Source organism: Cavia porcellus, unplaced genomic scaffold (assembly GCF_034190915.1).
Source record: "Cavia porcellus strain 051 isolate PalLab524CR breed Dunkin Hartley unplaced genomic scaffold, mCavPor4.1 scaffold_10, whole genome shotgun sequence".
Lineage (NCBI taxonomy): Eukaryota > Metazoa > Chordata > Mammalia > Rodentia > Caviidae > Cavia > Cavia porcellus.
Genome location: NW_026947493.1, coordinates 6,245,516 through 6,389,694, shown reverse-complemented (window position 1 = coordinate 6,389,694; position 144,179 = coordinate 6,245,516). Strand labels below are relative to the sequence as shown.

Sequence of the window (144,179 nt, the reverse complement as noted above, 5' to 3'; positions counted from 1 at the left end):
ATGACAAGTCCTCAAATGTTTCCTGTTGATCCATAAAGCAATCCTTCACTTGCTTCAGTTTTGTCTGGTGCTCTGTATCACCTATTCTTAAGTATTTTGAAGAGATATAGTATCTGTCCTCAAAATACTGTTTTTGAATTCTACAGAGCCTGTAAATCAGGTGAAACATAATTACAATCCAAATGTTTCTACTTTATTAAACATGCTACTTCATTTTCACTGTCACCAGATTATACTGACCTGGTGCTGATCAATGTAGCTATTGCTACATAGTGGTAAATGTAAATGTTACCTGGGAGGGTTTCTATTTATAATAAACAAGAACATAAAAATGATGACCACGAGTGAGGCTTGCACAATCTGGACTCCTAAATTATTAGTTATTACTTTTTTCAAAAAAAATTTGAATCTGTGGACCTCACACACACCACAGAACTTCAGCTGCCCCTCCGCTCCTCCACCTCCTGGACCTAATACTGATGTGGATCTTTGGCTGCCCCTCCTCCTCCCAGGACCTTTTACCACAGTGGATTAACCTTGCTGGGCTGAAGGGGGACTCAGTAACCCCTCATCCAAACTGAGAACCTCAGTGGGCTTGCATCAGTGTCGTGAGTTACCCCTAAAATAGAGGACTTCAATGAGTAAACAGGAGCAGTGGGGAAGTCTCCTCTAGCTATAGAACCTTGGTGATCTTGGCATAAGTGTGGGTGAGTGCATCTTCCATACAGAGAACATCAAGTGGGTTGAGGAGTGTGGCAATAAGGCCTCCCCCAGCCTGGAGGAAATCAAAAGGGCTTATGAGACCCCCAGTGACATATTAGGGTCCCAGCAGAGGCAAACACTATAGCCAGGTACATTTGGTGGCCTGGAATAACCTAAGACATAGTAACACCAGGAAGTAAGGGTTGACTTAAATCAATACTCCTAGGCTAGTAAGCCTAGGAAGAATATAGGGCTCAGCCAACACATCTTACAGGAGAAACTCAAGTGATTGGTCCTCTTCATTGTGGTACCAGCAACTGGACAAACATCAACCACACAGCAGGACCCTAAGATACACACTATCGACAGTTGAGACTAGTGAAATTGAAAGCCAAAATATTAGCCTGAAAGGTGAAAATGACAAAACAAAAAACCAAAATACAATCTCAAGCATCTAGTACATCAGGAGAAAGTACAGGAGACACTGAAATAGAAGACACTGGAAGTCATACACTTGAAATTTCTGAAAAAACAGCAAGTGAAATAAAGAAACAAACCCATGAGGCTAGGGAGGAAAAGAGATTAGAAATAATCTCCCACATAAAGACAGAAATGAAAACATTAATAAAGGAGTTGCTCAGATAGCTAGAGAAGACACAGATAAAAAAAAATGTCCAGGAGCATGGGAAAATGATGGAAACCTTGAATGAACAATATAGAAAAGAAACATATTACATGAAACAAATTCAAAGAGATATTCAAGAAATAAAAAATTCTACTGAAAGCTAGAAAAACCATTTAAATGAAGCTGAGGATAGAATTTTGGACCTTGGGTACAGGATCACAGCTAATGGTCATGAAAGGATAGAACTTTTAAAAATAATAATGCAGCATGAAATGACAATTCAACAGTTTCAAGATGATGTCAAGAGAAACAATATAAGACTAATAGGCATCAATGAAGATGCAGGAGTCAACACAAATGACATTGGTAAACTATTCACAGAAGCAATGGCATAAAATTTCTGGGGCTATGGTCTGAAGATGGCAGCTTGATAGATAGCAGGGTAGAGACCCTCTCTGAGAAAAACAACTCAGACACTAAAATTTAACACCATGGAGAAGACCAGACGAAAGGAGAGGGATTCTCATGACCCAGGAAGAAAATGAGGAAAAAGAGAAAAGAGAAAAAAGAGAAAGAAGGAAAAACATGGAAAAAGAAAAGAAAAAAAAGAGAAAGAAGGAAAAACATGGAAAAAAGGCTGGAACCAGATGCTGCATTAATCTGTGGTGAGTGCTAGGAATTGGGTCCCACAGAGGGGGTGACCAGCTGGACAACATATTAGATTTGGGTAGGACAGGCCTGAACCTGGAACCGCAGTGGCATCAGTCAGCTGCCCCTGGCCCAAAGAGGACTGGTGGGATCTGCTTGGGCTGGGTCACGCCCCTGGTTGGGACCAAATGCCCACGGATGAAACTCTTCTGAGCCTGTAACATCCACAGACACAGACTAATGTGCTGAAGACACCAGTTGACTCACTCAGAGGAGAGGGGCCAGCCCACAACACCCCTGTGTGTACCTCAGATAACAGTAACTGGAGAGGGCAGCAGTCCCTTAGCCAGTACACTTCAGAAAAACCATAAGCAATAGGGAAAGGGCCTGAGACTTTCACCATCCACCTGTCTGAAAGAAACCAGAAACATGACAAGAGAAAGAAACAAGAAAAAGCCTACAGCCACTAACCCAGGGAAAATAAGTTCAGGACAGGTAAATACAGAAGAGATCAAGGGCAGCAATCATGCAATATTGGACACAGCATCAGCAGAAATAAAGAAATACTTCTGAGACCTCATAGACGAACTTAAAACTAAAATTCTAATTCAAGTGAGGTAAGATATAAAAAGATTAATAAAAGAAATGCTAAGCATCTCTCAAGAAGACACAGATGAAAGAATGGAGGAACCCAGAAAAAGGAGAGAAACCTCTGATAAAGAATATAAACAAAATCTAGAGTACATGAAACAGATCCAACGAGATTACCAGGAAATTAAAAACTCCATTGAAAGCTGGCAAAATTCCTTGACAGAAACTAAAGTCAGACTTTCAAAACTTGAAGATAGATTTGCAAAGTGTGATAGTAAAAACAAAGATCTCTTAAAAATAACAAGGAACCAGGAAGTAACAATATAAAGGCTAAAAGACAACAAGAGAATCTATAACTTAAGAATAAAAAACATGAGCAAAGAAGCAGGTGTAAACACAAATGAATTACAAAGGCTATTCACAGAAATAATTCAAAAAATTCCCAAGCATAGGAAAAGGAAATGATATCCAGATAAATGAGGCCAGCCAGCTACAACCAAAACAGATCTACACCCAAACATATATTAATCAAGATCCCAGAAATTCATCACAAGAACAGAATATTAAAAGAGATCAGGGAAAAGAAACAGACCACCTATAAAGGAAAACCCATCAAAATCATGACAGACTTCTCAACACAAACTATCAAATCAAGAAGAGATTGAAGCAAAGTATTCCAAGCCCCGAAAAAAAATAACCTCCAACCCAGATTGATGTACCTCGAAAAACTGTCTCCCAAAATTAATGGAGAAACAAGATGTTTCCATGACAAAGAGGAAGTGGGGGAGTTCATGACCACCAATCCAACCCTACAGAGAATACTGAAGGACATTCTAGAGAGAGAAAAAAAATACCAAGATTCCAGCAACAGTGGCAGAGAGGCCTCAGTGAGTGGGGCAGACAGTGGAACGAAGGAGAAAAGTAGACAATCAACAGCAGAAAAACAGCATAACAGAGATGAGGCAGAGAAGGCTGGCTACAATCTCTTAACATAGATGGCTTTGATACACTAACAAAAAAGAAACACAGGCAGAGCAGATCAGGAGGTACGGTCCATTGAGATGCTCTGAATAGGAAATATACTCAACCTGAAGAGGGTTAATAAAGTCAAAGTCAAAAATGACAAAAGTGAAAGTCAAAGATGATAAAATGATGCTCTATGTGACAGAGAACCAGAGAGAAACAGGGACAGCTTGTCCAACAGCTGCAGATAGGTTGGAAAGTCACGTCACTTTTGTGCAGTGGAGAACTACTCAGCCATAAGGAAGGAAAACCTTGAGGCTTTAGTAGGTAAAAGAATACAGCTCAAGATCAAGCTCAGGGGTAAAATTCAGCACCACTTGGGGAGATGGCGGGTTGCCCCCACCTAATCTAAAAACTAAAGGAGTTAGTGGGACCCAAAACATACAAAGTACCTTGAGAAAGGGAAAGAGGAAGAACTGTCTAAAAAAAGAAGGCAGAGGACATTAATAGTGTATCAGGATTTAAAAGCCACATTAGTCTTATTGTTCTGCTTAGTTTGATTTTATTTCTGTTCCAGTCTGTCTACTTACACTACATTTGAGGGCACAGACAGCTATCCCAAAAATAGCAGGATATACTATGGTAACTATCCTTAATTTCTTATTAACTTAAACTGAAGCCCTGTATTACTTACACTGTCTATGACTTACCTTACTTGAATCTGGTTTGTCAGATTGCTGTTTTGTCTTAATTGATTTTATTCAAATTTGGTATGCTTGATAGTATCAAGTTTAAGAGCAGAGGCACTACTCTGAAGATGACAAGATGCAACAGGATACCCATCCCGGTTTGATTATTAACTGCTTTTGAAGTCCTATAATATCTCCAATGTTGTGTTATTAATATTGCTATGTAGTGCTATGTTCAATTATATTATGCCTGATGATATACACAATTCTATTGAAAATAACAAGGGACATCATAGTAACTACTGTAGATCAACTAGTATTGTGATTTTGTCTTTTTTGTTTCATGTTTTTCTAGGAATTTGTTTTGTTGTCTTGTTTTGATCTGTTTTTCCCTATAATACAGAAAGAATAGGTATACATGTAGAGATTCACGCATGTGTAAAACCTCTAAACAGTTTATGAGAATAGATTATATAATGCACGGTGTAATGAACAGATATTCTGAAGAAGAGACACTAAGATCTCCAGTGCTAGTTCTGTAGTGTTATGAAATAAAATCTAGCAATACTATTATTCTCTGTTCAGAGTGATATTAGTCTATTTTCTTTTGTCTAATTTCAACATAAAGATATGGACAGCTATTTCAAAGAGAACAAGAGACATGGCAACCTTTGTTGACTCCCCTGTTGTCTGGTCTTGAAGACCTAAAACGCCTTCATCATCCTGTTCTGATCAATTTAGTACTATATTGTTCAGTATGGATTCACTGTGTCTTCACAGTGAATGGACAACTATTTGGAAGAAAACAAGAGACAATATGATAGAGAATAAAGATTTCTGGTGATCTTGCTTTGAAATCTGTGTTTCTTAAATTGTTTTCTTATGATCTGTTTTGTTCTGTTTAATTTTAACCCCTTTAAAATAAAAAAAATTTTTTTAAAAGAAAATTTCCCCAACATGGGGAAAGAATCTGATATACAGATAAGTGAGGAATATAGAATGCCAGACAGTCACAACCAACATAAATTTACACCAAGACATATAATAATTAAGATCCCAGACATGCAGCATAAAAACAGAATACTAGAAGCTGTTAGGGAAAAGTCACCTTTCAAGAAAAATCCATTAGAATCACGGCAGACTTTTCAGCACAAATCCTCAAGTTAAGACAAGCTTGGGATGAAGTATTCAAATCTTGACAGAAAACAACTTTAAACCCAGATTGAGGTGCCCTGCAAAACTTTCTTTGAAATTTAATGGAGAAATAAGATACTTTGATGACAAAGAACAATTGAGGAAATTCATGCCTACCAAACCAACCCTAGAAAGAGTACTGAAGAACATACAAAATAGAGATAAAAATGACTTCAATTTCCAGAACAGCAACAGAAAGATACCATCAGGCAAGGTAAGCAATTAAACATGGGGAAAAGCAGGAAACCAACAGCAGGAAAATAACATGACAAAGTTGAGCCAGTACTTATCAATGATATCCATCAATGTAAATGCTCTCAATTTACCTATTAAAAGAAATAGGTTGACAGACTGGATAAAGCAACAGGATCCAACAATATGCTCTGTACAAGAAATACATCTGATTCAAAAGGAAACTCATAGACTAAAAGTCAAAGGATGGAAAACAGTATTTCATGTGACAGGAACCCAGAAAAAAGCAGGAGTAGCTATTTTATTTCCAGATAAAGTGAGCTTCAAACCAAAAATGATCAAAAGATAAAAAAAAGATCACCACATACTTGTCAGAGCAATAATTCAAGAAGAAGAGCTAATAATCATAAATACACATGCACCAAATACAGAAGCACCCAACTATAAAAGACAAATACTAATGGACATGAAAAACCAAACAAGCAACAACACAATGGTAATAGGGGACCTTAATACCCCATTGTCACAAAGAGATAGATCAACTAGACAAAAAGTCAACAGAAATAACAGAACTGAATCAAACCTGTGAGCAAATGGACTTGGTAGACATTTACAGAGTGTTCCACCCAACCACATCAGAATACACATTCTTTTCAGCTGCACATGGGACATTCTCCAAAATAGACCATATATTAGCCCATAAAACATTAAGTAAATATAAAGGACTGAAATTATCCCATGTATATTATCTGACCACAGTGCACTGAAATTTGAAATTAGTGGCAAAAGAAATTGCAAAACCTGCATAAATACATGGAAATTAAGTAACAACCTCTTGAACAATTAGTGGGTTATGGGTGAAATTAAAGAAGAAATTAAGCAATACCTACAACTCAATGAAAATGCAGACACAGCATACTGAAACCTGTGGAACACAATGAAAGTGATCCTAAGAGAGAAATATATAGCAATAAATTGTCACATCAAGAAGACAGTGCACAAATAAACAACCTAATGTTACATCTCAAGCTTCTAGAAAAAGAGCAAGTCAAACCCAAAGCTCATAGAAGAAAGGAAAGTATAAAGATCAGAATATAAATTAATGCAACTGACACTAAAAACAACACAAAGAATTAATGAATCAAAGAGCTGTGGTTTTTTGAGAGAATAAGTAGAATTGATAAACCTCTAGCCAACCTTGTCAAGAAAAAGAAAGAAAAAACTCGAATTCAGGCAATAAGGCCTAAAAAGAGAGAAATCATTACAGATCCCATAGAAATTCAAAAGATGATGAATACCTACTTCGAAAATGTCTACTCACATAGAGTGGAAAACACAGAGGAAATGGACAGATTTCTAGAAACGTATGAACTACCAAGGTTTAATCAAGAGGCTATGACACTTTTGAATAACCCAGTATCAGCTACTGAAATTGACATGATTAAAAATTTACCAACAAGAAAACCCCAGGTCTTGATGGATTCACAGCTGAATTCTATAAGAAATTTAGAGAAGATATAATGCCAATACCCCTGAAACTCATTAATGACATTAAAAGGGAATCAATCCTCCCTAACTCATTTCTGGAGGCAAGTATTACACTGATACCAAAACCAGAGACAGGATCCAACCAAAAAGGACAACTATAGGCTAATCTCACTAATCAACATTGATGCAAAGATTCTCAATAAAATTCTGCCAAATAGAATGCAGCAAATCATCAAGAAGATTATACATCATGACCAAGTAGGATTTATTCCAGGAATGCAGGGATGGTTTAACATATGCAAATCAATAAATGCAATACACCATATCAACAGAGCCAAAAGCAAAAATCATATGATCATCTCAGTAGATGCAGAAAAAGCTTTTGATAAAGCCCAACACTTGCTCATGATAAAAACCCTGCAGAAAATCAGAATATATGGTACCTATCTCAATCTGATAAAGGCCATCTATGACAAACCAACAGCCAATATTATATTAAATAGACAAAAATGGAAATCAGGGACAATACAATATCACCACTCCTATTCAATATAGATCTGGAAACATTACCCTGAGCAATCACACAAGAGACAGAAATAAAAGGAATAAGGATAGGAAAGGAAGACGTTAAATTATCACTATTTGCAGATGACAATACTCTATATAGAAAACCCCAAAAACACCATCAAAAGACTACTAGAGTTAATAAACAAATTAAGTAGTGTAGCTGGATATGAAGTCAGCACTCAAAAATCAATAGCATTTCTGGACACAAACAAACTCACTGAGAGAGAAATCATGGAGATAATGCCTTTCACAATAGCATCCAACAAAATGAAATACTTAGGAATCAAGCAAGAATGTAAAAGACTTATGCATTGCAAAGTATACTAGGCTAAAAAAGGAGACTGAAGAGGATTGAAGAGGATATTAGAAAATGGAAAGATATCCCTTGCTCTTGGTTAGGATGAACCAACATTGTAAAAATGGCTATACTCTCAAAACTGTTACATAGATTTAATGCAATCCCAATCAAAATATCACTATCATCCCCAGTACCGATTAAAAAAAATGAAAAAGACCAAAAAAATATATCACTATCATACCTTACAGATTTAGAGAAAACATCCCTAAAAATTTTGGGAAACAGAATAAACCTAGAATAGCAAAGGCAATTCTGGACAACAAAGGCAACATAGGAGGCATCTCAATTCCTAATTTGAAATTATACTACAAAGCTACAGTGATAAAATCAGCATGGTACTGGCAAGGAAATAGACCTGAGGATCAATGGAACAGATTAGAAGATGCAAACACAACTACAAAGACTCTCAGCCATCTTATATTTGACAAAGGGACAAACACATTTACTGGAAGGATAGCCTCTTTAATAAATGGTGTTAGAAAAATTGGTATTGGAAAAAATGCCAAAGACTGAAACTAGACTCATGTCTATCACCATGCACTAAACTAAAGTCAAAATGGATCAAAGATCTAAATATTAAAACAGAAACACTAAATCTACTGGAAGACAAGGTAGGTAGAAATCTTGGAAACATGGGGGTAGGAAGAGAGTTCATGAACAAAATGCAAACCACAAGGGAAATACCTCAAAGAATCAACAACTGGGGTCTCACCTTATTAAAAAGTTTATGCACTTCAAAAGAAATCACCAACAAAATGAAAAGAAAACCCACAGAATGGCAAAGAATTTTAGCCAGCAACCCCTCAAGACAAAGGACTTATATCCAGAACATACAAAGAACTGAAAAACATCAAGTCCCCCAAATTCAAAGACCCTCTCCAAAAATGAGCATCTGAGATAAATACACATTTCTCAGATGAAGATATATAAATGGCAAATAAATACAAGAATAAATTCTCACCATCACTGGTCATTCGAGAAATGCAAATCAAAACACCACTGAGATTTCATCTCACTCCAGAAAGAATGGCTACCATCAAGAAACCAACTGATAACAAATATTGGCAGGGTAGTGGGGGAAAAGGAATACTTCTCCACCGCTGGTGGAAGTGTAGACTGGTGCAGCCTCTGTGGAAATTCCTCAAAACAAAAACTAGGATTGGAAGTTCCATTCAATCCAGCTATTCCTCTCCTGGGTATTTTCTCAGAAAAACTGAAAAGGTCATGTCACAGTAATATATGGGCACCTATGTAGCAGCACAATTTGTAATAGCTAAATCTTGGAAACAACCAACATGCCCACCAACTGCAGAATGGATGAAAAAGATGGAACATTACTCAGCTATAAAAGGATTATCTTGAGGCTTTTATAAGTAAACGGAGTAAAATTGAAAGTATCCTCATAAGTGAAATAAATCAGACTCATATTTATAAGTATTGCATTGTTTCTCTAGCGTAAAAAAAATAAACTGAAAGTAATAAGATTCAAAATGTATAATAGATATTGTAATAATAAAAGGGCAAGTGCTCAAAAGGAAAGAACAACCTGTAGGTATACACATATAACTGTATGTATGTTTAAGTGTGTAACATAGATAACCATACTACTAAGTTTTTGATAGTTCGTCAAACAGAATAGTTTGTGCTGTCATTGTTTGATTGTTCATTTTTATGCTTTGATTTTGTAACTTGAATAACTACTTCTGAGATAGCAATATGTAACATATCAACTAGTCATCATTTCTTATTTTTTTCTTAATGTCTTTTTTTTTTAATTCTGTATCATTTCTACCCTTTTTTCTGTCTTCCTTTCTTAAAAAAAAAAAAAAAACTTGAAACCACCCTATACACTGAGCAGCCCTGAAGGGATTGGTTGGAATGCTGTAGATCAGTTATGCAAGAATGGCTCTGGTGTTTTCTTCTTAATTGAGCTGTTTTGTATTTTGATCAGCAAAAGCTCTCAAAGATGATTCACTGTGCGAACAACTTTCTATGAGTCACTGGAAAACCTGAACCATTTCAAATCGAATCTCAAAGTGAGTAAAAGACGAAGCACATGGCAGCTAATTTAGTGACAATAAATATTACTTACATAATCAATGTCTTTGAAGTCCAATTTGAGGACTCTTCCTGCTTCTACATTCAGAAAAAGGTACAAAAGGCATCAGAACTTTCAGTTCTTTATTCAGGCTGTAAAAACTTAATGTGCAAAATCATAATTCATGACTAAAAGTATCAACTATCCACCCTGTCTCATAAAGTGCAATCAATTCAGAAAAATAGAGTATTCACCTGCCATATCTATTCAAATAGATTCGTCCCTTATCTAAGAATACACACCATGGACCACTGAAACTTTTGAACATAGAGCTGAGTTCCATTAACCCTGAGATGAATGAAGCTGCCAACTGAAGTACAAGGCATTTTGAAAACAAGCATGTCAGAGTCCTATATTAATATCTAGAATACAGCATTTTCATCAAATTAGGACTATGCTTCAAAATAGCTGTTTTGAATTTTTGTGACTGTAAAAGTGCTGAATTTTTGATGTACTCTTAAATTCTATAATGAAAGTTCACTTTCTAGTTCTTAAATACAGTACAATCGGTGTTAAAGTGGATGCTACGATATGCAGTACAGAACCCCATACCTGTTTTCAGAAATGGTGTTATTTGCCCCCCCCCAGCTGTTGGAAATATTGCCTCCAGAGACCTCAAAGCTAAATCCCTCCCAAGGACTGAAAGGACACTGCTGTTTCTGGAAGTCCCTATGAAATCAGCTCTCAGGTTCTGCCCCTTGGCAGAACTCTCCCACAGGCGCTGTTTCCAGGAGCCTTCACTAGTAAATCTCCTGTTCATAAAGCTCCCTCTCCCTTAGGAAAACTACCCAAGACAAAAGGACACAGGAACGGACTTCAAAGAATTCCAACTGGCACAATTGGCACGCATTTGAGAAATAATACTAAAATCCACTGAATAAGTGACCTCAAACTGAAGAAAAATGTAGGGTTTTCTGTTCTCTAACAAAACAGAAAGGTAGAGAAAGAAGAAAACAGATGTTCCACATTAGTGATTAGTTTACCTGGAACTAATAAATGTAGAAGGAATGTTATAGACAACTGGTACGTAGCAACCATCTCAAACGACATTTGATTCCAGTGGAGTTAATAATCAATGTTACTTCTACCTGTGGGCAGAGGATTAGTTGAGGTTCAGAGTATTGACATAATCTTAGGCTACCTTCTAATAAAACACAAAAATCGTCCATTTCCCCTCTTAAACTAAAGTTTCTCACTTTAAATCCTTCATTTTCCCTCTTTAACTACTGTATTGCTAATTAAAGAGGGGAAATGGAGGATTTAAAGTGAGAAATTTGGCAAATACAAATATGAGCAGAAGATGGTCAATGTTACCAGTAGTAAGATTGGTCTACATCTATATGATATACTTTTGTCTCAGTTTTTGTTGTTGTTTTGTTTTGTTTTCCGAGATAGGAATTTCAGTGTGGTCCAAGTGGTTTAAAATCCACTATGTAGTCCAAGCTCGCCTCAAACTCATGGTGATCCTCCTGCCTCTGCCTTCTGCCTTCTGTCTTCTGAGTGGTGGGATTACCAGTGTGTACTACCACACCCAGCTACAGGAGTGCACACGGTGTCTTTACCAATGTTACCTGACTCCAAAACAATGATGCAGAAACACCAGATGAATTGAAGTTGAGTCATTTTATAGAATATAAGACATCTTAAGTCATCAAGGATATGGAAAATAGGTGAGACAGACAACTTTTCAAGATTGAAGGGATCTGAGATAAGACAAAAAAGTGCAGCACCTATTCCTGGAGTGCATTCTTGACAGAAGGGAGACACACTTGGTCATTAGATTGAGCAAACGAATCCAGCCTATTGCTTGGATCCCCGTGTTGCACTGATACTGATTCCATGATCTGAAAATCTTTGTGCTTATTATACAGAATATTATTTTGGGAAAATATCCAATGGAATATTTAGAAGTTATGGAACACTGACTTGCTCTTTAAAGTAAGTGTTGTGTATGATAGAACCAATCAGAGGAGAAGGAGATGGAGAGATGGGGCATGAGAGGAATAAGGAAATAAACAATTGTTCACATGATTAGTTGTCAGGAAAATGAAAATTGAAACTGACTTCAGCAAGAATTGCTATTATCAAAAAGACAAAAGGCAACAAATGCTGATGAGGATGTGAAGCAAAGCCTTGGATTCCGTTGGTGGGAAGGTAAATGAGTGCAGTCTTTATCGAAAGCATGGAAAACCTACTCAAAGAGCTAAAAATGAAGCTACCATAGATCTAGCAATTCAGCTCAAGTATATACTCAAAGAAAGTAAAGCCAGTGTGTCAAAGAGATACCTGCACTCCCATTTACAACAGTACTATTCACAATAACCCAGGTATGGAGACAACCTCAGTATCCATCAACTTCTGATCAGGTAAAGAACACACAATATACACACAAGGAGATACTAGTCAGTCATTAAGAAGAATGAGATCCTGTCTTCAGGACAACATAGATGCAGCTGAAGATGAAGTGAAATGATGCAGGCACAGATCTCACTCATGTGGTGTGAAGCTGAGAGAACCTTGTGGAGCACAGAGGAAAGAGGGATAAGGAAAGGTTCATCAATGGACCCTACATCCCAGTAAGAAGTTCTGGTGTGCTACTGCACAGAGAGCAGTTACACAAAACAAAAATGTGCTGTACATTGCAAAAAGCTAGAAGGACGAATTTTTTTCATCATAAAGAAATGATGTTTGATATATTTAACCTGATTTAAACACTGCATAATAGACAGCTACTGAAACATGAGACTCCATAAATGTTTTATGTATGTTTAAAAAATAAGTTTAACTTTAAAAAATAGAAGTAACTGGACAGCATGGGTAAGATACACCAGTTTTTATTATGACAACTTTTTAAGTAAGTTTAAAGAAAATTACTTACAATTCTTTTTTTCTACCATATATCTCTTTGAATGCTTGATTGCCATTGTTTCCAGGGATCCATTATTTTTCAATCTTGAAAATAAACTCAGGCCCAGCAAGCACGTTGCTGGAAAGGATCTATTCCCCTGAGGGAAGAAGTAGAGTACAGCAGCAAGCCAGGCTGCTGCCTTTGTAACTCAATAGCAGGTCCCACCCAGCACCCACTGTTCTCAATCTTTCCTATCAGGAGACAGAGCTCAGCAAGGGATACAGTTATAGGACAAGGCCTCCTGAGATGAGGGCACCAACACAGGTGTGGGTCAGAGGATCACTGAAGAGGGCAGTTCCTGGGAAAGATCAGTGGAGCCTACAGATAGAACAAGAGCACACTCCTCATCAGGGACCCAGGTGAGGCACCAAGTGATCTGTAAGACAGGGAGTGACAGGGACATGCAGGAGCCGACCAGTGTGATGCACAAGGAGAGCAATGCCAGAGGGGACACTTCCCCAGGTGCCTCCAGGCAGGATGGCATTCCACACTGTCTGCCCTTCACATACCAGCGATTCATCCTGTCACCTACCAAAACGGGCTGAACTGCATGCTCATGTGAGCTTCTCCCTACTATTGGCTCTCAAATGGTACTAAATTCCCAAAGAAGCACCTTCCTCCTCTGAACCCTAAGCACCACTGAATCCATGCGATGGATAGAGACTATTGAGGCAAATACACACACTTTGCTGCAGGCAGAAAGCTGGAGAGGTCAGAAAGTATTGCACAACATGCTTACCTGGAGAGAGAGAGGAGCAGACTTAAGAAGCTCCAGGAATTGTCACAGAGATGATGGGCAAAGCCACTCCAGAGATCAGAGGAAGGCCAGATGTTTGACCAGTCTTGCTGTGCTCCCTCCCATACAATCAAAGGTGTCTGACTAGAACATACAGCTGGTCTTAGCCACAGAAGCACAGCTGAATCCTCACAGAACTCTGCCTGCAGAGGGCAGCGGCAGGCTTAGAGGACTGCGCAGATTCTCAGCCCAGCTCACTGGTAGGAAAGAAAATAAATCATGGTGAGGGGGTGGGCAGCTCAAGCACCACCCTCCTAGCACAACAGAGGGCTGGAGCTTAGACCCTCATAACCGCTACAAGACAAGGTCTCTTTATTTTTGAATTAAGGGGGAAGAGCATACTGGTCAAATTCAGAGTGAAGTAGAAATAGAGTAAAAAGACATACGTCTTTGTGTATGTTTTATATTTTTCTTTTTTTCTCTTCTACAAATATATATATATATATATATATATATATATATATATATATATATGAATTAGCGGTTTAGATAATTTAATGACCATGTCAAACCCTCAGCAGGCTTCTATAAGCATATTAATTCATTCCAACATTAGTGTAGCTTTCCTCAATCTCATTATACCTTTCCTTGTTTTATCCTGCCTCTGAAAATAACTTCAAACCCCTTATCCCTCATCCTATGTTCCACACATAAAAATAACACCACTAAAATCCTATTTCCTTGCTTTCATTTGCTGTAAGTTCTTCTATCCCTTCTTTCTGAACTATTTTCTTCCTTCTTCCTTTCTCTTTCCCTCATCCTCCGCAACCAAGCCTACCTGTCACTATATTATTATACTGTCCTCATGGAGTACTGAAAAAAGTATGAAATGTTAAAACAAGTCTTAAATTGTCTGACTGAGATATGACTAGGTCTGGAGGTGCTGATATAACTGGTAGTTGTTCTCTCTTTGCAATGCAGTAACTGTGAATGATCGATTACTTTGAGCTAGCTGATTTAAGTATATGAACAAAACAATCAAGGTCAAAGTCATATCACAAGGAGACATTCACTAACTAAGAAATCTTCACAGCAGTGATAGTTTTCCTATCCTAACTGATCTTTAACTTTCAGCACAAAACCATAGAAACAGTACAAAACAAGACAAGACGCTTGAAAACTTCTTACGTCTCCAAAAGCTGATCTCTGATAGGCACTGAGGTGGAAAGTTGCAGGCAAAGAATTGAAAACATCAAACGGACAAATTTTTAAGTGATCATAGGGGAAACTAATAAGCATGTACATAAGCTGTTCAGAGAATTGAGATGCAAATAATCTAATTAATACATTTAAAAAGGTTAAGGAAGACACAAACAAAAATCAAAGATTATGCAAGATATGAACGACCATTTCTGTAAAGAATAAGAGATTATAAAAAGGAATTGGGAAATCCCAGATATGAAATTTAAATTCAAATTATGTGCAACAGGATCTATGAATCTGAGGGGGAGAGTGTGAGAACTCAAAGACATGGCTGATGTTGTTAAGTGCTCAGTGAAACCCTAAACACTGTATGACACCTCAGAAGCTGGATCCAGCAGCCTTTGGATTACTCAAAGAAGAGGCATTTAAGAATTAAAGGAGTCGACCAGTGAGTGGAGCAGCAGCGGTATGGGGGGGAACTCTCTTCCGGGCCTGGGGACCAGGCCATGGTTCCCTGCTGGGTTCAGTGAGTGGTGCCGCCGCAGAGAACCCCATCCCAGGCTGGCAGAACTCTCTCTCACACTTGGAACAACACTTGAAGCTCGAAAATACAGGAAAATGACAAAACGGAAGACCAAAGTGCAATCTCAAACATCCAGCCCATCCCAAGAAAGCCCAGGAGCCACATGCATAGAAGAAAACACATGCCACATAATTGAAATACCTGAAATAATAGTAACTGAAATAAAGAAGCAACTCTGGGAAGACTTAAAAGTTTTCAAACTAGAAATAATCTCTCAGGTAAAAGAAGAAATGATAAAAGAAATGAAGGAGAAGCTGAACGTAGCTAAAGAAGACAGAGTTTAAAAATTTGAGGAACTAAACAAAAGGATAGAATCCCTAAATGAGCAATAAAAGAAACAAACACAATACATAAAACAGACGCAAAGACATATATAGGAAATCAAAAACTCCATTGAAAGTTGTAAAAGCCGCCTCAATGAATGTGAAGATAGAATCTCAGACCTCGCAGACAAGATTGCAGCAAGTGAACAGGAAAGGAAATATCTTTTAAAAATAACAAGAAATCAGGAAATAACAATTCAACACATGCCAGATGACGCAAACAGGAACAACATAAGGTTGATAGGGATAAATGAAAAAGAAGGGGACAACATAAAGGATGTCAAGAGGATATTTAAAGAAGTAATAGCTGAAACTTTCCCAAACATGAGATTAGAAACTGATATCAAGATCAATGAAGCATATAGAACTCCAAATAGCCATAACCAAAATAAATCTACACCCAGACATATAATAATGACCATCCCAGAAATCAAACAAAAGAATAGAATATTAAAAGCCATCAGAGAGAAAAGACAAATCACCTATAAAGGAAAACGTATCAGAATCACAGCAGACTTCTCAGCACAAACAATAAAGTCAAGAACAACATGGAGTGAAGTATTTCAGAGGCTAAAGGAAAATGATTTCCAACCAAGGCTGATGTACCCGGCAAAACTGTCCTTCAAAATTGATGGAGAAATAGGATGCTTTCATGACAAAGATCAGAAAAACTTCATAATCACCAAACCAACACTGAAAAGAATACTGAAAGACAGCCTAGATACATTTAGGGGAAAAAAAAAAACCACTAAACAAAGCAGACAATTAAACAGAGCAAAAATATAAAGATGCAACAGCAGAAAAGTAACATGTCAACAATAAACCAATATATAACAGTTCTAGCCATTAATGTAAATGGTCTCAACACACCAATTAAAAGAAACAGACTGGCAGAATGGATCAAGAAACAAAATCCAACCATAGGCTGTCTACAAGAAACCCATCTAACCCAAAAGGATACTCACAGACTGAAAGTCAAAGGATGCAAAATAATACGTCATGAAACAGGAAGCCAAAAAAAAGCGGGGGTAGATATTCTTTTTGCAGACAAAGTGAACTTCAAGCCAATAATGATCAGAAGGGATAAAGAAGGTCAATACATACTGGTGAGGGGAAAACTCCAAGAGGAAGAGATAACTATCTTAAATATATATGCACCAAACTCCAGAGCACCCAGTTATTTTTTTTAATTTTATTGAAGGAGAAAAAAAAAGCAGAGAAAGGGTACAAGTTATACAGATTTACAGAAAAAAATAAACAGTAGGAAATCACTAGTTAATGGATTACATATTGTCATCTTAGAAATAATTGTTCAAGCCACAAAATTAAAGCTTGTAAAGTGGACATTCCAACAGTGAGACTGCAAACAGTTCTGTTCAATGATCCAACAAAACTCAGTGATATCATTATCTATCTTATACACTTAAATATACATGCAGTTATATCATTTAGAGCACTTTCTTTTCCTCTCTTTTGTACAATGACAATTACACATTTTGGGTTTTGCTGCTCCCACAGTTCTTATTACTTTTTTGGAAGGGAGTAGAACCAAATGTGACATAACAAAACAGAGTCAATCAAATCAAAAGGGTGGACATAACAGATAATGTAAAAGCATAATACAAGGTGATCAACAATGGTTACCATAATGTCTCCCGCTATCTCTAATAGAACTGCCTATATCATCAGTTATAATAAAATTGAACAAAACAGTAAAGAACAAAACCAACAAAACCAAAACATTGGAGACATTATAGGTCTTCAAAAGTAGATAATAGTCAACCAGAATGGGCGTCATAATGAATCTCACTATCTTTACAGCTGTTGCCTAAACTTTCAAACCTGGTACTATCAAGCAAAACAGAATAGGGGGACAGCAGTCAAAAACAAGATGGTGAGAGTAATACAGGGCTTTAAATCAAGATAATGGAAAGTCAAAGTGGGTTACTATAATATATCCTGCTATTTTTTATTTATTTTTCCCTTAATTAAAAGGATACAAATAAAAAAGTAAATAATGAAGTGGAGATTGAGATAAAAGAGGGCATAACAGCAAAACAGCGCAGATCAAAACATAACCATTTAAGCAGAATAGTGTTTCACCACCAGATAATCCTGACATAAAAGTAGTTACCATATTGTCTCTTTCCTTGAAATCTTTGAGTGTAACTTCGTATACTGCAGCATCAAATATATCAAAACAATGTAAAACCATTTAAGAGAATGACAGCATTACAGGGTATTTAGAATCAACTAACAGAAAATGAACAATGGTTTCTGTATAATCACCTTGTCTTTAAAATTTTGTGCTTATACTGTCATACATAATAAAATCCAATAAGATACAATCTGTTTAGACCAATGGAGACAGAAGAACAAAACCTTGATGAGACTTCAAAACACGATGATATTAAATCAGTATTACCTATTAAAACGTCATTTTCTCCAAAATAGCTGTCCTATCATCCAATCTTCTCTGTCTCATTTCTGTTGAGCTCTTTTTCTGTCAGTAGCTGTCAGTTTGTCTTCTTCATTTTGTTTTCTGCTCCATTCATTGTGGCCTCCCTGCCACTATTTCTGGATTCTTTGTATTTTTCTTTTTTAGAATATCCTGCAGTATTCTCTGTAGAGTTGAATTGGTGGTTGCATATTCCCCTAGTTCCTCTTTATCCTGGAAGCACCTTGTTTTTCCATCAATTTCCAGGGAGAGTTGTGCAGGATATATCAATCTTGGCTGGAGATTATTATCTTTCAAAGCTTGAATTATTTCCCCCCATGCTCTTTGTGATTTGATGGTTTGTGCAGAGAAATCTGCTGTAATTCTGATGGGTGTTCCTTTGTAAGTGGTCTGTTTCTTGTCTCTGACAGCTTTTAATATTCTGTTCTTGTATTGAATTTCTGGAATTTTGATTATTATATGCCTGGGTGTTGCTCTGTTTGGGTTGTAGGTGGCTGGGGTCCTGTATGCTTCATACAACTGAGTATCTTTACCTTTTGCTAAATTAGGAAAATTCTCCTGGATTATTTCTGTGAGTAGCTTTTGTAGTTCATTTGTTTATGTCCCTACTTCTTCTTTTACGTTCTTAATCCTTAAGTTATGGATCCTCTTATCATCTTCTAGTCTTTGTATTATTGCTGTTTGTTTCTTTGTTACTTTTAAGAAGTTTTTCATTTCATTCTCCCATATTACAAATCTGCCCTCCAGTTCAGATAGTCTGTCCTTAGTTTCTTTCAAGCTGTTATGCCACTTTTCAATAGAGTTTTTAGTTTCCTGGTAGTCTCTTTGAACCTGCTTCACATATTCTATGCTTTCTCTATTTTCTCCATCAAACAATTCTCCCCTTTTTCTGTTCTTCCATTCCACCATCTGTTTTTTCTTGGGTGGTGCTTAGCATTTCTCTAACTATTCTGCTTATTTCTAGCTTCAGGTCATTAATAACTTCATTCCTGAACTCATCTATGAGGCTCTCTAGATGGCGCTTTATGTCTATTGGTGCAGTGACTGCTATTGCCTGTTTCTCAGGATTGGGGGCCGAAGGGCCTTTCTTGCTCCCTCTTCCCGTATTCTTTGTTCCTTATATATGCAAGCATATATAGGAGGCCCAGCTTCCCTCCCTGTCAGCCACAGCCAGATTGAATTGCGCCAGCTAGGTGTTCCTGCCTACTGCAGCACACCAGGAAGTTGCAGACCAGACAGCCTACCCGGGGCCCGCCCCTCCAGGCCACCCTCAGGCTCTGGGATCTGGGTTGTGCTAGCTTACTGGGTCTTAGCCAGCAGCGTCACGTAGGCTAGGCACTTCTCACCAACCCCACTTGAGAGGGGGATACGTGGCTGAAGTCGCTGCAGCACCCTGCTCCCGCAAGTCTGCCCAGTCCCAGAATGTCCTCCGCTGGAGTCTCATAAACTGTGGAAGAGTGTCAGTTTCTCTCACTCACCTCATCGCAAGTCAATGCACAGCTCCTCGCCCGTCCTGTTTTCAACTCCATTCGCCGATTCCTGTTCTCAGAGCTTCCGCGCATCTCTCTCCCTGCCGAGCCGATGTAGATGCAGCCACTGCGCGGCGGGAAACCCAAATCGCAGCTTTCAATGGCACGGGCTCCAGCTTCCACACTGAGGCTTTTCTGTTCCTGTTATAGCACCAGGATTGCATTCCAAGTTGGTTTTTCTAGCCCACTTCATTCTTAGGTCAGCAGGGCATATCTCCACTTGCTTATGATTCCTTACTCCGCACCATTCCTGAATTCTAAGCTGAGTCTTTCAGAGAGCCCCCGTAGCAGCTGCTATCCATCCGCCATATTCTCACCTCTCCCGGCAGCTGCCCAAAGCACCCAGTTATATAAAACAAGTACTAACAGAAATGAAAAACCAAATTAGCAGTAACACAATTCTAACAGGAGATCTTAGAACACCATTCACACCAAGGGACAGATCAACCAGACAGAAAATCAGCAAAGAAATAAAAGAACTGAATCACACCTGTGAACAAATGGACTTAATAGACATATACAGAGTATTTCACCCAACAACAACAGAATACACATTCTTCTCAACAGTACCTGGGACATTCTCTAATATAGACCATATATTAACTCACAGAATATATTTAAATGAATGCAAAAGAGTTGAAATTATCCATGGCATGCTACCGGACCATAGTGAAATTAGAAATTAATGATAAAAGATACTGCAAAATTCCCACAAACACATGGAAACTGAATAACACACTCTTGAGTAATCAGTGGGTCACAGAGGAAATTAAAGAAGAAATTAAGCAATACCTACAAGAAAATGAAAACACAGATACCACTTACCAGAAGCTGTGGGATGCAATGAAAGCTATCCTCAGAGGAAAATATATTGCACTGAGTTCCCACATCAGGAAAGCAGAACGAATACAAATAAACAACCTGATGCTACACCTCAAGCAGCTAGAAAAAGAAGAACAAGTCAAGCCCAAAGCCAAAAGAAGAGGAAATTATAAAAATCAGAGCAGAAATCAACGCAATAGAGACTAAGAAAACAATCCAAAGAACGAACGAATCAAAGAGTTGGTTCTTTGAAAGAATAAATAAAATCAATAAGCTCCTAGCCAACGTTACTAAAAAAAGAGAAGAAAAGCTCAAATTCATGCAATAAGAAATGAAAAAGGTGAAATCACTACAGACTCCATAGAAATACAGAACATCATCAACACCTATTTTGAAAACCTGTGCTCTCAAAGGTTTGATAACACAGAAGAAACAGACAGATTCTTAGAAACATATGAAGTACCAAAGCTAGATCAAGGGATGTAAAACTGCTGAATAACCCAATCTCTATCAATGAAATTGAACATGTAATAAATTCCTTACCCACAAAGAAGAGCCCAGGTCCAGATGAATTCACTGCAGAATTCTACAAGAAATACAAAGAAGACCTAATGCCAACACTCCTCAAACTCGTCAATGAAATTGAAAGGGAAGCAATCCTTCCCAGTCATTCCTGGAAGCAAATATTACTCTAGTACCAAAACCTGAGAAAGACCCAACTTAAAAAGAAAACTACAGACCAATCTCCATGATGAACACAGATGCAAAAATCCTCAATAAAATATTGGTAAATAGAATACAGCAAATCATCAAGAAGATTATACACCATGACCAAGTGGGATTCATCCCAGGCATGCAAGGATGGTTCCACATATGTTAATAAATGTAATCCACCCTGTCAATAAAACCGAGTAAGAAATGATCACATCATTTCTATAGATGCAGAAAAAGCCTTTGATAAGGTCCAACATTCATTTATGATAAGAACCTTACAGAAAATTGGAATAGATGGTCTTTACTTCAATATAATAAAGGCCATCTATGACAAACCAAGAGCCAGCATCATACTAAATGGCCAAAGATTGAAAGCCTTTACTTTAAAATCAGGCACAAGACAAGGATGTCCTTTATCACCACTCCTATTTAATATAGTACTGGAAGTACTAGCCAGAGCAACTAGACAAGACAGAAACAAAAGGGGTAAAGATAGGAAAATAAGAAGTTAAATTGTCATTGTTTGCAGATGACATGATACTCTACATAGAAGATCCTATAAACTCCATTGAAAGACTCTTAGATATAATAAATAAATTCAGTAATGTAGCTGGATACAAAATCAATACTCAGAAATCAATAGCATTCCTATACACTAACAAGAAAATCACAGAGAGAGAAATAAGAAAAGCCACACTCTTCACACTAGCAAGGAAAAAAATGAAATATTTAGGAATTAATCTTATGAAAAAAGTGAAAGACCTATACAGGGAAAATTATAATACACTGAAAGAAGAAACTGAAGATGATCTCAGAAAATGGAAAGACATCCCATGCTCATGGATAGGAAGAACAAACATTGTGAAAATGGCCATTCTCCCAAAACTGTTATAGAGATTCAATGCAATCCCAATGAAAACACCATCAACATACCTTATAGATCTAGAGAAATCACTCCTAAAATCCATCTGGAACCAGAAGAGACCTAGAATAGCAAAAGCAATTCTAAGCAGCAAAGGCAAGGCAGGAGGCATCACAATCCCTGACTTGAAGTTATACTACAAAGCAACTGTAGTAAAATCAACATATTACTGGGATCAAAACAGAGCCAAAGAGCAATGGAATAGATTAGAAGATACAACCACAACTACAAACACACTCAACCACCTTATCTTTGATAAAGGAGCCAAGCAGTTTCACTGGAAGAATGACAGTCTCTTTAATAAATGGTTTGGAAAAACTAGCTCTCCAGTTGCCAAAAACTAAAACTAGACACAAGCCTATCACCATGTACTAAGTTAAAATCTAAATGGGTCAAAGATCTGAATATTAAAACAGAAACACTAAATCTATTCGAAGACAAATTAGGTAGAAACCTTGAAGACATAGGGGTAGGTAGAGAATTCATGAACAGGACTCAAACTGCCCAGGAAATACTTCCCAGAATCAATAACTGGGACCACCTCTTATTAAAAAGTTTCTGCAAGTAAAAAAAAAAAATCTCCAGCATAGTGAAAAGAAAACCCACAAACTGGGAAAAGATCTTAATGAACTCCCCCTCAGACAAGAGACTTTTGTCTAAAACATATAAAGAATTAAAAAAACACAGACCCCCAAAATTCAAAGACCCAATCCAAAAATGGGCATCTGAGATGAATAAGCACTTCTCAGATGAAGAAATACAAATGGCAAATAAATACATGAAAAAATGTTCGTCATTATTGGTCATTAGGGAAATGCAAATTAAAACCACACTGAGATTCCATCTCACTCCTGAAAGAATGTCCAGGATCAAGAAAACTATCAACAACAAATGCTGGACAGGCTGTGGGGAAAAAGGAACTCTCCTACACTCTTGGAGGTCAGTCTGGAGATTTCTCAAAAAGCTGGAATCAGAAGTCTCATTTGTTCCAGCTATTCCACTTCTAGGAATATTCCCAGAAGAACTGAAAGCATCATACCACAGTGATATATGCACACCTATGTTTATAGTAGCACAATTTGTAATCACCAGATCTTGGAAACAACCCAAGTGTCCATCAACCGAGGAATGCGTAAAAAAGTTATGGTATTTCTATACAATGGAGCACTACTCAGCTATAAGGAAGGATCACATTGAGATATTTATCAATAAATGGATGCAGCTTGAGACCATACTCATAAGTGAAATAAATCAAACTCGCATCTGTGAATACTGAATAGTTTCCCTAGTGTAGGAAATGATTCAAATATATAAGTATGTGGTAACCATGATTCCCCATTATGTGGCCTTGAAGTCATAAAGTTTTCACTCATTAATTAGAATGGCTTTATTCTGGGCTGTTTAATATTATTGCCTGTGATGCAATGAACAGCTATTTTGAAGAAAACAAGACCTCATAATAACTAGTGCTGATTTAATACCATCTTGTTTTAAAGCCCCACCAAACTATGGCTCTTCTGTTTCCATTGGTTTTATCATGTTGTATCTTGCTGGATTTTATTATATGTGATGGTATAAACAAAAATTGTTATAAGCAAAGAGATAATATAGAAACCATTGTTCATTTTTCTGTTAGCTGGTTCTAAATACAATGCTTTCATCCACTTGAATGGTTTTACACTGTCTTGATATGTTTGATGCTATAGTATACGAAGTTATATTCAAATATTTCAAGGAAGAAGACACTATGGTAACTACTATTAAGTCGGGTTATTTGGTGGTGAAGCACTAGATCACTGAAACTGTCATGCTTTAACCTGTAGTTATGTTGTTATGCCCTCTTTTATCTCAATCTCTCCCTTATTCATTAAAAAAATTATTTGGGGACTGGGGATTTAGCTCAGCAGCATAAGCATCTGCCTTGCAAGCAGGCAGTCGTGAGTTCAATCCCTGGTACCGATAAAAAGGAAAAAGAAGCTCGGAGTCTGAAAATGGCGGCGAGCTAGGGGATCGAGTGAAGAATCTCTCCAGAGAATTCAAACTCAAAGCTAAAAAAAAAAGACAGCATGGAGAGGACCAGACAAATCAATAGCGATTCTTATTAACCAAGACAGTACAGCTGGAGGATTTAAAGTCGTGCTGAGACCGGAGGCTGCAAATCCCGCGCCCTTAAATCAACGAACAGACTCGTGGACCCAGCACAAAAAGCTGAGTTGCTTTTGGGGACTGCGGAAACTGAGACCCAGATCGAGACTCCAGGTGGCAGCCAGTTCTGCACCCCTGCACCAGAGCAGATGTACAGAGCTCTGGCGTTTCGAATCTAAACGGTGCACAGAAATCTGACCGGTCAGCACTGAGCCGCGAGGTGGGGAAAAGTGGACGGCTTGGTGTGCGGCGGTCCCGGAGTGGGGACTTGCACCGGACTCTGGTGAGTACAGAAAACCCCGCGGCTGCTGGGTTTGACCAGAGAACAGCTGGCCCGCCACCACGGGGAAGTCAATAACACAGAATCTGGTGCAGACATATTAGCCTGGCGGCAGAAACCGCAGCTTGGTAACATCACCAGGTCCCCCTGTAGGGAGGGCTGGTGGAAGACATCTTGAGTCCTGGCAGAGTCTGATTGCTTGCTGGCTTCAGCTCCGCACGGAGAACTTAGTGGGAGCCATCTTGGTTTTGGGCAGATCTGCTTTTCTAGAGCTCCTATCACAGAGAGGTTTGGAAGAGAACGGCTGGGACCTGGGCAGAATCCTGTGCCATTACCCAGCTGCTTCTGATTCAGGGAGAACTGGCAGGAGCTACTGGGGCTAGACCAGGCCTCTGCTTGGGGCCCAATGGGCGGATGCAGAATGGTCACAACTCAGTGACAACCAGAAAGTACAGCCTAATTTATGAACTAACTGACACAGAGGCTAGAGACTAGACTGTACCGCCCCTGCATCCCAGCCTACCCCAGATAACAGCAAATTGGGGAGGAAAGCAAAAACTCAAGCCAGCACGCTTCTGAAAGGCCCTAAGCAATTCGGAGAGGGCCAGAGAACTCCAGGACAGTCTGAAAGAAACCAGAAACATGACAAGAGAAAAATAAAAAAAAATCTCCAGCTGTTCAACAGGAGAAATTAAACCCAAGAGAACTAAACACTGAAGAGAACAAACACAGTAACCATCCATTGCTCGACACAGCATCAGCCGAAATTAAAAAGTATTTACATGATCTCATAGAGGAATTTAAAGATGTACTCCTGATCCAAGTGAGGCAAGATATAAAGAGATTAATTAAAGAAATGACAAGCCCCGCCCAAGAGAAGAGAACACAGATGGAAGAACTGAGGAAATCAGAAAATAGAAGCATCTGAAGAAGAATTTAAGCATAACTTAGAATACATGAAACAGATCCAAAGAGAATATCAGGAAACTAAAAACTCCATTGAATATTGGCAAAATGCCTTGACAGAAACTAAAGACAACCTTCTGAAACTTGAAAAGAGATTTAGGGCTTATGAACGTGAAAGAAAAAGCCTCTTAAAAATAACAAGGAACCAGAAAGAAGCAATTCTAAAACTGGAAGATGATAAAAAGATGCATAACCTAAGAATAAAGAATGTGAGTGAGGAAGCAGGAACATCCAAAAATGAAATACAAAAAATATTCACAGAGATATTAAAGCAAAATTTCCCACGTATAGCAAAAAGAAATGATATCCAGATAAAAGAAGCATACAGAACGCCAGCTACCTACAACCAAAACAGATCTACGCCTAGGCATATAATAATCGAGATCCCAGAAATCCACCAAAAAAACAGAATATTAAAAGCAGCCAGAGAAAAGATGCAGGTTACCTATAACGGGAAATCTATCAAAATAACAGCAGACTTATCAACACAAACTCTTAAGTCAAGAAGGGAGTGGGGAGAAATATTCCAAGTCCTGAAGGAAAAAAATATGCAACCTAAGTTCATATATCCGTCAAAACTCTCTCTAAAAATTAATGAAGAAATAAGATACTTTCAAGACAAGGAGGAACTGTGGGAGTTCGTGGCCACCAATCCAATCCTACAGAGAGCGCTGAAGGACATTACAGAGAAAGAGAGGAAGAGATATCAGGATTACAGCTACAGTGGCAGAGAGGCCTCAGTGTATGGGGCAGACCATGGAATGAGGGAATAAGGTGGACAAATTATAGCAGAAAAGTGGAGTAGCAGACATGAGGCAGAGACGGTAAGCTAGTCTTTGGTAGAGACAGCTCTAAAACTATATTTAAAAAAAAAAAGCAGAGGTCATTGCTAATGGTGTATAACGATTTAAAAGACACAGTAGTCCTAGTGCCATATTTAGATTGAATTAAATTTGTTCTGGTCTGTCCACTCATATCAGATTTGAGGACACAGACCTCTAGAACCAAAAATAGCAGGTTATACCATGGTAACTATCCTTATTTTCCTATTGACTTAAGCTGAAATCCTGTATTACTTACATTGTCTTACTATGACTGATCTTAATTGTATCTGAATCATAAGACTATTGGTTGGCCTTGACTGATCCTATTTGAAATCGGTATGCGTGTTAGAATCAACCCTAAAAGTAGAGGAAACTACTCTGAGCATGACAGGATGTAAAGGATATCCATACTGGTATGAATCAGTAACAGCTCTCAAATACTACAATGCAGTCAAAGGTAAGTTTTTATAAAAATAGGTGATAGTATATTTAACTATAATAAGCCAGTGTTGTCGACAAATCTATTGAAAATAACAAGAGAAAACATAGTAGCTACGGAAGATCATTTATATTATAGTTTTATAAGGCTTATCCATTACATGTTTATCTAGGAAATTGTTTCGCTGTCTTGTTATGACTTGGTTTTCCCTATAATACAGAGAGGATAGGAACAAATACTCTGAGGAAGAGACCTGAAAAACCCGAGGCTTATTTTGTAGCATTATAATATAAATTCTAGCAATCTATTGCTTGCTGATTAAAATGACTCTGGACTGGTTTCTTCAGCTCAACTTCAGCATATGCAGAGATGGGGACGGCTATCACAAAGAGAATGAGAGATGCGATGATAGTTGGAAATGTCTTCCCTAATCTGGAACTTGAGGACCTAAAAAGACTCCATCATCCTGTAATGATTTGATTTGTTCTATAATATGCAATAAGTATAGAAAGTGGGTGAAGTTAGGGACAACTATTTGTAAGAAGCTAGAGACAGTTAGATAAGGTAGATCTCCAGTGGACTTGCTTTGAAATCTGTATTTCTTTAAATTGTTTTTTATTTTTTTTAAAATGTTCTGTTCTGTTTTGATATGGTTAACCTTATCCTCTTAGAGATGTAAAACAAATAGGTGGGACTGATAATCATATTACGGAGCTTTTGTTCGGCCATAAAGCAGAATGGTTTGTAGGGTCACTTTTTTGAATGTCATTCTAAATACTTTAATTCTATAACCTGAACAGCCATTTCGAAGAAGACAATTTGTAACTCATCAACTGGCAATTTCTTACCTTTTGTTTGTCTGTAATTTAGTATTATTTCTACCCTTTTTTTAATTTAATCTCCATGTAATTTTTTTTTCGTTTCCTTTTCTTTAAATAAAAAAAAAAAAGGAAAAAGAAAAAAAATTTTATTTTTTCATTACTTTTTGAAACTAGGGGAAAAAAATCAAAAAAACTAGCAGGATATATTACAGTAACTTTTTTGATTTCTTATTAACTTGATTTGAAGTCCTGTAATACTCCCACTATCTTGTTTTGACTGATTAGATTCTGTATGATAGTATCAATTATTAGAGTATAGGCAACTACTTTGAAGGCAGTAAGATTCACTATGATGCCCATTCTGCCCAATGTTTACAATGTTTAAGTTTTATTGGTCTTGTTCTCTACAGTTTTGTTCAAATGTATAATACCTAATGAGATAGACAATTCTTCTTAAGGAAGCAAGAGGCATTATGGTAACCATTGTTGATAACCTTGTACTGTTTTTACATTATGTGCTATGTCTATCCTTGGTTTTGACTGACAGCTTTATCATGTTTGATTTTATTCTCTTCCAAAAAAAAAAAAGTAATAAGATCTATGGCAGCAATAAAACCCAAAATGTGTAAATTTTGTTGTAATAGAGAAAAAAATGCCTTAAAGGATACAACAACAAGTGTGTTTAGGTGTGTTAAACAGATGACCATATTAATGTTTTTGATTGGATCATTGAACACAACTGTTGGCAGTCTGTTTGAATGTTCACTTTGTAAGCTTTGATCCTGTGATCTGAACCACAGTTTCTAAGATGATAGTGTGTAATCTATTAACTGGTGATATGGTTTTTTTTTGTTTGTTTGTTTTTTTGTAGTTCTGTATTACTTGTACCCTTACACTGTTTTGTTTTGTTCTTTTTTCTCTTTTTCCTTTTAAATAAAAAAAAAATTAAAGGAATCACAAGTTTAAGATCCTCGCTCAGGCCCAGCCAGGGAACTCTGCAGCTTCCTGCTGCACTGGACCAGCTCAGCAGGTGAGCCAGCCTGCACCAATTGCCCTGCTTCCTGCCATGCTTGGCGGACTCTGGGCTTTTGGGCCTGCTGGGGCTTTAAGTTCTGGAGGCTCGCTGGCCTGGGGTGAGCGTCCCTGTACCATCCTGAACCTGGGAGTTTGGGATCATTGCTCCGGTGAGCCAAGGAACTTAACAGCTTGCTGCACACTCAACCTGCCCTGCAGGGCTTGGGCCTGCCTGCCCCACCTCCAGTGACCTTCTCTCAATCCAGGGAATTGGGTGGCCAGAGTTCCAGGAGCTGAGGTCATAGATGAGGATTGCCAACAGGCCCTGGAGAAGCCTTGGAATAACACTTAAAACATGGAAATATAGGAAAATAACAAAATGAAAGACCAAAATACAATGTCAAACCTTGAGCCCATCCCAAGAAACCTTAGGAGCTATGTATACAGAATAAAATATATGTCATACACATGAAACACCTGACATAATAGTAACTGAAATAAAGATCAATTCAGGAAGCTTCAAAGGAATTCAAACTAGAAATAATGTCCTAGGTAAAAGAAGAAATGATAAAAGAAATGAAAGAGATGCTGACCATATCTAAAGAAGACACAGTTAAAAAACTGGAGGAACTAAAGAAAAAGGTAGAATCCCTGGCTGAACAATATAAGAAACAAACAGAACACATAAAGCAGAGGCAAAGAGATATACAGGAAATAAAAAATTCAATTGAAAGCTGTAAAAACTACCTCAATGAAAGTGAAGATAGAATTTTAGACCTCAAAGACAAGATTGCAGTTAGTGAAAAGATTTTTTTTTAAAATAACAAGGAATCAGGAAATAACAACTCAACAGCTGCAAGATGATGCAAACAAAAACAACGAAAGATTGATAGGGATAAATGAAAAAGAAGGGAACACCACAAATGACATCAAGAGTTTATTTACAGAATAGCTAAAAATTTCCCAAGCATGAGAATGGAAACTGACACCAGGATCAGTGAAGCATAAAGAAGTCCAAATAGCCATAACCAAACTAAAAATACACGCAGACATATAATAATCACCATCCCAGAAGTCCAGCATAAGAATAGAATATTAAAAGCTGTCAGAGAGGAAAGACAAATCACCTATAAAGGAAAACCTATCAGAATCACAGCAGACTTCTCAGCACAAACAATAAAGTCAAGAACAGCATGGAGTGAAGTATTTCAGATCCTAAAGGAAAATGATTTCCAACCTACAATGATGTACTCTGCAAAACTGTCCTTCAAAATCAATGGACAAATAAGATAACTTCCATGACAAAGAACATCTGAAGAACTTCATGATTACCAAGCCAACCTTACAAAGATTACTGAAAGACAGTTTAGATACTTAGGAAAAAATCACTAAGTAAAGCAGATAATTAAACAGAACAGAAAGATAAAGATGCAACAGCAGAAAGATAACATGTCAACAATAAATCAATATATGTTATAACCATTAATGTAAATGGTATCAATGCACCAATTAAAAGAAACAGACTGGCAGAATGGATCAAGAAACAACATCCAACCATATGCTGCCTACAAGAAATCCAACTAACCCAAAAGGATACTCAAGATTGAAGGTCCAGGATGGAAAACAATACGTCATGCAACAGGAACCCAAAAAAAAGCGGGGGTAGATATTCTGTTTGCAGACAATGTGAACTTCAAACAAATAATGATCGGAAGAGATAAAGAAGGTCATTACATACTGGTTAGGGGAAAACTTCAAGAGGAAGAGATAGCAATCTTAAATATATATGCACCAAATTCCAGAGCACCCAGTTATATAAAGCAAGTATTAACAGAAATGAAAAATCATATTAACAATAACACAATTATAAAAGGAGACCTTAACACACTACTGACACCAAGGGACAGGTCAACCAGACAGAAAATCAGCAAAGAAATAACACAACTGAATCACACTTGTGAACAAATGGACTTGATAGACATATACAGAGAGTTCCATTCAACAACATCAGAATACACATTCCTTTCAGCAGTACATGGGACATTCTCTAAAATAGACCATATATTAGCCCACAGAACATATTTAAATAAATGCAAAAGAGCTGAAATCATCCCATGCAAGTTGTCAGATCATAGCACCATAAAACTAGAAATTAATGTTAAAAGATACTGCAAAAAACCCACAGGCACATAGAAACTGAATAACACACTCTTGAGTAATCAGTGGGTCACAGAGGAAATTAAAGAAGAAATTAAACAATACCTACAAGCAAATGAAAATACAAATACCACTTACTGAAATCTGTGGGATGCAATGAAAGCTGTCCTCAGAGGAAAATTTATTCCACTGGGTTCCCACATCAGGAAAACAGAATGAATACAAATCAATAACCTGATACTATAACTCAAACATCTAGAAAAAGAATAAGTCAAGCCCAAAGCAAAAGAAGGGAGGAAATTATAAAAATCAGAGTAGAAATTAATGCAATAGAGACTAAGAAAACAATCCAAAGAATCAACGAATCAAAGAGTTGGTTCTTTGAAAGAATAAGTAAAATTGATAAGCCCTTAGCCAACCTTATTTTAAAAAGGGAAAAGCTCAAATTCATGCAATAAGGAATGAAAAAGGTAAAATCACTACAGACTCTGTAGAAATACAGAAGACCATCAACATCTATTTCGAGAACTTCTACTCTCATAGGTTTGATAACACAGAATAGAAAGATTCCCAGAAACATATGATGTACCAAAGCTAGGTCAAAAAGATGTAAAACTGCTGAATAACCCCATTTCTATTAATGAAATTGAAAACATAATTAAGTCTTTACCTACAGAGAAGAGCCTAGGCCCAGACAGATTCACTGCAGAATTCTACAAGTACAAAGAAGACTTAATGCTCTTCAAACTCTCCAATGAAATTGAAAGGGAAGCAATCGAAGGACTGTTCCTAAGTCATTCCTGGAAGCAAATATTACTCTGGTACCAAAACCTGAGAAAGACCCAACTGAAAAAGAGAACTACAGACCAATCTCCCTAATGAACACTGATGCAAAAATCCTCAATAAAATTTTGGCAAATAGAATATATAGCAAATCATCAAGAAGATTATACACCATGACCAAGTGGGATTCATCCCAGGCATGCAGAGATGGTTCAACATATGTAAATCAATAAATGTAATCTACCATATCAATAAAACCGAGTAAAAATCACATGATCATTTCTATAGATGCAGAAAAAGCTTTTGATAAGAACCTTACAGAAAATTGGAATAGATGGTCTTTACTTCAATATAATAAAGGCTATCTATGACAAACGAACAGCCAGTATCATACTAAATGGCCAAAAATTGAAGGCCTTTATGTTAAAATCATGCACAAGACAAGGATGTCCCTTATCATCACTCCTATTTAATATACTACTGGAAATGCTAGCCAGAGCAATTAGATGAGAGAGAAATAAAGAGGTAAAGACAGGACAAGGAGAAGTTAAATTATCAATATTTGCAGATGACATGATACTCTACATAGAAGACCCCCAAAACTCCATTGAAAGACTCCTAGATATAATAAATTTAGCAATGTAGCTGGATATAAAATCAATACTCAAAAATCAATAGCATTTCTATACACTAACAACAAAATCGCAGAGAAATAAGCCACACCCTTCACACGAACAACCAAAAAAATGAAATATTTAGGAATTATTCTCACGAAAGAAGTGAAAGATCTATATAGGGAAAATTATAATACATTGAAAAGGATCTCAGAAAATGGAAAGACATCCCTTGCTCATGGATAGGAAGAATAAATATTGTGAAAATGGCCATTCTCCCAAAACTGTTTTACAGATTCAATGCATTCCCAATAAAAATATCATCAACATACCTCATAGCTCTAGAGAAATCATTCATCTGGAACCAGAAGAGACCTAGAATAGCAAAGACAGTTCTAAGCAGCAAAGGCAAGGCAGGAGGCAGGAGGCATCACAATCCCTGACTTGAAGTTATACTACAAAGCAACCATAGTAAAATCAACATGGTACTGGAATCAAAACAGAGCCAAAGATCAATGGAATAGATTACAAGATACAAGCACAACTACAAACACACTCAACCACCTTATCTTTGATAAAGGGGCCAAACATGCTCAATGGAAGAATGACAGTCTCCTTAATAAATGGTGCTGGAAAAGCTGGCTCTCCATATACCAAAAACTAGAACTAGACCCATGCCTAGCACCATGTACTAAATTAAAATCTAAATGGGTCAAAGATCTGAATATTAAAATAGAAACGCTAAATCCATTGGAAGACAAATTGGGTAAAAACCTTGAAGACATAGGGGTAGGTAGAGAATTCATGAACAGGAATCAAACCACACGGGACATACTTCCCAGAATCAATAACTGGAATCACTTATTAAAGTTTCTGCGTGTCAAAGGCATCTCCAGCATAGTGAAAAGAAAACCCACAAACTGAAAAAAAATCTTAGTGAACTCTCCCTCAAACAAAGGACTTCTGTCTAAAACATATAATTTTTAAAAATCAGACCCCCAAAATTCAAAGATCCAATCCAAAAATAGGCATCTAAGATGAATACACAATTTTCAGATGAAGAAATACAAATGGCAAATAAATACATGAAAAAATGTTCGTCATCATTGGTCATTAGGAAAATGCAAATTAAAACCACACTGAGATTCCATTTCACTCCTGAAAGAATGGCCAGGATTAAGAAAGGCTGTGGAGAAAAACGAACTGTCCTACACTGTTGGTGGGAGTGAAAACTGGTACAACCATGGTGGAGGTCAGTCTGGAAATTTCTCAAAATCTGAGATTGGAAGTCCTTTTTGTTCCAGCTATTCTGCTTCTAAGCATATTTCCAGAGGAACTGAAAACATCACACCACAGTAATATATGTGCACCTATGTTTATAGCAGCACAATTTGTAATAGCCAGATCTTGGAAAAAACCTAAATGTCCATCAACTGAGGAATGGATAAAAAGTCGTGGTATTTCTATACAATGGAGTACTACTCAGCTATAAAGAATGATCACATTGAGATATTTATAAATAAATGGACGCAGCTTGAGACCATACTCATAAGCAAAATAAATCAAACTCACATGTATAAATACTTAATAGTTTCTCTAGTGTAAAAAATGGTAAGAATACATAAAAGTATGTGGTAATCATGATTCCCCATTATATTGCTTTGAAGCCTTATAATGTTTTCACTCATTAATTGGAATGGTTTTATCCCAGGTTGTTTGATTTTATTGTCTGTGATGGTATGAACAATTATTTCAAAGAAAACAAGACATTATAATAACCAGTGCTGATTTAATATCATCTTGTTTTGAAGTCCCATCAAGCTTTTGTTCTTCTGTCTCCATTGGCTTTATCATGTTGTATCTTACTAGATTTTATTATATGATAGTATAAACAAAAGTTTTATAGACAAGGAGATAATATAGAAACCATTGTTCGTTTTCTGTTAGTTGGTTCTAAAAACCCTGTAATACTTTCATTCTCTTGAATGGTTTTACACTGTTTTGTTATGTTTGAATCTATAGTATATAAAGGTATATTCAAATATTTCAAGGAAAGAAACACTATGGTAACTACTGTTATGTCAGGTTATCTTGTGGTGAAACACTATGTAGCTTAAATTGCTCTGTTCTAACCTGTGTTATGTCCTCTTTCATCTTAATTTTTTTAAGTAATAAAAAAAGAATTAAAGGAGTCAGAGAATGGTTAAACGATGACACCAACAATATCAAATATTTATTCACTGAACTCACAGAAGACAATTTCTCAAATACAGGGCAAGAATTCAGTATCTAATCAAATGAAGAATATAGAACCCTGAATAGAAAAAAAAACCTGCATGACACAGCATAGTCAAAATTCCAGCAACACAGCACAAAAGAGAATAATAAAAAGAGAGAAAAACATCAAATAACAAAATGAATAATTTCCTTGACAAAGGAAACCTAAATATATTCATGATCAGCAAACTAGCATTGCAGAAAGCACTGTCAGTAATTTTAAACAGAGAAAGAGGCCACTATCACCAAAAAATATAAAGGAAAGACTATTTCTAACTGAAATAGTTAAATAAAAGGAAAAAGAAAGGACTCTGCAATGGCAAAATAATGCAACCAAATTCTGTATGTATCTTCAATAGTAGCATTCAATATCAGTGGTCTCAACTACTCAGTGTAAAGATGCAGACTGGTAGACTGCATCAAAAGTCAATCCAAACATGGTGCTCACAAGAGAGACACTTCATGAAAAGAAACAGAGTGAAAGAAAACGGATTAAAAATGACATTCCACACAATTGACACCCCAAAGCAAAAAGGAACAGCTACCCTATTTTTAGAGAAAGTGGACATTAAGCCAAAACTGATTAGTAGAGACAAAGAAGGTCACTACATTGTGGAAAAGGAAACAATTTAGCAGGAAAACTAACCATTATAAATACAAATGTACCGAACACTGGTGCACTCAATTTCATGAAACCGAAAGTACAGACATAAAAGGACAGCCAGAGATACAGCTTAGCGGCACAAGCGTCTGCCTGGCAAGTGCAAGGTCATGAGTTCAATGCCCAGTACCAAAAGAAAATAAAACAAATATGGACAGACACCAATACAATCACTACGGGGAAATTGAGTACCTGAGTCTCAGAGGCAGGTAAACTAGATCTTGCCCTTGCAAAAACATAAAGAAATATTAAGAGTTGAATCACACCATCAAATAACTGAACTTGACAGATTAGTTTTATCCAACAGAAACTTTTTTCTTAGCAGCACACAGAACTTTCTCCAAAACAGACCATATCTTGGCACAATGGTAACCACTTTTGATCACCTGGCATTCTATTTTTGCATCACGTGCTATGCCCACCCTTCTGTTCTGACTGTTTTGCTTAGTCACATTTGGTTTTATTATCTTCAAAAAAGTACTAAGAACCGTGAGAGTAATAAAACCCTAAAAGTCTAATTGTTACTGTAAAAAAAAAAGGAAAGTAAGGTGGACTAAGGGATATAACTGCAGGTATGTTCGAGTGTGTAAGATGGAAAACTATATAACTGAGCTTTTTTTGGATCACTAAACGGAACTGTCTCCAATTTCACTGTGTGAATGTTCATTTTATATGCTTTAATTTAGTGATATGAACAACTGTTTCTGGGAAGATAATATGTAACCTATTAACTGGTGATTTTGTACTGTATATATTTTTTTCTAGAAATACTGTATTATTTGTACCCTTTTACTGCATTGTTTTATGTCCTTTTTTTCTTCTCTTTAAATAAAAAAAGACTGTATCTTGAACCAAAATAATGATTAAATATAAAAATTAAAATAATTCTCTGCAAATTATCAAACCATAACAGAACTAGAAGTAACAGGAAAACACTCTATAGATACTACACAAACACACAGATTAAATAATACAATCTTGAACAGAGGATCATAGAAGAAATCAGAAATTTATAAGCTTCTAGAATCAAATGACAATAGAAGCCCAATATACTAAAATCGATGAGATGCAATGAAAGCAGTTCTAAGAGGAAAGTTTGTATCTCTGAATGCCCATTTGAAAAAAAAGAGAGAAATTCCCCCCAAAATAACCTAAATGATACAACTCTAGACCTAGGGGGAAGGGAGACTAAAAACAAGAGCAATCCAAATCCAAAGGTAGTGCACGAAGAAATTACAAAGATCAGAGCAGACATTAATGAAATAGAAATTTAAAACTGAATTGAATTGGAGTTGGAATTGTTGGTTCTTTGAAAACATAGACAGGTCTTAGCCAAACTTACCAAAAGGAAGGAAGGAAAAGACTCATATCAATGCAATTAGAAATAAAAAGGTGAAATCACAATGGGCACTGCAAAAATCCAGATGGTTGTAAGAAACTATTCTGAAAACGTATCACAGCGAACTGGAGAATCTAGAAGACTTTGTGGAAATGAGGAAGATCTGGGGAAGGAGGAAAAGAGGAAAGCAGGACAGAAGAGAAAAATGATCAAGATGTGATATGTACCACTTCCCCAAAATAAATGTTATTGTTATATATCAGATATACCAACAATTAAAACATCTCAACATGTTACCAACACTGAGTCTTCCAAATAATGAATATTATGTGTCTCTTTAACCTCAATGTTTTGTAGTATTTTGGTGTTTACATTTGGCATACCATTTATTACATGTATTTACAAATAAAACATGTATGCAAAGAACTTTTGTCATTCAACAATAAGAAAATGAAAAAGTTAAAATAGTCCCGCAAAATCTGCAGACACCTATGTAGTACATATATAAATGCTCAGCATGTGTCAGTAGGGAATTGCAAATTAAAATAATGGCACTACTGTGAAACATTTTAGAATCTAGTAAGATAATGGCAATTCCAACAGCTGGCAAGAATGTGGACCAATAAGAACTCTCACTCATTACTGGTGGGAATACAAAATGGTACAGTGAGCTTAAAGTCCAGAGGGCAGGTTCTAACAAAGTAACATATTCTGATATTGTGTAGTACTTGGTGTTAACCCAAATCAGAAGAAAACTAGTGGTTAAACAAAAATTTAACATGGATGCTTACATAGGCTTTATTCATAGCTGCTAAAACTTGGAAGCAAGCAGAATGTCCTTCCACAAATGGGTAAAAACACAGTGGTTCATTTAGACATGTGGATATTACACAGCATGAAGAAGAAAGCTACTAAGCATGAAAAGACATGGAGGAAACTCAGGAGAATATGTAAAAAAAAATCTGAAAAGGCTACATGTGATATAATTCCAACTATAATATTCTAGAAAAGAATAAAAAAGATAGGGACTCCCAGAGGCTGGGGAGGAAGGGTCAATGAAGGGCGCACAGATTAAGACAACAAAACTATTGTGTATGACAGTGTGCCAACAAATACCTGCTGCTGTCAAGATCCACAGAATGGACAAGAGCGGGAAAGAGTCCTGTGTAACTGACGGACTCCAGGAGACAGTGATGCATCACTGGAAGTTCACTGCAGTAATCACTGTAACATCTGAGGAGGGTACTGATGGCAGGAGAAGGTGCATGTTTGTGGGGGCAGAAGCTCTACAGGAACTTTCTGAACTTTCCAAAACTACTCCAAAAAACCAGAATCTACTTAAAAATATTATGTAAGTATTTACAAGAACAGGCAAAATGTTAGCATGATGTTTCATGGAGACTACTGAATGAAAAAGAATTATTATGCATAGTTTATGTATAAGATGGTCTCATGATACTACATATACACAAACAGCATTTTTATGTCTATTAAATACATGTAAGTTAGTGACTTCTGGGGTTAAGGGAGAAGACAAAATACATTTTTATATCTTTTTTATATAAATATGTTCAAAAGTTTGAATGTTTTACAACAGGCATTACTTTAGTAATTGAAAAGTTTCAAAAGGACAGTCATCTTTAAAGTAGTCCTGTATTTTTAAAATAAAGTATAAAAAGTATGTTTTTCAAAATGTACTGTGAACCAGACATGGTGGCACACGCCTGTAATCCCAACACTTGCGAGGCTGAGGCAGGAGGATCATTGCAAGCTCCAGACCAGTGTGGGCTACAAAGTGAGCTCAAGGCCAGCCTAAACTGGGAAGGAAGGAAGGAAGGAAGGAAGGAAGGAAGGAAGGGATGGAGAGACAGACACAGACAGACAGGGAGAGTTAGAGGGGAAGGGAGGAGAAAAGAAAGAAAATGTATTGTGGCCCAAGAAATACCTACGCTAATACAACTGGAGGGTTCATTAACAATGTACTCCCTGGATCCTAACCAAGTTTGTGGTTAATCAACTCCTGCAGGAATGAAGTAGAGGGCTGTGCCTTCTCAGTACCACCACCAGCGACTCAACCCCTACATCACAATGTAATGCATCACAGTGAATGGTTACCTAAAATTCAGCAACAGCCAGCGACCTGCTGGATAAGAACCTACTAATTGCATATTGACCTAAAACAGAGACTGCAGTTACTACAGCCCAGCTGAAAGGGGGATGAGGATATATAACTAAGCTGATGACTCAAAACATGACATGAATCACAACCCCCCTGAAGTCGCACTGTTACAGTACTAAATGGAGAGACCAGAGTCTCTAGAGCTGCCAAATGTGCCTAAATTCCCTTTGCTCTAAAGAGCTCTAAAGCTGCCAAATGTGCCTAAATTCCCTTTGCTCTTAATTCCTATTTGCTCATACACAGAGGCAACAATATACAAATGACTGTAAATCTGGTTAATGATTCTACTTTAGTTTGAGATCAATTTCCTCGCACTTAATATTCATTTAAAAAATCAACAAGTTAGCACTTTCTGAACACAAGGGCCTAAATTATTGTCAAGTAAAATTCATTTATACTATAACTTAGAATGTATCTTGACAAGTCATGTATGTGCATTTTAAGTGGAGTATAGATGTTAAAAGATAACTTATATCAATTTGTCTTCCATCTTTCACTATCTGAATCTTCCTTTGGGAAGCATAATTAATGTTACACATCCCCTAGAACCCCAGTTATGCATCTGATCCCATGAAACCTATGACACACAGAACCAGGTGAAAGGAACATAGTTACTTAGAAGGCTTTTTAATAACTGCTTCTAAAAAAAAAAAAAAAACCTTGAATTTGTAACACTGGACTCAAAGTTACCAGAGTTCAATGTGCCTATGTGCAACACCTGGAAGGTCAAATTATTAAATCACAAAATAGCTTATTACATGTGTCCACTTTTTTAAATTCAGCAGATAAACCAGTGGCGGTGGTGCACAGCTGTAATCCCAGCACTTTGGAGACTGAGACAGAAGGATCAACAAGAGTTCTAGGCCAGCCTGGGATACAGTGAGTTCAAGACCAGCCTAAACTACACACTACACAGTGAAACCCTGTCTCAAAAAAAGTTAGCAAAATCTAAATACATACATGCTCAACTTCATAACAATCCCATTAAAAAGGAGGTTTAAGCACAATAAATCTGTACTTCAGGCACATTTACCCATACTTACAGCTGAAAAATTCTTCTTAGGTTGTTCTGTCAAATAATCAATCTAGTACCCAAGTAAGTTTACAAGAATGTTTAATCGTGAGATACAAATTCATAAAATAAGGAATAAAATCTCCAGTTTGGTCATTTAAAAATTTTTTTCCAGGTGTGGTAGTGCACGCCTATCTCAGTACTCAGGACGCTGAGGTGGGAAGATCACAGGATCCCACTATGTAGTCCACACTGGCCTCAAACTCGTGGCAATCCCCGTCTCAGCCTCAGAAGTGCAGTAATAGAAATGTGCCTTCACACCCCGCTAGGGTTTTCCCTTTTGCCACTAGATACCATTTACAAACAGAAATTTGCTAGTTTCACACCATGACAGATGGTGCATTCCACATTTATGTAGTGGGAATCATATAAAAGTCTAAAATATTAAAGATCTAAACTGTACATTCATAGATTAACCTAAAGATAACTGTAAAAGGTAAAAACCTATATTTTAGCAATCAAGTGACAAATTTTAGCATTTTAAAATGTAAGTTTACTTGAATTTTATTTCATTTATTCAAAGGTTCATAAACTGTAACTGTTCTGTACTTTGTACCTTTTCAAAAAGTCATGTCTGACATAAACATTAACCAAGCTTTCATAGGTAATCATCAGGTAAGAGAGACTGATTGTTTTAAATGTCCACGTAATACATATACAAACTCACAATTCAAGATTCTGGCAGTCAATTGGATTTTCCTATGTAGACAACCAAATTCTCAATTAAAAAGATTCTGTATCTTTTTAATCTGAATCAGGTAAGCAGTATCAAAGAGTGTACAATTCAAAGCAAAACAACTTCAAAATTACTCCATTTGATTTTAAAGCTAAGAATTTACAAAAGCTATTTCAAAGAGGTAAAACCAGGGTCCCTATTCTTATGTATCTGCTAAAAATTAAGACTTTTATAAAAACCAGTCTAAATTCATTTTAATAGTTATAGTCCTCTAACATGCGTATCAAATAAAATCTAGTCTTCAAGCCCAGTCATCCATAACGTTAAAACACAAGGAATTAAACAATGTTAGAATAATCTTTGTTTTCATTTTATGAAGGAAAAAACTGTACATGTACAGTTTCTCCACAGTGGTTTCTGCAGCCCTTTCACAAATGCGTGGCACTGAAAGTTCTTTCCTGTACTCCGTGGAGCTCAGTGGTGGCAGGGTTACAGGCAAGGGGTGAACAAGTGTCCCAGCCATAGGAGACTACGTATCCAACAGCCAGAGAATTCATGTAGGGCTTCGTCCCACTTAGAAGACACTGCCCATTGCATTTATTTCCCTAAGCCATACTACCTGTGATATTCTAACTGTGATCTGTACGATTTTTCAAGTAAAATCTGCACACACAGGTACAAGAGCAAATGGGAGGAATTCTAGCTCCCATGGCCATAACGCGGAAAATTTTCAGCCATACTTCACAAAACCAACCCACTGCAGCAAGTTGCCCACTGACAGACTAGCTTCAGCTTTCCTACACATCTTTTAGTCCAATGTAAGTTTTCCTTATAAAAAGCTGTAGGAAACAGCAACTCTCCACGTGTGGGATGGTGTGCGGCTCTTCAGTGTAGGACTGCCTCACGAGGCAGTAGTGTTTTACCACAAACATCATGCAGAAGCCCTCCCCAAAGTGTTTCTCCTCTTAGCACTTCACACTTTCTCAGTTCTAAGGCAGTAATATTTGACACTTAAAGCTATTCTTCCCTCAGCCTCCCTTCAGCATGCAGTGTTGTCTCCTTTCTAAAAACAGTGCCTTTTCATTCTGTCCCCCTTTGTAGTTTGTCAAGCCATTCTAGGGTGATTGGAAGACCAGGCAGTTCTGCATCTGTTATACGATATGGTTCTCTTCTTTGATCATTTACCCAAGAAAATTTTTAGTGAATCCTCAATGCCATTACATACGTGATTATTTAACAGCCGTCTCATCTACTAGATTGTAGGCGTCATGGGGGCAGGTTCTACATTCAATTTGGACTGCATTTATCCCTAGCATCTAACACAGTGCCTGATACATATGTGGATGCTTCGAAATTAATTGCTGAATAAAGAAACACTTTATAGGCTTGTGTGGTGAGATGACTTAATGCCACTGAAATACTAACTTTTTGCTTGAAAGCAAAACATCTCAGATGCTAGGGCATGTTTATTCAAATCTGCTCACACATAAATAATTTCAAATAAATTCAAATCTGTTCACACCTAACTATAAAATGGAATAAATACTGCTGAGGGAAAACCTGGTATTAAGCCACGATAGAAAACACCTGACCATTTCCAGACAAAATCAAGGCAACTTCTCTACGAACTGGCACTTGATCTGAGAGCAAAAGGATGAGTTCCTAGTTTAGGTGGGGGCCAACTTGCATGAGGATTCTGAGGCAGATAGATGAAATTCTAAAAAAGTCAGTGCTACTGGAGTAGAGCAGCAGGTAAGGGGAGACACTTCAGGTAACAACAGGGAGAGGAGCGCAGCCAAGAATCTAGTCTTTCCAGATAAAGCAATGTTAATGAGTTCAGAATTCAAGATTTATCCCAACAAAGGTATCATTAAACTGTTGCCTACCAATCAGGCCCTTATTTGAAATGACCCTTTAGCTTTAGCGTAGATTAGAAAATCAACTAGAGTGGGGAAAAGTGGAGGCTCTTGCAGTACATCAAGCTAGACAGAAAACTTACCCAGCCCAGGGTGAAAACAATGAACTGAATCTTTAAAAATGTACAGTGAACCAAAATGCAGTAATAAGGCCGTTTGAGTACCAGGTGTGGTGATTCACACCTGTAATCCCAGCAGTTGGGAGGCTGAGACAGGAAGATCATTGCGAGTTCAAGACCAGCCTGAGCTACAAAGTGCGCTCATGGAGAGCCTGTCTCAAAAAGACAGGAGGGAAAAAAAAGGCTGTTTGACTGAAGACTTATCAGGTAATATCAATTATACATGTAATGAGGAAAGAATGCTGTGAAGGAATGGTTCACCACGTTTGGGGAGAATAGACGAGGTCAGGTTAATAGAGGTTCACAGATAGATAAGCTTTAGAGCTCAAGGTGCCTTTAAAAGTACACTGATGGAATTTTCAAGGTGGGATTTCAGTATTTGTCAACAGAACTAAAGCCAAGAGAAACTGGACATCAGTGTTCTTCATAGCATTACTGTTAACTCATTTCTTTCATTCTGCCACCCTCCGATCTGTGGCCAAGAACAGAACCAGTGGTTTAAAACGAAACACTCCTTTTACACATTCATCCTCAGCAACGTAAGGAAAGGGTCACATCAGGTTAGTACATTAGCCACCACCTGCAATTAGGAAAAACATGTGGACAACTTTTGAGCAAGAAGAAATCCAGGACATGCATGATGGTCTTTTGATCTGTAGGTGGAAATAAAATTCTCTAACATAATTGTGCTCAAGACATGCTACCTTTTTAAAAACAAGACTTACATGTAACCACAAAAAGTGAATGGTTTTAATGCAACAGTATTTTACTAATTTAAATTTTTTCTTTACAGGTGACTTTTATGTATCTCCCTTACTGTCTTGGTGACATTCTACAAACTGTCCAAAAAGTAACTATTAATGGAAGTAGTTGGCATGTGACTAAAGCAGAAGAGTTGATGCTGAAACTATTTGGATCTAGATGGAATAAGTCTAAAACTTAAAGTCTCTGCTCATATGAGCTTCTGGGACACAGAGACTTCTGGATTGGTGGAATTCATCCTCACATCTTATAAATCCCACAGCAACAGCAAGTCAGTCTGTTTTCAAGGCTGTGTTCAAGAAATAATTATAACTGAGATTACAATTAACTGAGTTAGGAGCAAAAAGTGATTCAAATGTAGGCGACTGTGATGGGACAGCCTTTGGAAACAATGTCTGCAGACACAGCGGTAAATGTATACCAAATGGCACAGCTGTTCCCTGCATATGTTTGCCATACTGGACTGGAACTACAGATAACCAGTCTGTACTATTTGAACAACCTTTGTCGCCACCAGTCTCTATGTACATCTGGCCAATCATTTTCTCAGTTGTCTGTGGACTTTGGGCTGGGTGGGGAGGTATGTGAAAACAAAACTATTGTCAATTGCAAAATTTATGACTTCTTACATTAAATACACTGACCCAAACTACAGAACAAGAAACCTTCAGTTCACAACTCTATCTTTAAATTTCACTACTCAAACAGGAGGCTTAATTATTTCAAATGGAGAAAACTCAAAATGAAGAAAATGGCTTTCTAGCAATTTAACGAAACATTGAACATAGCAGTTAAGTTCGGAGACAGTTTCTGTGTCTGCGCTATATTAAAGCCACATTGTTGTAACAAACGGTGTCATGCAGTTATAAATCAAAATCAGACTCTTAGCAATGTCTACCTAAATAGTAGTCTGTTTCTCAGGACACTGATCCATGTAAGAAGTTTATTTAAACTATGATGGTATGTTATCTAGGCAATTTTGAATATGGTTGAAAGATACCTGTTAAGAGATTTTTAAAGACAGACTTTGTTGGCCAAATTAAAGATGTACTTTTCCAGGATCAAAAAAAAAAAAGTAAAAGTAGGATGCTTATAATGGAGATGAACAAAAGCAAGCATATAAAGTATCACCACAGGCTTTAATATACGATATATGTATAGTGTTATTTTGACAGTCATTTGTCACATTGTTAAAGGGGAATCAAGTATTTACTATTACCTGAAAGTCTAAATGTTAACATCTTTTTGATAAACTTGTAAATTACAGCAAAAGCAATGGCTCTGGCTCTCTTACAACCTATATTTTGATCGTTTTGACTGCATTAGTTCATCTAGTGTTTATTAATCTGTGAACTTTCCTGAATAAAAATAGGAATGAATATAAAGAAAAATGAGACACAAACCAAGATAAAATTATACAAAGAAATATATACTACTTGGTTCACAGCTACGAAAATTTACATGATTGCAACAATGTAAAACTTAAATATGGCCTTAAACTAGAGGTCACTGCATGAATGCAGGGAGAATGTGAGGCAGAGGGGGCTGGTAACTGCTACATCTTTATGTTTCATAGTAAGACATCAATAGACGGGAAATATTTCTAATTTTTTAATGGTATAAGCATGTTACTTACGAAGGCAATTACCCTAATAGCTAAAAGAATTATAAGTGGGTCTCTCTACTGAAAAGTGAAGACCACTGCTTTTTGTTTACAAACCTTGTAGAATAATTTGAGCTTTAAAGCCATGTGCCTATAAAAGTGATCAAAATTTACAAATGAACTTTATTTACATTTCTTCCCAAGTGTGCACAGACCTCAAAACTGGGCACAAAACTTTTTGTAAATAATGTCATTTAAATTACTTAATGCAGGCAGGCATAGTGGCACACATCTGTAAGTCTCAGCACTCAGGAGGCTGAGGCTGGATGACTGCAAAGAGTCTGAGGTCAGTCTGTCCAAAGAAAGAAAGGGGACTGGCAGGAGAGGCAAGCAGGCAGGCAGGTGAGAAAGACAGACACGCCTAATCCAGTGGTCCCAACAATATATGCATCATTAAAAGTTAGAGAAAGTACATTTTGCTAAACGTAAGGTATTGATGTAATTGACCTCCCACTCCCATGACTAGAAGGTAATTAGTGGTGTTACTTAGCATTTTCAGTATTTATAACAACTTTGCCACAAAGAAACCAACTAACATAACAGGAACAGTAACAGAATAGGTCATGGGGATGGGAGAAAACATTGATAATAAACACTATGTAAGAATTTACCCAAGTAAAGAATGAAAGCACCATTATTAACCTTTTAAGGTCTGTGCAGACTGGCCTATGCACGGGGACTAGGTCATCTAACCATTTGAACAGTGTTTTTGTTTTCTTGCTATTTTAGCCACCCCGATGAGAAAGCTATGTCTTCTTGTAGGAACTCAAGACTAAAATGAAGAACACTGGTGCTACCTGACAGGGCAAAGCACTGTGAGACGTGCTGCTGTTTATTAGAGGATACGAAGACTAACCACTCACTGGATGATGTATACACTGCTTCAAAGGTTCTTTTCTTGCCTGAGGTTTTTTTTTTTTTTTTTTTTTTTTTTTTTTTGTCTTTTTCCTTTTTATCGGTACCAGGGATCGAACTCACGACTGCCTGCTTGCAAGGCAGGTGTTTACGCTGCTGAGCTAAATCCCTAGCCCAAAGGTTCTTTTCTTAAGCACACAATCAGCTCGACAACTCCATCAATATTTGCTAAAAGAAATTTCGACCTAACTTGGTTTGGCCCAGATCACTGCAACGGTTTGAAAACTCAGATAAACATAAATGTTCTTCTTCCAGCAGCTAGCAGGCCTTTTAACATATTCCTACTGGCTGGAACCACCGGCAGTCCAAACACAACTGCCCTGTCGAGCTGCTTGAACACTTAGAGGGACACATGCCTGCCATTTAAGTGGCTTGGACCACTGGAGACAAAAATGAATCTACTGACTTTTACTCATCTTTTTACTAATAAAATTGAACCAAAGCAACCTGACAGTGAGACACACGCATTAGGGCCCCGCTGCACAGGAAGCCAAAGCTGTCGTGTAGAAGGCGACCAAAGCTTTCAGGAACCCTCTGGACAGCACTCACAACACGTTTGGCCACACGTTCTACATGAAAACTGTACTCCTCTGCGGTATAAGGCTCCACAAGTGTGCTCCCAGGCACCCGCGGTCTCTTTTGAGGGGATCCCAATTCTCCCTCTCCAGTGGTAAACCAGTGTAAAGCCACGTTTTCATCACATTTTAAAAATGCAGTTGACTTGAGGCAAATATAAAAAGAATGAACAGTGACAGGCCCCTTACTTATCACACATGCCATTAACACACAATAAGTAGGGTTATCATTAAATTTAAAAGCTTTAAAGTTATTTTAATATTCAACAATTTTCAAGAGTAGGGGATCCCGAAACTGTAAAGTTCAGCATTTCCGGTTCACAGGTTCTTGCAGCTGCAATTTTGTTTACATTCAGATGTCCTATTTTCAACACTATTATACAAGCTCTGCAAGACTGGTCCCTCCTCACCCTGCTCTTCAGATTCCCAAGACAAGTGCATCCTGAACATGGAAGACCTGAGACTGCTTCCTACAGCTGCTCATGTACAGCACGTGGTGAGAATCTTTTCACTTTAAAATCACAAACTCCTGTGGCTCATTGTCAACATTATCCGTTTTTACTATCTTACTGGTGTTTTTTCCCTATGCAATACTTTTCCAGAATAAAATAAAAGTAATGGATACAAAAATAATGCTGAATATAAACACAGGAACTTTTAAAAAATTATCTAAACCAAATGGCAACTATCCTTTTGAAAGGTTCCTTTTAAAAAGTTCTCAAAAATATCATTTGGGACATACTATTAAGGAATATTATAAAAAGACAACTTGGCCATACACACACACTGAATTATTTCATCAAAAAAGTCAAAGAATTCTGGGGATATTCTGAATCCATACTGGCTTCATTGTCTTATAAGGACATATGACAGGATTTCCTCTATTTTAAATCTATCCTTTAAAATGAATCCTACAATTTGACCCAGCTATTCCCCTCCTTGGTATCTTCCCCTAAAAATTAAAAGCATCATACCACAGCAATATATGCATACCTGCGTTTATGGCAGTTTGCAACAGCCAACAATGAAAACCACCCAAATGACCATCAACTGCTGAATGGATAATGATGTTGATTTTTTTATAAAATGGAATACTACTCTGTCGTAAAGGATACACTTGAGACATTTTTAGGTAATGAGTGCTGAGACCATACTCTTAAGTGAAATAAATTGGTGAATGTAAATACTGTATTACTTCTCAGGTGTGAGAAACTGAAAGTGTAAGTAAAGACCAAAATGTGTATGTGGTACTGTGAAATAGGAAAAAAATGTTCAAATGGGGAGGAGAATAGAGGAGGGAAAGGGGTAAAGCATTGAAGGTAGGAAAGGGGAATGGGAAAAAATCAAGTTCTACCATGCAGAGGTACAAATTCTTCATGATGAATGTGATCACTATATACATCTAAAATATACCAATAATATCTGATCAAAGAAATGGGGATGTAAAAAAACCAAACTTACAAAGAGGACTCAAGTTTTTAAGATACTTATTGACCTAATTTTTTTTTTAACATCCCACTACTGTCTTGCTCAGTACACAGATTAAAATTCTTTATAAACATGAATCAAAGGATCAGGGAGAGTGTGTGTGTGTGTGTGTGTGTGTGTGCCTTTTTAAAGCAGTACCATTTCATGTATGACTTACTTTTAGCAACAGAAATCAAACATTTAGTGTTCTCTGCATTCATTTTAGAGATCTGAGCGTGAGAAAACAGGGACAGTATTTCAAAATGTTAAAATTAAGTTAAAATATGAGATCTAGTTCATTATCAACCTCAAAATGTACCTATCTTGACCTGTGTACCTCAAAAACATATCTATTAAAGCAACAGTGAGGTTAAACTTAACTGTATGTCACACATTAAGTATAATCACATGCTAATATTCTAGTGTTTAACGTCAGTTTAATCTCTTCTCTATTGTTACTATTATCTTAGATAGTCCTTAACTCCAAAAATCTAACACTGAACCAGATATCCTATAACTTCAAAAATCTAACAAGAGGTCACCAACTAACCTACAATTAGTGAGTGTAAGCAGGATAACCCCCTCCCCCCAAAGATGCCAACAGCCCAGTTACTTCCACATCCACAGACAGGTCACACAGGAAAGCAGAACTAAGGTCACAGATGGAATTTAGAACACTATTCTGCTTACCTTAAAATAGTAACATTATGTGGGGGAGTGAACGTAGTGATCAAGAATCTTCAGAAATGAAAGGAGACAGAAAGTGTCAGAGCTAGCAACATGACAAAAGACAGCCTCGCTTTGTAGAGGGACTGTGAATCAAGGAAAGTGGCTGGTCTCTGGAAATTAAAGAAGTGGACTCTTCCCTAGAGTCTCCCGGGAAAAAAAACTTACCACAGAGACACCTTGATACTGCATTACTCAGTGAGATCTGCATCAGATTTCTGATCCACACTACATTAATAGATTTGTGTGATTTTATTGTAATTTGTCATAGCATCAAAATAAAATAGAAGACTGGAGAATTGAAATTTGTGATTAAAATAAACCACACGTGTACAAAGGAACCCAAAGATGCTGCTGGTGTGTTGTTGCTCAAGGGTAGATTCAAACAGGTTGGTGAATGAAAGGTAAGGAAGTAACCTGAAGGGGTAAGGCGGTAACCAGCTCCACACCTCCTTTTCACTCTGAAGTAAGTACATGGGCTTTGGAAAACAAGAAGCTATCTAGCCTTTTTTTTTTTTTTGTTTTTTTTGAGGGGAGAGAGAAACTACAGGGAATGGAAATTAGGACCTGGTGCTTGCCAGGCAGGTGCTGTAACACTTGAGCAATATTCCCAGGCCCCTTTTCCTACTTTTAAAAATCTGTATTAAAATTCAGTGAGAGTCAATGAGATATGAAGAATTTTAGATTAAGCATCACAACATATACAAGGAATTATTAGCTAAGAGGTAATCAAAAACTGACGTAAAGACTTTATTCCATTTAATAACCGACTGTGTTTCACTTGTACTGTAGAAATTTGGTGTCAGGGGGCTAGGGATTTAGCTCAGCGGCATAAGCGCCTGCCTTGCAAGGGTGTGGTCTTGAGTTTGATCCCTGGTACCGGTAAAAATACAAAAAAAAAAAAAAAAAAAAAAAAAAAAATTTGGTGTCAGATCAACTATTAAACCAGTAAAAGATCTACTGACAACATACACATCTCAAATTAAAATAACACTAAAATTTAAAATAACACTAAAAAGTTTCTGAAACTTGTAAAATCTTGGTAGCAATTTGTTAATGGTACAAAAGCTGACTGACCAACCTTAGACTTGGCAGGTGATGGAGGGGAAGTTGGAGACTACTATTTCTCCTAAATTTCAGGTAAGGGGTTTTCTAAAAAGTAAGTTTTGGAAGTTGTAAGTTAAATACAACTTCATTCTAAACTTCTCTCCAGTGAAAATGGTATGGCTGACTTCGCTGAAAAATTATTTTTAACTGCAATCCTTAGCTTTGAGAAACAATTCTCTTAATTTTGTGGCCACTGATTCTTCTTCATTGTTACATAAAGGTTAAAAACATTGCTCCTCTCCTTTTTTGGGGTCTCAGCATCATTTGACAGCTGTTGCTTTACATTACAGCCATCAATACAGTATTTATTTTAGGGTATAAACTTAGATTTGAAGTAACAATTGCTTGCATGTGCTTTCTATTTCAAGTCAAACTGGCACATTAAACTGTACAGTTGCCTATAACAGTGATGGTAAACCTTTTATGGAGCTTTCAAGATACAAATAACCCACTGTGTGCTGTAGGTTTGCCACCACTATTGCCCTATAAGCAAATAAAGGTTAAGTAGGCATTTTACAAAAAATATCCAAAACAGTTTAAGTAAAAGTTCTGTGGTCAGTGTAACAAAATTTTATGTTGTATAAGTATTCAAGAAATGTATCGATAAAGTAGGATATAGCTTAGGTTTTTTCCTCGGCAGTTCTAAATGCTAGCCTCTTTAGAATATGTAATTTATCTCACCCTAACCTCTAAAATTTAAAAACTGCCCAATAACTGACATAGCCATGTACAGAAATTCTTAGCTGAGTAAGAGAACAACGTCTAAAGGTAATTAAAGCTTTAAAGAACAAGTCATTTTACCTCTAAATTTCAAATCACGCACACAAAATAGATGAGAAATTCTTTTTATCATATTTAGAATCAAAATATCCCTTAAAATATTTACATTTTACAATAAAAAGGATAGCAAAACACAAGATCATGTACAAGCTTACTTATTCAAGTTTCTGAAGAACCAAAAAATGAAAACAAAAGCAATGGACCACTGCAACGCTGTTGTATATGGTAGTATGGTAATAAATTTCTTCAGTGAGAACAGATTAAAGTAACAAATATACTCCTTGGACTTCTGATTCTTGGTCAAAAACCGCTCAACTGAATGATTAGTATAATCTAGTTACGAAGCTGCTTGGCTTTTTGTTGTTGCTCCTCTATAGTTTCTTTGAAAACAGTGCAATGTTAAAACTTGCAGAGCACACATTACTCTCCAACAGTCATTATATAAAAGACACTCGCTAGAGGCAGTAAATACTTTCCATAGCCAACCATATTTACCAATTAAGGAATAAAAACTAAAATTTCTAAGCCTTTATTGCATATTAATAAAACAAATCTTTGAATATACAGCAATGTAAAACTTTTAAAAATATTAAATTCCTATAGCTAGTTTCAGGGTGCAGGGCACTCTGCACTGACAGAATTGAGGTTTCTGCAAATCACCAACAGCAAGAATTTAAAAGATAGGACAATCGTGGCAGGCAGCTGGAGAATGGCACAGCACTTCGCAGTTCTTTAAATGTCATCCTGATGCAGCCTGCAAATTTTACCTTTTGCTTTTAGCTCTGTCGGTGTGGTCCCTATCTTTGTGATACCTATCCCTGTCTTTTTCCCCCTCTCTGTGTTTACTTTTCTCTCGTTCTTTGTCCTTTTCGTGGTCTTCGCTTTTGGGTTTGTCTGGCTTGTCTACATTTCTGTTATCTCTGCCCACTTTCCCATCTGCTCCTCGATCACCATGGAGTAACCGGGGCCTGTCTTTGTCTTTGTGCCCGTCCTCTCTGGTTTTTCTGTCTCTATCTTTGTCTTGGCTTCTGTCCCTGCGTCTGTGCCTTTCCGAGTCTTGCTCCCAATCCTTTTCATGTCGCTCTCTTTTCAAGTGGTGGGAATCACTGTAAAATCTCTGGCGATCCCCTTTGCCCCTGCTGAATGGCCGATCCAGTGGCAGCTGGTCTTGCCTGCCCCAAGGGTCACTATGGCGCCTTTCTGGCCTCCGAATGTCTTTAACCTGGTGGAAGTTCTGTGGGCCTATGAATCTTGACGCTTGTGAAAGGGGACCCATCATACGTTGTGGTTGGCCGGGAAGATGAACAGGTGGCCAAGGAACCACTGGATTCTGAGGAAAGCCAAAGCCTGGAGGGGGAAGTAGTGGAGGCGGCAAATGTGGTGGAAATCCAAACATACTTTGCGGGGGGAAGTTAGGAGGCCCTGTGAATGGAAACCCTGGAGGGCTAGATTTGAGATGCTGGAGGCCAGGCTGCTGTGGCCGCATGGGTGAGAAGTTCATACCTGTTCGGGGGCTGGTGTTTCTGGGAGTGAAGCTGATGTTTTTGGGAGGAAATTCTGACTGGCATGTATTTCCAAGTTCAAAATGAGATGCTGTTCCAGCCACTCCTCTTCTAAATGGGTGCACAGTTTCAATACTCTGTGTTAAAATGTCCTCCTGTAAGGGTTTTGCTGGTTCTGTTTGGGAAGAAGGTGTGTTTTCTACGGACACTGAGCTCTGTGCAATCTTTGAGTTATCACTCTGCTGAACACAGGAGTTTTTCTCAGTAGAGGACACTTTTTCCTCCACAATGATTTGTTCTGTCAGTTGCTCCTTGTTGTGTGCTAAATCAGACAGGGCATGTTTTTCTCCATTGCGGCTACCATCTCCATCTTTGCTTTCTGAAGCAATTATCTGCTGACTCCGTCCTGCTGCTTGCCTAGGATCCCTTTTCAGATTAATAAACTGTGGGGCCCTTGTTACATTAGCAACAAGATTTTCACTGCAACTCATGTTACCATCTGTGTTTCCTTTTCCTACATTAGATCTGCATGGAGAACTACTTGAAGTCCGATTATCTTGCAAATTACTCTCCTGATCTTGGAGCAGTTGTCTTTTTAGTGTTCTCTCTTTGTTCTCCACAGCTTCTTCTTGTTTTGACTGAATTGATAAATTTGTTAAGAATGCTTCTGTAGAAACATCTGGTGGTTTACCTCTGAGACTAAGACTCGTCAAAGGCCCTGGGGAAATGGAAGAGGTTCCCACTAATGATGTTTCTTCTCCTCCTCCTGAATTACCCGGTGATTCTGAAAGATGGTCTACTTTAAGTTTTACCTCCTTGACATCACCATCTGTTACTTCCACTTTATCTACTTTTTCTGTTTTTGAGTTAGTTTGCTCATTTATAAATGGGATTTCCTTAACAGTGTTCTGTTCCACCACTGACTGAGCCTGCTCATATACTTGGCCAGTGGTCCCCAAAAGGCTTTGAAGTATGTCATCCACAGGAAGAGGTTTATTTGCTAATTCCAAAGCAGATGGTTGATTTTCCCACCCAATTAATACCCCAGGAAGAAATCGTAAAGGTTTTGGTGGTTCCTGTTTGGTGACTTCCATTAAAGGTTCAACAGCTGTTGGCAGGTCTTCCTGAAGAATCTGCAGAGGCTTATTTCTCTGCTTGTGCAACACAGTTGTAAAGGAATTAAAAAAGTCATTTTCTTCCTCTGGTGCTTCCTCTGTAGAAGCTTCTATTTTAGGTTTCTTGTCAGGTGGCAAGACTATCTGTACACTTTCAGTAGCCTCAGCTGTATGACAAGTTCCAATACTGGCACTATGCTGCCTCTTCAGTTTCTGACGAATGATTAGGCCCAACAATAGGTTAGGTCTATGCAGTTCAAGCCCTGTATAAAAAGAAAAGTATCAACAGTCATTTTCAATCATTACCTAAAACATTTTGCATTTAGTTTATCACAAGATATTAAATGGACACCTAGGTCTGCCAAGCCCTCTCTAGAAGGCTGGACCACCAAAAAGAACGCAGTCATGTTTGCTCTGACCCTACTCCCTACTTTATTTCAATGTGACTCTAGTGTTAAAACATATACCTACCAGGTCCATCAAAAGGCACAAGAGGGTGTGGAATTTTATCTGCAGCACCCAAAGGAATAAGGTACATATCTTTAACCTGCTTCATGTTGTTAGCAGCCACTCCATAGCGCTTTCTGCTACTGAAGTACGCAAACAGCAAAGTGTACGAAATTTGATCTTCTTCAGTTACTGGTGTGAAACGAACCACACAGATCTCCTATTTAAGAAAATAACAAATTGTTGTTTAAAAGAATAACCTAAAAATAGCCTGGTTTAAAATACTATTTCTCAATTAGAAACAATCAGATTTCTATAGTTTACAAACCTCAAAACAGATGAGACTAGTAAGAGGCCACAATCCTTAAGATTTCTGCTGATCAACTGACAGGTTTATTTTACATAAAAATTTTTCTTAAAAAAAGCAATTGAGTCTTGAGATGATTAATGAATTAGTGCTTGGTTAAACAACTTGTAAGAGGCAGAGATGACACCCTGTGATAGTTACAATATGACTTCTGTTTCCCGTGTTATAATTTCTGCAGAGTGGCTAGTGCTCTTGGAACATTGTGAATTAACAGTATTTAGCACCATCAATCCACTGTGTAATTATGTAAGTGTCTCCCTATCTGTGAGGAGTACGTTTGAAGATCCCTAGTAAATCCTTAGAACTATGGACAGTGACCAGCATATGTATTTTTTTCACATACATAGAACTATCACATATATCAAAAAGTTAATTTACAAATTAGACATGTACAGAGTAACAAATCTAATAATAAAATAGAACAATCATAATACAGCATAATAAAAGTGTCAGCATTACCACTTTTATGCTTTGAAGCCAGCTGCAACAAACTGAAGGTCACAGATCACTGTGACATCGAGTAAGCTGACTTGATAATCATGATAGTTAACTAATAATCAGGTAACACACATGGCCTAGATACAGACACACTGGACACAGGATGGCTAATGTCCTCCTGGGTGGGAAAGGAGCAAGATTTCATCATGCTACTACTCAGAATGGCAATTTAAAACTTGTGAGGGCTGGGGATATAGCTCAGTCACACAGTGCCTGCCTGGCAAGCACAAGGTCCTGAGTTTGATTCCCAGCACCAAAAAACTGCCCAAAACCTTATGAATTATTTCTGAAGTTTCCCATCCTGTATTTCTGAAGCATGCCTGACTATTGGCTAGTGAAATCTCAGAAACCAGAGCTACAAATAAGGGAAAACTAATATACATACAAATCTACTAAATTTAGGAGGACTAAATTTAGGAATAAAGGAGGAATAGGCTACCTAACAAAAGAGGAAAAAATTATGTCTGAGCTATTGTATCTTTGTTGCAAAAATTTAGTTTTGCCTTAAGCAAATGCCTACAAAGAAGAAAGGTAGAATTCCAGGGTGAATACTTAAAAGTATTTTTTTTTTTTTTTGTCTTTTTCCTTTTTATCGGTACCAGGGATCAAACTCACGACTGCCTGCTTACAAGACAGGTGCTTAAGCCGCTGAGCTAAATCCCCAGCCCCTACTTAAAAAGTATTTTTCCAAAATCTTGACAGAAGCCACAGAGAAAGTACATGAGAGGCAGAAAATGAAAGGGACTTAGGCTGCTTGAACATTAGCAAACAGCTTCTGTTCAGTTCTGCAACACACCTTATAGACACTGGCTCCCACACACAGGAGACTCTGCTCTCTTCATAACAACTTTGGAGAGGTTACTTTACAAACATTTTCCTATGCTGGTACTGTGAAAAAGCTTTGCTCACCTTGGTTCCTGATGCTTTTATTTTTTCCACATAATCCCAAACTGTCTGAGGTGATATCCTGCCACCTACTTGAATACTATCTGGTAGATCCTATGTTAAACAAAAAAGGAAAGTGATCAATATATATATGGAACACATTTATTATAATATTCATAATCATACCAACTAAGAGTTGCTCAGTAGCAACAGACATGCTTTCCTCTATGTTCAATTTCCAACACACACAAAAAGTAAACAAAAGATACTACAAAGCACAACGTTACTCAGAGGCAGCAACTACACTCTTGATGCCAGCTCCAAGTGAATGATGCCTAAAATACAATGACTAAGAAAGAGTGTTCATTCCAGGCTGTCAGTGGATAGATAACGTAAGAAAGAAAGCAGTGGCAAGCATATCATTTTTAACAAGTCAGCAAAGTCACGATGTGTTTCAAATATCCAGAGAGATGGCCCTCCCCTCCTAAGGTTGGTTTTCTGTTTTGGTAAAGTAGAAAAGGCGAACTCCTTAATCATTAAGAGCTACATTTCAGAAAATATTCCCTTACAGATTATTATTTCTAGATAGAGAAAAATAATACTGTAACAATGTAAGGCTTTTTTTTTAAAAAGATCATCTTTCCGAAAACAGACAACTATGTAGAAAGTCAATTAATATTTTAAAAACTTTATTCCATGCATTCATTTTTCCCATGAACACTAAAGGTCTTATAAAAACATAATTAACTTACATTAAATTCAATTCAGTTTATTTTAATCATTAATTACTTTAAAGACTTACTTTAACTCCAAACTAAAAATAACTAGAAAGCAGAAGTGAAGTTCTGGAAAGCATCTACACAGAAACTATGGCTCAGAGAAGAAAATTATATTTAAAATTAAAATGTTTGCATAGTTCAGAATCTAATTTTCAACTTAAAAGTTATCTGAACCATGATCTAATAAAAGACTAAATTTCTAAAGCCTGTCAAAAAGAACATCTACATTCATCTGGGGTTTTTTTTTTTTGGGGGGGGGGGGGGGAACCAGGGATCGAAATCATGACCTTGAGCTTGAGAGGCAGGAGCTTATACTGCTGAGCTAAATCCCTGGCTCATTTATATTTCTTACAAAAGTTACACATCTGAAATACCACGTACAGGCTGGGGATTTATTTAGCTCAGTGGTGGAAGTGCCTGCCTGGCAAACATGAGGTCGTGAGTTCAATCCACAGTACCAAAAAAATAAATAAATAAAATATCATTTACCAAGCAAACTACATGTAAATGTAATTAATATATAAATGTAATTAGTAATAAAACATTAATACTAAACAATCATTAAATAGTATCATTAAATACTACACTAATTTCAGCCTAATCACGTTTTATTAGACTTACAGAAAATATTCATATGATTTATCCTTTTTAAAATACTAAAGACAACTTTTTAAAAAGACATCTTTACAGTCAGCAGACTAAGAATGAATAAAATGATCTCAATATAAATATACATATGTACTGATTTATCTTCATCTTGTTAGATTCACAAAAATAATTTCCTTCCAAATGATTTTAAAATGTCATACTGTCATTAAAATATTATGAAATACTGCTGTTTACTTTCTTTAGGAACTATGTAATAGATTCTTCCAATTGCCTTATACATAAAATCACTATCAGTACAGCAATGATGGGAATGTTGCCAAGCTGCAAACTTCAATTCCCAGTCTACACCACATTCACAGAAACAGACAGGTAAGAGCTGTAGTCACAAAGCTGGAGAAATCACGCATACGAGGAAATTAAAAACTTGTTTAACAATGAAAAATCTGACAGGCTAATAGTACAAGTCACAGTTACGTCAATCTTTTATAAAGGTCTATATTAAAAGATATACTTGGATATGCACACAGAACACTCACTGATCTTTAATTCTCTGACATGGGGAAGCACATCTTAAGAATGTTAAGACACAAGTTTAAAATGAGAGGAGAGTTTTCAACAACTGTACAAAGCAACTGTAGAACTGACTAAACTGTTCAAACATTATTATTAGGTAATATTTTTAAACTATGCTTTTTTTTTTTAGGAATCACAGATCAAATCAGGCACAGAAAGGCAGAAAGGATCATAGTACCTCCGTCAGGTATTCAGATGAGCCAGATACTGGGTAGGCTTTGGTAACAAATTTTGCCACAGAGGGCATGTTGATAAAACCTTTCCAGATGAAGTTCAATCGAGCCAGGAAGGTAGACTCAACTTCAACAGTTCCAGGCATCTCTGGACTAGAAAATGTTATTATATAGTTAGCAGCCTGAAGATACATGAGAAGTTCATTTTTTATTTAGTCACTAGTTAACATAAAGCCATCCTCCATCTGCCTTATGCAGACCAAGCACCAAAGATATGCAAGCATTTTTCTCTAATAACCTAGCCACTGACTCTTGAGACAGCCAAAATGAGAGGTCAAGTGCCACACTCAGATCTCTCACTCTAACCACTTAAAATTAATGCTCAGTCTTAATCTTATTTTCATTAAAGTACAGGAAAAGATAGAAACTTTCTCAAAAGTCATTAAGAAATGCCACTTTATTGTTTTCAAAGACTTCCAAGTATAATTCAGTAAAAACCTATAATTACTATAAAAGCTGGGTGTGGTGGCTCACGCCTGTAATCCCAGCACTCAGGAAGCTGAGATGGGAGTATCGTTGCGAGTTTGAGACCAGCCTGGGCTACAAAGTGAGCTCAAGGCCAGCCTGAACTGCACAGCGAGACTCTGTCTCAAAAAAGACAAAAAAAAAAAAAAAAAAAAAAAAACCTATAATGATTATAAAAAGTATAACTGAGAGAGAACCACCGTGGAGCAGGAGAGAATGTTGATTTTGGAGACTCTTGTTTCTCCTCGTCAAAGAATTCAGAAGCCAAAATACTTGAAGTTGAAGATAATGCGTCTGCTATACTTTCTGCTTCATTGTCTGAATGTTTTCGAGCTACTCCAACGACAACTTTGACCTTTTTTGGAGAAAGATCATCTACAGGTGGTGCCATTCGACCTAAAGCCAGAAGACACCCCAAAATAAATGTTAATTGCAATTTTTATAAATTAATCCATTTTTACTTTGTCAAGTTATTTAGTTTACCTGATTGAGTTACGGGGTAACTATCCCTTTTCTGGGGCAGTGTCAAAACTCACCATCATATCATGGTTTCTCCTAAGTTATATTACCCCTAAGCTTAAGAATCAACAGAGAGCTTACCAATCAGTCATCATGCTCCCATTGTCTGGCATCTTCCACAGGGCCTAAATGCAAGTCTCAGAATATTGCACAGGACTGCACTGTATTATACTTAACTTCTCTTTCAAATTATTTTACAAACACTATTCTCTAAACATTGAACATGTGAGCAAACATGGACTCAATATAATTCCTTTGTTACTGGCATAAAAAATAAGGAAAAAGATGTTAAGTCACTTAGACAACCAATAATGAAAATGTTATACAACATAAAATGGGTTTCTTGATTCAAAGTTTTACCGAAAGTACACCAAAATCCAATAATATTGAGAAATATTTATAGAACTCCATGAAATAAATCTGTACCTTAGTTAGCACTGTATGCACCAGCAGTTTATGAGTATACATACACACATGGTATAGTGCTACTTAAGTACTAAGACATGGAAAACATACACTTTTATTTTCCAGTGCTGGTCACTACTTATGAAATGGATTTTGCTGCTTGTAACTGAGTCACAACCTACAGTTTAAAAAGTAATGACTATAAGACACTTAAAATGTAATCTATCAATATCTCGACAAACAAATCATGTGCCCCTATCCTTTCCCTAAACTCAATTCACATTCACTTTATTTCCAATCCCTGGAATGTGCCTGAGCTCTCTTTTTGCAAGAACATTTCTCCATTTTTTACATCTCTGCTTAAATGTTAATTCTTCAGGCAAGCTTCTCACACACCAATGTAGGTGAGATCTTCCTTCAAACACACTTATAAAAAGTGTACTTTAGTAACTGCTATCTGGCTATCTTTACCTCTTAAAGCCTAGAAAATATCAGATCTTTTTACCAATGTACTCCTTGCACTCAGCAAAGTACCTGACAAGAACAATTCACCAAATATTTACTAAATGAATAATCAAGATAATACACACAACGAGGTAATTTCTGAGCTGAAGATTCAGAGTAAACAATACAATACTGAAGAGCAAACTCACAGGATTGAGACTACCCAGGAACTACAAAGTACTGTAATCAAAACATTGTAGGGCAAGAGTAGGCAAATATAAATGGAGCAGAATAGAGGGCTTACATAGCATATAATTAACTGTATTTGATCTTCAACAAGGAAGCAAGGCAATACAATGGAGCAAAAAGTCTCGTTCAACAAATTATCTGGAACAACTAGACATACACATGCAAAAGCACACACACCGGAAGATTCATCTAGATATAAATCTTCCACTCTTCACAAAAATTAACTCAAAATGGATTAGAAACCTAAACAGAAAACTATAGGACTTATGAGAGACAACACAGAAGGAGACGTACGTGAGCTTGAGTATGTAATAAGAGAAAATACCAAAGGTATGATCTCTGAAAGAATGAGTGAATGAACAAAAAAAGGAATGCATGAATGGGCTAGACTCCATTAAAACTAAACACTTCAGCTTTGCAAAAAAATAATGCCGGGAAAATGAGATACAAGCCATCGGCTATGAGAAAATATTTGCAAAGGACACATCCGATACGATAGTATCCAAAATACACAAAAACTCTTAAAACTTAAAAATGGGAAAACAACCAACTCAATTAGAAAACAGGCAAAATAGCTAAACAGACTCCTAACAGAAGAGATGCACCAAGGGCACAGACATACGACAAGATGCTCGTTATCACATCATTTGGGAATCATAAATTATACAAGACACCACTACCTACCTATTAGAATGCCCAAATCCTAAACACTGACTCAGCAAATGCTGGTGAGCATACAGATCATAAAGAAATCTCACTTAGGTTGACAGGGATGCAAAGTAGTACAGCCACTTTGGAAAACTGTAAGTCAGTTTCTTACAAAAATAAACACACTATATGACCCAACAATTCTGTTCCCTGGTATTTACCCTCGCTGGTATTTATCCAAAGGAGATGGAAGCTTACATCCATCCACACAAGAAATGTCCTCATTTATAGCAGTTTTATTTATATCTACTTCAGTAAATGAATGCATAAAATAAACTAAGGTACATCCAAACAATGTAGTATCTGAAAAGAAATGAGCTATAAAGTCACAAAAGGACACTGGCAATCCTTAAATGGACATTATTGAATGATCCAATCCTGGCAAGTGTTGGGCGGTAAAGATCCCATGTAATACAATTAATTCTAAATATTAAGCTACACTATTGCATCAAAATATACCTCAACGCTGAAAAAGGTAGTCACACAAAAATACATTCCTGGGCCAGGGGTTTAGCTCAGCGGCATAACTGCCTGCTTGGCAAACGTGAGGTGGTGAGTTCAATCCTTGATACCAAAAAAAAAAAAAAAAAAAAAAAAACCAACCTCAACTTAAAAATACATTCCTGCTCAAAACCAGTAAGTAAATACTGTACTACCAAAACTAGAAAAATAAAAACTACTTAAACCACAAATGCTATGAAATACTGAAGTACTCCCCACCTTTAACAATGAATGCAACATTTTAGGGAAAAAATTTCTAATCACCTATGCAGATTTTGCAGTTAAGATCAAAAAGATGCTGTCTGTGTTGACTAGTGGTATCTTTAGACATGGAGTCATTCTCTTCTTTGTGTTTTTCAGATCCCTCTGGCTTTTCCAATGACTTACTGGCTGTCGGCTCCTAATGCAAAGTGAGAGTAAAGTCAGTTTGGGCTAATTCAATTATGCTTCAGCTCTAAAAACGTTATATTTTACACTGTTTTCCTAAAATGTAATCACTATATTCATAGGTTGCTTTCACTATTTTTTAAAAACTATTATTACTTGAAATGGGGGGGGGGGCACTCAGTTTCTCATTCTTCAAAGCTTTCAAATCATATCCTCAACATATCAGCTCTCAAACTATAGTCCAAGGATCCCCAACCTTCTTGACATCAGGGGCTAAGTTTAGCAGAGGACAATTTTTCCATGGACCAGGGGGTGAGGGTGGAGTTAAGGGATGTGTACCTCCAAGGTCCTGAAAAGTAGGATTTTGGCTTCTATGAGAATCTAGTGCCCTATTTATCTGAGGCAGAGCTCAAGCAAGCGGCAAGATGATGCTTCCCAGACCAACAGCCCACAGCCCACACACCAATGTCAGTTGAAGCCTGGAGTTAAGAGAAACCTGTACACTCTCTCTTAAGAAGCACCTAAAGCTGGGTGTGATGGTGCACACCTATAATACTATTACTTGGCAGGCCCAGTCAGGAAGATCACTGTGAGTTTGAAACCATCTTGTGTTACACAGTGAGCTTAAAACCAGCCTGAACTACATAGCAAGACCCTGTTCTCAACAAAACAACAAAAAAGAACCAGCTACAGATTCTTAAACCTATTAAGCAATTATACTACTATCCTAGGAATCTATACTGACATTTTAATCAGGTACCGATACTACAGATAGTCTATATTCTAATAGAAACAATACTCAACAATATCAACCTCAAAAAAGCCATTAAATCAGTAAGCTACTTTATTAAAAGTAAATAATCTACACATCTATAATCCTCACCTGAATCTCCATGGCTGCTTCCTGCTCCTTCATTGGTGCATCACTCTCAATTTCTATTTCACCTTTGTGAGTTATTTTTGTGATTGGTCGTCTTTCCACTTCTCTCTGCTCTTTCTCAATCATCTCTATGGTCTAAGAGAAAAATTTTTAAAGATTATATTTGAAATATGTATTTCCAAATGTACACTTATTAAGAGCTTTCATAAAAAACACAAATCATTATCATACTTGATTTTTAAGCTGAAGTAGTTTTCTAACACTAAAAAATATACACTGAAAGACTCCAAACCGTAGCAATGAGACATTTGCAAGTATAGCACACCGAGAGGCAAACTGAAGTACAACATGATTTGAAAATTGGTAAAACGTGATTTACATTTGAAATCTGCTGACTGATTCAGTACTTTTTAGCAGCTGCCACAGGAAATAAAAACTATCCTGCTCTTCAATCCTAACATCCTCTACAATAGCAATTTAGAAATCAAAAATGATGAGAGTTCCTATTAGTGGCCCTGACTGAGCCTGTTTATTATTGATGACAACTCTCAGCAACAAAACGAACACTGGGCCAGGATGGCAGAAGCAGTAAAAGGCTACTAGGAACGGGCAGAATGGGGAAAGGAAGGTAAAAACAGACTTGCTCACTTATCTTTCCTCCACTGAGTGCAAATCATCCTTAAAAAAATCCACTACACAGCTCACAATCAAGCTCATCTCCAGTGCAGAGGACACTTGCAGCATAACGTGCATGTTCAGGACAGGGGTTTAAAAGCAGTAAGAGTATTTTCAAAATAAAAAGAGGACAAATTACACAAGACGAAGATGAAGAAACATACAGATAAATATGATGTATCAAATCAAGGACTCCCATCCTTCAGACAAGACTGGGCATACATCTGCCTTCAGACTGAATGGCTCAGCAGCAGGGATCATGGGTAAAAGGTGAAGCACATAGATTCTAGAATAAACAAGTACCATTCCAACGCAACTGCAGTAAAAATACTGCAGCATATGGCTCTCTCCCCAACAATAGCTCTTTAAGTCACACATGACTTATCTTTAAAGGTACTCCATATTCACAATCCCCAAATAAGAACTCTTGGCACCTACATCTTTCAGAATTGTTTTAGAAATGCAGTGTAGTGTGCACATTATATTATGCAATGTTCTTTTAGAGCTGACATCACTGTATAATTAAATGTAGAGCACTGGTGAACTCATACCCTCTCGTGTGGCAGAGACAGCCACATGGGCAGAAAGGAGAACTAAGAAGCCAACTAGCACCCTCCCATTAGCCAGCTAGCATGCAGACCAAGGAGACAAGGAGAGCCTATCCCCATTCCCAGCCACATAAGCAACTGGCTGATTTTAAGAACAGAGGCTGAGTTGATAGCAACTAAAGTAAAAAAAAAAAAGAAAAAAAATCTCAATGCTTGAATTGTTTGATTGACTTTGCAGGCCTAAAGCTGGTACTCTGAGCATCTATTTAGAGGCCAACAATATACAATACAGCAACTATGGGGAATTTCCTTCTGTTTTCATTTTGAAATCCAGTATTTTTCTCACTGTCTTGTTTTGTTCTGGTTTACTGTTTCATTTTATTCCCTTTAAAATAAGTTTTTAAAAAACTATTTCTGTTTTCCAGGGGTGGTGGCTTATGCTTTAATTCTAGCACTTGGGAGGCTGCGGCAGGAGGATAGTTGCTAGTTCAAGACCAGCCTAGGTTACAAAGTGAGCCCAAGGCCAGCCTGAACGGCATAGAGAGACCCTGCCTCAAAAAAAAAAAAAAAACCTATTTCTGTGAATATGAACATTTACATGCATTTACATGTGGAACTCAACAGACTTTATCAATAAATTAGATTAGAAACAAAGTCTTTTTGTAGCCTTTGCTACTTGAAACTTTTAATAAGGGATTATAAACTTGTACATATTTTTATTCAGACTTACTTTACCTGCTTTTATAAATTACCAATATTCATAATACCTTCAGACTGTATTTATGAAAAGTACACATGATTAAGGTTCACTCATTGGTGCTTTGCAAAATATAGTGAGAGATGAGAATAGAATTTAAGGAAAAAAACAAACAGTAGAATTTAAGAAACAGAACCAGTTACACTGGAGTGCACCAGTAGTGGGAGCTACTTGAGAGGCTGAAGTAAGACACTCACCTGAGTCCAGGAGTTAAAGGACAGACAGGCAACATAATGAGACTCTTAACAGGGAGGGGAAGGCCCGGAAGCAGAGGGGAATAGGGAAGCAAAAAAAGAGGAGGGCAGAGGAGCAAGCAATTTCATAACAGAAAGGGTTACTGTTTAATGGATACTGATTTATCTCTGTACAATTTCTCCTATGACTAAAAAACACAGGAAAATAACACTTTTTTTTTTTGGTACCAGGAATCAAACTCAGCACCTTGCACAGGCCCACACCACTGACCTACAACCCCAGGTCAAATATATTATAGATCTCCTTACATGTCTGTTTTCTCTGCGTCTCCAAGCAGCTAACTCCTTAGAAGCCAGTTCTTCTGAACTCATTTTTATAAGATGATCAGGGGTTACTTCTCCTTTCAATACTTTTTTAAACAATATCTGAAATGACATAAAAATGAAATAGGGAGATAAACACGTTAAAAAAAGGAGCTATGGTATATAAAGTTGTAATTAATACATAATTCTGATACCTAATGTACAAATATTTAATGATTTATATATTACTCTACAGAGATTAAAGTTTCAAATCCTAAGGCAACAAAATACACATTTCATATAAAAACCAACACAGTGGGGAAACACATACAGTGGAACCTTATACACCAATCACAAAACTACAAGTCTATCCAGGGACTAGGCACGGTGTCAAATGCCTGTCACTCCAGCATTCTAGGAGGCTGAGGCAAAAGAATGCCAAATCCAAGCCAGCCTGGACAACTCAGTGACTTTAGTAAGACCCTATCTCAAAATTCTCAGGTTTTTTTTCCCCTCAATGGGCAAAACAATGTAGTTCACTGTGAAGGCCCAAAGTTCAAGCCTGAGTGGCACCAAAGCAAGTAAACAGTCTACCCAAAAATCTGTCAAAACCAAATTACAGTGCAGCAAGGTACTACATAAAGACTTTTCTTTACTCAATGTAATCCTTTCATATTTTTAAGATTTTGCTTGTTTAAATTCGGTCTTGAATTGGACCCAGAACAAAGGATCAACTTCAAGAAAAAAAAAATGTAAAGGAAATAAATATTTAATTATTAAGGAAAAGCTACTGGGCTGTATAATTCCAGACGTATCTAAAGCCAGTCGCAGTGGTACACACTTGAAATCCCAGTATTTGGGAGGCTGAGGCAAGAGGATGACTGTGAGTTAGAGGCCAGCCTAGGCTAAGTTCAAGATCAGTCTGAACTATACAATGAAGCCTATTACAAAAACACAAACCTACGGAAAAAGTATGAAATTCCTCTTGATCGTGACAGTAGACTACATAGTGTGGATTTTTCTTAAGTAGCTGTCTATTTCAAAAGAATACTTCAAATGAGACAATTTTCCTTTAGTATCCACAGTGGTATTAGTTCCAGGATCCCACGGATAGCAAATTCCTCAAATGTTTAGGTATCTTATACAGAGTGATACACTATTTGTACGTATTTCTGTGCATGCTTCTATATACAGTCATGTGCTATGGAACACTTCAGTCAGTAATGGACATGCATAGACTCAGAACATTCTATCACCAAGAGAAAATGTTCACATAAATACATTCAGCAATGTTTACCCAATGGCCAAACTGCCTAATGATGAATTTTTAAAAGTGCATCCCCGTTGTTAAGGAACACAAGACTGTAGTTATCTCTAGGTTTACTTATGTAGCACTAAGTAAGTGCTATGTTCACAGTTGATACACTGCACTATTAAGGAATAATGACTAGAAAACAAATTTGTATACATGTTCAGTAAGAATGCAATTTTTCAAGTATTTTTGATATGCTGTATGTGGATGACTGACTAGACTGCAGCAAATGTCCTTAAACAAATCTATGCAAAAACTTCATAAAAGGAGGTTACATTTAATTACTTTCTGTAACCTGGTGTCATCTGCAGCAAAAACTACTGCTGAATCTAAGTACGTGTAACATAAAGATGTTGGAATTCTGAAAAATTCAATGGCAACACTGTGCTCAGTACATTCATCAAAGGTGAACTTTAGAGCCTTGTACACTGGCACCCTGGGAGGTTCTGACTGGAGGACTGTAAGTTTGAGCCCAGCCTGGGCAACATAATAAGACCTTGTCTCAAAATTTAAAAAGGGATAAAGGTATCTTAGTGCAAAAGACTAGGATTAATCTCTAGTAATGGTAGGGGAAAAAAGGTCTATCTAGACTTCCTCACTCTCAAAAGGTTAAAGAGATTATATTAATGCTTACTCCCTTGCTAAAAGAAGTAAAGTTTATTTTAGTAAAAGTTTTAAAATCATCATGCAGGGTTGCTGTGTTCTGTTACTGGTTGTTTTTTGTTTTGATGAAACAGTATCACTTCTTTGCCCAAGTTGTTTCTGTTTCCCAGGCTCAAGCAATTCTCCTATCTCTCAAGCAGCTGGAATTAAAAATGCATGTGGACCAGGCCCAGAGTTTTAGGTTTTTTTCTTCTTTCTACTCTAAATGTAATTTACATTTTTAAGGAATACAGTGCTCTTTTAAGCTTGCATCAAAAGTAATAGCAAAGCTTTAATGAAGTTTAGCTTTATATAGTTTCTAAAGAAAACACGAGTGAACTTTTTAAGTAATATGCATTGCATTATAGGGCCGGGGATATAGCTCAGTGGCACAGTGCTGGCCAAGCAAGCGTAGGATCCTGAGTTCAATTCCTGAAACCCCCTCCAAAAAATAATAATATGCATTATACAAGGGAGAGTCAAGGAAAAAAAATTTCACATTTATCAGGATAAGATGAATAGTATTTCAACAGCACTATACAACACTACTCATAACTATGCAGAGTCCAGGCACTGATTCCAAGAGAATTTACTAGAAGCATATAATCATGAACTAGGGATACAGCTGAGTGAGGGATGCTCTGCACGTGATATGCTGGATTCCATACCCAGCACCACACAGAATGGAACAGACAAAACAGAACACGTTCTAAACCAAGAGGTATAGTAACTCTACAGTATGGTTCTGATTAATAAACTATGCATCTACACTATTACACTCAATCTCAATGTAAACAAGAAAGCTGAAAGCATAAATATCTATAGACACGAACAAAACATACTCACATTGTTTTTAGGATCTTTTAGATTGAACATCAAACTTCTATATTTGTTCTTATATTTAGCATCTGTGTCCCGAAAAAAGGAGAAAAGTTCTTTTTCAATTTTTGTGGCAACTTTTGCTGCCTTTTCTTCTGGTACCTTCAAATTTGACTCGGTAAGCCTTAAAATCAGAACAATCCAATTAGCTTTAGGGCACATGAAGCAAGTCACTGAATCTTCTGCAATAATAGTGTGTTACCTTTTCATAAGAATGTCTTTCAGAGAGTGCCTGACGCTCTGTCTGATCTGATCCGCAGAAGGCTTTGAGGCACGGGGAGCAGCAGGATGCACGCTGGGCACTCCTTTCTCCACTTTCTTCCTCTTCACCTCCTGCTTCTCGTGAGTACCTGATTTCAACAAAAATTCATAACATTTTAATGAACATTAATTTGTAATCAAAATTAACTGATAAATCTCTATAATCCATAGTCCTCACTTAAATCAGAACCTACACTACACTGACATATTCCTGACACTGAAATCTAATGAAAATTAATGGTGATTAAAAAGCTATAAACTTGGGCTGGGGATTTAGCTCAGCGGCTTAAGTGCCTGCCTTGCAAGTGCCTGGTCGTAAGTTCAATCCCCAGTACCAATAAAAAAATTTGTAAAAATTAAAAAAAAAAAAAAAAAAAAAAAGAAAGAAAGAAACTAGACTGTAGTAACAGATTATATAGGTACAGATTAAAAACAAAACAAAACAAAAAGCTATAAACTGGGACCAGGGGTTTAGCTCAGCAGCATAAATGCCTGCTTGGCAAACACGAGGTCATGAGTTTGATCTCCAGTACAAAAAAAAAAAAAAAAGCTATAAACTGGGCTGGGGGTGCAGTCTAGTGGTAGAGCATTTGTCTAGTATGCAATTCCCAGCACCATCCCCAAAAAAATAAAGCTACAAATACGCTTTTCCCCCAATTTAGATAATAGCGAAGAGCTGCTTTTCACATGCATATGTTAATTAACTATATGTACATTAGAAAGCTATTTGACCTGAACTTATTAGGTGAACAGCACCATTTAATGACCTTACAAATATCATAAAAATTGAATGTTAGGCTTATCGCTTTTTTCTATCACTACTAATTCCCATAAATCTCCGAAGTCTCAGTGTCAAATATCATACTACTCTAATGTATATTATATCGGCTCACTTATTCTACAAACTCTCATTTGTTTTGGGCATTTTCTGTTTTTTGCATTTTTTTAACTCTAAGTTTACTGGTACATTTTAGATATGCATAATGGACCACATTCACCCCACAGAATATTTTGATTCTTTTTCCCAATCCCCTTCCCTCTCTTTAACCCCTTTCCTTCCCTATAACATACTAAGCTTTGTTTCTGTGTTTTCAATCTTTTTTTCCTTCTTTGCCCTCTTCCCAGTTCCTCTTACCTTTTTAACAATTTCTTCCCATTTCACAGTATATATTGATCAAGACTTTATTTGCTCTTTCAGTTTCTCACACAAGAGAGACAATGCATTATTTACACATGTGAGTCCGATTTATTTCACTTAAAGAGTATGGTCTCAAGGTTCATCCATTTACCTAGAATGTCTCAAGTTTATCCTTATGGCTGAATAGCACTCCACTGAATAAAAAGATCACCTCTTTTTTATCCATTCCTTAGTTGGTGGGCATTTGGGTTGTTTTCAAGATTTAGCTATTATAAATTATGCTGCTATTAAAAAAACATGGGTATGTGTATATTTCTCTGATATATTTTAAAATCTTCCCTGAAGATATGCAGAAGGGATTGAATAGTTGGGTCAAATGAGACCTCTAATCCTAGTTTTTTGAGGAATCTCCACACTGATTTCCACACAGTGGTTGCACCAGTCTATACTCCGCCAACAGTGGGAAAGGGTTCCTTTTTCCCCACAACCTCACCAGCATTTGTTACTGGTTGATTTCTTCATGACAGCTATTCTTTCTAGAGATGGATCTTGGTATTGTTTTAATTTGCATTTCTCAAACGATCAATGATATTGAACATGTTTTTATATATTTATTTGCCATTTATAGTTCTTCATCTGAGATACACGTGTATATTCAGCTCAGATGCTCATTTTGGATTGAGTCTTTAAATTTAGGGAATCTGATTTTTTAAAATTATATGTTCCAGATATAAGTTCTTTGTCAGAGAGATAACTGCTTAAAATTTTTTCCCATTCTGTGGGTTCACACTGTTGCTAATTTCTTTTACTGCACAAAAGCTTTTTAATAGGATGAGAGCCAGTTGTTGATTCTTCATATTATTTCTTGTGAGACTGGGTTTAAATTGTTTTAACTAATACATAAAAACAACATTACACATATTAATGGGGTACAATGTAATGTTTTGGTACATGCACACATTATGTAATATTTGAATGAGATTAAACATATCTACCTCTTTCAACATTTGCCATTAGTTAATGGTGAAAATATTCAAAATCCTTTCTAGCTTTCTATACAGAACATGTATACACATATATACAGAACATTCCTGCTGTTTATAATCTCCTCCTGTGTAACACCACACAACTTTCTAACTACTAATTCAGTGCCTACTGATCAGACTTCCCTATGCATGCCTGAACCCCGCTCTCCTCAAGTCTGTTAATCAACATTCTATTCTCAGCTTCTATGTCGATCAACTGTTTCAGATTCCAAACATCAGTGAGAGTATGCATCCCATTCCACCCATGTTGTGGCACATAATGGGACCGCATTCTTCTTTATGGCAGAATACTACTCGATTGTGAATGTATGTCACATTTTTCTACTCATTCAACTGCTGAACACTTCCATATCTTAGTCAGTGTGAATAATGCCACCATGAAGATGGGTGTACAGATGTCTCTCCAACGTACTTTCATTGTCTTTGGATATATAACCAGGAGTACTTATACCTAGATCATACAGGGGATCTACTGTTTTCCATAATGGCTATGATAACATGCAGTCCCACCAAGGACGTGCATATCTTCCTAAGCCTCACCAGCAACTGTTATTTCAACGTGGATGAGGTGACAATCTCACTGCAGTCACAATTTGCATTTGTCTGATGATTAGAGAAATATTAAGCATTTTTTTTCATGTACTTGTTACTCCAACAATTAAGTCTATCATTTTTACTATCTTCATGGCTTCACTTCACCACAAAACCCCACAAAAATCAGACAGTACAACCCTATTACTACTTTCCTGCACAAGTACTACCTTTATTCTCCCCTTTAAACGTCTCAGACCTTGATGAAAGCCAATTTTTATTCTTCACACAAACAGGCAACAAACATATGAATACACTATAGATAAATAAGCACTGGCACTTACAGATCCTATTTAAAATTCATAATCATAAACATCAAGCAAGGAACTCAATGCCCAGCCCCATTAAAATTTGCCAACGAGCCTGCTCTTTCACTTTTCAAATCATCTATTTCACACTGTTTTCTCCTCTTCTTAAACCAGGAGCAACTGCCTTCCACCTTCACCCTCCTTTGATTTGCCCACTCAACACTGAGGAAACAGAAACATGGTAACACACCATGTGGTCAGCAAAGCGCCCCTCCATACCTGACAATATACAGTACTCCCTACTATAGAGTGAGCATCCCTAAAGCCAAAATCTCAAGTCTGAAAATTTTTAAAAAGATGCTCAGAAACGTTCAGATTTGATCAGGGCAATAAGACAAAAGGAAGAAGAAAGGAGGAGGTCAATTGACAGGATTTTGTATATTAAAAAACCTTAAGACTTAACTAGACACCTCTCAGAAATGATGAGTCAATATTGTTGCACAATACAAAATCAATATATAAAAATCTATAGCTTTTTATAAAATAAAAATTTTAGGAAATGAAATTGCTGAGAGGTCAAGAAAGCAATTCCATTCTCAATGGCTACAAAAAATAATAGCTACCTAGAATGAAGCTATCTACCAAGAAAGTCAATGATCTCTGTGACAAAAAGTACAAAACATTGGTAAAACAAATTGAAGACTCGCTCCCAAAACCCGTATATATACAAACTGAAATACTGTTAAAAGTCTAGGTTATCCAAAACAACCTACAGATTCAACATAATCCTTAACAATATATGAATAACATTTTCCATAAAAATAGAAAAGGATACTCCTACAAATTACAGGGAATCACAAAAGACTTACAAAAGAGCCAAAGCAATCCTGAGCAGAGAACAAAGCTGAAAACATTACAATATCTGACTTCAAGATACACAACGGAGTAACAGTAACCAAAACAGCATGGCAATGGCATAAAACAGACACATAAACCAATGGGACACTACAGACAATTCAGAAATGATTTTTTTTTTAAACAGTCTTGGCTGTTATTCAGACTGGCCTTCAACTGGTGGTGATCCTCTTGCCATAGCCACCCACGTGCTGGGATTACAAGCATGTGCCAACATATCAAGCTTACAATCAATTTTTAATAAAGGTAATCAAGAATTTCCACTGGAAAAAAGTCTCTTCAATTACTGGTTCTTGAAAAAATACACATGCCATAGTATCGTCTTTAACCAATTCCTTGACTACATACACACACCCCTCATTTCTGTTGCCTAGAACAGCAAAATTCCTTAAGTTATCTGCAATAAATGCTTTCAGTTCCTTACCTTTACATTCTTCTATAAACTACTATTGGTTTTTGCACCTATTGCTCCACCAAAGTCATTCTACTTATCAATGAATGAACTGTTTTTCCTTCTGTGTTTCTTTTGAGACAGTCTCGCTGTGTAGTCCAAGCTAATGTCAAGCTCCTGGCAATCCTCCCGCGTTTCTCCTCCAAGTACTGGGATGATGTGCATGCACCACCACACCAGACAATTATATCTTTTTTATTAAATCATAAGTTTAACAGTGTGTTCATTTTATTAGATGTCTGGATATACTGACAAAACTGCACCTGGCTTTGCTGGCTCCTGGCCACCTGGTTTTCCAGCTCTCCTCTTCCCTAACAGGCTGCCTCACCTCTTTTGCCTTGTCTCCGCTGCCAGAACCTCTTCCCCCAAATTCCAATGCTGGTGCTCTACAGGCTCTGTTTCTGCTTCTTTACTACAGAACTCTGTAACTGTTTACATCTACACCTATGATTTTAAGTAACTACTATGCACTATGAGACCTACATGTATGCAACTGCCTCCAAATTCTCCCATCAGCTCCTGACTAGTCTTCCAAAGGTATGCTCACATAACTCTACCTGGACATCTAAGTTTTACCGACCATAAATTTTCAGTCTTCCTCGCCCAATCTTTTCCTCATCTCTACACCAACATTTTACCCAGATATCCTCTAAGATTCTTTCATCTACTTTAGTCCACCACAAGTCCTGACAACTCTACTATGAAAGCTATCTTAACCTATCACTTCTCACTACCTCCAATGTATAACTGTCACCCGCCACCACCAATTCTTACAGAAGATACTGGTTTACACTCCTAGTTGGTATGCTTTTTCTCCTGCCTCCTACAGGTTAGTATTCACAGAGTACTCCTTGTAAAGCTTTCTGAATGTTTCCCTTAATATTCAGAATAAAACTCTTCTCTACCTCCTCTTCTATTATTCTGTATCTCATGCATTACTTTCCAATCCCCTCACAACGACTTCCTCCAATAAATGCCAAGCTTGTATCAACCTCAAAGCTTAAATTTACTGGGTCCCTCACCTATAGCCTCCTACAAAAATCTCTGTATCCTCTCAAATTCCACAAGTTACCACCTCCCTCCTTCTAAAACAGAAGTTTCTACCTATCTCTCTTACTGCAGCTCTCTATCCTATTAGCATACTTTTTCTTAAGTCTCTAAGAGAATGTTCCATTTGCTTACAGCTTGCCTTCTCCCAGAAGTACACAGTGCTGCTGAGGCAAAGCCAGAGGTTCACTACTGCTTCCTCACGATTCAGTGACCCTTTTCATTTACAGTATGACCAGTCATCTAAACACCTTCATTATTAAAACATTAATTTAAAAAATTTCCCTAAATACAGCAGTCCAGGACTTGCAAACTTTCACAGGCATACTGTGTAACAGTCACAGCTAGTAACATGAGACTCACTTTATTGGGAGTAGGAACAAATTCGACTTACACTCTCCCTGAATGGAACTCATTCATAAGTTAGGATCTACTAAAAAATAACTGTGTGTGAAACAAGATATAAATAAATCAATACATAACAATTTCTATTAATCTCACTACCTGGTTTTGAAGCTGTGCAAATAATGTTTGTAGTTTCTTTCGGTATTTTTTCACTTTTTTCTTCGGAGGATCTCCGTGGTAAAACTGGTTGTCCCATCTTTCGAAGAGGAGCTAGCTGCCATTTTTTTATTTCATTTTCTCTACAGTCTGATGAATTTCTGCCTTCAGGAGATTCCTGGAAAAACAGTATGTAATTCATTAACCTCAAAAACCACTAAATAATCTTTAAAGAAAAAACAAGCATCAGTGACACATAGATAAATGCCAGGCGTGGTGGCACATGCCAGTAATCCTAGCATTCAAGAGGCTGAGGCAGAGAGAGTTATGATGAGTCTGAGGCCAGCTTGTGCCATGGAGTTCAAGGCCAATCTGAATTACAGAGCAAAAGCCTCCCTCAAAAAACTAAAAAGTACACAGATAAAAAACCATTTAAATCAAATTAGTATTATAACACGTGAAGCAACTTTATTTTAGTCAAACATCTAAAGTTTTTCAAAAAATGTACAAAAACCCATCATTAATAAAAAGATTCACTCTCACTCAAAATCTGGTGATAAACATTTGTTTTCTGCAGAACATGCAATGGGTTACAAGGAGGAAAAAAGTAACACACTGATCATATTCCAAACAATGTTAGTAACAAAGTTAGGTATAATGTAATAAACAGCTTCTGACTGTAGACACAAGAAAAGAAATTGTGGAGAAACGAGCATTTCTATTTCTCAATGTATTGCTAAAGCAAATGAGGTCACGCTTGCTGATAGTAAGCGCGTCAGAGAAGCTCTCAGTGTGTTTAAACATCATGGGCGAGAATAAACCAGCAGCATACTTGTGACTCTGGCCCTAATTATAGCCTACACAGTAGTACTAGTACACCTCGGTTCATGAACTCACTTATCTCCACAATTCTGGCTGCAATCTGAACTAACGAGAACTGAACTACATTTCTCTGTAAGATCAACACTGAACCAAACCACTAAGTTTTACCTGGTTCTCATCCAACTCAGTGATTTGCAACCAGAATAATGAAAAAGAATCAAATCTGTGAACTGAGGCTGTACTAATGAACTGGAATCCTGAGACTTGAGGGAATTTAATCACACCACTGCACTAGTGTACACAGTTATACAGTCCTAAGTTTTTACGACAAAGTTATATACCCTATTTTCTCTAGAACAGAAATCGTATAATTATCTCTTTGCATGTTTTTTACCTCACCAACTAAACTACCTTCAGTGCAGGAACAAATTTCAATGAATATACTATGGCCGGGGATTTAGTTCAGTGGCATAAGCGCCTGCCTAGCAAGCCTGAGGTCATGAGTTCAATCTCTAGTACCAAAAAAAAAAAAAAAAAATGTATATGCTAAATCTGAATGTGCCATGTTCACCACACAATAGAAACTCAATAAATGATTTGATATAAACATGCAAGGATAAAAAATGACATATGAAAAGCATTCTTTATAGACTAACATCAGAAAGATTTGATAGTTCACCATAAAAAGTAATGATCATTTCACAGATATATTTACAAAATCAGCTTTTCTTTATTGATATAAATACTAGATAGAGAAATTTCTCAATATATTAACAAAATTGATGTCTTATCATGTCTTGTCAGGCAAAAGACTCATAATACATTTTTAAATGGTGAAGAAGTTATACATAAAAGATAATGATTAAAGGTAATGATACATAATAATTCCCAAAGACCTGATATAAACTGTTCTTAATGGGGCTCTCAGATCTTTATTATCTATTACTTTGACGCTAGCCAAATGAGCAAAGCAACAAAAAGTATCAGACAAATACTTATGCTGATTGTTGTTTTGGGTTTTTGGCCTTTGTGACACAGGGTCTCACTACGCAATTCAGGCTGGCCTTGAACTCACTCGCTTTGTAGCCCTCACAGCGCTCCTCCTGCCCCAGCCTCCAGAGTGCTGGGATTACAGGGGTATGCCTGGCTCTAACCTTGTCTTCTTCAATCTGAATTACTTACCTTTATTAGCTGGAATAATCAGCTTTAAAAAGGCAGCTTTAGAAAACTACACTTTTTCAGGGATGTGATTTTAGTTGAAATTGAAAAACTTTCAAATAATCAGATCTACTAAAGTGAAAACATATTCTTTAACACTTTTTCAAATGAAAATTAGAATTTCTCTTCCTAGAAATGCTGTAGAACACAGTAAAGAATTGGAACATTTTGATTAAGAAATTTCTATAGCTTCTTTCCAGCTCTAAATTCATGTTGTCTCTTGGATCACTGTACTTAGTCTATTTTTATAATTTATTCCTACTGTTTCCTCTCCAGCAGGACTCTATAACCAACCAAGAGTTAGAAAAAGTACAGGCAATAAAAATACAGTAGAAATAAACAAAATTTAATCAGATAAAATGGGGCATCCTTTGTGCATCTCTCTAGTTAAAGACAAAATATCATAAAGTGTATTCCTTTTTGTGTGTGTAGTGATACAGAGGATCAAACCCAGGGTTTTATACACAGTACACATATTAGCACTCTACCACTAAGCTAGTTCCCAGCCCCTGGAACTATTTTAAACATACTTTCAGAATAGCTAAAATATAAATGTAAGACCAGGGAAAACTGACAACTATCTATGACTTCACATTTTAAGACAAAAATTATGAGATGCAAAAAAAAAAAAAAGCAAAAAACATAACTCTTCACAAAACTCTTCCAACCAGAAAACACTATTGCCAAATGGTTAAAGGGTGGTAGATATTTAGTCTAAAAAGTTATTGTTTGTAGTACCAGTATCCAAATCTATTATCATTCCCATTGAATTACACACCCAGACCTTTCTCCAGTTTCTTATTTTGAGACAGGGTTTAAAGTCACTAACGAGTCCAGGCTGAGCGCAAACTTAAAACTTTCCTACCTCAGTATCCTAGAGTATAGGATTACAGGCCTAGTGAAAAGCTAAGATCGTAACACACATTCATACACATTTTATCTCAGAAAATTTAGTATCAAACTACAGCCTAAACTTGGTACAAAAGATAATGGGAAATAAGTTGCATGCTCTGAATATGTCACTACCTGGTTTCTCTCAGAATGCTAAACAAATCCAAATAAGAATCAGTATATCCTTATACAAAGTACATTTAAAAATATATACCAAAACACTATAAAGAAATTTCAAAATTTTCACAGTTCACAGTTATAAATAACAATACATAATTAATGGAAAGCATACCCGTTTTAAAATTTTGACCTTGTGCTTCACTGCATCATCTGTACATTTGGTTTTGTCATTTGTTGTCATGTGCTTTGATAATCCAAGTTTTTCATATTCCATTTTTTTATCTTCACTATGAGCTTCAACTGTACCTTGATTTTCAAAATAATCTGTGTCTAAATTTTCAGTCTTTTTATCTTCTTCAGCACAACATTTCACACACACATATTCTTTATCTTCCTCTCCCATCTGTTGTGCTTGAGAAAGACTTAGTCCAACACAATCGCCGTGAAACCAGTCATCACATCTCCCACAACCAACCATAAACCTGAGGGGAAAAAAAGCAGAAATAGGTATTTTTAAAAATTAATGTTCAAAGTGAGACTAACATAATCTTTTCCATGTGACTTTCTGTTATTCTGCATGTTTTCTATCTCAACCCATTCCTCAAGTCCCACAGGGAGCAGCATCCAAGGGCTATTCTATGCAAATGGAACCTTTAAAGACTTCAAATATTGGGGGCTGGGGATTTAGCTCAGCACCTGCCTTGCAAATAGGCAGTCGTGAGTTTGATCCCCGGTACCAATAAAAATGAAAAAGACAAAAAAAAAAAAAAAAAAGACTTCAAATATTGCTCCTCTGGTACAAGTTAGAAAATGCTGGGACAGGACTCCACAGAATTAAAAACAGAGCACTGGAAATATAGAATGTAAACAACAAAGCACAAGCTCTTTTCAGTGAAGGATGGTAATTTGCTGTCTGCTAATTTCATCACCACCCATTCAAGTTACACCTGTATTACCTAAAATCTGTAACACATACAACTGTGTTAAGAACTCTTTAGACAAGATTGCCACATGACAATAAGCAAGCAGCAAGGTAAGTTAAAAACTTAATAGTCTCCCAAACTGTTTATTAATCACTTTAACTTAAACTCAAACTACACAGAGAAAGGGTGTTACTCAGGTTCAGTTGGAAAATCTTCTTAGGCACTTGCGGAAGGAGGATTTTCTTACTACTACTGTCGATGTGTTTTGGGTATCTACTGAGGGCTGTTTTCCCTTCACTGCATTTTAAGTAAGAAATAACCTAAAGGGAGGGGAAAAAAAAGAAATAACCTAACAGCAGAAGCACAAGATTTGTTACTCTAAAAAAGCTTCCATATAGCTGGGCGTGGTAGCACACTCCTGTAATACTGCCAAGTTCAAGACCAGCCTAGGCTACACAATGAGCCCAAGGCCAACCTGAACCACACAGCGACACCCTGCCTCAAAAAGACAAAAAGCTTCTGTAACACAGAAAACTTAAGTTAACTTTTGAAGTCACAAGATATATAGTGACAAGGGAAATTATTCTTTTACATACTTTTTAATCTACTAAGCTATAAAGCTCACTTCATATATTCATGTTTGACTTTCCTTTTTGTTCAGCCAGTAATTCATGTTTGAAGTATGTTCAAGTATGTTCCTTAAACACGAAGATTTTGTGCTACTCATTTTCTTAGCTGTGACATCACCAGCCTCAACTGAAAAATTTTAGTGCCCCAGGAAGGATGCTGAGTGACAGGGCTGGCTAACTGGCTCTAAAACCAGCAGAAGTTCTACTAGAATGCTAGAACGACAATCATCAGAACACTATCCTGCCAAGATATTTGCAAAGTCACGCTTCTGAAGCAGCGTTTCTTCTTCTCTTCCTTTCATGCCTTTCCATCATGTGCCAAACTACTGCCATGCTCTAAGGCTTCTTCGTGTCTTCGCACACTTTTAACCCTCACTAGTGATACTTTGCTAGCTTTATCATTGTTACTCATCCTCCCAACAATAAATTCAGTTTAAAAAATACAAATAAGGCCAAGGATTTAGCTCAGCAGTGTAAGCACCTGCCTTGCAAGCCCAAGGTCGTGAGTTCAATCCTCAGTACCAGAAAAAAAGTTAAAAAATACAAACACAAAATGCTTTGGATTCACAAGGCCAATTAAGAAAACTTTCAAACAATGCAGCATTTGTTAAGACAAAGTTTCTCTAGGCTTCATAATTAATTTTGATGGCTTCATGTTTCAAATCCAATATTCCAGTCAACAAGAATATGTTGTAAATACAGGTGCTTTAATATTCTTCCACTTCAGGTTGTAAAGTTAAAAGAATTATTTCTTGAAAGCAATCATCTAACATGAACAGCCTGGAGATACTGAAGAAAGCAGCAAATGGTGGTACCCTTTACTCCCATAATCAGGACTCTTATCACGATTTCTTCAAAGCAAGTCTGGAATGGGGGAAGGTTTCACTAGAAATCCAGACTGTGCTTCTGTCCCAATTCCAATTCTAAATGTCAAATTACAAAGCACAAAAAGTGTTTTCAAACTTTTATTTTACTTCATCTTTATAACCATAAGATTTATCATTTACTATACCTCGGTCTGTTTTGTTTTTTCTGAAAACTTCCCACTCAAAGAGGCCAGAAAAGCAAACCTCTAAACTATTAAGGTAACAATCCCTGGTACCAAAAATAAAAAAATAAAAACATAACACTGGGTTTAATGTAAAACAGTGCAGTTAAATAGAATTTTCTGAGAAATCAAGAAAAATGACAATGCCTGTATCCTATAGGAAAGTAAAATTCATTTTAAAACAAAATTGATCATCCAAAAATATAAGTACTCTTTACTTTTGAGTCTAACACTGGCAAGTACCATGAACTTTGTTTTTAAAAAAGGGGGGCTTCACACAGAAAATATACTTTTCTTTCAATGTACTGCTCTACTTTAAGACGAGACATGAGACAGTATGAGACTTAACTGCAGCGATGGGGGTTGGCTCACAACGCTTCTCTCATTTCTGACTCTGTCCTTGAATTTCTGATTACCAAGAAAGGAAATCACTTTAGGAAAAATACTGTAACATGCACAGTAAATCTGACTACCAATGAACAAACACTATGTGATGTTTAGCTCCAGGTCAGTTAACTGAAGAGTGCAGCAATACTTGTGTTGTCTTCTATTATATGTTCATACACAAAGACAAAAACTAAACTAGATCTACTATAAAACAATAAACCAATTTAAAAATTCTAATCTGTATTTCAGGCAAAAAGCTAAACATATGACTAGGAAATTTTCAACTTGTTTTCAAAGTAAACAGCACAAGCGACTCTGAAGACTGCAAATCTGAACAAACACATGCCAAAAACTCACTAGCATCCTAAGTGCTACCCAAGGTGGGTCTTTAAGTGACAGTCCTAGACCATGTTATGGGACTATGTGTGTCTTCACTGCATCAGAGATGCAAGGATTCTATGCAGCATTATATGGTTATTCACAACTTAATCTGCAGAGAATACTATAAAATGCTTAAAATCCTGGAAAAGGGTAAAAATCATTTTAGAAATAAATTTCCTTTTGTGAAAGTTTTCTTGTTTGAGTGTCTAAAACAACTTATTTTGCTGAGATTTTGTGTTTAAAAATTTCACCCAGTCTATAATATGGTCCTAGAAAGATGCAAGTGTCTTTTGGAGAAGTAGGAAAATGGAAATCACAAGGTAGATAACCTGAAAAGACACAGACTTGTTCTTTTCAAAATGCCAAATACATTTAAAAGTCACATTAAAAAAAATAAACACAAAGGCCAGGGATTTAGCTCAGCAGCATAAATGCCTGCCTTGCAAGTGCAGGATCGTAAGTTCAATCCCCGGTACCCACCCTCTAAAAAACCCATAGGACTAAACAGTCTAGTTTTTACAATAATATGTGTTTGTTATAATGCTGAATCAGGGAAATGACACCAAAAGAATAACATAGTAAAGAATGAGTATCTACTGTCAGAATACACAGAAGCTGCTTATCATCTGGATACGCCCTAAGCGTCCGTATTACAAAATACAACTTCCCACTGGATGCATAATGAAACTAAGTCCAGCTGCAAAATGTGTAAGTACTAAAGAGTTTAAATTTAAATGGTCTTTACAGAAGAAAAGCTGTCATAAGTGCTAGAAAATGTCACCTTCATTGTAGGAACATTCTTCAATGTGATGAGTGCATCAAAAGGATTAAAATTACTATTTTGCTAATAAATGTATATCCTAATATGCTAATAAATTTATACCCCATGTGAGTTAAAATAGGAAAATTATAGATTCTGTGAAAGGTACATTTTTAGTAAATTCAATATATGCAAATATGACATAAAGCAGCAGTGAAGACTAGTTCAGTATTAATCACCCAAGCTTCTTTCCTGACAACACTGGAGTAAACTGAAAAGCTCTTCCCAAAGGACTGTTTTACGTGTCAGTTTATGTAAATTGAACATCTATATTGTAAGTCATTTTCCAGACTCGGAGCAGTGAAACCAGATTTTATAGAGAAGATTCTAAAGATTGCACTAGGTTATAAAAAAATTTTTTTAGGGCTGAGGATTTAGCTCAGCGGCATAAGCGCCTACTTGGCAAGCCCAAGGTTGTGAGTTGGATCCCTGGTTCTGAAAAAAAAAAAAAAAAAAAAAAATTTTTAAACAAAACTAATACCTAAATCTGACTTTAAAAAATAACTACTGGGGCTAGGATTTAGCTCAGCCGCATAAGCACCTGCCTTGCAAGCAGGCAGTCATGAGTTCGATCCTTGGTACCGATAAAAATGAAAAAGACAAAAAAAAAAAAAAAAAAAAAAAAAACAACTACTGATGTTGATGAAGTGGTATCCCAACACTAAAGAATCTGGGGAAGGCCAGGTATGGTGGCGCACATCTGAAATCCCAGCAGTGGAGAGGCTGAGGCAGGAGAAGCATAGCAAGTCCGAGGTAAACCTGGACTACACAGTCAGTTCAAGTTCACCCTAGACTACATAGTGAGACTGTCTCAAACAACAATAACAAAAAAAAAAAAAAAAAAAAAAACATCTGGGCAAACTCCTGAGGACTGGGTCACCAGAACACTTAGTATCTAATGAAGTTTTAGTATGACATACTTGATGGCCAAGTGTCCACTTCTCTAACCACTTCAGCATGACATTAGAATACTCAAGCAGAATGAAAGTGGCTTTTATTAATCGGCACTTACTAGTACCATTCTAACCTTAACTCTCTTATGCCTAAAACTAATACAGTATCACAATATTTAAAAATGTACTATACTTTGTTATAAAATAACCTCCAGCATTAAAACTAGAGGTTGGACTCAAATCATAAATAGAAAAGACTTGTGACATAAAACTTGTATTTCAGAAAACAGCCCCATACCTCCCCCTCCCATTCTCCCCAACTAATCCCTTCCCACCAAAATAAGTATTACAAAATACTTTACTAGATTGTCCCTCTCTAAATTTTGAGTTTAATTTTTATGTAATCTAATACTGGTGGGAAAAGTCACTCTAACATTAACATTCTTTTTATCTTATCAATAATGATAGAAGCTCCAACAACAGCGTTAACATTGGATCAGGACAATCTTGTAGATGCACATTCCACTTCATCTCGTTTTCCTTTTCTTAAAAAAGATAGCAAACAAAGAAATACACTGGGGCAGGGGAGGCAATGTCATAAAACTATTAAAGATGGAATCCTAAAAAATAATCAAAAGCAACGCTAAAATCAACTCAAAAATTTTGAATATCTGAATTCATAAGAAATTCTTGCAATCACTGAAACAATTCAATAGTACATATATTTTCACTGTATTTCATGTTACATACAAATTCTGGGTTATCAAACAGTTGTTTTAGCTATCAATTTTATTACAAGATCAAGTTTGATAGTTTCGAGATGACAGTATTGTCTTTAATGTGCATCTTTTAAAAAAAAACTTTCAAATGAAAAGTAGGATTTCCATTATCACCTTTACATTTTATTACTAGTTCTTCTCAGGCCAATTAAAATGCAGTCCCCAAGAAGCATAACATTTCTCTGATCTGCAAAAAGGCTTTGGTTTTATATTCAAATGCAATGACTAAATTACACTCTCTGATTACAATGACAAAACATTTCATGTTATACCAGCTGTTGATCAAACTATCTTTTAAAATGTAATAGAGTGACAAACTTATGAATTCAAGTAGCTCCATCTTTCTATCATTTTCCAGGACTGATGAAGGTTTTTGTTGCTTGTGCCAAAGTCTTTACATATTAAACCATTTCTTACAGTTCTCAGACCAATCCCACCCTCCAAAAATACAATTTTTCTTTAATATACACATCATTCATATGCACGCACACACACCTGTTGCCATGTAGTTTTTTGCAAAACCCACACTGCTTGCTGGGAGCCCACACAGATTTGCTCTCAAATAAGGAGCTATGATCAGAACCTTCTCTTTTTACAGTCGCTATGTTGTCTGGAATAAACAATGGGGGCTCGTCCAAAGAAAAACTTCTGCTGCTTCTTCTCTGACGAGGCTGCAGGTTCTTCTCCGGCTTTTTCAGTTTCAGCTTATCCTCTTCCTTGTAGTGCTCAGGGCCTGTGTGGTCAGACTCTTCTCTCCCGTGACTGGGAACTCTAGCTGCTAGGACCTGCTGCTGAGGCTTAGAGCATGGCTTGTGGCTGGAATGTAGTGAGTGTCCCGTTTGAGCAGGACTAGGATGACTGTGAAGAAGTTTGTCACCCAAACAATGTGTTAAAGGTTTAGAGGTCTGCACTGAGTTTTGATCCTGTGATGTTTTTTTGAATACAGAATGAGCTTGGCTTTTCACAGCCTTAATCCCAGAATTTGTCTTTGATTCCTTATCAATTTTTTTCCTCACTTTAACTGGCCTATGGAAATTTTGCTGAGATTCTGGTTCATCAGCATTTCGTTTTGCATTTTTGACATTAGTTTTGTTATGCACTACTTGCTTTGCTGCAACAATTTTCTTCAGAGTATCTGTGGTCATGTTTTGCTTAGAATGAGTTACAGGTTTTATATGTTTAGATTTGTTTTTTGACTCTACACAAGAAATACTATTTGACTGACTGCTTCTATCATTCTGAACATTTGCTGTCTCCTGAGACTCCATTTGAACACTTTCAATAATGTTCAATTGTTTTGAATTTTTGTCAGGCACACTGCAAACAGCATTTTCTAAAACATCTTCTGGCTCAAAAACATTAGCACCAACCACCTCTAGCGCTGATTTATTAAACTCTGTGCTCTTCAACAGTGCATCACTGGACTCTGTGTCTGCACAACCTGGCAACTCTGTTGCATGTCTCTGAAGGGAGTTCTCAGCTTCCTCAACACCCATGGTATTCAGTTCCAAATGGCATTCAGTCACCTCACCCACTGAAGTAGACAAACCAGCAACATTCCTTTCTGTGCTATCTGTATTTATATACACTGTATCACTAGAAGTAACAGCAGAACATTCAGGCTCCTCAATAATTTGGTCATCTTCATGGGATAATTTTACTATATCCTTTGATTCTTGTTCAAGCTTTTCCTTTGCCATCCTTTCCTCAACAGTCTCATCCATTTTACTCAAAACAGAATCCTTCTGTTCATCTTCCTCCTTATCTGAAAACTTAAACAATGGGCTGCTAACACTCTTGATTTTATATTCCATCAGAGCTTCGTTTTTCTTTTCTTCACCTGAGACACAAGTCTCTGGAAGAAGTGGACAGTTTAATCCGTGAGACAGCACACCAGTTTCTCCCTGACTATCACACGCAGGCTGGGCACCCAGCCCAGTGTCAGCCTTCATTTCAAGGCCGGACGATCCTGGAGAATGGCCTGGAGTCACTGGTCCTCGTGGGGTCACCTCAGTCTGTCCAGCGTGTCGGCTGCTCCTTCTGCTCTCCTTCTGGTGCTCAGCTTTCAGGGACACACAACCTTCCTCTTTCACCTGCCGTCTCTCTGCTGGTTTCGTCCCTGCCTTGGAGGTAGACACAGTCTTCCCAGATGTTTTTTTTGTGCTACTTAAGGGTGTGGCATTTGAACGCTTGGCAATAGTGCTTTGTCGCAAACTTCTTACTTGTTCTATTCACAAAGGGAGAAAAAAAAAAAAAATAGAAATAACTTAGCTATTTTGCCATGTGTTTTTATTTCAGTAAAATTTAAAATATATCAATTCTGTATTGTAACCTATAAAACTTATCTGGTCATTTTCGCAAAAAGATACTAACAGTTACTTATAACCAGATACACTGATAGATATATAACTGAACATGTATATGTATAGTTTTATATTTATCAAAGTCCTCTGAGTCTAGTGAAGAAACATTTATGATATCTGGAATGATATCATATGACAAGATATATTTCTGAGTCATTCTTCCATAAGAAACTTGAAGTAAAAATTAGTAATATGAGCTTCCTTTATTATTCTACTAATGCCTATCTTAAGGAACATTATATACATTTAAAGATTAAATATTTCTAAGTATCTTTTTAAAATCGGGTGAGGTAGTGGACACCTATAATCCCAGCACTCTGGGAGGTTGAGGCAAGGAGGATCACCACGTTCAAATCCCACCTAGACAAGAGAACAAGATCTTGCCTTAAAAAAATTTAAATTTAAATTTAAAAAGAACTGGAGACATAGCCTAATGATAAAGCACCCTGGATTTAATACCTAGTACTGCAAAAAATTTTTAAAATTACAGTGCTAATAAAATGTAAACCTGTCATAAAAAGGATCATAAGCTGTAATATGCAACTTTCAAAGTTCTGTAATTCTTTTTTTAATGTTATTTCTTACATCACCTTTTAGCATTCAAGTTATTCCTAAAAAAAATGAAGAATATACCAGAGTACTACACATAGGTTACCGAGAGAAAAAGGAAATTTTTAAGATTTAAACCAAGAAAATAGATAAGAAAAAAAAAAAAAAAAATGAAAAATTTAATGAAGCTTTCCATCTTTAACAATGCCTTTTTTCCATACTGATAAACTCTCCAGGAGAAGAAACACAAAAGTAAAACGAGCTAAAAAGAGAGCTAAGTGATACAATACATAGAAAAATATACATTAAAACTCAAAATACCCGGAAAAAAAAAATTAAAAGGGGCTGGGGATTTAGCTCAGTGGCGTAAGCACCTGCCTTGCAAGCAGGCAGTCGTGAGTTCGATCCCTGGTACGGGGGGGGGCCTCAAAATATGAAGCTACTTCCAACCCTATGCATATTCTAGCACCTCTAAATCAAGTCCTCAAAAATATCATTTTTTAGATTCTCCCTTTCAAAGTAAAAGCCTACTATGCTCTAATACTTCAAATGCTTCCCTACTGTGTATCATTTATCACTGGACTGTACTCCTGTTAAAAATCTTACACTGTGGCTGGGGATGCCACTCAGTGGTAGAATGCTTGCCTTGTCCCCAATGCCACAAAAAAAAAAATCTCCATAGATCAATAATGTGTGTCTTATTTATCTGGAAAAATCCTAGGTGGTGTTTACAGTCTTCAGTGTAATCTTTAACAGCAAATTCTTTCACTTTGAAGTATTGTAGTTAAGAAAATAATGCATACAGCTATCCAGTATTAGGGACTCCTATTTCCTCTAGGACTTGACACACTGTCTACATATTTGGGACATACTCAACAGTTTAATAATTATTTAGTGAATCACGATTTATCACATGTTCATATACTTCAAAAATAACTTAAACTTCCACATTTTATTTCAGGTAATTTTTAAAACTTTAAAGACAACTATTCATCCTTAAGATAGAATAAATGAACTTCTCACACCCATTACCTATTAATTAAAAAAAAAAAAACCTTCAACACTTAAATGGTTGCTAAAAATGATAAAGGAACAACTATTAAGATATCTAATAAAATATTTTTCTAATAGTGACTTATAAAAGTTAAATTCACTTTTTTTCCTCCAAATATGAACTATCATAATTTGAAACCTCTCTCTGCCTTAAAAAATTTTCTGGGCCAGTGATTTAGCTCAGTGGTGTAAGCACCTGCCTGGCAAGCAGGAGGTCATGAGTTTGAGCCCTAAAATAAGATAAATTAAAAAATAGACAAAGAAGAGGAAGAGTCTGCATTAACTCCCAGAAGAAAGCATATAACATCTTCAAAATCAGAATAAACTTCTTACAAAATTCAGTGGGAAGAAAATGAAGCAACATCTTCAAATGTCTAAAAAAAACTCTTGAGTTTCAGTCTTGAGTTCTATGTCTAACCCAAACCATGACTCCATTCTGAGAATGGATTCAATAAATCTATGTGGGGACAAGGTCTGACAAGTGCACCTCCACACTCCCTTCCCCCCACCAAGTTACAGGAAAGGGTGCATCCCAAAATGATAGAGCTCAATCAACAAAGAGCCAACAGCAAGGAGGAGCCAACAACAAAAAACTAAGCCAACTCCTCACACGCATGCCAAGGGGACACCCTTAAGAGATCTGTACCAGGCACAGAGGGCTCACACCAACCCAGAGCAGTGCATCAGAAGCACCAGGAGATCCTTCCTCAATGACAAGAGTCACAGGCACAAACTTCTTCAGGAATGATTTAAGACAACTAGCAGAATAAGACCTATAGTGCACAAGTGAAAAGTAAAAACAATCAAACCTGAAAGACTAAATATCATAAAAAAAAGTTTTATTATGTGCTTCACTTCTATAAGCAGTCCTTCAAACATAAATAATTCCTACTAATCTAATGAAACCATATTGGAAGGATATGAATTCAAATGTACTTCTCTCTGAAGGGGACAAGTAAAAGAAAAGTGTAACATCAAGAAATAGGGGCTGGGGATTTAGCTCAGTGGCATAAGCGCCTGCCTTGCAAGCAGGCAGTCTTGAGTTCCATCCCTGGTACCGATAAAAGGGAAAAAGACAAAAAAAAAAAAAAAAAAAAAAAAAAAAAAAAAAAAAAAGAAGAAGAAGAAGAGAAATAAATACAAGAGCCAGGCATAGCAGCTCACGTCTATAATTCCAGCACGTGGGAGGCTGAGGCAGGAGGAACATTCAAAGTTCCAGACCAGCCTGGGCTACAAAGTGAGTTGGAGGCCAGCCTGAACTGTACTGCAAGACCCTGTCTTAAAAAAATTTAAAAAATTTTTAAAAGGAAAGGAAAGGAAATAAATACAGGCGCACACCTGTAATCCCAGCACTCAGGAAGCCAAGGCAGAAGGACTGATCGGATTCAAAGCCATCCTGGGCTACACAGTAATTTCAATGCCAGCCTGAAAAAAATCGTCTCAATAAAAAAACACACACACACAACAACAACAACAAATCAAACCAAAAACAGAGCACTTGCAATCTCAGCACACTGGCAAAAGGCTGAAGCAGGAGGATCAACAATTTAGAGCCCAGTCAGGGAAACTCAGCACGAGTTCAACCCTAGGTTCAACCCCCAGTACTCTAAAAAACAAAAAAACCAGAAGCAACACATGCATGTTACCTAGAGAATCAAAGATAAATATCAAAGATATTAAACTGATATTTGATATTAAAAATAAAAGATAAATAAACTGTGAGAGTTAACAGCATTTTTCTCTGCAGATGGGAATCTGGGTGGTCGGTACCAGAAATTTGTGAAACAAATACGTATCTTAGTTTACCAAAATGCTTGTATTAGCAAACATCAAAAAAATGTGACCTCTGGGCCAGGGATTTAGCTCAGTGGCATAAGCACCTGTTTAGCAAGCTTGAGGGCATGAGTTCGATCCCTGGTACCAAAAAAAAAGAAAATATGACTTTGGCTTAGGAAGTTTATAAGCTAACACATTTGTTCCTACAGCTCTGATCTTTTAGCTAGACATCTTTGGAAACATTACCTTGTGCCATTAAACGAGGTGATTTTCTTGGTGATCTCACTGAGTTTTCTTCTACTTTGTCCCTCAAATCCCTGTTGGGTAACATCAATTCTTCTTCATCAATGGTATCGTTGCCACTTTCTTTAACAACTCCTTCATCCATAATATCGTCAAGACCAACAACTAGAAAAAGATAAAACCAGTAAAAAATTAATTTTAAAAATATTATGGGGCAGTACATAAAACAATGTTAGAGTCTTAATAAAATACTACAGTCACGATCTATAAATCACACTTACAGTCATGATCTTGCTAAATCTAGGTCTGTTCATAGTACATTTGATACTGCCACTACCACTATTAAACTCCCACATCAATTCAGGATAACAAACTTCTGCCTCATGAGTAACCAAAGAAGACTAGTTATAACTTTTCATGATTTTACCTCAATTACAACTTTTATTGGTCATTTACTATTCCCTTGAGAATGCAACAGGCAACTATACCTGAATAGTTAATTATCTCCATGGTGCTTAAAGTAGTCATAAAAACAGTTCCATACCCTGAGAGGCTGGTGACTCTAGGTTCCTGCCAGACTCCAATAATCCAACTGGATCATATCACTCAGATATTTTAGGTTGCAATACTGTGACTGTGAGAGTAAGCAATGACTGTGGTGAGGAGAGTGAAAACACAACTTCCTTCACCCAAACGATGGGGAAACCTCTAGGGGTTTAATGCAACTGTGTATTACATTACTTTCTCCTCATCAAGAGACAAAGCCATTTATTTGTGGAGGAAGGAAGATTGCAGGAAGATGGACACTAAAAGAAGTATGAATGTATTCAGATTGTTCATTAGCTTTGCTTATGTACAGAACAAATAGCATGTAGTCAGCAAATTTGTAATTCTTTCTAAATGCATGAGATCCTGTACAAAGAATGGGACTATTCAGAGAAGATTTGCATTCAAATTCCTGCCAGAACATTTAAATTAATGTAATCTCTCTCTTAGTTTTATCTCTAAAATAAGAATGACAATACCTGTCCTACCTACCTCAGAGTTTCTGTGACAATCAAGTGAGATGAAGTATGACAACTCACTTTAAAAGCTTTAGAGCACTACACAAATGTTAGTTATCTTCATCCTAGAGGTTAGAAGGGATCTCAAGAAGTAATCTAGTCCTCATCTCTGTATCCAAGTAGAACTTCATTTAAAAAGAGCTCAATAAGATAGTAGTCTACCCTAAAATTTAAAGAGAATAAAATTCTTCATAAATATATACTTTCAAATGGTACAATCTTCTTGAAGATCATTTGACAACAAACAGAATCACAAGACTCCTTATACAATCTAACCAAGATAATTTACAAAGAACAGAGAATACATGTGTTACACATTTAGACAGGATAACAAAAGATTGACAGGAAGATGAAATTACACCAATAATCATGACTAGTAATTTTTATCTACAAATGGTAACAGTACATCTTTTTTTCTACTTTCCAGATGTTCTGTTCTAAGCATGCATTACTCCCAAAAGCTGAGCCCAAGCTTTTAACCACCGTGCTATATACTGAAAGCTTAGTGCACAACATGGTTTAGGAAAATCAATCAGGACCTGTTAGTATTAGGGGCAGGATAAAAGGGAGTCCAGTTAAGCTATTCCTTCGCGATGAAATATTCATGTGGCTGAACACTGAGAAACATTCTCAAAAATTTTGTTAGATAAGTAGGTCCACTGTGGTCACTTAAAACAGCAAAGTTAAAACTACTTTTCATCTCAATTTGATATAAAAGCACACTAAGCTGCACAAATATGCAGAACAAAAAAACACAAAGGATTATTCTCAGTGATTATCTGCAGTGATAAGGTGGATAAAGAATACCACAGTTTGACCTTTCTTACATTTTGTTCTCCAAGTTTTCTATAATGAGCACGTATGCTTTATTACAATCAGGAAAGAAAGGAACAATAAAAAAGGGGAGAAAGGCTAATTAGTAGTCTTTGTTCACAGGATATGAAAAGGTATGCTATGAACTTTACCGCTATACTGCAAAGCAGACACAGGATTTAGCCAAATCCAAAGTCAGTTATTTGATTTTAAATGATTGTTTCCTAGCAGCATCTGACAGTTGATTTTTTCTCCCCTCTCCAACCCTTTTCTCCTCAATTAGCTTCTAGAACATGTATTATATGTCTTGCAGAGATAATCAGAGCTATCCAACAGTTGAACCCTTCAAGTCTATCTTACTCTTCATACTCAGGCACTGCTAGGTGATCCCACAGATATTTTCTCCAGACCCACAATCACATTTGACTGCTTGAAGACTTTAATCTTGATTAGGGAGTCTAACAGGTATCTCAAACCCAACATACTGAAAATAAACATCAACTCCACTCATCTTTCCACTCTCCCAAAATAAACTCCTCTTGGAAGGATCTTCTTAGTAACGAAACCTCCATTCGCCCAGTTTTTAAGCCTATAAAACTCAAGTCAGCATTAGCTCCTCTCTCTGCAGCTCCATCTACAAAAATGCATCACTCATCTGAAACCACTATCAATTCCACTGTAAATCACCATCATTTCTCACAAATATACTATGAAAGTTTTCTAGCATCCCAGATTCCTCTACTGTAAACCCTCCCCTCAAACAGTGCACACAGCTATCTCTGTGATCCTTCTAAAACATTAATTAGACTTTACATTCTCCTATTTCGGATTCTCCAAAGCATTCCCAAAATATTTAAAGTCCAAAACTCTATCTAGAGCATACCTTGCTGACTCTATTCCAGTCGCATAGACCTGTGCTAAATACAAAAAAGCACAGTCTATCTCAGCTTTTTTAACTTGGCCATTCATTCCCTATGAGTGAAGGGCTATTCTACACATCAACAAAGCTCGCTCACTCTTCTCAAAGAAATCACCCTATGCCAAACAGTACCTACCCCCATCACTGCCCAATGATCCTCAGCATACTTTATTTAATATCCTTTGTAACATGTTGTCATGGTTTATGTTTGTGTCCCCCAGGCCTCATGAGTTTGCATTGTTCATATATGATGGTTCATTGTTTAGTGCTTGGATTGATGGTGTCAGTGCTCCACCCACATAGGGGTGGAGCCAGGATGTGATGTAATGGCAGGAAGAAGGTGTGTTTCTCCCTTTGCTGGTTCGAGTTTGCTGCTGGCGGCCGCCATGAACTGCAGCCCAGCCATGCCAGCCTGTCTTGGAGACAACTGAGTGTGGACTGAAACCTCCAAAAACTGCAAGAAATAAACCTTTCCTTTCCCAACTTTGGGCTTCAGGTATTTTGTCTCAGCGACGAGCATAAAGTAACTACGACACATGTTTACTGACATTATGTATCTGCATACTGCCTATTTTACCTACCAAAATGTAAGCTCCACAAGGTCAACTTCTCTTGGTCTTGGCTTTAAGACCAAGATCTGAAACAATCTTGTATATATGAGGTACTCCAGAAATATTTGTTGAATAAAAGAACCAGAGGAAAAGACTCTTTTTAAGTTTTTAAAGAGAAAAATGTTTCCATTAACCCAAACAGAGAAGCTGGAAGAACAAATATAAAAAGTAATGCCTTCACTTTTTAGGCACATTGATGAGATGAAAAAAAAATAGAATTAAGGTAATATTACATGCACCACAGAGTACAGAGAAATTCAAGGAAACAGGGAGGATACATCAAGAATAAGGAAGGAGAAAAATCCACTAGCCCTGCAAAGAGGAGGAGAGGGCTGGATGACAAGGAGTTACAAAGTGAACAGATAAATGACAGTAACTACAGTCTTTTTTTAAAGTAAATTTAATGTCAAAAGAAAGAAAGGGGACAATCAGTTGCAGGAATTTAGAGGGATAAAGAATGATTTTGCTGTATAAGTGACAGATGGGAAAGGCAGAGCAAAGGAGGTAAAGTAAGGAGAGTACACTGTATAGGAGAGATGAATGTGAATGGAGGAATCAAAAGATAAAGTAGAATAAAAGATGGGAATGGAGAGAAGAAAGGGAAGGAAGGAAACAATGGAAAACAGAAAGATGTAACTATATTGCATGTACAAAAAAATAACTTGCAAGTTAAGTGATGCCCAGAAGTTCTGCTATGGTTTGAAGTTCATCTAAAAGTTCTGGTATTGAAAACTCCCGAATTCATGCATTAATAATAGAGTTGGGGAACCTTTGGAAGTTAATTGGGATATATAAGGTGATGAAGGCGCCCCCCTCCCCATGATGGTACCTATGAAAATGAGCACCATGCTGACATGCTTCCTCTGTCGGGCCATGTGACGCCTCCTTAAGCATGTTAATATACAAGACTCTGAACAGATGGACACTCCATGCTCTTGGAATTCTGAGCCTCCAGAAGCTAACAAGTGTTTATTCTTTATGAATTAACAGTTTCTCAGGCTGAATATAGACCCCCCCCCCAACAAATGAAACATCTACTTAACCTCTCAGTGTATCATGAGGGTTGAATTAACACAGCAAGTACTAGGAATTATATCTGGCACTTTAAACGCCCTATACTGTTCCTAACTCTAACTCTTAACTTTTCTTAAATCTCTCCCTCAGCTGTAGTAATAAAAACTTTGAGTTCCTTCACCCTTTCTTTTTAATTAGCATATACTGATTACAGAGAATCATGAAGTTCATTTTGGTACAGTGTATACATACAAATTATGTACAATATACTTTGACTGTTTTTACCTCACACCACTTCCCCCTTTATCCCTGTCCTCTGTTTTCAATTCCTTTCATCCTTTTAAATTGTCTACCTTCTCTAATGCCACTACTCAAGCTGAAACTGAAAGGGAAACCATACTCCCAAATTCATTCCTGGAAGCAAGTATTACCCCTGATTAAAAAGAACCAGAGAAGGATCCAACCAAAAAAAAAGAGAACCACCGAATAATCTCCCTAATGAACACAGATGCAAAAATCCTCAATAACATACTGGCAGACAGAATGCAGCAAATCATCAAGGAAAGTATACATCATTACCAGGTTAGATTCATCTCAGGGATGTAGGATGGGTTCCACATACACAAAACCATAAAGGTAATACGCCACATTAACAGAACAAAGAACAAATACCATAGGAACATCTCAATAGACAGAGAAAAAACACTTGACAGTCTTAACATGCATTCTTGAATTAAAAAAATTACCACAGAAAATCAGAATAGGAAGTCCTTATCTCAATCTGATAAAAGCCATCTATGACAAACCAACAGCCAAGATCATACAAACTGGCCAAAAACAGAAAACTTTCACTCTAAAATCAGAACAGACCAAGGATGCCCACCATCTTCACCATGCTTATTGAATACTGTTCTAAAAACACTAGTCAGACAATTAGACAACAGTAAGAAACAAAAGAATAGAGAAGGAAGAAGTTAAATTACCATTATTTGCTGGTGACAAGATATTCTACATAGAAGACCCCAAAAACCTCACTAAAAGACTTTTTAGATTTGATAACCAAATTCAGTACCATAACAAGATATAGTCTAGGGCTGAGAATTTAGCTCAGTGGCATAAGGGCCTGCCTAGCAGGTGCCAGGTCCTGAGTTCAATCCCTGAGGGGTGTGTGTGTGTGTGTGTGTATTTTCAACACCCTAAAATCAACAGCATTCCTCGGAATAAATAACAAAATCACTGAGAGAGATACTAGGGAAACAATATCTTTCAAAATGGCATCCAAAAATTAAATACTGAGAAATCAATCTAATAACGGAAGTAAAATGTCTTTACATTGAAAAGTACAGTACTCTGAAATAGTAGATCTAAGTAGATAACACAAAATGAAAAGACAGTCTCTGTTCTTGGATAGGCAGAACCATATTTTCAAAAGTGTTACATAGATTTAATAAATTCTGATCAAAATATCTATAGCATACTTCACAAAAATGAGAGCAAACCACCCTGAAATTCATCTGGAACCAGAAGAGACCTAGAATAGCAAAGGCAATTCTGGGCAACAAAGGCAGGATAGGGGAATCACAATCCCTGACATGAAAATATATTATAAAGCTACCAATATAAAAACAGCATGGTAATAGCAAAAACAAAATAAAGCTAACAAAAACCAAACCCAAGGATCAATGGTAGAGAGTAGAAGATGCACACACAACTTCATACACACTCAGCCAACTTATTTTTGACAAAGGACTAAACACATTCACTGAAAAAAAGATAGCAACTTTAATAAATGGTGCTATTAAAAATGATTTCCTACATGCCAAAAATTAGTAGTAGACCCACATCTCTCACCATGCAAAGCCTAAAATCAAAGTGGATCAAAAAGGTCTAAACACTAAAATAGAAACAATTTGCTGGAAGATAATGTAGGTTAAACTCTTTAAGACACAGATGCAGACAAAGATTTTATAAATAAAACTCCAGTCACACAGGAAGTATTACAAAGAATCAATACATACTAAAAAATGGTCAACATCACTGGTCACTTAAGAGATGCAAATTAAAACAACACTGAGATTCCATCTCTCTGTGAGAATAACTATCATCAAGAAATCAATCACAAATGCTGGCAGGGTTATAGGGAAAAGGGAACCTTAGCCACTATTGGTGGAAATGTAAATTGGTACAACCACTATGGAAATCAGTATGGAGAGTTCTCAAAATAAAAACACTAGAAGTTCCATTTGACCCAGGTATTTTCCTTTTGGTATCTTCACAAAAGAGTAAAAAGCATCAAAGCACAGAGACTATGCACATACATGTTTACAGCAGCATAATTTGTAATAGCTAAATCTTGCAAATAGCCTAGATGTCCATTAACAGATGAATGGATAAAGAAAATGTGGGTTCTATATACAATGGAGTACTATACTTCCATAAAAAGGATAAACTTGAGACATTTTTAGGTAAATGGATACACCCTGAAACACACTTGTGACACAAATCCCACACATGTAAATATTGCATTGTTTCTACTCTATGAGAAACTGAAATGATAGAGACCAAAATGGATGGCAGACACTGGGAAGCAGGAAGAAAATGTTCAGATTGGAAGGGGAATGGGGAGAGATCAGAAAAAGAAAAAAGGAATAAAATGGAAATAAAGCTTTTGTAAATAAGCAGTGGAAGAAGGGTTGAAGGGAAGGGAGGGACAGTAGGACAAAAAAGAAAACTCAAGACGCATTATGTACATGTACAAATTCTCCATGATGAATGTGATCATTATGTGTATATCAAGAGTACCAATAAAATTAATTTACAAATAGTTTACCTTAACTACCTCTAAATTAAACCAATTGTTTTAAGAAGTACCTGAGATTTCTTTCTTCCAATCTCTTCATTTGATTTAAAGATATTCACAGTTCAGAATGAATAATCTCTGGCTAAAATCCTCTCAATTAAGTCCTGATACTTATAAAATTGTGATGTTTCAACTATTTCTGCTGAGAAAAAATGACTTTTTTCTGCAGAACACGGCCTATTCTTGGGTACTTTATCTCCCCCTCTTATCACCACAAAGCAAAAACAAGATGCAGTATTTAACATTCGACGTTTAAAAAAAGGGCCAGCCTCATTCAAAACATCTACTAAAACGTCAGTATGAATTCCAAAATAAATAAATAAAGCCTGATTCTTTCCTAAGTAAAGTTACTTCTTGTGTCATGCAGAAAAGGTTGTGTGGTTTTTCTCCCTCACACAATCTATTAATAGGTTGTTGTTCTCATGTTGAAGCTTTGCCATAGTACCTATGACCTCATTTAGAAATCTCCTTAAATCTGACTTTATATCACAACTCCAAATCACCTTTTGTTAGACTTAACTGTTCTAAATTCTAGTCAAGTCTAAGGAAGTTAGTTGTCCTGACACTAGTGATACTTACCCAGACTATGAAATCTAAACTATGGAGGGTTGGGGGGAGAATCATCAACAAACCATTTGGAGTTAAATTTACTACATTTCTTAACTGCAATTTGTTTGAAACATTTTACCACCACACAAAGGGGAGAATTACAAGTCAGAAACACTAGAGAATTCTTCACATTTGGTACAGATTAATTATGCTGGCAGTACAAACACCAAACTCACTCAAGTGCTTCTAAATCAGTTATTTCCTCCATTATTAAGCTGATGTTAAGTAGCAAACATGAGAAAAAAACACAGCGCGAGAAATAAAAACAGCACATCTTTGCAGTATCACAACCAAAAAAAGGTAGCTATCTACTTAATGTACAGGGCTTATATTTTTTGAAGTAGATTAAGAAAACACAGGGAGTAATCTCCACAGCTTTCTCTTTCAGAAGACTACCCAACCTCTTCTGGTCTTCTCTTGGGTGAGAGCTCTTTCCTTCAAGGAAAGAGTCACAAAATTCACTTCAAAGAGAGCTGGTGCTCTATCAAATTGTGTATTATATATAGTACTCCTTATTTTGAGGTAAGTATCATTCTAAAAACAGTAACACTACATATAGCACCTTTTAAACAAACTTTTAATTTCTTCTTTACCACAAATTTTGCACAGGTTGACTGAGTCAAAGAAGCAAATATATTATTTTACTCTAATAAGTAAATATGTAGAAATCATCAGGTGAGTTTTCGAAAAGAAACAATTTATAGTTTACAGAATTTTGTATTAGGTCTAATTCAAGCTCACTGGCATGGGCATTCAGGTTTTTAAGAGCCTGAACATACCTCAGCCATGTATCCACCTCCCTGCATGTCTTTCAGTCTTGGCTGCTCTCCCATTCAGGTCTTAACATGCATTACTGTCAATCAACAATTCACGAGCTCTTAAGTAATATGCACCTGTGTTACCTGCTTAAAGTATTTTCTTCTCTTGCTTATGTTATGTGAATGGCATCAGTCTATGTTAATTTTTATTTCTTCCTACTGCTATCTTCACTTAGTCCAACACTTATTAAATTCTCCTTCAGCTGTAACTTACATTTATTTTAACATACCCTGCAGTCCTACATCTAATGATCATCAATACTTCAACTTTTGCCAAAATGGAATTTATAAGTATTTCACAGAAAGACAGTTTTCTACCAACAAGCCTAAAATTCAAAGCAAGTTCAGTTTATTCACTGCAAAACTTTAGACTTCAATGTGTTAAGGGAAGTAAGCATATGTGGTATAGTGTAACTGCTTCCTAAGCTGATTTTCACACAATCCCCTAAAAAGAACATATGTATAACAAAATGTGAATAATGGTTATTTCATATTTTTTCCATTTTGTTCACATTTTCTACTCTTATATTAAAAACGTTCTCTTAAAAATTTTTCCAACAGTCTGAATATACATGCAAGTATCTACCAAAAAAAGCTAGAAAAGGAAAGTACTGGTGCTATATTTTTATTTTTAGAATTTTATTTTTTTATCAAAGTCATAATTCTGGTTCCATCAAGTTTGTTAAGAAAAATATTAATAGCTAGGGCCCACTTGCCCTCTACTACCTTCTCAGAGCCTCAATTTCTTCACTAGAAAAATATAGACATAATGAATGACGCTTACCGAAGGGTTGCTATGAAAATAAAGCAATGTAGCTTTAAACACAGTGCTTAATATACAAGCAACAAGGTCTTTAAAAAGTGATGGTCATGTATGTCATAGCACATATAGATAGAGGTTTTCTATCACTCTACATATTCTCTTCTTCTACTCCTACTTTGGTAGGGTTAGCTACCAAAATTGTTCTGATTGCCAAGATTATTCTATCAAGCTAATAAAAACTGACATGACAATTTTTCTCCAAAAATTAGTATTTTAATTTTGTCCTAAATACTATGAATTACCTGTAATTCCTTTGAAAGTACTCACTGAGCACCTACTGTGTCACACACTGTCCTAGATTATTCTAGGTACCAAGGATATAGAATTCTCAGGACAAATAACCTGGTTTCTTACCTAAATCTCAAGGGGGAAAAAAGACACAGGCTAAAATACTAACCTGACATATCAACTAGCTGAATGCAGTAACCTTATTTCAATTTATTTAAATTGTAAAAATATTACTGAGGGGATCGGGTAAACCAAAAAATCTACATGAAAATAGTAAGAGCTATTAAATGTTTTAGGCAGGACAATGTTACTGTGGCTGGTTTTTTTAGAAACACATGAAAGAAAAATCATATGATTTCTGACCTGTGCTTCGAAGTAATCCTAAGCAAAAGGGGGCATTAAGAACTGAGTGTGGTATAGGTAAGACAAGGCCAATTATTAACTGGAACAAATACGTGAGGTTCACTATGCTATTCTCACTGCTTTTATGTGTGTGATGTTTTCCATAAAATAAAGTTGAAAAAATCATTCCAGCCAGGTGTGGTGGTGCATACCTATCTCATACTTGATAGGCTGAGGCAGAAAGATCACCACTAATTTGAGGCCAGCCTGAACTACACAGTGAAACTCTGCCTTGTTTGTCAAAAACAAAACACAACGAAAACAAACAAATAACATTCCCATTTTAATGAAATAGCTGACACACGCCTACAACTGCAACTACTTAGGAGGCTGAGGCAAGAGGAGCTTGAGTTAACTGCCAGCTTTGGCAAAACAGTGAAATGCCCTCTCAAAAACAAAAAACATGAAACAAGTAATCACAGTGAGACAAAATATATAGTGTATTAGCTAAGTTACACAAACAAAGGAAAAGTAGCCAGATACTGTGTGCATCGTGTAATTCCAGGACTCATGAGGCTGATGAGCAAGGAGGATCATTAAATTCAAGCCTGCCCTGGACTACACAGCAACATTAAATTCAAACCCAGCCACAGCCACACAACAAGACCTTGTCTCAAAATCACCCAAAGGGACAGATGAAGGCAAAGCCACAGGAAGCACAGAGGAGCCTGTGATTCTATCTGTGCTGCAAAGTATCCACAAGACAAGAGAGTCCCCTTTTTTAATGTCCAGAAAGATGCCCAGAAGAAAAATTTTCTACTAGAGTGCCTAGAACAGTGATGCAAACCTGTTAAGTTTTCAATGACAGCAACACCTGCTGCAGCACACATGCTGTAAGTTTGCCACCACTGAGAAAGGAGATGTTCCAAGTGTACACTGAGGAAGGTTCTACAGAACATAAAAGACTGTAACTTTTTTCTTCGCACAAAAAACGCTATTAAGAAAGCCCTGAGCACAAATGTAACATGATCCCACTTTCAGTTTAAATGGCATACTCTTGAGAAAAGGCTGTAAGGAATCCTGAAGAAACAAGGAAGTCAATTATAGGACACTGCAAGGATCCAGGTAAGAGACAGTAATAGCTAAGACTGTGGTTGTAATGATGAAAACACTCACACATTGGATATAGTCTGAAAACAGAGCCAACAGGATTTGCTGCTGAACTGAGTATGGCCTGTGAAAAAAAGACAGGTAACTTCAAAGCTTTTTGTTGAGGGACTGAAAAGTAGCAGCTACCACGTAGAAATGAGAAACACTGTAATAATTAGCGACAACAGAAAACAGGGTGAGGAAGGTTAAGTATAAAAAGTTCAGTCTTAAACCTTAAGCCTAAAATGTTCAAAAAACAACCAAAGAAAATAAACACAAGAGGATGGAGTTTAGGTAAAAAGCTGAAGCTGAAGATTTAAATATTTGAGAGTTCAATCCAGATGTTGTTATTAAGTTAGCAAATTGTATATCTTTATAACGTGAGTAGAAATGGAAGAACTATCAGAATCCAAACTCTGGGACATTCACATATTTCAAATTCAGAAAAACGAAGCATAAAAAAATTGAGGGAATAAAGACAGAAAAGGTGAGAAAATAATTAAGAAACACAAACCAAAGAACAAGTGCATACATCATTTCAAAAAACAAAGAGCAACTAAATTAAATGTCACTGATTACCTAGAAAAAAAGAGAAACATCTATTGAATCTGATAACATGAGAACTACCAATATGATCTTACTAAATAGTATGTTATAGAATGAAAAGGAGAAAATCCATAAAACTCAGTAAAACTCTTATGCCAAAGCAAACCATAGTATCTTATGTACAAGTGTAGAACCACACTGGTGATGTCTGGAATGCTATTTAATACATATCACTGTTAACATAAAACGGGAATAGGTTTTAAAAGAAACAAATGTGTGTATCAAACTTATTTTCATCTACATTAAATCTGAAATGTTAAACTACGGAATAAATTTTCAACTAAATCGTCAGTAAATTTCCTATTTGCCCTCTTTCCATGTATATCTGATTACTTTTATGAAACTGTATGTTCAGAATCTTTCATAACTGAAACTGATCGTACATAAAACAGAAAAAATATGGTCTTGAGGCCAAATTAATCCCAGGGCCAGGTGTTTAGCTCAGCAGCGGTAAGTGCCTGCTTGGCAAACGTGAGGTCCTGAGTTCAATCCCTAGTACCAAAAAAAATAAGAATCCCAGAATGAAATAAAAATGAGCAAGTACTGTAAGACCCCCTCTGCCTCTGAAACAATACAAAAACAAACCTTACACAACTGGGCATTTGGTGTAAGCAGTTATCAGACAAATACATCTTGCTTGCTGCATGTGGGATGACTAGGGTAGAAAGAAAAAAAAACCACAAGCATCAAAAACAAAACACTGTACAACACGATACATTATTCTAAACTCACAATCTCCTTATGGCAATTGGAGAGAGCACCAAGAACTTAATGTCACACCTTCAACACTGGATGTGATTATCTTACCAACTCCTTACTCTGGAATTGGAAATTAAGTATTTTTTTCCTTTCCTTTTCATCCAGCTCTTCAGTAGAACTGTAAGCAACAAGGTAGTTAAAAAACTTTTACCAGAAGAATGCCTTGAAATAAATATTTTAAAACAGGCCTTATATTTTCATATTGTTACCCACACATCAATTGCTCTCTCAAGTATTTAAGAAGAGATTTGGCTCCTGGCCCCTTAACCTAGGAACCAAACCTAAAATTCAGAGTGTCAGACAGCCCACTCCGTGGCACATGCCAGTAATCCCAGCTACTCAGTAGGTGAAGGAAGGTGGACCACAAAGTTCCAGGCCAGCCGGGGTCATTTGGCGAGACCTGGTCATAAACCAAAAATATTTTAAAAGGTATGAAGGTGAAATTCAGTTGTCAAGTGCCCCTGGATTCAAGCCTCAGCACTGTGAAGTTTAAAAAAAAGAAAAAAAAAAGAAAAAACAAACAAACAAACAAATATTTTAAGACTTCCAGGATGATCATACAACTTCACCTATGAAGAACTCATGCAAAAAATCTTTAACCTGACCCTAAGCAAACTTTCAACCTAATTTCCAGTATGTAGCAAGTAAAACTGATAAAGGACAAGCTAATTGATACATTCCTATACATCTGGTCTTATCTCTGCAAAAAGTTATCAACGGAAAACTGTGTGGGGAAATTGCAGAAATACAGTCTAAGCAAAGGCCTTACCAGGTCTGAGACAGCATCTTGACTGGAACTTATCAGATAAAAATTGTATATTTGGACAAGCAGTATATTTAAATACAGGCAGGATACTAGAGGATTACATTTTAGATTTTATAGTATTATGCGTTAATCAACTTCAGAAGATACATGGTAAAGTTTAAATGAATGAACTGGTAAACTGATAAAAGAATACAAAATATAGAACAAAACATTAATATCTATCAAATCTTGACTATTCTGCTTTATTCTGTAATCTGGACAACTGTTTCTGAGATGACAATATGTAATCTATTAACTAATGATTTCTTACTATATATTTTTTCTCTTGAAATTCTCTATTACTTGTACCCTTTACTGTTTTGTTTTGTTTTTCTCTTTAAGTTAAAAAAAAAATCTTGACTATACTGTATTGTTTATCGGTACATTTGAAATTTTCAAAATAAAAATTAAATTTTAAAGTAAGAAAAAGCTTAAGCTGAAAAGAACCTTTAACCAGGCAACTAAACAGCATTTACAGTCAACGTTATTCAAAGATTTAAAGTGATTTTTAAAAAGAAAAAAAAAGATACACAATACAAAGTAGTACTGAAAAAGAAGTTATGAAAGTGGAGAGAAGCTAAACAAAAGAAAAATACTGCTAGACACAGTGGTACATCTGCAATATGAGCTACTCGGGAGCCCTAAGGGAGGGTACATCTATGAGCTAGAAGAGACACATGACAGTCAACAACCTGAAGGGAAACAGCGTATTTTTATTAAACACTACCTAAAAACCAAAACAGTAAGAAACAAACATTACAGTATTTCATCAGACTAAAATTAGCACCTCTGGTAGATTCACACTACTTAGTATACAACTGAGGACTAAGAATTTCAGAGTGGATAAACTGACGCTCTTATTAGGCATCTGTTTGCCTTCAGCACATTTAGATTATTTTTTGTCTTTTTGAGACAGGGTCTCACTATGCAGTTCAGGCTGGCCTTCAGCTCACTTTGCAGCCCAGACTGGGTTCAAACTTGCAATGATCCTCCTGCCTCAGCTTGCCGAGTGCTAGGATTACAGGCGTGTACCACTGTGCCCAGCTAGCATTTTGTATTTTTACAGAATGTCTTATGTCATTCATTTAGTTTCTTTTACATTAAAAAAAAAAAAAAAAAAACCCTTTGAAGTCTGTTTCCAGAAACTTAACAGGGAAGTGATGGTTAAAATCTTTGTATCACATCAAGGTCTTCCATTAACTCAGCACGAGCCTTCAAGAACTATTAAAAAATGAGCTATACATTTTTGTTTTACAAAACAAGACACTTTACAAATGAAACAAGCACTACAATCTGTCTTATTTTAAATAGTTGTGATATGTCACAATAAAAATTAAACACCCTGAGAGACCATCCCTTCTAGAAAGATGACCTTTTAGTAGTAAGGAAGCAGCTGCACATTTTTTCGGGGGTAGAAGGGACACCAACCAAATCAAATCTGGGCAACGAAAATCAATGTTTTAGTTGGAAAGGGGGCACATGCCTGTTAACACTCAGAAGGCTGAAAGTGCCAGGCCAGGCTGGGTGACATAGTGAGATCAAGGCCAGCCTGAACTACACAGCAAGATCCCATCTCAAAAAGCAAAACAGGAAAAGAAAAATCAATGTTTAATTATGTTTCCATCATTATGTGGTTATACCTAGAAATGAAATGTAGTACTTAATGAAAACGCCTATCTGGACACTAAAATTTTTCCTATTAAAACAATCCAATTAGTTTTGAGTTCAAATGGTTAAAAAAATTTTACTTTTTATTAGTTTAAAAGAACAAGCAGCACACTGAAAGACGGCATAAATCTTCCAATTAAACTACAGCAAAAGTTTTTGTGTATTTGATGAGAATAAAACTAGGATTTTAACTTAAACCTAACTTAACTGAATTTCAAACATCTGAATGATGTTTGAAATGATACATAGTATCATTAGGTTCCTTTCCCAGATATCATAATTACTAAAACCCACAAATGGGTGTGGTGGCATCTGCCTGTAATCACAGCAGATGGGAGGCTAAGGCAAGAAGATCCTGGGAGTTCAAAGTCAGCCTAGAATATATGTATAGCAAGACTACATAAAAAAAAAAAAAAATTTTTTTCTTTAAAAATAAGCAGGATCAGAATAAACTCAATTTAAAACCACAAGCATAAAAAATATAATGGAATAAGATGAAATTTACAAAAGTTATTAAGCATATGCCATCAATGCATTCCCAGAAAGTTCTCCTGCAATAACTTTAACTTTAAAATACATGTATTTTGGGGCTGGGGATTTAGCTCAGCGGCGTAAGTGCCTGCCTTGCAAGCAGGCAGTCATGAGTTCAATCCCTGGTACCGATTAAAAAAAAAAAAAAAAATATATATATATATATATATAGTGTATGTATTTTATCCATCATCATTTAAACATATGGGTGCTATACAAAGGACATTAATACATTGGCACTGTATACAGAAGTTTCTAAGCATGCATGCAAATATTGTGTACTGAAAAATGCCACTTATAAACATGCACAATCAACCTTGAGATACTATTACTTAATGAAATAAAGTCTTAGACACACAAGCAATAATTCTGATACCCACCTCCTTCAGGGTTAAACATTACCAAATTAAAACATTCCTCTAAACTTTATGAGTAAATGATCATGCTCTCTGAACAGATTGAGATTTTAGGAAATAAGAACTGAATTATGCAGCTTAGAAAAGCCTAACCACAAGCAAGGCAGAATCATTTCTAAAACAAGCCAACTATTCCAAATTTCCAGAATGACTAGAAGCATACTGATCAGAACCTCCCCACACCACCACCACAGAAGTTGTACTCAAAAACTATTGGCTGTTTGCTCAGTACCTATTTAGCCATCTTCTCTCATTTACTACAATTCCAGTTTTCTCAGCTAGGTACATGGTAATCTATAGCAAAGATCACCCTTTTCAACTGACCGTACTGACACATAGGAGCACTGCCTACGCTGTGATTCATAAGGTAAATAAAAGTAGAAACTGTACAAGCAATTCAAAAGGTGATTTTAAAGGCATGACTCTCCTTTCTCCCTTTTTTACTGAGAATCACATTGGACAGCTGGGAGGAGACATGGAATACCGAAAACACACAGGAATGCTAAGTAGAAGGAGGTTCATCTCTGGCACTGTGGGAATCCATGCCAGCTCTCACTGACCTAAATTTTACTTTTGAAGCACGTTTCACTAAGTTACTGTGGCTAAGCGCAAATGCACTATCCTGCTCAGCCTTTCCAGGACTAAAATTTTAGGTGTGTGCCACACCCCCAGCTAGCAAACGTCCCTTCCATCACTGTTACTCGGTACTTTCTATCCTTCTCAACTGAACCTAATCCTAAAGTCAAAATCCTGTCGAGATGAGCCAGTAGGACCCAGCTCATGAGAAGAGAACCTTGCCCTGCCACTGCTAAGGAATGAAGAAACAGGGCTGCTCCAGCCGCAAAGACCTTCGTCCCCAAAATAAACAAGGCAGAGGAAGAACGCAGGACATCTTCCTCCCCAAAATCATCACAAGCCAGCCCAACATTGTGACCTCAGACCACTTGAGAATTAAGAGACGCAGCTCTCTAGCAGCACTCTTATTTTCTGGTCAGCATCCTGAAATACAGCAAAGGAAAGAGCTTAGTTAAAGGGCTGTGTTATTCACTTTTCTTCTTAACAGAAAAAAAAAAGTTAAGAATTACAGAGTTAATTAGACAAAGAAAAAAAGATAAAAACCAAGTTCACACAACATCTGCTCAAAGATCCTTGATATTCTCTACACTTCCAGACACAAAAAATCCTACTGGCCTCAGCTCTGAGTAGCTTGGGACTGTAAGTGCACAACACCAAAATTGTTTTTAAATTACAAAATAAAATAATTTACTACTCTAGGGACTAAAAAGTTGTTCATAAACTATCTCTGTTTAGTAAATATCAATGTTTACCCATCTAGTATGCAATTATTTCACTATGATGATAAATTCAGTGTATGTCATCAAGTTGGAACAATTATCAAATTAAGAATACTAGTTGTTAAAATAGCAAAACTACAGACTACTAGCTGTTCCACCCAAATGACTTCCCATTAAAACATACAAACATCAAGTAATTTCAAAATCACTTAATGAGGACACATCTTTAATAATGCAAATAGTTCTGGAAGTGTTAAGGATTTATCACTAAGGCTTTAAGTAGTACACAGTAACATGATAAACATTTAGACTGTAAGCTGAGATCACAGACAAGGTAAGAAAACAAATTCTGATTACTAACCCTGGAGGGTAAAGGATAAGACTGAAATGAAGGGGCTGGGGATTTAGCTCAGCGGCGTGAGCGCCTGCCTTGCAACCAGGCAGTCGTGAGTTCGATCCCTGGTACCAGTAAAAATGAAAAAGACAAAAAAAAAAAAAAAAAAAAAAAAAAAGACTGAAATGAATTCCACTGTGAACAAAGGAAAAGGCAGAACATAAAGATGAAAGAATACAGAAAATAAAACAGAAGATGGTCACTAACAAGCAGTTCATAGGTTTTTAAAATGTCTAAAAACATTTCATATTTCTGCATAGTAACAGGACCCACAGCCTTTGAAATGCCTCTGATTAGCTAAGCTGGAAATTTACCCATCCCTAATCTTTCTCAAATGAGAAAAATAAATTCAGTTGTGAACTGACTCATTTTTATGTTAGTTGTTTACAATTTAGAATAACAATTTTAATAATTTTGTAACTACAATTTAAGATACTTTTAGTAACTGAAATGTATTCTCTCCAAAATACTGTGTCAAATGTAATGTATATACCATTGTTACCCTAACTGATGTACTTTAAACTTTTTGTTGGAATAAAATGGAATTGAAAATAAAGTGTCAACCATGCATTAACTTTACATCTATAAACAAAAAAATGCTTCCTAATCACAATGACTGGTACATATGAGCATATGATAGTTCTTAACAAAACACTTTGCTTTTCTCTTGCAATTAATTAGAGCACACCACGACCAGGTGGTAGTAATCCTACAAATCAGTTATGTAACCCAGTCAGAAAAATGCTTTCATCTTCTGATAGGAAATTTAGCGTTAGCAGGAAAAAAGGACTTATTACATCATCATCTTTGGTACTCCTGAACTTTAGCAAATTTCTGTGTAAGTATCTCATGACAATTTACCTCTTTTTAATAGACTTTTTTTTTAAACTGGTACCAGGGATCGAACTCATGACCATGTGCTTGCAAGGCAGGCGCTTATGCCTCTGGACTAAATCCCCAGCCCCTCAATTTACCTCTTTTTAATGTAACTAGACAGTCCTTAATTTACGATTCAAGGTGCATTCAGTGCCAAGATAAAAAGTCTGTAACAAAAAACCAGAACTATCGAAGGAAGTACTATGTTTTGGGACCAACAGAAGGCCCCATCTCAGAAGTCTTTTGGGAAGATTCTTCAACTAAAACAAAGGAAGAAGAGTACAGGGGTAGAAGACACACATCAAAGAGTTCCAAAGGAAACCAGGCAACAACAATATTGAAAATGGCAACAAGGAATTCTGCAATTCTCCAGTAAAGGGAAAATAGCAAAGATAAATCACTGGACAATACATTTTTAAAGAAAGAACATGAATTTTACTTCAAGTTTTATTCTTTAAAGTGGACTCTAAGAAATGATGCCCAACAATCTTCACTTATGTCTGAAACTACAAGGCTTCGTATGTCTATTTGTGTATTAGGGAGGATCCCAAATCACTTTGAGGAGAACTTTGCCTCTGTCTTCCACAGGGACAAGGCAGCCTACTAGTGGAACAAATGGCTCTAACAGACCCTCGTTTAAACTTAACATGACCTCATACAGAGGAGTCCTGCTGATGAAAAACACCTGTACCCAAGCACTTAGCTGGCAAAAGGTAACTGCATTCTACACAGTTCTCACACAGTTCTCACAGAATTTACCTTTATATCCGTACCTTTAAAACTCCCATGATAAACTATCTCTAAGGCAAGTTGCTTGAAAGCTAAGTTTTATACTGGGATTGGATCTGACCATTACATTAGTCCCTGTCATACTGCTTATACTGAGATACAGATTGAGAATTGTTTTAAAGCACTAAGTTCACTGTAAGTATCTTGCTTAGGATTTTATGTACCACATATCATGATAAACTATGGGTAAAATTTCTTTCTAAATTTAGTTTCAGAAATATTTTTCTTTCTCCTGGGCAATCATATGTTTTGACGTTCAGGGCACTGTGCTTTTCACTTTGCTTATTTTTTCTTCCACAATAAGTGCTAGAAATCTAAAACGAAGTTGCAGTGCACCTGCAGCATCCACACATGTATGTATGTATGTATGTATGTATGTACCGCTGCATGCATTTTATTATCTGAATTTCTAATCCCTCCATCTGGTCTCTATGACCAGACCTATCAACTTCACTAAGAAACACCTAGCAGATTAATAAAGGCCGCTTCTGAATGTATCTTGGTGGGTTATACAACGACTTTAAGTACTACTATATTTGCAGTTCTTCGCCAGTTCTGACCTGGCAGTTTCCTTGCTCTGCTTTCTGACTACCATGAGTTAAGAATCTTTGCTCCACTATGCCCTTCCACTATGATGTTTCTGCCTTGAAGCCAGCTTACTATCTACTGGGTCCTTGAAACCACAAGCCAAATTACATCTCTCCCCCTTTTAGGTGTGGGTGCTGGATATTTTATGTTTCAGCAACAGGAAACCTGACTAATGTAGAAAGTTACTTTTGGAGAAGTGGGACTGTTGATGTGACTGCATCTGACCGTGAGACTTAGAAGCCTTTGGACCTAGTTTGCTGAAAGAGTTTAGAAAGCTTTGGAGATGCACACTAGAGAAATCTTAGATTGTGGCACAGCTCAGCTCAGGTCAGAGCTCAGATCAAAATCCTTACAAAACTCGGACAGAAAAAGCCAGGCTTGGATGTTCCAGTTGTGAGTAAGGGCTCCACTGGCATTTAGACTAGTACCTATGCGTGCTATTTGTAGTGAAAAATCTGTCTACATATTGCCCTTCTTCCAAGCCTTTGCAGAAAACTGATGGTAAGACAGTTTAATAATCAGGCTGTGGTAGAGATACTACTGCCTGCTTTTGCCCATTTCCTACTTCTCACTATTCTATAGTGAGAATAGGAACAAAAGGCAGAGCAGAAAATTTGAAACACTTATTGGCCAGAACCATGGGTAAAGTTGGGGCCAAATAGGGTATGGCTACTAAAGAAACTAGCACTACTTTTTAAAAAGGCAAATATTGGGGCTGGGGATCTAGCTCAGCAGCATAAGCATCTGTCTTGCAAGCAGGTGGTCGTGAGTTCAATCCCCAGTACTGATAAAAATTTTAAAAATAATAATAATAAAATAAAATAAAATAAAAAGGCAAATATTTTGTACAGGGACAAGAAGAAATATAACTTCAGTGCATCTTACCAATCTGCAAGACCCTACCCACTGCAGGTTCAAAACTGCAAAACTCTGAGCCTTGCTTTTAAAAACAGAAAGGGACTCCTGCCCAAGAAGGGGCTTTCAGAGAACTGTTTCCCCAAGATTGATTTTCACTGTGCTCAGCTACCCAGACAATTCTGAGTACCACTGCAGCCACGATTCAAGGAGTCTGGCTACTATTTCCACTCATAGCAGACCATAATAATGTCATGTCATGTACAGGGTGCTGGTTTTACCAGCATGCAGAATGTAGGTTATGGAGTAATAGCAGTGAAGAAGAGAGTATTACTGCTTCATCCCTCATTCATCCCTCAAGGTTGCTTTGCTGTAGTCACAACCTGAGAAAAGACCCAAGATGTGTGATCAGTACTCTGCAATCTTGACATATCTAGCAAGAAAATTTAAGAACACTCAAAGCCAATGGCAAACTACCATTCCCAATAGCATTCCCAGTATGTTAATATACTTACATAACTAGCCTTACTACCATCCTCAGAAAAACCAAAGAAAAATTATCCCTATAATAAACTCTAAGCTCCACAATAACAGCAACAAGGTTATTTTGCTCAACTTTATATACATGCTGCCTGTCACACTACAAAGCACAAAAGAAACATGGTAAAGCTAAAAACTATTTTTTCCCAAAAAGTAAATGTTCAGATAATAAAGTCACAATTTCTTTAACTATAAAATGAAGAGAAAGTTATAGTTTCTTTTTCCTTCTTCCTTCCTTTCTTCCTTGTATCTAATACAATTTTATCTTGAATCAGTATTTTATCTAGTAATGGTGGTACAGGGCACTGGTAATGTGTGTACACTTGTTGGTTCAGTCTTAGAACCCCTTTTTAGTATTAATGATCACCTAAATCACTGGCCAATGACTCTAAACTGCCTAGCTTTAATTTATCCGTGCACAATAAACCTCTCCTAGAAGTATGTTCTTTAAAAGGAAAAGAAAGTCAGGTGTGCTGGCATAAGTCTGGAATATTAGCACTCAGGAGTCTGAGACAGAAGGATTGCTGAGTTTGAGACCAGTCTAAGCTATACAGTGAACTCAAGGCTAAATCTGGACTGCATAAGAAGACCCTGTCTCAAAAGTAAAATAAAATAAAGAGACTATTCTCTTTGTTCATTTTAAAAAAGAATTTTAAGAAGTCATCCTAATGTTCTTCACAACAGAGTAATGAAAATTTGTAGATCAGCATAAAGCTTTGATCTGAACAGTACTCATGTACTCTTCTCAAGTTCCTAGGGGCAAAAAAAAACTTAAGGTTCTATTCCAATCTGAGTACTGTGACTTATTTGTGAACCCAACAAATTCATCACTCTGGAAACCTCCATTTATTGGGCTATAAAGTGGAGTTAATAGTAATGTGTATTTATAACTCTTTAAAGTGCTTGTCATGACTTCATGAGACTTTACTGTGAAGTACTTTTTTACAGTATTTGGTACATATATATTGTATTATAAATTTCTTGGGCCAGCTCAGCAGCACAGCACCCTGGCAAGCTCAAGGTGTTAAGTTCAATTATCGGTACCAAAAAAAACAAAACAAAGAATAAATATCCCATATGCAGTTCAGGCTTGACTTGAACTTTGAACTCACTTTGGAGCCCCAGGCTGGTATTGAATTTGCAACAATCCTCCTGCCTCTGCCTCCCAAATGTTGGGATTACAAACATGTGCCTCCACGCCCGGCTGTCCCATATATTTTATAAGAAATGTTTTTTTTTTAAATTGTCTTTGCCTGCAAACTCACCCTGAAACTACTTTCTCAAAATTCTGAAACTAAAACTACTTTCATAACAATAAATATAAGCTAGTAATTCAAATAATAATTCATCATAGCCCAAAATTCTGGTGCCTTGCAGGGTTGGTTAATTTTATGTCGACTCAGCTAGAACCTGGAATCCAGTTTTTTGGTTAAACATAATTCTAAAGGTGGCTGCAAAGGTATTTTTTGGTTAAGACCAACATTTAAATCAACCGACTTTCAGTGCATGAGATTCCCTTCCCCTAAGTGGGTTTCACCTAATCAGCTGCAGGCCATAAAAGACGAAAGTTGGTGGCCCTCAAATTAAAAGAAAATTCTGCATCCAGAATATTGACTGCTTATCAATTTATATGCACATTGACTCTTCCTCAGGTCCCAGCCTCCCAGTCTTCCCTGCATGATTTGGGCTTGAAAGGCTTCACAGTCAAGTACTGGGAACCATTCAGACTGCTTCAAAGCTCAGGGGTGTCTCAGGACACCTGAGGACATGACCCTGTTTGTCTCACACAGGTACACAATGGGATACAGTTGCATTACCATGACAGCACAGGTGAACACCCATGGGCTGGTTACAGCACTGTGTAAGAATTAAATGTGGGAAAACAACCTGTATGCGAATTACACAATAAAGATGCATGTGGCCTTTGTGCTCTTTTGACTCTGCTCTGCTCCCTGCTCCTGCTGTTACTGCTAATGTCTTGCACACCTGTGTTCTTTAACCTTGCAAACCAACCTCACCTGAGAAAATCTCCCTTGATCTGAGATTTTCCTGAGTTGGACATCACGTAACCAATCCCTTAAATAAATCACTATCCCTCTCCCAAGAAACGCACAAGCCCAACACACATACACAATTATTTCTGTTTCTCTGGAGAATTCTTAAAATACAGTATACTTGTTAACTCTGAAAAGTATGTTAATAGCCTTATTAGCATCACAAAAGGGCACTATAACACATGAAAACCACCTTGAAAATAAACACATGAAAACGTTGAAAGAACAGTGTAAAACTGACAAAGAGAAAAATGGACAGGATTTCAAAACCCTTAAGAATTACTAGGTATCAGTAATTTTATACTTATTATGGTTGAATTAAGAGTCAGCTGGTTCAACATAGCAAGATTTATACATTTTTTATCTTCTCTTGCTCCCTAAATCTCACTAAAATGAGAATAAAATGTCTAAATTTATATTAAAGAGAATAAAAAGACCAAAAGATGAGATTTCTAGAAGATGAAAAGAAAAAAAAAACTGAGTAGCAGAGATTAATACAATAGCATGAAAAAAACCCAACAGCTCAGAATCAAAGGGAGCTAAAGGTCAAAAGTATGTCAAGTAAACTTTGAGTCTCCAGTCCACCATAGAGCATGGCCAGAAGTAAAAGATTAACTTATGACCTGAACAATGCTAGGTAAACTCCTTCCTTCCCAACTTCATTACATAGCAAGGCCTACAAACAAGCACTGAATTCCAAGAAAGAAAATCTTTTCCTATCCCTAAACTGAAACTGAATAAATGGAAGGAAACAGTACAGCACTTATTAAGATGCTTCCTCATTCTGTTACTCAGAAGTTCCCCAAAGTAACTGCAGGGTATCTAACTAAAGCCAGCACAACTCAATTTCCTTTCTCTCAGCTTAAACATAACAAAAATCATCAAACTTTTGGAGAAAACCCACCACATTATGAAAACGAGCAAAGTTTTCAAGAAGTCAGAACACACAGAGATTACATGTCCCTTTGACCACAGAATGCTATTCAAAAATGCTATGAATAAAAAGAATAAAATTTGTTAGAAACAGTGAAATAACTTTCACTATTACTCAAATATGGCAAAATATGGCAATGCATGTCTGAAAAGACACAAAGCAAAATAGAAAAGGTGTAATAAAATGAGCCAATATGTCTACTATACATGTTTGAGAAAAAATTTCTCAAGATTGATAGAATTTACTTTCCGGCTGGGGGTTTAGCTCAGCAGCCTAATTGCCTGCTTGGCAAATGTGAGGTTGTGAGTTTGATCCCCAGCACCAAAAAAAAAAAAAAAAAAGAATTTACTTTCCAAATTAAAAGGTCCACTGTGTGCCCATTCAAAAAAGTGAAGAAAGTAAACCTATATATATTACTAAACCAAAAACCAAAACATAAGGAACATCAAAATATAAGGAAAAACCCTAAAGATGGTGTGTAGGGGAAGGCCACTTGACAATACAAGTAACTTTAGCAGGCACTCACCAGCAATACCAGATGCTCAAACATTGTAACAGATTAAGTAACAGAACCTCAAACATTGAAGGGAAAATGATATTCAGCTTTGTACTCTACACAAAAACAAACCATTATAGTCAAATATATAGTAATAGAAAGTTACTAAGGATGCCATTAAGCAAAGTGTATATAAAGAAAAATAATGGGATACAAGAAAAGAATCATACAAATAAGAGTTTACAAACTGTAGAATAACAGATGTACAGCAGACCGACAAAATGACACAAAGAGAAAAAAGGTGAACTTAGAACCAGCAGAAGCCTGCTATACTAAACAGCATAGAAATGCAAATTTTTTTTAAATGTACAGTCACCAATTCAAAAAATAAAACTCTGCTTCTCTCAGTCCAAGGTTATTTTTTCGCTTGAAGTTTTAAGTAAAATGAGCAATGGGCTTCAAAAATAACAATGAAATGAAATTAAACACTAAATGAAAACAAGAAACTAAAAGACGTTAGGGATACAACGACAGAAAATAAGGTTAATAATTTTACTTCACATTTTAAATTGATGACCAAAAATTAAATACTCAATGCAAAGTTTTATCATAGTTAAGGAAAGCAAAAGTAAATGGAATCAAGTAGAAATTGTTAAAAAAAAAAACACATAATTTATTTTCTAAAAAAAACAAACTGGAAAACTGGCCTCTGGCAAAAATTCTCTCTGAATTTAGTACACAGACACTTTACTATTCATGTTTTAAATGTCACTTGTTCCATCTTTTTGAGTGTAAGTGCTCTTTTTTGGTTTTAAAGTGACTTGAAGCAATAAAGGAAAATATCTGTTTTGAAAAGAAGAGACATAGTCTATTAGAGATGTCCAAATCAAGTAAGTCTCTCAGAGAAGCATAAGAAACAAGATGAACAACAATTAAAGCAGCTTATATGTTTTCATTACACTGCTTTTCAGCTATATTTCTTATAAAAAGCAATGAAATACATTAAGATCAGATTAAATATTGAATATTATTAATCTTATAGAAATAAAATTTTATTGTATTCTAAAAGACCATACATATGCTTAGAAAAATCAGTTAAAGTTCTTAATATTTGATATACACTGTATTTTCATAATAGTACCTGTATGACTACTTTTAATAAATAAAAAGTTATTTATTAAATCTTATAATAAATAAAGTTTTATTTATTAAATCTGTATTTATCTTGCTTTAAAAGGGATTCTGAAAAGTAGGACCAATGGTGTAAAAAAGTGTATCAAAACAAGTAAGTTTTAAAACACTAACAATATTCAGAATAAAAAAGTGAGAGTTCCAATGCAAATAATTAATTTTTATATAGTTGGAGCCACAGGTATAGTGAATTTATACAAATAGCTCCTAGCTAGCTCCAGAAAGTACAAACAAGTACTGAAAGCTGGATTTTAATCAGAAAACAGTTGCCATGCTTAGGTTCGATGTACTATCCAATCAAAAATGTCTACAGAGCAGCATGAAGCTATGGAACTTGCAAATGTCTTCTAAATTAACCTCATAACACACCAGCTCACAAGTCATTTTGCAGAGTAAGTTCAATGTTTTTCCAGTACTACAGTAAAATTCAGACTCTAATAATGAAGCAGCTCCGAACTACAGAGGTATGATTCAAAACTAAAACCCTATGTACCCAAAAAATAAGCATGCACATTCTCCTCACATGGATGCTAAAAATGTGGATGTCACTGAAGGATAGGGAATTGTGGTAACTCAAATCCAGGAAAGGTAAAGGGGATAGAAGGTAGAGGGACACTGAATACCAGATACCAAAACACAGATCACAGGAGCTAAGTTCTAATATCCTCAGCATAATAGTGTGGCTATAGTTTAATAATGATTTATTATACATAAGAACTAAAAAGAATTCCAAGTTTCCTAGCAAAAGCTAAATGAGGAGAATTAAAATGCTATTACCAATTATTACACATTGTATACGTAAGCCAAATTATCACACTGCACTCCTGTAAATATATCGTGTCACTAAAACTCTGTGCGCCAAAAAAGCAACTAGATTACATGACTGCTAAGAAAGTTGTGAAACCAATCAACATGTATTACTGTACTCTGCTCAGAAGGAAAGCAGCACAAGCTAAAATCTTTTTTTTTAAAGACAGGAAAACACATCACATGAGCAAGTTAGCACATATTTATTTTTCTTTACACTTGCAGAAACACTTTAGTATATAAATCAACTCTAAATAAACATGCAGGGTGCCTCCGAGAGACAAATGGTCTTTTCAATTTGCTTAATCCCTAAAGTATGGTTATACTATAGGAGAGATGTTTTTAACAGTGAGTAACAACTTTGATGGTAACTTGTGTCATTAAGCAGTGTTGCTTGACACAGTAAAAATAAATCAAATTACTGCCATAAACATATCAATGTGCCATATAAAGGAATGACTTCTATGTGGCGTATGTTTACACAGTAGTTTCACTACTCTAGAAAGCTGAGGCAGGGGGATCCCAAGTTCAAGACCAGCCTGGGAAACCTAGCAACTTGGCAAGTCTGTCTCAAAATGTAAAAGAAAAAAACTAAAAAGGGGCTGACAATGTAGCTCAGTAAGAAGGCCCTGAGCCCAATCCCAGGTACAAAAATACAATGAATATCAACACTCAAGGTCAAATATTTCAAATCCAATATTCATGTCCTCACTGAAATTTTCTTAAAAATGTATGCTGCTGGGCAGTCCATCTAAAAGCTACATGCAAACAAATGTAGTAAGACTCATAAGACTTTCCACAGTTAAAAGCATTCTGTAAAATAATACTAAGACTCAGAAGAGGATCAGGGCCCTCGTGGCTGCTTTCTCAAGATCAATTAACATCCCAACTTCTGCACATCTTACAGAGCCAAAAGCAATTTTCTGTTTCTTACTTTTAATTTTTAAAACTGCTTAAGGATCTCTGAAGACAGTGAAGTATATGAACAAAAAATTGGCCTTTTAACAATTCCAAAAAGCAATCTAGTTCAAGGTAACAGAAAACAAAACATAGCAGCTACTAGTTTGCTAATTTTACAGCAATGCAAAATCAGGGTTACAACATAACCACAATCTACAGCTATAGCTCTTCCTGTCCCGAGAAACATAAATATGACCTTTTCTTTATGGGTTTTTCTAATCAAGATTGAAATTAGTAAAAATCTATGTCATTATTATTTTGCAACAAAAATTTACGAATAGGGGCTGGGGATTTAGCTCAGCGGCATAAGCACCTGCCTTGCAAGCAGGCAGTCGTGAGTTCGATCCCCGGTACCGATAAAAAAAAAAAAAGAAAAAGACAAAAATTTATGAATAGCTGAGAAGTCACTGTTGGCCAGGCGTGGTGGCACAGGCCTGTAATCCCAGCCCTCCAGAGCCTGAGGCAAGAGGACTGCTGCAAATTGAAGCCACCATGGGCTACATACTGAGCTTAAAAACAGCCTTAACTTTTACACAGCGTGAGCCTGTCTCAAAAAAAGTTATTGTCCAAAGAGTGTTTTTATTAAGGTTACAGTAAGATTTCATCTTTGAAACTCTATCCTAAATCTGATTCCAAAACCAAAACTCTTAATAAAACCATTTTCAAAAATGTTTTCTAGTGGAAGATATACTTTAGCAGCGCCTGCCTGACAAGCGTGAGGTCATGAGTTTGATTTCTGATACCAAAAAAAAAATTTTTTGTTTTACAAGTTAGAAAATGCATGTCTTTTATTGAACCAAATACTCTAAAGAGCAGATGAAGTTTGAACCAATTAACATAAATCTCTTGCCTAACAGCACAAAGTTAAATAATTCTAAACTGAAGAGCTTTATCATTCGAAGCTTCGCCATGTAGTTTCCTGTCTTAAAAATGTACACACTACACATATATGAACACAACTGTTACAGAATCTAAGATAATTAAAGCAAACAAACATTAAGAAAGTTTAAAAACTAATTTTACTTAAGTCAAACTTTGTACAATCATAAAGAAATATTAATAAACCTCATTAAACACTTCAATGAGGGTGACGTAAAGTAACAAGAAATAGTCACCAAAACTGAGTATTTTCCGTATCAATAAAAACATTTCAACCGAAATCAATTGTTAAAAAAGAGTACACCAAATAGGAACAATTGTATGACTGGAGAGCTGAAATTTTATTAAGTAAAAAAAGTCAAACGGGATGATATCCCTGCCAATCCCACTTCCAGATTGCATACATCATCCTTGAAGGAAACTGTAGAAATATTAGATGTTTAGCCTTGGACTAATCTGGGAAACAGTTTACATATAATCAAATGCTAAGTTAATATTAATATAAAGATAATTAGTACTACTGTACTGACACAAGGACCAAAGTAAAAAACTTAAAACAACATGTACATAAAACATATATTTTAAAAGCTTTAGAACATTTACAATACAACAATGTAAGCCTTTGTGATAGGTAACACAACACAATGTAAATAACTTAAAGATACATCATCAGCAAGCAATTCAAAATCCCCCCCGATTTTAAAGTGTGGTTAAAATGAAAAGATTCCTAGTATTCAGTGGTGAGGCCTTCAGGCAGAGTAATCTGACACATTCATGTGTCAACAGCACAATACCCATTCCAACCTTTAAATACAACTATATAACTTAAAAGACAGAATGTTCAAAGGAAATGAAAAATACACTAAAAAGCTGCACTTTAGAAGTCTAGTATCACTGAAAAATTAACACCACATGAACCTCTGCACTATCTTAGGAAATAGTGAGAAAGCTTATTTAGTTCTCCACGAGCCTGATTTACCTGTATCTAACTTGAGCTTACAGAAGAGCTTTTGCCTCAAAGTTCAAACTAATATTTTCTTTGCTTTACAAAAGAAAAACTGCTTTTTCTTGGTATGTACTTACATGTCACCAAAGTAATTTCTAATTCAAAATAGTTTAGCACTGCAGAACATTTATAGTCTTTCCTTCTTGCCACACTTGGGACTGAACACCTTCTCACTGAGCTACATCCTCCTGCTCTTTTTCTTGCAACAAGGTCTTGTTAAACTGTCCAAGTTGGGTTTGAACTTGGGATCCTTTTGCCTCCGCCTCCCAGTGCTAGGGTTATAAATGTGACCCACATGCTATTATCCTCATTCTTTCAGTTTTTTCAGTTACAGATTCCACAACAATGCTGTCCAATGGAAAAATAATGGTGGCCACATATGTTACTTTAAATTTTCAAATAAGTTATTTGCTGACGAAAAAACAAAATAATCCTGTGGCTGTGGTCCTGCTACCCAGAGCGCTAAGGCAGAGAACTGCTTGAGCCCAGGAATCTTGAAATGAGCAACATAGTGAGACCCAGCCTCAAAAAAAAAAAAAGAGAAAAGAAAATTAATTTTATTTAACAATATCCAAAATTATCACTTGAACACCACCAACTTAAAAACTGATAAAATAGTTCAGCATAACCTTTTCATATAGAGTCTTCAAATGCTACTGTGCATTTTACAGCACAATTAGGACTAGATTTCAAGATATCAACAGCTGTTACATGTGCCTAATGGCTACTCTGCAAGACAGCACATGTCTAGAGTTCTTTCTCTGGATTTGAAATAGATATACAAAATAATAGCAAACAACATACTTTGTAGGGTTGGGAGGGACAGCAGGCCTGGGGTGCAATAACCCAATTTTGCAGGCAATCCCTATTTGCTAGTGAGGGTTCCTATTTACAATGGTATAACACCATCATTATTAATAGCACCAGCTGTAATTCTCACAAATATCTTACTCTGGGTGACAAATTATAAGATCACTCCACCTATATAATCCTTAAAGGTGATTCTACACTCCTTGGAAGAAACTTTAGTATAAAGTCTATTCTGATGCCTGGAAAAGCAGCTCTAAATTCAAAGGAAAGAACCCTAAATTCACTGCCCTCATCATCCAAAAAGAAAAAAAAGTTGCTGAAAATTCTTTTCATTTTAAATTGCAGACTAAAAAAAAAAAAAGAAAAAAGAAAAAAGAAAAAGAAAAAAAAAAGTAAGAATTACCTGTTGAACAAGGCATCTGGAAATTGGGATCATTGCTATCCAAAACGGGCAAACAGAACTGGTTACTTGCAGATCCTAGCATAGGATCCTTATCGCTGAGCATGTTCTTCAGCGAGTCCTCTAAGACATTTTGACTTGCACTAAAATCCTCACAGACTTCATTCTCCAGGTTGGATCCTAGAAATAGGGCATCATCTAAGTGTTCAGTAGAAATTAAATGATTAAATGTATCAACTATATCCATGAAGACTTCTGTGTGTCTTTCAGCCCTATAGAAAGACAAAAAAAATACCATAAATAAAGCTATCAATTGAAAATCACCTAATACCAAATTATTTTAATAGTTTTGAGTCTAAGAACACACTTCTGAATTTTTGTTTAAAAAAAAATCCTGTCTTTAAATAAACATTTGGAAATGTGGAACGAATCCTTACTAAATAATCTTTATCATGCATGTAAATATTATTTAACCAGAAACCTACAAAGTATTTATTCAAATTCATTACTTCTAGGGAAAAATATCATGTATAGTTCATTAATTTGTCACACTTAAAAAAATTACATGGCTTAAACATAAACACCAAATGTTTTAACTGTAACACTTCCATAAGTTAAAAATCAAACACTGCTCTTACAGTAGGTCCACATAAAAAGAACTTTAATCCAATCACTGAAACGATTTACAGAAAGGTAATATATAGAACAAAAAAAACCTCATTTTGTGAGGGGAGAGAAAAAAACTCCAAAAAAGAAAGTATTAATTAAAGACAACAAAACAAAAACTACAGAGGCAAAGACCTGCACATGCAAACAGCTTCAGCGGTAGAGGTGGGGGTGGGAGTGCTTTTCAGGCCAAAATGAGAATTAAAAGAATCTTACGTACTTAAATTGATTTTAGTGAGCTATGTGTCATCTACATGGATATCATTAATTTCCTACATACTGTACCTACAAAATATTATTCAACAAAAGTCATCTTAAACTTTAAAGGAGAATCAACTGCCAAATTTGATTACTGAATTATTTTCAATACTGATTTTTTTCTTTTTTCTTTTCTCGTACTGGGGATTGAACTCACGACCTCACACTCGCCAGGCAGGCACTTATGGCGCTGAGCTAAATCCCCAGCTTCAATACTGGTTTTAGACAAAGCCAAACCAATATATTCTGTGGAAGAAAGAGGAATCAACCAAAAAACTTAGTATTAGGTTAGAAAATTTCACTGACTAAACAGAGTATCTTCAGCTCTACAATTCCAAAGTTTTTTTCACATATGCTCCAAATCTACAAAAACTCTCAACCTGGCCTTGAATTCAGGACTAAAGGATTCACATTCATATGTACCATTTACTGGGTACATATCATACGCCACACTGTGATAAACCTCTTGCCTGAATTTATGTAATTTAATCCCCCCAAGTAAATAGGATCTGCTATTATTATTTTGTTGCTGTTGCTCTGGGTTTGTATTTTGCAGTAGTGGAAACTGGGCCTTCTCTCACTGAGCTACATCATACACTTGTCATTTTTTTGGACAAAGTCTCACTAAGCTTCCCATGCCTTGTTTCTAGTACCAACAAAATACACTTAATTTAAATGTCTTTCCCAACATCACAGCCAAGATTCTCACCCAAGTTACAGGCTTCATAGCCCAAGCAGGGCTTTCACTGAACTAAACAGCGGGAAAGATCTGACTCCTTAGAGGATCGATGCACTCACAGAAGTTAATCTCTTCTACACAAAAGACTTTGGGTATCTCTTCTCAAAATCTGCTACTTATTTATGCTGAAATATTAATAGAATACTGAAAGGAACCCATTATTTTACATGCATTCTTGGTAATGAAAAGTTTGAAAAAGTTCTCAGTATCTAAGAAAAATTCAATTATATATTAGCAATTCCTATACTTTTTTTTTAGGCTCCAAAGAAATTTCAATATTGGGGCTGGAGATTTAGCTCAGTGGCATAAGCACCTGCCTTACAAACAAGTGGTCATGGGTTTAATCCCCAGTACAGATTAAAAAAAAATTTCTTTTCAATAAATTTAAGTAATTAAAAATAAATCACCAAAAACATTTACTATGTTTACAAAATTAAATAGGCCAGAACTACCAATGAATTCTTTTATCTGGCTATGCTGGAGTCCAAGCTTTGCAAGCCAAAACTTTCTTTTAGAGCTATACCCAACTAGTAATCACCACCACCATCACCCCTTGCCAGATGAATGAAAAATAAAAAGGCAATTCCAACTCTAGACATAAACTGTTAACTTCCCTTCTAAAACCTACTAGGAAAAAAATGCACTTATTCCCATAGCAACATAAGCTAGTAAATTCAACAAACTTCACCTGATATCTTTCTATAACACAGAATATATATGGTGTGCTTTCAAGTTGTGAAAACATTCAAACTGAAAGAGTAGTAAAATACAAAACCTATAATAGATATTATAGTAATGAAAGGGAAAGTGCTCTAAAGATATAACTACATTGTATAAGTGTGCAAGATCACCATACCACACTTCTTTAGTTCATCAAACAGGATAGTTCGTGCTGTCATTGTCTGTCCACTTTTTATGCTTTGATTTTGTAATGAACAACTACTTTTAAGATAACAATATGTCATTTTATCAACTAGTGTTTTTTTGCTGCTTTTTTAAAAAAAATTCTGTATTATTTCTACCATTTTTTCTGTTTTGCTTTATTTCTCTAAATTAAAAAAAAGAAAAGAAAACATTTATAAATTCTGGTCACCCAAGATCACAAAGCTTTCCGGAAGACCAGCCCATTCTAAATAATTTTATAAATGAATGAGGGTTTTCCCCAGTACTACTACTGTTTATGAAAACAGTGCCTTCAGAAGCTGTGACCAACTGCTTAAACTCAACAAATGAGAACGAGTCTTTACAAATTTATTTTAAAAAACAAAATAGTAAACCATATTATAACTTCCAATGGTTTTTAGGCAAAACTAATCTGGCTTACAAGGTGTGGTTCCCTTCATTTACATAAAAGGCATTATCAAGGAAAAAGATTCTAAGAGCAAAAGTAGAGAAAGAGTATAACAAAGCTACATTCCTTTAACAATACTTTTTTTTTCTTTATTCGACTGATGTTTACTAAATAGCTACACTACTAAATGAGACACCTATTTGGGTCAATGAGAATAGGAATCTTCTAAGACAAAATAAAAGTATAAAGCATTTCAAATTTATGGGTCCAAAGATTGCACTTTCAAAAGGATACATCACAAGACTAGCACTTTGTGAAGTACATTTTACAAAAAACTGTTATGAACTGTGAGCCTGTTTTTCTTTAGTGCTTCCAAATGGCTGTGCAAAGGTGATCCCAAAGGGAAAAAAATGTCAAAAATAACAGTAACACAGACACCTACCTAACACTTGAAAATAACATTTATTAGAGGAATAAAGTAGTTTACTTTAAAAAATCAGTTTCAGATATTAAATACTATCAAAAATAAAAATGTTAAGCACAAATATTAACTAATATTAACAAATATTAGTATTTACTCAAAACAGACACACTGATCTATTAAATGCAATGTGTACTGAATCATCGAACTGAAAAAAAGTGGAAAAACTGGTAAACTAGGAAAGTATACAATTTAGCTGATAGTAATGCAGTAATCTCTTTTTAAAAGTCATCTCTTAATTCTGACAGTCACTAGTGTTGTGTCAGATGTTAAAAATCAGGGAAACTTTTAGGCACACTAGTGTACACCGGTAACCCCAGCAATTCAGCAGGTTGGGGCAAGAGGTTCGCCAATTCAAAACCAGTCTAGAAATCATAGGTAGACTCTCCTTTCAAAGAAGGAGGGAAAAAAAAAAAAAAAAAAAAAAAAAAATCAAGGAAACTGAATTAAGGATATCCAAGAAATCTACACCCCCACTCCAATGTTCTTACAAACTTAAAGTTATTTCAAAACAATACCTACTAATGCAGGAAAACAAAGATAGTAAGATCTAATTAAGGAGAAAAGTTAACTTAGTATCTTTATTAATAATACAGACTGCTTGATCTTCAGTCTATCAAATTCCCACATGAGCTATTTTGGCAGCTGGTTGGCTTGATCTTATCAAGTTCCTGTTTCATAAGCTGCAATTTTAAATACCTTTGTTAGGCAATCTGAGTTTATTGAAACATAGCAAGTTTATCTACAGTGCATTTTAAAATGGCTAACGGTGTGTATATCTAGTTAAATCAGTGTTAGTTATACCCAAATATACATGCTAATGTCAGAAATTATTTCTGTGCTCAGAATCCGACCTCATGTATACAGACAACACAATGCATGCAGCTAGATCAGAGAACTACATAATGTGCTTATAATTAAAACTACCCATTCATTCTTGCATTTATTAAATATCTACTACAAAGCATTATTATTAGCATGCATCAATGAAATAAACCCCAGGCTCAAGTACAAGGAACTCACAATGCAAGACAGAATATAAAAATGTAACAATTATAAAGGCATGAAGGCATGTAAAACAGCTAAACAAAATATGAAGTGCTGCTAAGTGTGAGGGTGCACACTGTTATCCCAGCTTCCAGAAGGGTGAGGCAGTGCATTTAAGGCCAACCTGCACTTAGTGTGAAACTCTGTCTCAGAAAAAGCAAATGAACAAAAAAATCTCAACATATCAAGTGTTGTATTGGAGTAATGCAGGTGGTGTCATGAAGGGTCAAACTCAAAGTCAAGAAAGGCTAAACAGATCATCTATGACCTGGATTCTAAATGTCCAGAGGCTATTCGAGGCCAAGGGAAAGTTAATCCTAATTATAAATGGCTAAATTCAGTTCTAACAGACTGTTCATAAAGGCCCAGAACACAAGTGAAGTAAAAATGATTAGTGCTAACACTGTAATTAAAATTTAATCTGAGCCACAAAGACCATGTCCATTTTAAAAACACCTGTTTCAGCCCAGGTGGTGGTACAGGCTTGTAATCCCACCACTAGGGAGGCCTAGGCAAAAAGGATCACTACAAGTTTGAGGCCAGCTTGGGCTACATGAGTTCAAGGCTGCCTCAATACAGTTGATCAGATCCTGTCTCCAAACAAAAAAATGAAGCAAAACAAACACTTCATCTGTAACTCTAAAAGAATTATAGTGCAGTCAAATTTAGTTCATAACAATAAAATCAAATTATATCATTTTCTACCTATTTCAGATACAAATAGAATGAGAACATTTTTAAAAAGTATAAATATATATAATAGGAAATACATTTGTATAAAAAGCCACTTTAGATTAAAAAGTCTACCTCAATTTTTAAAAACATCTTTAAAGCCGAAGTACTTTGTACTGTAGTACTTTTTTTTAGAAAAGAAAACTAAGTCTACACAAATTATTAAAGTTATCAGAGCTCTGAATGTATACCACAATAAAGATCTGTCTTGTGTGTGCAGGGGACGGCACTGAGGGACAAAACATTACTCAAACCTTATGGAGCTTGTGAAAAATCAGGACGGTGGTAATGTGGCTCTACATAGACAGTATGTGTATGATGGTGGGTGAGGGTTTCACTAACAGGGTGACATCGTTAGCCAAAACCTGAAGTGAAGGAGTGATCATAACGAAGAGCAATCCAGGCAAAACCTGAAGTGCAAAGGACCTGAGGTGCGGCACACCAGGTAATTTCCAGCCCTAACACCATAGCTGAAGTTGAACAGTCAACTTCAAACATGCTTAGCATGAACCAGTTTCTAAGGTCAGTAGCTATCAAGGAATAAAAGTATGTTGTGCATAATACATTGCTCATGCCTGTAATCCCAGCACACTGAGAGGCTACAGTAAGGGAGAATCAAAAGTTCATACACCCAGCCTGGGAAACTTACTGTGACCTTGTTTCAAAATTTAAAAAATTTTAAATGGCTAGGAATGACAAAAAAGGGGAAAGCTGTAGCTCAGTGCAGAGGCCCTGGGCTTAAACCCTGAAAACTGTTAGTCAACGAATGACTGGGCAAACTACACCAAGAAACAGTAAAATAGAAAACGTAATGTGCTCTGACTTCTCACCAGGCACTGTTATGCACAATTTACCTCAGTAAAACTCCCAAAGGAAGGAGAAATGTAAGCCAGATGACACGTGGCATTGCTCAGAGACTTTTCAGTTATGGTAACTAGAAAGCATATTACATGTCACAGTAAATACAGCACACTGTACTGTAGAAAAACAATCCTACCACAAAGAACTGTCCAGTCAAAATGTCAACAGAGCAGGACTAACATATTCTGCTCCAGTTAGTGATTCATTTAGTGTAACAATCTTATAATTATACCACAAATATTGAACTGAAATTACGGAGATTATATAGCTTATGGAGATAAGCTATAATAACAGCAGGGCTAAAGTATGAACCCAAAAATTCTCATTCAAGAGTCAATGTGCACCAGGAATTTAACTCAGCAGCATAAGTGCCTGGCTTTGCAAGTGTGCGCTTGTGAGTTCGATCCCTGGTACCAAAAGAAAAAAAGTCAATGTGCTTACCCTATGGTTTCTTTCTTAAAGTTTAAAAGCTCTAAATGTTTATCATCATGCGAACACTGTTCTAAGCAACTTAAATATATTATCTAATCTGCACAATCACAATTAGGCAGGTAGTACTACTATTCTCAATTTACAAGAGAGGAGCTAAAACTAGTAAAGTTACATCCAATGTTACAGAATAAATGACAACTGTGATTCAGCTATATAACACAACAGTCAGTTTTTAACCAGTATGACCAAAAAAAAAAAAAAAAAAAAATTAAAGCTGAGTCATACATTAACCTGGGATAGAGTCAAGGGAAATTAGTAAATGTTAGGCCACATGTTATGAAACACTTCTACAAAGGACTACTCTGCAAAGCAAAGCAACCTAGTAACCTGCTCTGCATACCTCGAGCCCATTCTGGTGCAGCTTCATCAGTCAGATTTCCTGTCAAAAAGGAGGAACCAAGGTTCAAAACAACTCTTCTGAAAGGATTTGGTAAAAAGGGTATTTACAGTATAAAATCTTGAAGGGTCTGCTGTACCAAAGACTAAAGCAGACCTACAAACTTAAAACTATCAGGTAGAAGGTGGATCTGGCAAAAGCACAATTACATTAGTCAACATTAGTAAGAAAAAGTTAATTCAAAGTTTCACAGTTACTTTGCCCATACAACTGCCATTTTATGAAGGATTAGACAACGGAATTAACCCCAGAAGTAGTAGAACTAGCTCATCAAACTAGGATCTATGTCTAACCAGCATGTACGGATTAGTACTTGCTATATACTGTACCAGGGCCTATGGGAAGTGTATTGCATGGATTATCTCACTAGTCCTCACAAGGAGTCTTGTCTAATAGGTACAATTATGATGTCTTTCACAGAACAGCAAATTGGGACCCAAACAAGTACACAATTTTCCAAAAGTTATACACCAATATTCTCATATTCAAACTCAGAGTAATTCTGAAGCAGCACTCTTATTAAACTACTGTACCTTATATCCTCTACTTAAATAACATGTATTAAATTTTCTGGCTTTCATATATTAATGAAATTTTTTTTAATTCTAAAAATAAAACTGGCTCATTCTTCTTTCAAAATAATGCAAGAAACACACATTTAGCCATTCTAAAACAAAAAGGCTATTCTCAGGGTATACAAACAGTATCATATGGAGTAAAAGTTATCAACTAAAAACTCTATGATCTATTTTCACAGTGAAGTTTTATGTTTTCATATGTCTTTCTCACATCAACTGTGCATTACAACATTAAATTTAGTGTTTCCACATACTTGTTGAAACTGTTTAATAAAGATTCCCCATAAGTATTAAAACTTGAGGAAAACTTTAAATTCTAACAATTATTCTACATATTCTCTTCATTATTCAAACGGTGATAAAAGTTTAAATTTTCTGACCATTAAAAAAGGTGTGGCTTAAAAACATACTGTCTGACAATCATTTGGTAGTTTATATAATACCTTTTATCTTTTTTGTCTGTCTTTACTGTTTTTTTGCAGTGCTGAGGACTGAAACCAGGGCCTTCACACTAAGCTTCATCACTAGCCCTTTATTTACTTTATGAGACAAGTTTTTATTAAATTGTTAACATGCTCAGGGCTGATCTAGAACTTGCAATCCTCCTGCCTCAGTCTCCCTGAGTGCTGGGAGTGTGTGCTACTATGCCTAACTCCCACACCCTTTAACTTTTAAAACACCTCTCTTTCAAAACTCTAATATTGGTTTAATACTTCATATTCTCTGACTTTAATAATATTCCTTTAAGTGTAGAAACAGCACCTAAGTCCCAAACGTTTTTAATTAAATCATTACTATCTTTCTCAGTGCAATTAAATAATTAAAAGAAAATGACTTTTACTGTTTTCAAAATTTCAACTGAATCATAAATGTGTAACAGTCTGCAAGACACTACTGTAGTTTAAAACGCAAGAAGCCTATGCTTCTGAAAACATAGTCTAGGATTCTCAGGAGATGCTCCAAGAAGAAACAAAAGAGAAGCAGAGCCCAAGATCTGTTCTAGAAATGAAAAACTAAAAGCAACTTGTCAGCAAAAGTATCTGAAATGTAGATGCGTAAATTAATTCACTGTATTTAGAATCAGCACTCTTAAGACCCCGGAACTCCTTGACACTGTGTGATGAATCAGTTGTGGGCAATACAAAAACCTGGGTGCTGACCAATAAGGCTCCATTATCTCATTTAAAAATTAAAACAGTATCTCCAGAAAAAATTAAAACAGAAACAGAATTTCATGAAAAATTATAATGGAACTTAATCTGTTATTTTTAAATGTGCATTTATTTAAGAATGCAAAGAAGTGCCCCCCCCAAGAAGTATATGACCATTATCAAGAAAAACGGGAATTATGTTTCAGCATCCAAAACAGAACAGTATTCATAATTTTCATTTACCAGTTTTTCCAAATATTCTGTGTACTATGCAAAAATCTGAACTCTTAAGATAACTCACAGTAATTAAAGTCATTTGCTACATTCCAACTTTCAATAATACATTTTATGTCAGACTATCAACCTTTCCCAGTTCATTCCTATACTAGATGTAATTTCAGTTTTAGTAACATGATTCTAAATGATTAATATACAGAGACCATTTTCCTTCACCTTTTCCATTTTAAATTTTTATTTGGCTAAACCTATTTTTCACCTACATTATATAGATCATTTCTCTTAACTTGACCTAATGGAATATGTAATACACAAGTATACTGTAAGATCAACATGACAAAGTTACCTAAGGCCTACTCCAACAACACAGAACAAGGGTTACTAAATAAATGTAGGAAAATTTCACTGTTCTCCCTCACAGATGAGAAAACAACTCTCACGCTGTTCAACAAGTGGACCCTACGAGTATAGTATAGAAAGAAAATGGGAAAAGTGTCACATTGATGGTCAGTATGACAAGTCACTGCTACAGCTATCAAATCTTTAAAACCTAAGATTGTGATTCTTAAATAAAACTAGTTATTTCATCTAAGTACAAGTATTTTTGCTGCTAAGGAATTTACTGGCTGTATGGCTCAATCAGAACCGATAGTTCTTAAAAGTCCCCTTAAATTCTGTTACTATCACTAAAAACATATAGCATTTAAAAACGATGATGAGGATAAGGTGGAGAAAAATCACTGCGGCAGTGAACAGGAAAATGGGAAGCACAAAATAGAGAAAAAGTCTAAGCGGCAATAAAAGTTAAAAGATTTACTACTTGGAATATCTAAGCTTCACAAGACGACTTGTGTGCTCTGACAGAGCTATAAATTATAAGCACACTACGATAGGAAATATCCTGGTTCTCCGACTCACGTGTGTATTATACTACCAACACACATCTTCACCTACAAACGTTTTCAAACTACCAAATACTTCATACTTCGTTTAAATAGGTGGGAAATGAATGAGTAACTGAAGTGTAATTCTGCAATTATCTTCAATAACCAGTGGAAGACAAAAGTTCGACCCCCAACCCCTAAACAGGGCAAAGCAGAGCGTCTGCTTCCCTACGTCCTTCACGGCTGCCGTTTCCGGCTTTTCCCGGGAAGGAAAGCGGGGGAGCTCAGCCTGGGGACAGCGGCCCTTTCCCAACAACCCCGCCAACCCCGAAGCCCGGGCGCGGGCAGGAGCGGGAGCGCACGCCGGCCCAGGACTGCCTCCTCTCCTCCCCGCCCCGCCGCCCGCCGTCCCCGAGACCGCCTCCAGCAAGGACTGCGCCGCGTCGCGTCGCATCGCGCCGCGCACAAGGCACGGGGACAGGGACTGGACCTGGGACAAGGTCCGGGCCCGTCTCGGGCCCGGCGAGGCGCCTCCCTCGCTCCGCGTTCCCCTCCCGGCGGAAGCGCGGCCGTGCAGCTCCGAGCACAAAAGCGCGCGTTCGCAACGGGCGGAGGCCGCGCCGCTGGTCTGGGCTCGGCCTGGGCCTGGGCCTGGGCCTGGGCCTGGGCCTGGGCCTGGGGCTCGGGCTCCGGCCCCGGTCTGGCGCGGGGGCCCGATTCAACGATCCGCGGGTGCGCATGCCTTCGAAGGCGCCGCCGCCGCACCGGAGCCCGAGCCGGAGCCAGGCTGAGCCCAGGCCGCGCGGCGCCATGTGTGTGGAGGAAGGGGCCCGGCTCCCCGCCGCGGCCGAGCCGCAACTCACCAGCTCCGCCGGACAAGTGCCACCGCGGGCAGCAGAGGAAGATGGAGGCCGCCGCGGAGGAGGAGGGGGCCGGGCCGCGGGGCGAGGGGGTACGCGCAGGACGTCGGCGTCGCTGCCGGGCCTCAGCTGCTGCGCCCGGAGCGCCGCCGCCGCCGCCGCTCGCCTTGCCCGCCGCCTCGGCCCGCGGAGCCTCGTGGGCGCAGTCGCCACCGCACGGGGCCCAACGTTCGCCCGCCTCGTGCAAACCGTGCGGCGTCCGGAGAACCCGCAGCCATCGGCGTGCGGCAGCGGCGGCGGCGCGGGAGCGAGCGCGGGAGCGGGCGCGGGAGCGGGGCGTACCACGTGACGCCAGTGTTTACTGTTCCGGCCGCGCCGCTGCACCTGCGCACTGGGACCCCGCGGCTCCGCCCCCTGCGCGCTCCGCGGCCAAGTAGCCAAGAGGAGGCGGCTTCCGCTCAGCGGAGCGGGGCGGCCTGGCCGAAGCTGCTCTCAGTGCTCCGGTACCTTATGAAAACACTGAAGTTCAAGAACGTCGGCCCAGCGTCCGGGAAGTCCGCGGCCCTGGACGGCCGCTCGCCACTGGCCGCTGCGGTCGGCGCCCCGCTCCGCTCTTACCCCTGACCCAGCCCGACCTGGCTTCGAGCGCAGTATGGGGGCCGGGAGGGTCCAGGAAGCCCCTGCAGGTGTCCGTGGCTCGGAAACACCCGAGTGCTGCCTGTCTGGTGGCGCAGGGCCAGGCCGAACGTCTTCTCAGCTTTCAGCAGAAGCTGATTTGGGGAAACCCACCTTCCTCTGTAAGGCCAGAGGCATTTGCAGGAAACCTAAAAAGTGCCGCTCCCTTCGTAGATTTGCTGCATAGTATTTTTTTATTAGAGTAACACATAATGGGATTTGTTGTTTTTGAGTGATACTCTGTTTTTTAAATGGCACTGGATGTAACCTTGTACTGCAAAGTGAAGTTACCGGAGACTGGAGAGGTTACACACGCCTGTAATCCCAACACTCTGGGAGGCAGTGGCGAGGTGATGGCCAGGTTGAGCCAGGTCTGAGCAGTATAGCAGGACTCTGCCTCCAACTTTTTACAGGCTGGATATCTATATCCAGTGGTACCAAAAAAATTATTGGAAATTTTTAAAAGCTCTTGGGGAGTCTCTTGGTTTTTTAATATCTGGAGTTCCCAAGCCCAAAATTTTGGCTGTCGTTGGTCAGGGTTACTGTCAAACCTGTTATTGTCCCTGACTGAAATGAGCCGCTAAGAAAGTGCAGGAGTGCATCCTCTAACTGGGAAGAGCACTACAGGAGTGACTAACACCTGTTGTGCACCTGCAGATGGCCGGTACCTCCCTTGTTAACCTTCACTGCCACCACAGTTGACAATAAGGAGAGCCAAGTACTGGTAGCACTGATCTGCTCTGTACTCGTGCCCATCTTCTGATGAGTCAAGTATTCTTAATGTCAGGTGATACTGTGTTTCTGTTGTCTTGATTCTACATGATTTTTAGAATTCCATCCCTTGCCTTGACTCACCCACCCCTCAAGACTTTGTTTGCAACCCTCAGAGCATCACAACCAATTTTTTGAAAGGCACATGGTGAGGGTGACACCCACATTTTTTTTTAAGTTTTTTTTTGGTGCCGAAGATGCCTGCATGCTGCCAAAGGACCACAGCTCACTGTTTATCTACTTCGTTCATGCAGAGGGGGTCAATTAGGCCTCAGTATTCATTATCTGGTCTCCTACAATTGATGAATTAATTTTACGAGTTTGATTAAGTAATGTCTATTTAGCAGAAAAATATTAAATATCAAAAAATACTGAATTTTTAATATGTAATGAGCGTTTAAATAACATTTTCAACATCAACTACTTTATTGCTTACAAAATCTAAAAAATAACAGGAGAAGTGAATTCTTAGGTGAACTACAATGAAAATACAAGCAAAACTATCAAGGGTTGATCAAGCTCACAACCTCCCAAATGAGTGGATGGTGAAGGCTTACATAAAAGGGGTATGATTTTAGGGCTCCTGAAGGATCACGAGCCCCTGGCATAATTCAGGATTCTCTGGGGGCTGAGACAAAGAACCCTGGGTGGCTGGTATGTACTTGGTTTTCAAACGAAGGAAGAGGTTAGAGTAGAAAACATGGGAAACTAAGCAGGACCTTGGGAGTGACCCAAGGACTTCTCTGAGTCACAAACTTTGTTAATTTAGAACTATCAACATTAATTAAGGAGAAGTATATTAGGAAAAAGTCTCCAGGTTAACTTTCACTACAGGAACAAATGCCTGCAGCTACAATATTTAGTCAATTAACTAAATTAGGGTGAGAGTCAAGCATTTTCGCTGTGACCTTATCCTGTTTTTGAGACCTCACAGGCCACTATAGACCTCAGCCAGGACTTCAACCAGTTTCACTTATGAGTTCACTCATTTATGAGTTCACTGCCCATCTTCAAACAAGGGGTCTAGGCCTTGGACGCACAAGTAAACACAGAAAGCCAACTGGTTCATTTTAAATCCTGTTTAGAGCCACTTCGTAGTGATCTCCATCACTATGGACCACTCTTAGCACACAAATAGTCTTTGCTTCAGGGATCACACCTAAGGCAATCTTCACACATGACAATAGCATGTTTCCTACACAAGTCTTGCTTATACTGACAGCACATGTGTTTTGCTTTCCTGTGTTTTTTGGTTTGATATACTTGACATCTTGCTGGATTTTCTGCTCTCTTTTGATGTTTCATTTGTCTGTTCACCAGTCTGCTCCAGAATTCTTTTGTGGAGTTGTTTGGACAGATACATAGATACTGTTTTTCCTCTGTAATAATTATTATTTATCAACTCCAGTCCCAATCTTCTAAAAAAATTTCTTCATGATTTTTGTTTTGTTTTGTTTGAAACAGAGACTTGATACACAGTTCAGGCTGGCCTTGAACTTACTACATAACCCAGGCTAGCCTTGAACTTATGGAAATCCTCCTATCTCAGCCTCCAGAGTGCTGGGATTATAGCATGCACCACACACCTGGCTCCCATATTTTGTGCTTGTTATTTTCTTGATAAACTATTGTCTTGGTTACTTTTCTGTAGTTGCTGGGACAAAATACCGAAAAACCAAAAATCAAAGAAGGAAAGGTTAGTTTATTTAGCTCACAGTTTGTGAAGGTATTAGGGCACAATCAGCTGACTCCAAAGCAGGGTGATGTGGCATAGGGGCAACACTTCAAGATGGCAGAAGACAGCAAAAAAGCAATGAGCAAAAGGGCAAGGGTAAGCCTCTTTTCCTTACATTGTAAGCTGGCTACATCCCTCAAGTGGATGCAGCACTCATAAATCTCCATGCCCTCCTCTTGCACAGGCTCAGAATGTTTAAAAAGTGAGGATCTAGTCCAGGAGAACATGGCAGACAGATAGCAGCAGCTACGGAGGCTCGCTGAAACACCCAGCTTAGAAGTCAGGAATGGTGCTGAGTAAGGAATCATAAGTAAGAGGAGATATACCCCCGTGACCCAAGAACAAACTGGGCTGAGAGAAACCAACTAGGAATGCAATCCTGGTGCTATAACAGGAACAGATAAAGCCTCAGTGTGGAAGCTGGAGCCCGCGCCATTGGAAGCCGCGATTTGGGTTTCCTGCCATGGCCTGCGCTGCGTATGCATCGGCTCGGCAGGGAGAGAGACGCGCGGAAGCTCTGAGAATGGGAATCGTGAACGGAGTTGAGAGCGGGACAGGCGGGGAGCTGTGCATCCACCTCCAGTGAGTGAGGGAAAACTGGGACTCTTCCACCGTCTAGGAGACTCCAACAGAGGACATTCTGGGACTGGGCAGACTTGCGGGAACAGGGTGCTGCAGTGACTTCAGTCAAGTATCCCCCTCTCAAGTGGGATTGGTGAGCAGTGCCTAGCCCATGTGATGCTGCTGGCTGAGACCCAGTAGGCTAGCACAGCCCAGGTCCCAGCTCCTGAAGGTAGATTGACCTGGAGGGGCAGGCCCCGCATAGGCCCTGGTCTGCAACTTCCTGGTGCACTTTGGTGGGTGGGAACACGTAGCTGGCGCAATTCAATCAGACTGTGGCCAATAGGGAAGGAAGCTTGCATATATATGCTTGCATATATAAGGAACAAAGAATATGGGAAGAGGCAGCAACAAGAAAGAGTCCTCGGCCCCCAATCCTGAGAAAGAGGCAATAGCAGACACAGCACCAATAGATATAAAGTGCTATCTCCAGAGCCTCACAGACAAGTTCAGGAATGAAGTTATTAATGACCTGAAGCTAAATATAAGCAGAATAGTTAGAGAAATGCTAAGCACCACCCAAGAAAAAACAGATAGTGGAATGGAAGAACAGAAAAAGAGGGGAGAATTGTTTGATGGAGAAAATAGAGAAAGCATAGAATATGTGAAGCAGGTTCAAAGAGATTACCAGGAAACTAAAAACTCTATCGAAAACTGGCATAACAGCTTGAAAGAAACTAAGGACAGACTATCTGAACTGGAGGGCAGATTTGTACTATGGGAGCATGAAATGAAAAACTTCTTAAAAATAACAAAGAAACAAACAGCAATAATACAAAGACTAGAAGATGATAAGAGGATCTATAACTTAAGAATTAAGAACATAAAAGAAGAAGTAGGGACACAAACAAGTGAACTACAAAAGCTACTCACAGAAATAATCCAGGAGAATTTTTCTAATTTAGCAAAAGGTAAAGATACTCAGTTGTATGAAGCATACAGGACCCCAGCCACCTACAACCCAAACAGAGCAACACCCAGGCATATAATAATTAAAATTCCAGAAATCCAATACAAGAACAGAATATTAAAAGCCGTCAGAGACAAGAAACAGACCACTTACAAGGGAACACCCATCAGAATTACAGCAGACTTCTCGGCACAAACCATCAAGTCATGAAGAGCATGGGGGGAAATAATTCAAGCTTTGAAAGATAATAACCTCCAGCCAAGATTGATATATCCTGCACAACTATCCCTGGAAATTGATGGAAAAACAAGGTGCTTCCAGGATAAAGAGGAACTAGGGGAATATGCAACCACCAATTCAACTCTACAGAGAATACTGCAGGATATTCTACAAAAGAAAAATCCAAAAGTAGCGGCAGAGAGGCCACAATGAATGGAGCAGAAAACAAAATGAAGAAGACAAACTGACAACTAATGACAGAAAAAGAGCTCAACAGAAATGAGGCAGAGAAGATTGGATGATAGGAACAGCTATTTTGGAGAAAATGATGTCTTAAGAGGTAATACTGATTTAGTATCATCTTGTTTTGAAGTCTCATCAAGCTTTTGTTTTTCTGTCTCCATTGTTCTAAACAGGTGGTATCTTATTGGATTTTATTATATATGATAGTATAAGCAAAACCTTTTATAGACAATGAGATTATACAGAAACCATTGTTCATTTTCTGTTAGTTGATTCTAAATACCCTGTAATACTGTCATTCTCTTAAATGGTTTTACATTGTTTTGATATATTTGATGCTACAGTATACGAAGTTATACTCAAAGATCTCAAGGAAAGGGACAATATGGTAACTACTTTTATGTCGGGATTATCTTGTGGTGAAACACTATTTTGCTTAAATGGTTATGTTTTGATCTGCGCTGATTTGCTGTTATGCCCTCTTTTATCTCAATCTCCATTTTATTATTTACTTTTTTATCCTTTTAATTAAGGGAAAAATAAATTTAAAAATAGCAGGATATATTATAGTAACCCACTTTGACTTTCCATTATCTTGATTTAAAGCCCTGTATTGCTCTCACCATCTTGTTTTGACTGATGTTCCTCTATTCTGTTTTGCTTGATAGTACCAGGTTCAAAAGTTTAGGCAACAGCTGTGAAGATAGTGGGATTCATTATGACGCCCATTCTGGTTGACTATTATCTACTTTTGAAGACCTATAATGTCTCCAATATTTTGGTTTTATTGGTTTTATTCTTTACTGTTTTGTTCAAATTTTATTATAACTAATGATATAGGCAATTCTATTAGAGATAGCGGGAGGAATTATGGTAACCATTGTTGATCATCTAGTATTATGCTTTTACATTATCTATTACGTCCACCCTTTTGATTTGACTGACTGTTCTGTTATGTCACATTTGGTTCTACTCTCTTCCAAAAAAGTAATAAGAACTGTGGGAGCAACAAAACCCAAAATGTGTAATTGTCATTGTACAAAAGAGAGGAAAAGAAAGTGCTCTAAATGATATAACTGCATGTATTATATTTAAGTGTATAAGATAGATAATGATATTACTGAGTTTTGTTGGATCATTGAACAGAACTGTTTGCAGTCTCACTGTTGGAATGTCCACTTTATAAGCTTTAATTTTGTAACTTGAACAATTATTTCTAAGATGACAAAATGTAATCCATTAACTAGTGATTTCCTACTGTTTATTTTTTTCTGTAAATCTGTATAACTTGTACCCTTTTTCTGCTTTTTTTTTTTTCTTTTTCTTCTTAAATAAAATTAAAAAAAAAAACTGAGGATCTATAGAGATTCCTTTTTCCATTCTTGTCACAGACTAGGAAGTTTATATTTGTAATTCCTAGGAAATGTTATTTAAATTCTAGCAAGTCAATTCCAATCTACCACCTCCAGTGCAACCTACAGGGTGAATAAAGCCACTAAAATATATCTACAATTATGAGAATCAAGGAGTCTTGAGGCAGGCCCACGTGAAAGTTCATCAGAACCAGAGTCTAACATGGATTTTATTAATTCGTGAAGAAGGAAATGGCTAGGGGATAAGTGACTTAGAGAATGGTGGAAATTATGTGAGTTTTGTGAGCTGGGCTAACTAGGAGACCAGAAAGCACCTCTGCAACATGCAGAAAAGGATATGCAGAAAGACCAATCTACATAACACAACTGAGGTAGCATTTAGTGTTTAGGTGTGGTGCTTGAATTCTGATGTGCAAACCTTTGTGCCCCCGGAAGTTATAACCTCCTAACCTTGAGGCTTAAACCCAGTTGACAGCCCTAGAGCACTGACTGTATCCCTCTAGGTTCTACCATTCAGGCAGACACTAAGGAAGAGAAACAGCAACTTTTACCTAGCTTCAAGGATTTCACATCAATATGTAACCAGCCCTATTTACATTGCTTAAGAGTCTGCTGAAGGGAAAAGGAAATAGCTTAGTCAGCTCTATGCATATCAGTACATAGAAACAGGGCTAGGTTTAGCCACAGTGGAGGAAATTGCTCTTATTCAAGGAGAGTCATCCAGATGGTCCTCCACAAGGACCCTGACGGCTTCTGAGTCACTTAGTTAAACTTCTAAAGTGACACAATGTATCAACCATTAAACTATGAAGCTATGTCTGAAATGTTTAAGATCAAGTAAGACACGACTATTGGCCAATGCTTTGTGTTTTCAGTGACATCACAGTTGTTGTATAGCTCACCAATAACATGTACTCTGCCTTTTATTTTGTTGTAAAACATGACCATTTCTGGCCTCATTTGTGTTAAGAATTCACTATCAATCTTTTTTTGTTTTGCTCTGTTTTTGTTTTTTTGAGACAGGGTCTCGCTATGCAGTCCAGGCTAGCACTGAACTCAGTATGTAGCCAACCATCGTAATTTATGTTTGAATTTCAACTATTACTGAAAAATTGACAAATCATATGTGCATTTTATTGAGACAGCATCAAGAAAATGTAGCTTTTGCTTGGAAAGTCACTAGCTACTATATCTCAGGTTGTCCCAACCATAGAAATATGTAAGAAATTGTTGATGAAAAATCAGAATTTAGGGATTGGAAAGATGTCAAGATGGGTTCTAAGCTTTGAATCTTAAATAATCCCTAAAGACTTTAAGTCCTCTTGACACTATTGGGAGCTGGTGAAACTTTTAAGAGGAGTGCCCCCAGGTGTCTTCCAGCCACTAGAAGCATGTCCTTGAAGGAGGGGTGGGACCTCAGCCCCTCCTCTTTGTGTTTTTCACTTCCTGGCTATGAAATGAGCCTCAGCCGTGATCTGCTACTTATAGGCCAGAGACAGTGGACCCAAGTCATGAGCTGGGACTGTGGAAACTGAGACAATATAAACCTTTTCTCCATGTAAACTGATTATCTCAGATATTTGTTACAGAATGGAAATCTGACTGTGTAACACAGAGAGCCGGGAAAGAGGACTTCACCAGACTAGAGCAAGTTCAGGGAAGTCATTCAGAAAAACTGTTCTTAAAGAAGAAACAGCTAATTCCAAGATTCTACAGGATTTGAGATGTTCCAGAAACAGAAGGTGAATGTGGCTGGAACCCAGGACACAAAACAGCAGAGAGCCAGACTGGCAAGAGTCTGGTGGGGTTAGAGTAAATAAATAAATAGAATCTATTGTGAACTAAATGAGAAGCTATTCAGGGATTTTTAAAGAATCAAATGTCATGGTCTTATTTGTTTGTTTGTTCGTTTATTGTGCTGGGGATTGAACCCAGCGCCTTCAGGCCGAGCTATGTCCCAGCCCTTTTTTAATTTTTTATTTGAGACAGAATCTCATTTCATTGCCCAGGTTAGAGTTCAACTTGCAGTGCTCTTGCCTTTGCCTCTTTGACTGCCAGAATTATAGCCTGGTGCTACTCTGCCTGGTTGTGGTAACATTTTTGAGATATAAGTCACATGCCATACATTTAACCATTTAAACAGAGTGATTTAAAAAAAAAAAAACTATCCATATCTTCTATTTGGTTTTTGTTTTGTTCTATGTCATTTTTATGTAAAAATGAATCTTGTTATGTTGCCCCTCCTGGGCTTGAACTCCTGAGCTCAAGTCATCCTCCCATCTCCGCCTCCTAAGTAGCTGGAACTACATGTGCATGCCACCATGCTTGGCCTTATTTTCTATATCTTGAGCCAATTTAAAGGGAAATTGTAATGTCTGCTTTCATATAGACACAAGCTCTTTACTTTTATTATGTTTGCTTTTTAAGTCATTTGTATTTATAGCTGTGCTCATATTTTTCTCACTTTCTTTTTTTTGTCTTTTTCCTTTTTATTGGTACCAGGGATCGAACTCACAACTGCCTGCTTGCAAGGCAGGCACTTATGCCACTGAGCTAAATCTCCAGCCCCTATTTTTCTCACTTTCTAAAGCCTTATCTTTTATAATTTTGCTTGCTTAATTTTGCCTAAGAATTACATTGTTATAATTTTTACTGTACCATTTTCAGCTTCATTAGTGAACTCTACTTCACTTTTGTTTTCTGTTCCTTGGTTTAAAAGACAATTGTTGAAGCTGTTTTAAGGAGAATAAATTACCCTGAAGCAAAAGTGAGCAATGAGGGTAAAAGTGCATGTAACAGATATTCCATTGTAGGTACAGGAGGAGGAGAAAAAGATAATGTCACCCCAGCACTCTGGAAGGTTAAGGCAGAAGGATTGTAAGTTTGAGGCCAGCCTGGGAGATAGCAACATAGCAAATTCTTGTTTTAAAAATTTTAAAACTTTTTACAAAATTTTAAAAAGGGCTAAAGATGTAGTTCAGTGTATTCAGTGTGAAGGCCCTCGTTTAATCCTTAGTGTGCATGTGTATACACACACACCTACACACCCATACACCCACACATAAAATGTAAATTTATAAACATGACAGTTTGAAAAAAATAATGGTACCAAAAACATTGTTTATATAGAATTTACTGTGTGCCAGGCACACTTGTAAGCATATTAATCACTTACACATATTAATCACTTAGTCCTCATGACAATCCTCTCTGTCTCTCTTTTTTTTTTTATGGGGAATCCAATGCATGACCTCCTGTTTTCCAAGCAGGCACTGTGCCAATGAGTTATATCCCTGGACCCAACAATCCTTGGAAGTGTTACAGTTTTCTCCATTTGACATGTAGCAAAACTGAGCCACAGAGGGTTAAGGAACTTCCCTATTTGCATACCTAGGAATGTCTAACAAAAATCAAACAGATATTTATTTTAGAAGAAGTGGATGGAAAAATTGGAAAGCATGAAAAATAATTTAGATTAGAAATCATTATGTTATCTCAGGTTGATAAATCTGGAAGTCGAGCTATTTTGAGTTATGGAGCCACAAAGAATTCCTAGAAAAGTAGGAGCAGGGTGGCAAAGCAGTCAGGCCATTCTCAGCATGGGAACAAGCTCTGAGAAATGCTCACTCGGGCAGCCTCATTCTGTGTGATCATCTGAGAGTGTCTCTGTTCTTTGGCCCAGGTCACTGGAGGTATCTCCATATTTGATACAGAAGATCAAATGCAGAATATAGAATTCCTTATAGAAAAGAGAATTCCTTATAGAATTTTTATTAATTTCTTTGCCTTCAATGAAGCAGATCCTATAAAAGATTTCACACTTGGTTCTAGTTCTTCAAGATCAGAGCTATGGTGGAATGGAATATGTCTCACTGGCAAGTAATAACCACCATGGGTATGGTGGTGCCACCTGTGATCCCAGCACTGGGAGGGCTGCAGCAGGAGGATCAAGAGATTAGAACAGCCTGAGCTACATAGTGACACCAGGTCATCTTGGGCTACAGAATGAGATGCTTGCTTAAACACAAAGCAAGCAAACAAACAAACAAACAAACCAGTGTTCGGGGAAGCTGAGGCACCAGGATTGCAAATTTGAACCTAGCCTGGGGAGCGTGGAAAGACCATGTCTGAAAATGAAAGGTAAAAAATGAGCTGGAACTGGAGCTCAGTGCAAAGACCGTAAATTGAACCCCTAGCACCACAAGCAAATAAACAAAATAAAGGCTATAGAGCGATTACAAAGATAGGGCAATCTGAGAATTGAGAATTGTGATTTTTGACTTGGAGCCTGAACTAGGCAATCACTTTTCGCTCTTGTCCATTCTGCGTGGGTTTGAGAAGCAACCATCCCCCTCCTCCACTTGTCCTCTCTGAACTGAGTCAGAGTGGAAGATAAAGAAAGCAGGCAAGGGGCGGGGTGGCGGGGGAGAGCGGGGAGGCAGGAGAGATGGAGTCCACTGGGATCCTAAGGGAGGGAGGAAGAAAGCACGCTCTGAGAAGACGGCAAGCACTAAGGAGGCTGAGGCCGGAGGCGGGGAGCTTCAGCCCAGCCTGGGTGCACAGTAGATTCCAGGTCAGCCTGGATACAGAGTGAGACTGCGGGATGGGCAGGGGAGGGAGGAGGAGGCCAGTTTGGTGCTAATCTGCTGGGAGCTCAGGATGATTGACAGAACTTGCTTCCCAGTGGGAGGTGTTTCATCATTTCTCCAAATGATTTTCTTTCTGACAATGACTCAATTTCCTTTGCATTCCACGCACAGGGAACACAGCTGACATTTTCCTATTTTATGGCACAATTAATTGCAATGAAGCATTTTGGAGGAATTTTTAAAGGAAACAGTGAGGAGGGCCCTGGCTGCATGAAGTGTATCCCCTGCTGTCCTTGTGACAAGAGGTCCTGAGCACACTCCAGGGTCCATCCATACGCTGTTGCTGAAACAATAGGCTGGGAATGTAAGGAATGTAAACCCCTGAGTGTGATTCCCATTACCTTCACACAGAAGATAAATCTCCCAAGCTCCGGTGCAGTGCGAGCTCTGTGTGCAGTGTCTCTCCCAGGTTCGTGCTGCTACTGTATTTTGAGGGATAAAGTCCTTTCTCTCTGACCCGCAGGTCTGTGTCTCCCACTAGTAAATATACAACAACCTGTTAACTTATTACTTTGTAAGAAGGGTCATGTCACATCCCAAACCCTGTAAGTAAGCCACTCACACAAACTATAATTGTTATTTTGCTAATCTCTTTCTGAGGCCGGAAGCTACAGATGCCACTGCTTTGCCTTCTCAGTTAAGTGCACTGAAGGGAAGGAGTCCAAAGCAGCAATGCTTTATTAAGACACCTTAGTGTCTCGGGTCCTGGAATAAGCACAAGTAGTTATCATTATTTGCATTTTGCAAATGAGAAGACTACGTCTCACAGAGTTTAATAATTTCCTGTCATCACGTGGATCTGAAAAGTCACCCCAAAGGCCTGTGTGTTTGGTGGATGCCTGACTGCTGGGATGCCATACGCTTGGTGTGTCCATGAGTGTTTGGGCTCTTGGTGCTCTGGCTGGAGGTGGTCACTCAGGCATGACTCTGTGATTCTGCAAAGTTCTACTCCTGTCCCGTTTTCTGTTTCCCTGCTGCCAGGGGTGTGCAGCTTACCTCTGATTTCCAGGTTAGGGTTGGGACTGAATCAATGAGCCAAAAGTGCTCTCTCTTCCTGTAAGCTGTGAGCATTGGGTATTTTGTCCTGGAGTCTGGAACATGACAATGACACCTCCCAAATTCACATGACTTCTTAGCAGTGCAGTAAATTCCTGACTGTCAGTTTTCAGGACTCTAAGATCCATGGTATTAGTATGTTCTTGCCATATATTTAGAGCAGATAACTGGAAAAAGCTATTACACATTAACTGAATCAATACTCATTTGTGGTTCTAGGAGCTATAAGCTTAGAAATTACTATGCAATGTCAGTTGGGGATACTTATGCCAAAAATGTGAACAAATATTTTTATTTTTTTAAAGACTCATTTTGCTAATTGTTTAAAAACCTATTGGAACATTGAGTACACTCAGATCTAGTAGTTGTTTTAGTGGACAGGAAAGAATTGTGAAAATGTGCATTTAATTGATGACTGGAATCTAAAACATTCACTAGCCTTATATCTCAGAAACTGAAAACACGGTCTAATGTTCTGCTCATGCTCATCTGAGACATAAGTTAAATGGATTCTCATCAGCTTTCCCCGGAGGTTGTACTTCAAGTCTTGGTTACCATAGCAATGGAAAATGCATTCATCATACTTTATTGTGCAAGTTTAACCAGCTCTCTCACTAGAGGATGAGTTCCAACAGGGTTCAACTCTTGTCTTGTTCATTTTTCTACCGTTACTTTGTGTTGTATAGGTTTATTTGCTCTTTCCCTATTCTTTCTTTTTAGAAAATATAATATAATATTCTCCAAATGCTAAATACATGATCAGAAGAGTCCCTTAATTAAACACTTCTTCATTTTCTGATTTATTACATCATTTTCCTTCACTGCAGTATCAGTGAATTTTAAGTAGAAGCTTGAAAGACAAAAATTTTATAAATTAATATAGTATGACTAATAAATATTAAAACAGTATAGTAGTCAATAAGTGCGCCAATTATTATATCTGCTTCTCCTTATATTTATCATCTTAGAATTTCAATTTAATTATCATTACAGAGAAAATTTATAATTTAAGAAAATAATTGAATATGTAGGTAGTAAAACAAAACATTTACCAAACTAAAGTCATTTTATGATCCATGTGCTTAACACCAGTATCTGGGGTAGATAACTATTGTGAATTCAAAATAAATCAGCATTCTTTACAAATTTATATTTGAAAAATAGTATGTATACCAGGGAAGTACAAACTTTAAACAACATTTATAAAAAACATTAAGTTAGCTAATTTGAGTTGTCATTTAAGACCAGCAACTAAATATCCGAACAAACAAATATCTGAACCATCCTGCTGATTGCAATGTGAACATAATATATATTCTTTTTAGAATATATGTTATTGCTTGTGTCTAGATGTTCCCTCAAAACTTCATGTGGTCTTAGATGAGTTTTTCAGAGGTGGCTGGATCTAGGGTGTGCAATACTGTGCTTAAGGATGTGATTCTGGGTTTAAGGTGCACAACTACTTACTTAGTATGCTGATTGGCTTAGCACAGTTCTGGGTATGGATGATGGGAAAGGTCACCCAATGTGGGTGACGCCATCCAAAAAGGATCATAGCATCTTCACCTCTCAAATTAACCAAAAGGTCAGATTGGCATTATGGCAAAGGATTACAGTTAGCTATACCAAAAGTACATCACTGAAAAGCATCTAAAGGCATCTCTATACTGGTAACAAACTCTTTGAACTATAATCATCCATACACCTGAATACAAAATAATACAATACAAAAAGAAAAAGCAATAAAATGCCTCCCAACAGCCCCAGCATCAATCTAGGATATAT

At 37.1% G+C, this 144,179-nt stretch overlaps 1 protein-coding gene across 8 annotated transcripts; it reads right to left on the bottom strand.

Moving 5' to 3' along the window:
• Positions 1–50,639: 50,639 nt before the first annotated feature.
• Phf3 (PHD finger protein 3) lies at positions 50,640–130,285 on the bottom strand. 8 transcript variants are annotated; one of them, XM_063256928.1, is made up of 16 exons: positions 130,146–130,285; positions 119,472–119,740; positions 88,563–88,724; positions 83,071–84,802; positions 76,888–77,197; positions 73,668–73,842; positions 67,669–67,816; positions 67,434–67,590; positions 64,640–64,756; positions 62,160–62,291; positions 61,154–61,289; positions 58,264–58,459; positions 57,544–57,691; positions 55,429–55,518; positions 53,679–53,874; positions 50,640–53,470 (listed from the first exon to the last, which is right to left on the bottom strand). In XM_063256928.1, the coding sequence occupies exons 2-16, from the start codon at positions 119,713–119,715 to the stop codon at positions 51,354–51,356; spliced, it is 6,060 nt and encodes a 2,019-aa protein (XP_063112998.1). In that variant the 5' UTR covers positions 119,716–119,740; positions 130,146–130,285; the 3' UTR covers positions 50,640–51,353. The 8 variants fall into 8 exon arrangements, with proteins under 8 accessions (XP_063112998.1, XP_063112999.1, XP_063112997.1 ...); XM_063256929.1 differs by having other exon boundaries at positions 119,472–119,648; positions 130,146–130,278; XM_063256927.1 differs by lacking the exon at positions 130,146–130,285 and adding an exon at positions 126,376–126,391.
• Positions 130,286–144,179: the final 13,894 nt, after the last annotated feature.

What these genes read in the sequence shown, in the direction of transcription:
- Phf3 (XM_063256927.1), bottom strand. An exon ending in AAAAAACTACATGGCAACAG is followed by an intron (nt 77,198 to 83,070) that starts GTGTGTGTGCGT and finishes TTTTCCCCTCAG; the next exon opens with GTTTATGGTTGGTTGTGGGA. An exon ending in AAGCAGCCATGGAGATTCAG is followed by an intron (nt 61,290 to 62,159) that starts GTGAGGATTATA and finishes ACTTTGCATTAG; the next exon opens with GAGCCGACAGCCAGTAAGTC.